Here is a 140,094-nt window from a genome sequence, read left to right on the forward strand (position 1 = left end):
TTGCCACCACAGAGGTAGAATAGCCTTTCTACAGCTTTGTAAAAAAAAACAAATAAAGCAACACATAAATAACAAAGTAAATGTCTTGTGTTGTAAATGTGTAAAAGTAGATTGACGTCTACTTATTTGAGGGAAAATGGAACGATTGTTGAAGCTCAAACGTATAAAATGTTGCATAATTGTGTAATAATGGCTCCCAGTTTAAGAGTTTGTTATTATAAGCTTGTCAATGATAAAGGTTATTTAGGATATATAGGATAAAACAAGGTGTGGCTTTATTAGGAATACAATGACACATGGAGCCCTTTAAAGCCCAGTCTGGAGTTTTCATCTTCTATGTTCTTTATTTTGTTCCTTTTTTTAATAACTCATAAACAACTTGCTTAATTATGTTGAAAGATTCATGGTCAGTGTCCTTCGGCTCCATTTCAACCTGTTAAAAAACCATAGCTGTTAAAAATCAATCATATTGTATATCGATGTTGTCCAAAATGGTAACTTTACAGGAAAAAGAAAAAACCTACTTTACTTGTAATTTAAGTCAATGGAATCAGACTTTTTCCCAAGTCATCTTGGGTCGTTTGTTTGGACCATTCATCATGAAATTTACCTATAATGTAAAGGGTAACTTGTATTTTCAAATTATGTCAAAAACTGGAAAACGACAAAATGGAGAAACGAGGTTTTCTTCTGACAACAGCGATACACACGAGTATATCTGAAACATTACAAATCCAATCAAGATACCATATTAAAGCTTAAAATCTCTACCTTTCATCCTTTGTGTCATTTTGTCTTCAATTACATTAGAAAAATAAATATTTACCTTGCCACAAAAGTTTTTAGGAAAAAATATTGGGTACAGTATGAACGTTCATATTTTTGATAAAGCCATTTTTTGGCCAATGTGAACATAGTATTCATCAAGCGAACAGACTGACTCTCAGGATTACGATGATGTAAGCCATTATACTCCAAAATCTACGATTGTCGAATTAAAATCAAAAGAAAAAGCTATTTCAAGCAAGACATATCTCCCTGGCAACACAGCTGCACTCGTGCCTAATGGCCGCTGCCACTCACAGGTACGTCTCACACACAAACACTTCATACCACTGCCTACCTTAGGTTGTCCCCTTTCGAACAAGTTCAAACTTGTGTCTTTCCTTCAATCCATTCATTAGTAATCGTCATTTTTGTGCAAACTGTACTTGGGAAAAACAATCGGTCATAATAAAATTCAACAATTTCAAAAACTAATTAAGTTACCAGATAGCAAGTCACAAATCTCAAAAACTAATCAGAAATCTTGTTTTTATATTAAACACTTATTATGAATACTTTTGCTTGGGCTCAAGGACTTAAATAAGCAAATGTTATTCACATATCATTAGTCTCTGTTAAAAAAAAACAAATATTTCCTTTTTTTTTGCATCATTTGACCGAACCAGCAGCCCATTACATTGTATGAAAATTTCATGAATGAATGGACCAATAGATGTCTGCCCTGTGATGGACTGGCAACCTGTCCAGGGTATTTCCTGCCTTCTGCCCAGTGACCACTGGGATTGGCTTCAGTTCCCCCTCGCGACCCAGAAGGATAAGTGGCTTAGAAAATGTGTGTGTGGACCAATAGAAATGCCCCAAAACGGCTTGGGATAAAATCTCTTTACATTGACTTACATTAGAAGTAAAGAACGTTTTTGCTCTCTGCTGTAAAGTTACCATTTTGGAGGTACATGTTTTTCTTTGGACAGCAACAAAACACTTTAAATTATTTTTGATTTTAAAACAAGTAGATATATTTTCAAGAATTTGGTGTTGATATTGAGGTAGTTATATTTAGTGGCCTCTGTGTGGCTGTTATCCTGAAGTCTTTGACAGCTCAGATAAGAGGAGTTTGGACAGTTGGTGAGTTTCAACACATTTTCCAAGGCCAACATCCAAGTGCAGTGGTGCAGTGGTATATACGTATATACCCACCTCGCAGTCGTTCTTTCAGTCTTCCTTCAGTTTTGATCCTTCATCAGTAATAATGAGGTCCGTTGTGGCTCTTTTGCTGCTAGTGGCTGTGGGTGAGTATCTCTTCACTATTTCAGTGCTGCTATATGCACTATAAGTGGTCTCTTATCCACAAGGGGCCCAACAAGCAAGTCATTTTTTCCACTTAATATTGTTTGTGTCTGGCAAAAAAATCTGTTCTGAAGGTATCATTGATGACTTTGCTTCCAACGAACCAAGAAGGCAGAAATAATCCTTACTCAGATTTCTTTCAGAACTTTATTCCTTCATTTATTATTTCATTATTGTGAACAATTTTGATTTGATTAATGCTTTTTTGCTTATTTAAGGATTAATATTTTGTCTTGTCAAAATGAAATATTATATAAGCATATGTATTTTTCATTCATGTATTAAAAGTGATATGATTGGACAAGAGATATAGGATAAGATTTGTATTGTGTGTTGATCATTGTTTTTATCATGTAACATTATGATTAGTTTTTAGAATGATCACTTTGTGACTATGTAACAGTAGCAAGCTTGTATATAATAATAACAATAACAATAATAATAATTAATAATGTAATCATAAGTGCAATAATCGGTAATTGTTCAAATAAGGCAAGTTAACTTATTTAAACAGTTCAATTATGTGGGACTCTTATTATGAGAGCAGTGGCCTTCCATTTGTTTTTAATGTTGTCTTCTTCCCTTAATTTGAGCTGTTTCTTTTCTATTTGTCCTTTTTTTAAATTGCTGAGCTCAATAATAGATCAGACTAGCAGATGTCAGCGTCAGTGGTTGATTGTAGTTGTTTCCTGGTTTATGCTGCGTTCAAGTGTTGTTAAACACCGAGAAACACCTAGTTGTAAATTGCTCTTGAATGGACAACAAATTCATATTTACAACTGGCAAACTGGGGATTCTAGATGATACACAGGTTTATGGGATGTGACGTCTAACGCAAACGTTCGCCTTTCACACAAGTGGAAAATGCTAAACTTGGAGTGAATGTGAAAAAAATAAATTCCTGATGCGCTTCTGTTAAATTACACAGCAAAGAAAAAGCAGAACATGCATTCTCCGGACCTCCATGCTTTCTTTTTCCGTGTGGGGGGCATATCTACGAACAAGCACCCGAATGGAATTTAGTCGTATTTACCAGTTATCCATCTGGCATACACAGCTTTCCGGTGAGCACCCGAACGCAGCATTACAACAGAATGTCTATTGTCCTTAGTGACTGTACAGACAGCCTCTTGTGTTGCCTATTTTCCTGACACAGTCCTTAGCAGATGTGCCAACAGCTGTGGGGGACATACACAGTATAAACCCATGTGTACTAGAACCAATGTGTGACACACCGGAAGGACCTGGGGTCCGGACCTCCTAATTGACCTCTTGGACCCACTGAATGTCTCAAAAAAAGCACTGGTCTGCCTCAGGGTGGCGCTGTAGCAAATTGGTTCACCCAGTTGTTCCAGAGAACTTGAAGGGATTCTCAAACGCTAGAGGGCGCTCCTGAGCGAGTCCAAAATGAATGGGTTAAGATTTGAGCAAAATCATAGTTTAGAAACACTTAAACATTTTTAATGTAAAAGAATACATTAATTTCCTGAACACAGAACAGCGTAAAACGTTTTAACACCACTTTTATATTTTAAAGAGTCTTTGAACACGAACAGCCAATGAGCTGCTCCGCCCACCAACCAATCAGCACTCAGTAGCAGTAATACTCGCCTTCTGCTGCCCAAAAACCTGTTTGCGGTAGAAAAAAGGAAACATACAGGTGAATTTTCTTTGTTTTTTTAGAGAAATACATCCTTCTACTTTCTAAAATTAAAGAAATGTTCTGGGCGAGTGATTAGAAACTATTTAAACTTTACGTTTTTAGCCATTGAGCTCCATTCACCCCCATTCATTGAGGACTCACTCGCGGGCCAGTACCTAGCATACATGCTAATAGTGCTAGCATTGTTGCTTAGGAGATTATTTGATTAATAGCTTTTTGCTTATTTTAGTATTTATTAATATTTTGTCTTGTCAAAATGAAACATTATGTACATTTTTTTTTCCATTCCTGTGTTCAAAATCACATTATTGGACACCAGATATAGGACAGGATACACTTGTGTCAATCGCTATTTTTAGGATTATCACTTGTTACATTTATTCCCCAATGTAACAGTAACTAGCTTGTATATAATAATAACAAAATAACAATGTTAATATAATAATAAGTGCAATATTCAGTAATTGTTCAAGTTAACTTAGAGGCTCTCTAGTGGCTAGCATGCATGCTAATGGTGCTAGCATTATTGCTTAGGAGTTAGCTGATATTAACTTGGCAAATTAATGTAACTTTACAGTTTTTAATTGAAAAACTAGTGATTGACACATCAAAATATTATTCCAGTCTACACTCTGGTGCACTTACTGCTCGTGTACTAGTGCACCATGACTTTATCACTACCTGGAACAGTTAAAAATAGCTGTGTAAGCAGCCTTACTTAACAACAATGGGATCAATTCCAACTAAGTAATAAGTTATTGTAAGACCCACAATGTGTTTCAGCAGCTGTATATTGGTAGCGTTAGGAAGGTTTAAGGGAGGTTCAGTGATGTACAGCAACATCTGCTACTTGTCTCAGGCAGCACTTCAGCATATGAGTGTCAACAATGGTCTCGGTCAGTCAGTCAGTCAGTCAATGACTCATTAAGAGACAATTACTCACATAGGCTGACCCACTGGGGTCCAACAATAATGGTAGATTTTGAAGACACAATTAGCAATACCTGTTGAATATTGAATGTCATCTACTACCATTAATATTTTTGCGTATTAAATTTGTTCTGCTAACACTTCTTGAACTGTTTGTGAAACAGCATTCAGCAGAGCCGATGACGATAAGATCATCGGTGGGTATGAGTGTCCACCTCACTCCCAGCCTTGGCAGGTGTTCCTAACCTATGATGATGGGGAACGGTGGTGTGGGGCATCCTTAATCAACGAGAGATGGGCCGTGTCCGCAGCTCACTGTTACATCCCGTGAGTGTTCCACTTTCCTTTTTTCTCAGCTGAACATAAGCAGTAAAGAAAATGACGAAAAAAATCAAAGTTTGTTGTTTTGAGTTGAAAATGTATGTGCACATTCTTGACAAGCTGCACTATGTAAGATTTTCTGGTTTGAAAGAAGGAGCATAAATGAGTCAAGAAGAAAAAACAACAATATGGTGTCCGTGTGCTGCGAGTCACCCTGTAAAGCCTGAAATAATATAATTTTTATAATTATTATATAATAATTTAATAGTCAGAGACATCAGGTCGTGTTTTTTGGACTATCTCGTTTTGTATTAACATCAATTAACGTCACACACAGACTCAAAAAAGAAGGTCTGGCACGATGTTTAGGTCTTAAAATTGACATTATACTGATGAAAATATTATGATAATAGTAGATAAACATGTCCTTCAGCAAGTTTTGACTCTTCTTTTGATTACTCTTTAAACGCGCTCGCAATCGTCATATTCATCCACTCAACAGACATTACAATTGCAGTTCCATATTTTCACCAGAGAGGTCTCCAAATCCCAGAAGCTTACATAGTGTAGCTTTAAAGGGTTACCTACATCTCTGACAATGTCCAATTCTGATGTATTACAAAATAAAACTTGGTTATTTTTAAGCCCCCCTCGTCTTGCTGTCCACCTGGGAGAGCACAACTTGTTCAACGAGGAGGGCACAGAGCAGAGGATCTGGGCAGAGAAGGTCATACCTCATCCGGACTACAATGACGTCACATATGACAATGACTTCATGCTGATCAAGCTGAGTGAGCCTGCCATTTTCGATGAGTATGTGCAGCCGATATCCCTGGCAACCACATGTTCAAAGGAAGGGGAGCAGTGCCTGGTATCTGGATGGGGTAATCAGATCAACACTGGAGGTGAGGCAAGCAGTAAATTAATGCTGCGTTTCACTGCACTCTATAGTGATCTCAAACCAACCCAAGTAAACTCTTACATAGACTTACTTATGTGGTTTCTGACACTGCGTCCCATAATGTTGTTGAATTTTAGAGGCACCAGTCAGAACCACCTAAGTCTGTTTGAGATTAATTAACAGCTTAACATGGTTGCAGCCAGTTGTGCAATGATTTAGGTTTGCAAGATGCCTATTGGTGAGCTATAAGCTTCCAGCTGTGTTAGCTACATTAGCCTCATCCCTAATAATGCTAATGTAACAATCAGCTTATCATAACATGTTGTCTAATATTTTCCAGTAAACTACGCCACCGTACTGCAGTGTCTGGATGTGCCTGTAATCGCACGCTCAAAGTGTGAGGCCTCTTACCCGAACCAAATCACAAAGAACATGTTTTGCGCTGGCTTCTTGGACGGCGGCAAAGATTCATGCCAGGTAAAATCTGACAAAAATTGCAAGTAGCTATGCGAAGTTTGGCAGCTTATGTTGCTCCAAATTGTGTGTATATATCTGTTAGTGTGAACGGTGCCTTTGCAGATGTGCAAGTTACCAATGCCATGGGCACTAAAACAGCCCCATACCATGGCAGACCCTGATTTTCGAACTTTACGCTGGTAACAATCTGGAAGTTCCTTTCGATAAACTGCCAGACCACAATACTGATTTCCAACTGTGCCATCAGTCCATTTCAGGTGAGCTTGAGTCCAAAGAAGTCAGTGGAATTTTTGGACATTGTTGTCTTTACCCGCATATGTGGATGCAGCAACGAACTGTGTTTATTGGTGGCCATTTGTCAAAGTACTGGTGATATCCAGCAGCACCCTATGTAGGATCACAACATTCAGTTGTGGTTTTCAGCCTTGCCCTTTATGCACAGAGATTTCTCTAGATTCCTTGAATCTTTTGATGATATAATGTACTGTAGAGGGAGAAATCCTTAACTGAACTCTTTGCGATCACTCATTGAGGAATATTGTTCTTCAACAGTTGGATTATTTGCTAAGGCAGCATTTAGCGAGTGGCGAGCATCGACCCATCCACGCTCAGAAAGGACTGGTCCTTTCCTGAATGCTTCTTTTATACCCAAGCATAATTGCATCATCTGTTTCAGATGTTTTTTGGACATTTCACAATGTCTGCTCCTGTCCCAACTTTTTGTAACTTGTTGCAAACATCAATATGGGCAATATTTACAACACAGAAAGGTAAAGTATGAAATATTGTGTCTTACTTAACCCTTTACATGGTCAGGGCCTTCAGACGGGCCCAACAAAACCTGTCAGAACAAAACCTCGTATCTCCAAAATGAGAACTTTAACGGAGAAGGAAAAAACCTTCTTCACTTTTAATGTAAGTCAGTAGAACCAGAATTTTTTTCCAAGTCATTTTGGGTCACTTCACCATATGTGTATATATGGTGGGGGGTGTTGTGATAGTATCTTCATCATGCCAATGGACTAACAACCAAACAACGACATTTAAAAGAAACATTACGTTAGACACAATTAGCTACAAGGCCTTGATGAAAGCAATAGCATTTGACCAGTTCTGAATCGTGGCAGCCTTTGCCTTGTGAAATCTAACTGTAGCACGTTCCAAAATAAGAATATCCACAGAATAGCAATGCCAAGATGAATATCTGGAATAAACCAACCCTTCAAAATAGACTTCTTGGACGCTGTTAAGGCTGCCAGTAAAACTCTTTTTTGCTAAGAATTAAGAGTCACATTAGAATCATCGCCTAGTAGAGGCAAACCTGGACATAAAGGAATGCCAACATTCAAGAGAACAGACAACATTTGTACCACATACCTCCAAAAGGACGTAATATATGGGCACTGCCTGAACATATGAATATAATCCACAACAGAACCTGAATTACATCTATTACAACTTTTTTCACTAGACAGTTTCATCACCTGTAAGATAAATTTTAATGAACTACAGTCTATGGAATTAAAATCTCTGTATCAGTGCATCGGTGGGTTAGAAGTTATAGTACAGAATGAGTCTCTTCTTGATTAATTGTATCGAAAAATAATATTATACTCTTTTTTTTGGCTTCTTTTCTTTTCAGGGTGACTCAGGTGGTCCTGTTGTGTGCAATGGGAAACTACAAGGGGTTGTATCCTGGGGCTACGGATGTGCATATCCTGGCTTTCCTGGCGTTTATGCTGAAGTCTGTCAATATATCGAATGGGCCAAAGGCATCATGGCCAACAACTAAGAGTGAAAGTCGAAATGTCTGACGTATTGAGTGCTTTCTTTGAAAAATAAACAGCAAATTCTATAAACAAACCAGAAGCACTTTCTTAATCATGGGATTCATTTCAGTGAATTGAACAGCCATTTCAGACATTTCAGACAAACAAGACAAAGCCATTAAATCGACAATGAAAGAAATGAGGCAAGCGTATCGCTGTTGTCGGAAGAAAACCTTGTATCTTCAAAATGGTAACTTTGCAGGAGAAGCAAAAAACACACTTTACTTTCAATGTAAGTCAATGGAACCAGACTTTTTTCCAAGTCATTTTGAGCCATTTTTTTTGGTCCAGACTTCATAAAATTTACACACAATATAAAGGACAACAGGAATTTTCAAATTCTGTCAAAAAAATGACAAAAATGGAGATATGTAGTTTTCTTCCGACAGCAGCGATATGGAAATGTTTAATAAAAACAGTAATAAAACAACAATTATAGAAGCACAGTGTTCTGAGTTAATTCACCTTTTCATTCTTTCATTATTTCATTATTTCGTTGTAGCAGGAGTGGGAAGTGACACCTAATATTATTGGCTAATGTTATTGGTGCACGATGATGTAATCAAAACTCACTACATTCTTCAGATTGTGTTGTGAAAATTGTTCAGATTGTGTGTGAAACTAAGCAACCATTTCAGCAATATTTTTTTATTTGGCATTTGCTCAGTTAGAGTGCTGAGAAGGCAGCATTAGGGACAAAAGCAATGACTAAAAATAAAAAAACTAAAAAAACATACACATTGTACACAGCTGGCCACATCTAACCAGTTAAATTCACCGTTCAGCTGACCTTCTCAGTTTACTAATCTAAACTGTGAGGTCTGGTCACAAAATTACTGCAATCAAACATATGTGGCCAGTGTTGATGTTCAGTCCACATTTTCATCTCAAACCTAACCATCTTGAGAATATAATCATCCCAATAAGTGTGAATGGATGGCATATTTTTACCAGTTGCCTGACTCAGAAAGTTTTGTGGTCGAATCAAAAAAAAAAAACAACACAAAACAAAAAACACTCAACAAAGGCAACACTTACTTTCTACATACATGAGCACATTTTACCGAGATGTGTATGAGGTACAAAAAAATGAAATCTCCTACCACACTCCACATCACAGACAACAGATGCAAAAGCACTGTGGGAAAAAGGCAGATGGTTGCCCTGCTGACAGTAACTGTGTGTAAACCTATTCCAAAACAAACTCTGAATGAAGAAAAGGAAAACAACACCCTCCAGTGCTGCAGCTATATCTGAACACATAGAATGGCAATACTATAAAACAAGCAAGTCAGAATTGGTGGTGGTGATAGACAGTCTAAGCATTTAATGCTTCTAAAAGCTCCTTCACAGAAGTTTATTACATGAAATATTTACAAATATGTTGTCTGATGCCCGAGACATTAGTTGCACAATAGTTTTGAGATAAGATTTTGGCCTAAAATGTGTGTTGCAGGGATCATTTTGAATTTACCACTCTTTTACCATTATCAACATTCCATATCACTGCTGTCGGAACAAAACCTCTTACCTCCAAAATGGCAACTTTACAGGAGAAAGAAAAAACATACTTTACTTTTAATGTAAGTCAATGGAACCAGACTTTTTTCAGGTAATTCTGGGTCATTTCTTTTGGTCCATTCACCATAGAAATTATGCACAATGTGAAGGGCAACAGACATTTTTGAACTATGGCAAAAACTGAAAAACGGATGTACGAGGTTTTGTTCTGACAGCAGCGATATAAAAACTCAGAAGACGCATGTAGGTTCACTGACCATTTTGGAAAGCTTATAAAATGGCTTTATTTTTGCTGGATACAGCAAGACCCCTGGCTTCTATCAACACCATTGTAAACAAATAAAAAATAATAATAAAAAAAAAGGTCTGTATTTTTTTCTATTGAGCTGTTTCACATCAAAACCCTCTGGCTAGATTTCTTTACATGTCTACGATTGAATTATGTAGAAATTTTGAAGAAAAAACGGGGGGAATTTCCTTTTTTAGCGAGAACGTTTCAACATACTGACATGAAGAACTACAATTCCCAAGGAATTGTAGTCACGAAGCGCCAGCGGAGAAGGACTACAATTCTTTGGGAATTGTAGTCCTTCCTCCCGCTGGCTATTCGTGACGTCAAACACGCTGGTTTAGTGATGGTTTTGTACTACTAGCAGTGATGCTTGCACGGGTGAAACAAAACAGGTAGGCTAAGTATACGAATATAATGCTGCTTTTGCAGTTCTGTGCACTTCGCGGCGCCTGTAGTGAATATACCGGATATTCCTAGCGAAGCGTGTATCTGCGCGTTTGGTGAGGCTGACCTGCTAAGTCAACAATGGGCTAACTGAGTAGGTGAACAGAGGTCTGGCTCGTCTGGTGGGCGAGTCGGTGAGCGGTGGTGGTTTCACTATGAAGACTGCATTCGAAATGATCCTGTTACGGCTGGTCATTGTAGTCGATAGGCGCAGTCTAAGCTGTAGCTGGTCCTAAATAGCCACCGTGCATAAAACGACACTTAAACGGGTCATATAGCAGCTACTGTTGAGCAACATTTCAGACGGTGGCGCGGTATAATGGCTTGGTGTGCACTGCGAAGCTCTTCAGCAGGATTTCCAGTTCCCTCAGTGTAGTATAATGTAGCTAGCAAGCTCCACTCCCTGATGTTCATCTGACAGTTCACCATTTTTAATGTATTCAGTTCCCCAGTCGTTTCATACTCATATTTGGACTGTGTGGACCGCTCTTGTTCAGTATTTAAAGGACCACCTCCTTGTTTCTACGCTCATATCAGCTCCACTTACTATATAGGTGCACTTTGTAGTTCTACAATTACAGACTGTAGTCCATCTGTTTCTCTGCATACTCTGTTAGCCCCCTTTTACCCTGTTCTTCAGTGGTCAGGACCCCCATGGACCCTCACAGAGCAGGTACTATTTGGGTGGTGGATCACTCTCAGCACTGCAGTAACACTGACGTGGTGGTGGTGTGTGTTGCGCTGGTACGAGTGGATCAGACACCGCAGTGCTGCTGCAGTTTTTAAACACTTCACTGTCCACTCTATTAGACACTCCTACCTTGTCAGTCCACCTTGTAGATGTAAAGTCAGAGACGATAGCTCATCTGCTGCTGCACAGTTTGTGTTGGTCATCCTCTAGTCCTTCATCAGTGCTCACAGGATGCTGCCCACAGGACACTGTTGGCTGGACATTTTTGGTTGGTGGACTATTCTCAGTCCAGCAGTGACACTGAGGTGTTTAAAAACTCCAGCAGCACTGCTGTGTCTGATCCACTCAGACCAGCACAACACACACTAACACACCACCACCACGTCAGTGTTACTGCAGTGCTGAGAATGATCCACCACCCAAACAGTACCTGCTCTGTGAGGGTCCATGGGGGTCCTGACCGCTGAAGGACAGGGTATAAGGGGAAAACAGATGGACTACAGTCTGTAATTGTAGAACTACAAAGTGCACCTATGTAGTAAGTGGAGTAATTTCCCGGTTTAAAGACAAGGAAAGTCCCCTTCTTATGATGCATATCCGCAGTGGGATGTCATATCGCAGTGCTTTATGGTGGATCCACCATTGTGGCAGGGTTCTTCAGCCTAGGCTGGTTTAGAACAGGGGTTCTCAACCTTTTCCACGCCAAGGCCCACCTGTGTATAACTATAAAGCATAGCGGCCTAAATCTTAAAATCTTTTTTTTCCCTTAATTGCTCACACTGAAAACCTCTGAATTAGGGACTGCAAAAGATCAGATCATCCATTTCACTTCAATCACAGAAACCAAAATTTGCAGTTATGTTGAAGAACATGTTTGAAAACCATATGTATACAGAGATGTCAAAAAAGGGGGAAAAAGGAAAAGGTAGATGTAGATGTGGACCATCATTTAGAGCTGCAGCCAATCACGTTTTCACTGAAAATACTCTCGGCTCCCGGTGACTGTTTGGTGTCAAGATGTCTCTTTAGGTTTGAGGGTTTCAGGGCCTAATTTGAAGTAAACCTCACTCCGCTCAGGGGGCTTCTGGTCTACTGTCACCACGATCTTCAATAAAAATAAACCTTACTTGATTACTGCTTCTTTGTCATTAATTTATCTGTTTAACTACTCAAGTTGCTGAGGTTCGGCCAGAAATCAAACTCAGATCTTTGCTATTATTAAGGTTCGTCTGTCGTTCTTATCAGCTGCACCTCGAACTGCAGGAAGGATATGAGAGCAATGAGAGTCTGTAAATAGTCAGACGTTAAAATGGGCAGATTGTGCTGACAGTATACAGTGCAGACGAGCTGGTAGAAGAAGAGGAAAGTCAGCTCTGTTCATGAATTCCTTCATTTAATCATAAAATGCGACCCACCAGAACTGAGCAGGGTTCGGTTCTGATCGAGACCTGCAGGTTTTGCTGGACTGTTACAGCTGCTTGATGCAGACCTGAATACGGGTGGAGTGTTTACACACGTCAAAACAGAGCGAACTAAAGAAAAAAAGTTTGATCGGTCCGCAGCGAACAAGGGTGGAGAAACACCCCGAGAAACCTTTCAATTGCTCTTTGCTACGTTGTCTCAGACTGATGACGTTTAATTAGCCTGCGACTGCGGTGTTTCCATTTATACGTTACTACCGGCCCACTGCGAACTACTGCCTCCCCCTGAGTTCGGGCCCACGGACCACTAGAGGGTGCTTCACGGGCCACTGGTGGTCTGCGCCCCACAGGTTGAAAATACCTGGTTTAGAATAATTTTAAAAAATCAAAAAACTTTTCTCCCTGATTTCATTGATTTTGACTGATCTGTAGCTTATGGTCTCACTAAATATGTTTGCAGACATGACTAGCGTGTGGATCTACATGCCTTAGAGGTCACAGATCAGATCTAAATCAAAGAAAGCAGAAAGTTTCATCAGCTATTCGGACAGCTCTGTTTAAACAGCATGTATGAAGCTTCGCGGTGAAAGTGTGAATAAAGATCAAGCTCATTTTATACTCTAATCGTATTGATATAATGGACTAAAACTTTCAACACCGTTTAGTGGATTTATCATGTTTGAAAACAGCTAAGCTGCTACTCCTCACCAAGCCTCATGGGTGCCCGGATGAAAGTATTGCACCATTTAAGGTGGTGCGGCAAACTGGAACACGAAGCAGATCTCAGGTGTGTTGGTGACGTACGCAGTGATGCTACTGCTAATGTCACCAATAAACGAAATGTTTTACCTCTCTGCTGTTTCTCAGCTAAAATGACTGAGGTGAAGTAAATTAAGGTGTGACTGGGCTAGTAACGTCAGCTGAGCTGCCACACGATTGGTGTTTGTTTTTCTGAAAGACTTTAGATTGACTTCATCAGTGTAAATGGAAGATTTGTGTGGTCTAATATGGATTTTTGTGGAGGTTATTTTGTACAGTACAGCAGTCGTGTCATTATGCTAAATAGCCAGGCAAGCAGGGTTTGCTGAAAAGCTATCTACAGGCTATGACAAACCTGAGTGAAATACACTACTAACTGAGTTAAGTCAAAGATTGTATTGTTCTTCTCCTGTGACTGAGTGAAATACGTCAGTAACTGAGGTAAAGCTACAGTTAACTGAATGAAAAATGTCAGCAAGTTCACTGAGGTAAATCTCACGGTGGCTAAGGGAAATAAGCGTTTGTAAACTGTGCTTGGGCTTCAAGTGACTTAAAAATTTTGACCTACTTAAAGGAACAGCCCCTTAAAACACATACCAGCTAGGAAGAAGTCTGTGAATTAGCATTAGCATGTCCAGATCTTTACTTCACTTGCTATTTGGGAGTTAGACTGTCAGCAAGGCTAATCATTATGTAGTTGTTCGACATCCCTCTGGAGTTGGTTAGGATACACTCCCATTTCATTTGATTCAATGAAGCAGTATTGAGAAACCGCAATAAAACACCTCTTTAAGCTCTCACGCTGTGAGTATTTGGAGCATGTAAACAAGGAACGAACCCTGCCAACATGGCAGAACATTGCCAAGCCATATTGATGAGAGCAGATATACGTCTTTCCCCTGTCGTCTGAATGACAACGCCCCCTTTTGGGTGAAAACTAACCCAGTCATTTTGCCAATTTGAGAATGCTAGTGCCACCATGTCTAAAATCTTGCAATAAAAAGTTTACAATGGTATTTGCTTTATGGAAGATCCGCCATTGTGGCAGGTTATGTTACAGCCCACCTTATAGTTGTAGGGTTTTAGTTAGCTTGCTAACCCCATGTTAAGCATGTTAATGTTAGCGTTGTAATTAGGTTACAGTAACGTCACATTTTATGCTATTAAATTGTCAAAGATCTCAGAATTTGTTATTACCACCAGTCAAATTAGAGGGGCTGCTTTCAACTAATAAAGGGTCAGGGGTATTACACAGTTGCAAAGTGCCTGGATGTTCTGCTCTCATCTGTAACTGCTTTGGGGTGGATTTTTGAGGAGTGGAATGTTTTGAAATGAAACATGAAGGAAGGTTAATAGCTGAAGTTGCTGCTAGAAAGACAACTAAATTATTGCAGTCATATAACTGTAGTAAGTCAACGGTCTTCAATCCATCATTACAGTGGAATGTTAGCTACCTGCTGTCTTGATATCTCAGTTTGGCTCCTTTTCACTGACTGAAAGGGTAAAAACTTGTCTCAGGCTTCCAATTAGTGGCTAAAAGATGGAATTGCTGTTTTCCTTTTTGTTTTTGATTTGTTTGTTCTGGTGTATTTATTAGCCTATAGATCAGTGGAAAAGCTAGCAGTTAGAATTGGTTGACACCACAGGGATTCCTAATGTTCGTATGATGTATATGCGGAATGCATGCTGGGTAATGTAGTGAGAAGATATTGATAAATGAAAATGATACCAAAATGTGAGTTAAAGGATACAGTGCTGACCTTCAGTATACATGACAAGTAATATATTAAACTCTAGTTTTAGACCCCTTTAAACCATAAGTGTATAAATATTTGTTGTGTGTGTTTCAGGTACTTTGGAGTCTTCTAAGATCTCATTTATCGGTTCATTTGGAAGCTGATGATCATGGAGGTTGCCGAACCATCGGTCAGTGACCTATTTCTCGCTAAAGGAGATATGCCTTTAGGTTTAAATCATGAAACTTGTCCACAAACAGCGTTAGACCACACAGGACATGCAGACGTCAAAGACATTACACTGCACATAACTGGCCTTGGAGAGCAGAAATTGGAATTACCCATCCCTTCAGAAGCAATAATAGAACCAATATCACCAGCGGAGATAACGCTGGAAGAAAGTGCGCTTACAGTGACAAATGAGGAGGAGACAGCTGGCAGTGATGACCCCAAAGACTCTCAGCTTCAGTTAACACTGTCTGATGCTTCATCAGACCCAGGTATGCCCAATGAAATAACAGCAGCCAACAGTTCAGTATTAGACTCGAACCCCACGGAGCCCCCTAGTGAGTTCGTAGTCCACACAGACCCCAGTGAAGGCCCAGTAGGTTCAGAGGTCACAGCAACATTAGATCCAAGTGCCCTTGATAAAGAGGCGACATGTGAAAACGGCTCCCCTGAAGACTCAACGTCGAACTCTCCCAGAGATGAGGAAGGCTCCAAAGAGGCCAAGGTTGCCAGAAAGAACATTCCTCCAAAGAAGGATAGAATGGATCCGCTGAAAATGGACATGTCCAAGCCCACTGTGATCCCTCTTACATGTAAGTTTCCTTCACCTTCACTTCTGTTTGTTCATGTTGTTTTTTACAGGTGTGCAAGTGTAAATGAATACTTTGTTTACAGCTGCAGGTCAAAATCCCAAAATCACTATTCAGGTATTTCTTACGCATCATGGAAATTTAGGAGAAAAACAATTCTCTTATGTAGTTACGTTTTGACATGCACTAAATACTTTTACTGTACGTTTAAATATAAATTAAATGTATTTCTATGTTACTTACACTTGCTGACCACTTAATCAGGAACATAGTTTTGATACTGCTCAGCATTATGTCAATCAGAACATGATATGAACATTAACTTAACTCTGCATCTCGCTGCTGCTATGATTGGCCAGTTGGAGAACTGCATGACTGACCAGCATGGATCCAACAGTAAAGTGTATCGAATTGTATCAAATTATATTGTGGCATATTTTATTTTATCGCATTGTATCGTTATATTGTAGCTAACATGTTAGGTTATGCTTTGTGTAAGTGTTAGGATGACATTAGCTTGTGGCTAGTACATTAGATTAGGACACTATAAAGCACTAAGAAATAACTTGTTTCTAATAATGTGCTTTTAAAAAGCTGAATGCTCTAATAAACTGAAAATTGATACATTAATATTTTAATGTAAGGCGCATTTTGTTTGGTATCGCATCGTATCGTTGTATTGTGGCTAGCATGTTAGCTTGTGCTTTGTGTGAGCTTGAGGCTGACATTAGTTTGTGACTAGTAGATTAGATTAGGGTACTATAAAACACTATAAAACAACTTTTGTTTCTAATAATATGCTTTTAAAAAGTTTAATGCACTAATAAACTGGAAAAGGATACATTAACATATTAATGTAAGGCACTTTTTTATGGAATCGCATCGTGTCGTTGTATTGTAGGTAGCATGTTAGCTTTTGCTTTGTGTAAGCTTTAGGATGACATTAGCATGTGGCTAGTACATTAGATTAGGACACTATAAAGCACTATAAAACAACTTTTGTTTCTAATAATGTGCTTTTAAAAAGCTGAATGCTCTAATACACTAAAAAAATGATACATTAATTTAACATTTTAATGTAAGGCGCATTTTGTTTGCTATCGCATCGTGTCGTTGTATTGTGGCATGTTGTAGCATGTTAGCTTTTGCTTTGTGTAAGCTTTAGAATGACGTTAGCTTGTGGCTAGTACATTAGATTAAGACACTATAAAGCACTATGAAACAGCTTTTGTTTCTAATAATGTGCTTTTATGTTGAATGCTGAAATAAACTGATAATAGATACAATAACATATTAACATAAGGCATGTTTTCAGCCAATCATTAAAAAAAATCAAGACAGCACTGGACTGTATTAAATGCACTGATACTGCTGATGTCCTGCAGGAACAGACTCTCAAGTATCTGCCAATATGGAATACTAATACTGACTAATACTAATCGGGGCAGTCATGGGCTGGAGGTTAGGGAACAAGCCCTGTGACTGGAAGGTCGCTGGTTTGATCCCCTGAGCCGACAATACGTGACTGAAGTGCCCTTGAGCGAGGCACCTAACCCCCAACTGCTCCCCGGGTGCCGTGGATAGGGCTGCCTACCGCTCCGGGCAAGTGTGCCCCCTACTGTCTGTGCATTCACCAGTGTGTATGGGGTGTTTCACTGCATGGATGGGTTAAATGCGGAGGTGAAATTTCCCTGTTGTGGGACTAATAAGGGTCACTTTATCTAATCTATAATCTTAATCTATAAATAATCCAACTACCCGAGAGGTGCAGATAAAAATTCCACTTTTTGATGTATTGTTTTAATAAAAGCTGACTGACACAGGCACATCACAGACAGGGCTAGTGGGCACCTTGGCTTGGCTTTCGGCTTGCTCTGCTGTTCATTCCATATATCTCTTCACTCCTTTGTTAACAACCTGGACTAATATTAACCCGGACTGTAACTGTCTACACAGCTGGAGATGAGTTATTGCGAACGATATTTGACTCAGACATTCGTGTAAAGGGCTACCGTTAGCACGATTTGTTTGTATGTTGCATTTTCTGCGCTTATTTGTGGCTTAGGAGGAACTTCCACTGGGTATTTTACCCACTACTAGTGCCTCCCCTTTGAAATACTGACGTTTCCTTTTTTTCTTGTCTCAAATGTGAAGTAACCCCACGCTGTCAACATGTTGCTTGTTTAAAGCACATCATGGGTCTTATGAGCACAGTAAAAGTTCTAACTTCTGACTTAGTGCTGTAACACCTTTAGAGGGCAGTGGTGAAGAAATGTTTGGTTATTTGAGCTGGAGCTGTTTCTGTCATCACTGGGGAGCTTCTAGGTATCTAACTGTAAAGCAAGATCTGTAATTAGCCAATTTAGCTTATGTTTGTAGTTGCATACAGTGAACAAAAAGTACCTTTAAATTATTCATCACAGTTATTTATATGGCAGTTAATCAGAAGTTAAAATTTAATGATTGGAAAAAAAACTACTGAAACTATTCATCTATTCTGTCAAAAAATATTAAAATTCATCTTGTTTATTTCTACCCATTTGCTCTTCTTTGAATGTCATTAGAAAGGGCCTTACGAAAGTGTGTTCTTTAGTGAGTTGTTCTGGTTTCTAATCCACTCACAGCATCTCAGCTGTCGCTGCAATGCCTTGAGTGCCACATCATCTTCAGCGACAACAAGAGCAAGGAGCGGCACCTCAAAATGAACCACCCTACAGAGTACGAGCAGTGCATGCTAGGGGATGCCCTCTTCGCGTGCTACGTCTGCGACAGACACTTCACCTGCTCCACCGAGCTCATGGCTCATCAGCGTACGCACACGGAGAAGCAGCCTTTCAAGTGCCCCATCTGCGGAGAAGCCTTCAGCCGATCATCCGAGCTCACGAACCATAAGAAAGTCCACTTTGGCAAGCATGGATACACCTGTTCAGACTGTGGCAAACCCTGCAAAACTCTCACCTTGCTTAAATACCACCAGCGCATCCACACCGGGGAAAGGCCGTATGTTTGCCTACACAAAGAATGTGGCAAGAGGTTCAGCATGCCCAAGGCTCTTCAGAAACACCTGGAAGCACATGAGAAAGGAGATACAGAGGGCACAGGAGACCCAGCGAAAGGCACAAAGAAAAAGAGAAATAGGGGTAAGCCTTCATGGTTATTTGTAGGGCTGTCAGGTGATTGAAATGATTATTTGTGATTAATCACATTATTTACTCAATGATTCCAACTCCTAAATTATTATAGCTCTTACTTTCATCCATATAGCTTGTGGATTCTTGATACAGTGGGGGCTCCCAATTTGAACCAGAGCTTTCTACTTGGCTATTGCTTTTGTACTTTTTTGGTACTATTGCTGTTGCTCACTGAGTTATCCATAGGTCTGTCCAGTATAGTCTGTAAAAGGTGCTGAAGGTATCACTTTAAAAGACATTTAAAAGCTGTATTTGAACAAGAGAGCTGCAGTTGTTGACTCTATTGGAGCTGCTGAAAATTCCAGCAGTTATGCTGGCCTTAACGACCAAACGACTTTTCAAGCGATTTCACTGTTGCAGACAAATTTCCAATGTCAGAATAAAATCATGAGAGTCTTGCTAGAGTTGCGTCGCGCTCGCGTCATCTCGATCGTTTAGCGTAAGATGGTCAGGATGGCTGTTTTAGGTCAGTCTTTTTCTTGCTTTCTGTTACAGTGCTTTTTTTATTTTGTTTGTTTTTTATGGTTTAGTTCACTCAATCAACAATGCTGAGTCGCTGAATGTTTTGTTGATGTGTAAATCTTTGGCAGATTAAAAAAGTAACTGCACATTTTACAGGTTAATTAAAAAGATTGTGGGTGATGATCTGCCAGAGTATATCGTTATACAGTGGACTAGGCTGAGCCCCAGATCTCTACATGCCCAGCCACCGTATCTTCCCATCTGTACCACTATATAGTGGAAGGAAAAGTGTTTATCTGCTTGTAAATTTCCACCAGGTGCATGATGGGGAATAATCTTAAAAATCTAGTTGCAGTCTTGCAAATAGTGACACTGCAAGATTTCTAGCCTTTGCAAAATCATAGTCTGTGACTAAAAACTGATATTGTCTTTAGATGTGAGAGGGTGTCAGACTTTAGTCTTTCAAAAGTCTTTTCAAAGTCTTCTAGTGTATGGTTAGCATTAGTCTCTTTCCAGGATAACAAATCCTCTTTTGTTCCCATTAATTAGGGTGTTCCTCAGGGCTCGGTCTTTGTACCTGTTCTATTTATTATTTTCATGCCCCCACTTGGTCAGATAATCTGACATGCTCTACATCAGTCAGACTCCCGCCTTCATAGATAGTCTTTGTAGGTGCCATGAAATTATGGATGAATGCTGTCCATTGAGTGGGAGTAAGGGATTGCTTTTGTCTAATTTGGTCAAAATAAGATACCCTAGAAAACTTATGATGCCTAAAGGAGATCTACTTAGGCAGCTTAACCTCTCAAATGGAAATATTTCAGTTTTTATTCCATAATATGTAAACACTGCTCAGTGATGGCACCATTACCGTACCTCACTGTCAGTTTGTTTAGTGGTTGAATTGTTTCAGTTTGGAATGGTGTTGAGGCCAAACCACACTGGTTTGGTTGTGGTTGAACAGTTTTTACTTAGTAGACAGATATCATCACCTTGCTGAAATGTTCTGCGGGTAAAGAGTTCGGCATACCCTCGCCCTAAATAGAAGTGGAGTTCTGCTTTATGCTGTTTTTTTTTCCAATGCACGAAAATGTGGCTTCATGAAATTCCCAATAACGTTAAATCTTTTTTTTTTTACATTATTCGATAAGCCATGGTAAAAATGCAGTATTTTTACTTGCATCATAATACAAAGTTGTGAGGTGATACTCTGTAGTGTCCAAACCTTCTAGTTTTCAGCACACTCGTTTAGTACAGATGATATATAACAATATATAATAAGCATATTTGGCTGGAGGGCAAAAGCTGCTTTTCTGCTGATATTTGTATCGGTTGATGCTTGTATCCTACTTTGGCAGAAAGAGGTTTTTGAGGAGACTGGGTAGTTGTAAAGGAGAGCTGTACAGCTGATGCTGACATAACTCATTAGTATATATTAATATATAATATTTTACCACATGTGTACATATTCATACATACAAGTACTTGGTTCATCCATGTTTACATTAATCACTTTTTTAATTCTACAGCTGCATAACTGATATATGACATATGATATATGACCACGGAAAACCAGTTAACTGTGTCCGGGTGCAGGACTTGTTGCTACAAACTTGAAGGACCCAGTTTTTCTTCAAGGCTAGGTTAAAACATTCCTTGTAGCCTATTAAACATGTTATTTTTTATTGTATAACTTAAGAGAGTAACAATACAATTAGGGCTGGGACAAATAATCCACATTATCGGTAATGTTGATAAAAAAAAAAAAATAGTTGGCAATGAATGTTGCTCTTCATAAGTGACTGTAAGACTGAAATACAGGTAGTGGAGACTGCAGTGCAGCGTTGTGTGTGACCCAAAACATCAAAAAATAAGAAAACGCTTTACTTTAATGTCATCTAAACAGATGGTGTGATAAGTAAAACTGAGCTCATCATGCATGGCAGCATGACCGTCAGGTGCAAGTATGCGAGAGAATATAACATAGACTGCACTGGCTAAACTTGGTACTGTGAGAAACTAAGATCCTGTTAAAAATGTAGTCAAAAGTAAAAGAAATAGCACATCCCTGTCTGCTTTTCGTGCAATTCTGTTTTTTTAGCAAACACAGGGAGATTCACTTGAAAGAGGCCCCGAATATTCTGTTGTAACTCCCCCTAGGATGAAGCAATCTGAACCAAAAAAATACACAGCATACCTTGTCGTATGTGTATTCGATTGCATTACATGTGATGCTGGAAGTGATCTCTGTTTTCTGCCAGACGCATGAAGGTGTACGGGGCTATGCGCCCGAAAGGTTAAACATCGTGACGGCTGTCCGGCACCTACCTCATCGCTCCAATGCAGGGGCATCCTGGCTTGTTTGAAGCTCTATGTACTGAGTAGCACATTGCATGTTGTTTCGTTCAGATTGCTTCGTCCTGGCGAGAGTTCTTACAGAATATTCGGGGCCTCTTTTAAGTGAATCTCCCTGTAGAATAAGCAGCATTGGTTGAAGGAATGAGCTGCATTGTGAAACCATTCCTCTGAACTATAGCTATACAGTTATCACTGGGTTGCTTGTACGCTAATGCATGGAACTAGTCCTCAAATGTTTCTGATTGGCTGAGAGGTGTGTCGGTCATTTATTTTAAGAAACAGTCAACTATGCTAATGAAACACAAAATATATGTTACATCCTGAGTGAGTTATGAAGCTTAATGAAAACAGGGTCATGATCTTTCCTCAGCGCAAACAGAGAAACTTTACATTGAATGTGTGTCATTATATTCTAGGGTTTTTAGAGTATAATGAATAATGCAAACTCATTTTGATTCAGTTATTTATTATATGATTCCCTTATGTTTTATACATGCAGCTGTAGTGACAATGCTTTGAGGTTGTCATAATTGCCAAAACATTCATATCTACCACTTTATACTCTTGCAGGTCCATCCACTAAGAAATTTGCATGCTCACAGTGTGAAGAATCCTTCAAGACAGCCAAATCACAGCTTCATCACATTAAGAGCAAGCACTCTCAGTGTAAAACCACCACTCCTTCCATTACCACTCTAGCAGCACAAGAGTTGAATGGAAATTCACCTGCTTCAACTCAATGTGCAGTAGTGCAACCACCAGTCCTACGCATGGAAGCAATTGGACCAACACCACAGCAAATAGGCCCACTTGGAGCTGAACAAATTAAAAGACTAATAGAGAAACTGGGAAACGTCCAGAAAGTGAATCAGCTAGTAATACTGGGACTTGACCAGTTACCTTTTCAGACACAAACTATGGGAATGCAACAGCCACAACGCGTCATACAGCCATTGCACTTTAATTTTACAGAACCAACAGTTCAACCAGTCGTAGTTCAGCAAACAGGTCCCCCGCCATTGCATGAGGGGACAATGTTAACTGGAACTGAGCAAACCACTTGCAAAGAGTCATTAGAGGTCGGGGTGGCTGTTGAACAAGAGGAAACTATGGTTCAGGAAGAGACAGCTATGGTTTCATCAGTGAATCCAGAGGAACAGGTGGCAGCTGTTGAATCAGATACGGCAGGAGCACAGTTAAAGGAGGTTCAACTTGAATTAATGCCAGAACTGACAGAAAAGTCAGTCTCAACCCCTCCATTGGAGGTAACTCATGAACTTAATGATACAGCAGAAGAACAGTGTATCCAAGGTACTTCAGATACCAGCACTGTAGGGCCAAGGGATGCACCATCTTTGATTTCCACAAATGATTCTGAAAGCACACAGTCTCAGAGAACTGAAGAGGAACATGCGCCAGTGCTAACAGACATCATGGCTGCAGAAGAGACCATCACCCATGAAGAGTCCCTGGAGGAAAAGCCTGCTGAAACAGACTCGGTAGTAGAAACAGAGCCACAAACTGAGCAGACGAGTGTTGTTACCTTAGATAATAGTCAAGACCTTGAAGGACAGTCAGAAGAGTCTGCAAAATGTCTTTTGTCAGAGCAGCCCAAATCACCTTCTCCCAACAATGAGCAGCAAGATCAAGAAAGCTCCCACTTTGAACAGGAACCCAGCAATGAAACAGTTTTACAACCAAGCACAGTGGTAACAGGAGAACAGAATCTGTCAGATGCTAAAAGTGACCTCCATATTAAGAAGATACTGCCAATGAAGAAGAAAAAATCTAAAAAGCAAGTAACTCATAGGTCACAGCACCTGGAAGCTCAGGATAAAGTTGCAAAAAGCTCTTCACAGATAGCACCTGCTCAGAAAACTAACACTCCGTCAAAGTCTGCACCAAAAAAAAGAGAAAAAGCAAAGAGCAAGAAACTTGTACGCTTGGGAGAGAACAAGGAAAAGCGTCCAAAGCAGCAGGTGTTACAAATGTCCAAGACTAGCCCATTAAAAGATCAACAAGATACGAATGGTAAAGTGCCAGTTTCATCACAAATTGACAGTGCGCCACTGTTGAAACAGAAAAATCAGAAACATAAAAAAGCGAAGACAGCTGAAAATTCATCAGGGGCCATCAAGGCCTTTAATCTACCCAATGAACCAAAGGTAACAAACGTGTCCGAACAAAAACCACGAGGGAAAGCTCAGAAGAGAAAACTTGAAAAACAGAAAGATTTGGCCAAGAAAGGAAAGGCTCAGGAGACGCAGCAAGATGAAACACCTTTGCAGAAGAAAAAAAAGCAAAGCAAGACACCGGAAGCAGTGTCTCGAAAGAAAGCGAAGGTGAAAAATGGCACAGAGATCTGCCAGTTAGCAAAACAAGGACAGAAGGAGCAAAAAAGTCCTTCTCAAGCCTTAAGTCAAGATCAAATTAAGCAGCAAGCCTTGCTTTTGTTGAAAGGTCACAAGCAGCCACAGCTAAAAGTGCACAAGCTGGATGCCAAGGCCACAGGATTAGAGCAGCCATTAAAAGCTAAGTGTCAAACCAAGGAAATTCATGACCAGGATGCTACAGTGGTGAAGGCAAAGGGAGGTACTCAGAATAAGGCACTGAAAACGGCAAACCAAAAGAAAAAGAAAACAAAAGCAAAGATAAAGGAGCCAAAAGAGGATCAGAGGGATTTCTCACATTTCCAAAAGGACACTAGTCTCAGTTCTGCACTCTCGCGCACAAAGCCAAAAGTTCCGCGGAAGCGTAAAGCTCCTACAAAAATCGATCAGGAAATTGCACTAAGCCCTCCGTTTTCTCGACTCGCAATCGGATGCCATGATTGTGGGATGATGTTCTCAGAGGTGTCTGCTTTGCAGGAGCACATGGCTTCAATGCACTCTGAAAGTGGACTCGTGCACTCTAATGTCACCTGTGATGTTTCTAATAGTCCGACAACGAGTCCAAGATCAAATGAAGTAATCCTCGCAAGTGCGGTTCACTCGGGCAACTTTGAAATACAGGTATCTGCAGATTGGGATGTGGAAACTGAGATGCGAGAGATTGGTTTGGGGGACCGAGATGTACATGGACTGTCATTCCCAGCCCTCAGTTCTTCTCCTTCGTTCCCAATAACGTCAAACATTGTTGAAAGAGAGGGCAAACTTGAGGACAGACTTGATCATGGCACCCATGCTGGACATTTTGAGACACTTGGTAAAAGTTCCACAGAAGTTGGTCAACCTTTTGCACAGGTGTCATCCACAGAGCCTGACACATGCCACTTTCAAACAAACGACAAGAAGTTCTCAGAAGTGGAGAACATAGAACTGGGGTCGGTTCTGGGAAGCTCAGTTTCCAATCCTCAGGAAAGCATGGACATTAAAGAGGAGTTGCCTGCAGATGTGAATTTAGTCATGGTTAAGGACCAGAGTGAAGAAGATGACCATGTTCCTGCTCAGGCTAATGATTCCCAAGAGGCCTCTGGTCGACAGGAAGATGAATCAAGCCACAGCGAACTAAACCTCAGCGCTATGCCATCTCAGAGAAAGCTGCCTGTGGAAAACATGGATCCAACATCTGCTCAGGATGCCCACTTAACAGAACAATCTGAGATTAAGCAGGAGGAAGAGGAGATGCTTGTTCAGAGAGAAGAGAACCAACCGAAAACGTCCATGACGAGAGGTAGAAAAGGACGAGGTGGCAGAGGTAGGGGAAAGAAACAGCTCGGAAAAAGAAGCACTGCTGAAAACCGAGGTACAAAAGAGCCGGAGACAGATAAAGAAGAATGCCAGGTTGTCTTTCAGCTTTATTCACTCACAGATAACTGTGAGGAAAAGAATATAGAAAGGGAAGTTAGCGGTGCCACTACAGCTCACGCCCAGTCGACCTTAGACGAATCCCTTGAAGATCAGGTCGTTTTTGAGTTGCAGCCTGTTCCCTCCAGGGTTGCAGAGGTGCTGAAAGCAGACGATTCACTGGTTCAAAAGTCTGGACAGCAAGTCAAGAATGGGACTTCATCAGGAGTGGTCCTAGAAAATTTCCTGACACCTCAGGTCAGAATGAGAAAGCAGGTGAGTATCCAAATACAGCTTCTTTATATAAAAGTCATTGCACATTTACCAGAATCGTATAAACCGAAATATCCTGTGCCTGTGTTAACACCTTCACACACTGAACATGATGCAAAAATCAGAAACAGCACTTTTATTCAGAATTTCTCCTTGTTTTTTTTTAATGTTTACATGTCGCAAAACAAAACAAAACATCGTCAAGTGACGAAGATATCCTTCCTCACGAAAAATATAACTGCCGACTTTGTGTTCTTCACATTTTACCTTATTCAGGAGTTGAATATGAACAATCTTTATAACTCTGCATACTTTTTGATACATACTGTGAGGGAATACCACTACTCAGACACTTTTTATGTTATGTAACATACTTTAAGTGCATATATCCACTTTAGATTTACACACACAATGGCTTTTACTTATAAATATGAGCAAAAAAAGAATGTCTAAAAAACAGCATTGATAGGGAATAAGTGTTCAGACACCACAAATTAACGTTAGTGCAGTAAGTCTACAGTAAGAAGTCATAATCTTTTGTAGAACTGGTTCAATTTTGGCCCGTTCCTCTCTTGAAAATCCCCAAAGTTGGACTCACAATTCCACAGTCCTCTATAAATTCCTCAATATAGCCATTGGCTAGACCATGCAAGCCTCTCCACCTTCACTAGTTATTTTAGCTGTTTGTTTCGGGTTGTTGTCTTTCTAAAATCTTCTCCCCAGATTCAGTTTCTTGGCTGATGAGAGTAAATGAAGTTCTATACAGTGTAAAGGCCTTTAAACCTACTGTGTCTTTGCTAATGTCATAAGGACCTGTTTTTGTTTTAATCTGGTTCTGAAGCCAAAAATTCATTTTCTTATGCTTTTGAAGTAAATTTTAATTGCTATTTCTTTTTCATTGAAGGTCAATTCACAACCAGAAGAAGGCCTAACCTCTACTGGCACCTCTACTGATGTGAAAATGGAAGGCAGTACTTCAGTTCCAGCATCCCATGGTGTCCTTCCTAGTGAGAGAGGTTTATTGCAAGGTATCCAGGTGTTTCTGGTTAAAGCTGAGGATCACGAAACCCATGTTTTACAGGGAAACCAGAATATGCAAACTCATCATACTACATGCCTAGGTAAGTATTTTAAACCAAAAACCAAGTTTAGACTTATTCTCTTTGGATTTAGGTAACATAATACAGCAGCATTGAGTGTTTCAAATGCCGTTTAGTGAACTTTTATGAATTTCACTGATTTTTATATATTACTAATGTGTTTATTTTTTTAATTCTAGTATTAGGGATGGGCACAAGTAATTGACTGTCCACCTTTACATAGCCACCTTTATGACCAGTAAAGTATTACTCAGAATTCACGTATTTACTTTGCACAGCCTGAGAATAAAAACGTATCTATGGAGTGGCAACGTCTCTAGCCTACCTTTCCTCTAGTCTCGTAAGGCAGACATCTAATTGTCATCAGTAAGTCTGGTAGGTTTCTTTGCTAATTTAGCCAAGAGCCACTTTTGACAGAAAGGGGTATTTTTGTCTGACATGCAGAGCAACCAATATACTGTAGTTTTTGAATTACATTTTGGAAACAAACATACTTGTAAACCAGGCCCAGTGACCACTAACAAGTGTGTTATCGTGAATAACTTTTGAAGATGGGAGGTCATGCTCCTGAGTGGGGCAACCATCTAGGCCCCACTCAGACACAAGGCCCACGTCCTATCTGGCCCGCAAAAGTAATTTTCTATTATAATTAGCCCGTTTCACAATGTGCTGCACTACAGCCCCCACCATGCACTGCAACGTTATGTGCTCCGACTCTCCTACCCCAACAACAGTCTATGGGCTAGTGGTTACACCTCAATTCTACACAATGCTGCGCAGTTCCACACCATCATATCACGTCACATACACCGATCAGGCATAACATTATGACCACCTCCTTGTTTCTATGCTCATTGTCCATTTTATCAGCTCCACTTACTATATAGGTGCACTTTGTAGTTCTACAATTACAGACTGTAGTCCATCTGTTTCTCTGCATACTTTGTTACCCTGTTCTTCAGTGGTCAGGACCCCCATAGACCCTCACAGAGCAGGTACTATTTGGGTGGCGGATTATTCTCAGCACTGCAGTAACACTGACGTGGTGGTGGTGGTGTGTTGCTGTGTGTTGTGCTGGTACGAGTGGATCAGACACCGCAGTGCTGCTGCAGTTTTTAAACACTGTGTCCACTCACTGTCCACTCTATTAGACACTCCTACCTTGTCAGTCCACCTTGTAGATGTAAAGTCAGAGCCGATAGCTCATCTGGTGCTGCACAGTTTGTGTTGGTCATCCTCTAGTCCATCATCAGTGGTTACAGGACGCTGTTGGTGGACTATTCTCAGTCCAGCAGTGACACTGAGGTGTTTAAAAACTCCAGCAGCACTGCTGTGTCTGATCCACTCAGACCAGCGCAACACACACTAACATAGCACCACCACGTCAGTGTTACTGCAGTGCTGAGAATGATCCACCACCCAAATAGTACCTGCTCTGTGAGGGTCCATGGGGGTCCTGACCACTGAAGAACAAGGTAAAAGGGGGCTAATAAAGTATGCAGAGAAACAGATGGACTACAGTCTGTAACTGTAGAACTACAAAGTACACCTATATAGTAAGTGGAGCTGATAAAATGGACAATCAGCGTAGAAACAAGGAGGTGGTCATAATGTTATGCCTGATCGGTGTATATCATCATATCACCAAATGCATTTCAGCTGCAGTTCAACCAATGTAAACACTTAAAGTCAGCTCAGCAGCTCAGAAATTGAGCCCAAGTTCAAGCAAATAGGTAGGTTTAAGACCAAGCACCAGGGGACATTTGAATTTTAAATATTTCAAGTGTCCACCATTAATTAAAAATGAGATACATTTTTTTTCTCTGGCCCACAGATTTGAGGAGATTTTTAAATGTGGCCCTTTTATTGGTTGAGTTTGACACCTCTGATCTAAACATTGGTCCAAGATAGCATAATTGGCCGCTGTCCTTTTGGGTGGACAAAATTGGTTTCCTTTTCTTCCATGATGCTAGCTAACGTGGGAAGTAACAGAACTGTCAGTTAGTGCTCTCCTTCAAACATACTGAGCGTCGTTATGTTATCAGCAGTTCGAAAGTGAACCCGTAAGCCAACAGTATGTGACTGAGGTGCCCTTGAGCAAGGCACTTAACCCCCAACTGCTCCCCGGGCGCTGCGGATAGGGCTGCCCACCACTCCGGGCAAGTGTGCTCACTGCCCCCTAGTGTGTGTCTTTACTAGTGTATATGTGGTGTTTCACTGCACAGATGGGTTAGATTGCAGAGGTGAAATTTCCCCGTTGTGGGAACAATAAGGGTCTCTTAATCTTAAACTATTTTTTTTTTTATGTTGGAGTACTTAATCGCAAAATGATTTGAAATCTATAATATTCCACAGATGGGATTCCCTCTGGCTCCTCGGCAGTGCCTCAGTCTGCTGGCAAGCAATGCATTTTCTACCCTGTTAAGGAGGAAGAGGGAGAGATACTTGTGGAGCCTCCGCTTAATGAGCAAGGTGGGCCAGAAGAAAGGACCGGAAAATCAGAAACATGTATGGTGTCTAGATTTTTCTCAGAAAGAATGTGAAGCGCTGGACAATTTATCAACATTTACACCTTTCTGCTGTGCTACAGGGGAGACGTCTGGATTAGATGAGTGCGAGGAAGTCAGCGTGGGATGCGCACAAATGGAAATGCATCATACTTTGTACTCCAGCGCTGAAGAGGGTAAATAACAGTGGTTGAGCACTGAGGTAAAAGCTTTCTTTTAACCAAAGCTTATATTTACTTTGCCTTGTGGGAATATTCAACTATCTTGCAGGTGATGTTGGCACTGAACAACAGAGTGCCCAAGGCTTTCTGGAATTCCTCTCCCAGAGTTCAGACACGGATGACGTTGATAACTTTCAGTCGGAGCCAGAAGCCGAAACTCACATTATGTCCTGTTACCATGGTATCCGCACCAACAGAGCAGTACAGGTTGAATTGAGCAGGTATGATCAGAGCGGTAGAGGTTTTGTTGTCATAAACAAGCATAATATTAGGAACTGCTTCCAAAATAGTCTTTGTTTTATATCTACATAATCTTTTCTCTCTTTTCATTTCCTTAGAAATAGAGGTCATTCTCAAGAAGAACACCAAGAGGAAGGTAGAAAAGAGAATTGGAAGCCTATTGACTACTTCATTCAGTATTTTAGCTGGGATACATGGAAGGAAATTGCAGCATTCACAGGGGAAGTGTCAAAACTGCCAGAGCCTGTTACTGATAAAGAGGTGGCCCAGTTTGTAGGGATCCATATTGCAATGGGCACCCTAAAGGTGAGTGATAACACTGCAGGATTAAAGAGTATTGCAAAAAAAGTTTTCATCAGCATTTGTCCTGTACTAAAAATAACCTATTAATATAAAAATATAAAAAACCTAACTATTAATATTCTGGTTAATATCAGTGGCCAAGGGTTCTGACCAATACAGTTGGCCACACTCTCATTAGATAAGACGAATAACACGCCTGCCCTGTGTCTCCCCTTTCCTGGGATAAGATCTCAGAATGCATAATTTATATGTAAAATTGTTCTTCAAAATGTTGCAGTTGTGTACAACACACAAAAAAAAGATATTTTAAAATAATATTTGCAACCTCAATCAATTTGCATGTAAATAATTCTATATGATTTTAATAAGCTATGACAAAAGACAAATGACAGTAAAATAGAAACACTTGAAATGTAAATGTCTTTCATTGAATAGTTATTGTAATTATATAATGATTACAACAGTATTATGGCAACAACAATAGCATAAATGATCATTAGGCATGACAGAACACACTATGTAATTTGGCAGAGCTAAATTATCTTTAACAAGACAGTTAAAATGTTTCCTAATTTTATCCAACGATTGCTATAGCTAGCATAATGTAAACGTATTGATCACTTTTATCCAGTACCAAATAATTGATCAAAGTTTCCAGGGCAATAAATTCTAGGAATGAAGTGATCCAGATGAAATCTAGACCATAGCCATTCCGCAAATGTGTATATCTGGGGGGGTCTTACCCCTTTTTTTTCTAGGCATTTTGCTTTGGAATACTAGGGCTGCACAATGTATTGTTTTCTAATTGTTATTGTGATATCAGCCTTCACAGTACTAATATTGTTAGTCTGCATATGCAGATGAGCCTCTGATTAATCACTTTGGGTGTCCTTTAGGACAAAAGGAACAAATCAAGTCTAACAAGACGTGAATAATTCTGGTCATAACAGTGCAGGCCAGTCTTTAACCACACCATATCAAGGGTTTACCACTTTGGTTTAGTCTGTTGTAAGGCGCATCACAGTTGCAATATGGGGCAGTATAATCCCAATGCTAACATAGTTTCCAGTCAAAACAGACATTAAGTACAAGTTGTTCATATTTCAACATCAGGGAAAAAAAACGAAAAGCAAGTTACATAGCAGCCACAATGACTTTGGTGTATTTACTGTCTACCCTTTGTCTTTATTAAATTCTTTTCAGGAGGTTTGCTTTGAGTTTCTCAAAGAAATTTCCAGGGATATTTTTTCACACCTTCAAAGTTCAGTCTTAGAAGTTGAATTTCCTTCTTCTCACAATCCAAATAAGCCCGAACACATCCAAAGATGTTGAGGGCTCTAAGTAGGCCAATCCATTGTATAATCGCAATATAGCATTTTGCCTATACTCTGAATCCTGAATATATGTCTTCATATACTGAAAATCATCTTTCTGTCTTTTATTCCTGTAAGTTTCCGAGTATGAAGCTGTACTGGGAGGACTGCACTCGAGTGCCGCTGATTGCTGATGCCATGTCAGCTTCCAGGTTCTCTGAACTCACTCATAAACTGAGGTTGGCCAGTCCAACAGGAGATCCCAGACATACGAACGGGGATGAACAAAGTGGTCAAAAGAGCACAAATGAGCTGGGTGCCAGTGTTGAAACCCCAAGACAGATACCTGCGGCAGGTGAAAAGTCTAAACCGTCTGTGTTCTCTCAGTTGAGCGGGTACCAGAATACACAGAACTGCACAGACCTTTCCGTATCAAAGACTGAGCCTCTGTGGAAAATTCAAGCAATAGTGAACCGAGTCCGAGAAGGGTGTCGAGCGCTTAAAAGACATGGGAACCATGGAGTTGACCAGTACCCCCTTCCATTTCAGAGGCACCCAACTCACTCATTACATCACACCGTCATGATAAGTGTTACTGGCTTGGTCATGGATTTCAACTTGCGTATAAACGACTCCAACAGAGAAGAAGTGGTTGAGAAAATGGTTTCATGGGAAAAGGGCGATAACCAAGGGATGATCTTCCTTTGCAAACCAGAGCTATCAACACCTTCCATGTTGGAGCATCTGCTAGAGGTAGGAGTTCGCAGTGCTGGCAAGGTTGGTGGTGCGAGGGGGCAAGTAGGCGATGAGTTTATGACCCCTGATGGGAAGCTGAAGCTGTTCCGATGCCATCATGGCTTCATCCTGTCAGCAGTAACAAAGGAAAAGTCCCGCTCGACGTCCCTCGTCAGCGGCTTTGAGCGGGCGATCAAGGCGGCCAACCTAAACAGAGACTTGAGAAGCCTTTATCGCACACCATGCACGAGTCCATCAGCCGGTGCCTGGCCACTGTCTGTACTTTGGGACCTTATTGATCTGGCTTTAGTTAACTCCTGGCTACAGTACAAACAAGGTCAGAACAACGTTTCTGAGCCACTGTCACTCATGGCTTTCCGGCTGGAAGTATCCAAAGCTTTAATCCTGCCCAGCAGTACCACTGCTCAAGAATCAGTTCCATATACCCCAGCTCCGAAACGGCCCAGCCCGAATACGAGCGTGGGCCCTGCTAATGACTTTGAGACTCCTTTGCCTGATGCAGCCACGCGGTATGACGGTTTGGGCCACTGGCCAGAGCAGCTTGCCGAAGGCGAAGAAGCCAGGTGTAGATTTGGAGGTTGCGAGCGAACGTCCCGTGTACGATGCCTCAAATGTTGCGTGTTCCTTTGCATTTCGCGCAATCACAACTGTTTTCTGAAGTTTCACAGCCAGGGGGCTGCTTGAAGTGTATTAACTTACTGTGATCTTATGCTCTATTAAACCTGTTTTGTTTACTTATTTATCATCATCGATTAAGTTATTGCTTGACGTAGAAGGGCTGCCCGACAGTGATATCACTTTTTTGGTCTGTTCTGCTTTTGTACTACCTGTTCCAATTCCTTTGTTTATGCCCACAATATGTGCATAACTGTTTTTAAAAACATAGCTGTAATTGTAAATTACGATGTCCTGTGAGCAGATGTCATGCCAGTGAGTATTTAAAGGTGCAATTTGTCCTAATTATCAATTGTCAGAATGTCTTTTTGTAAGTACTTGTAATTGCTAAGTAAATGGCATGGATAATTTGCTGTTGTTTTGTTTGTTGTTTGTGTGTTTATATTAGTTATGTGGACAGAAATTTCCTTTAAATAATTTCCAGTTAAAAAGACTACTGTGTACAAGTTATTCATTTATTAGCATCAGAAAGAAAGCAGTAAAAATTACACAGAAGCTTTAACAACTAAAAATAAGTAATAATATTTTTTGCAGTATTTAGTGGGTCCACTCTTTGCCTTTATACACTGTAAAAAGTGTCTCGTCAGATCTACTTAAAAAAATTACTTCTTACAGTAACAAGCAATTAAACTAGTTTTATTCAACTTAAAAATGACTAATTGAAAGAATAGTTTGTTCAAAGTATTTGTTTAGGTTGAATAAAACGAGTTAATTTACTTGTTACCACATGAGGTACATTTTTTGGGTAGATCTCACTTTTTACAGTGTAGCTGTTCCTTTCAGGGGACTTGTTTTTGTTTATTTCAAAGAAATCTGCAGGGATATTTTTCCACACCTCCGAAGTTCAGTCCTAGAAGTTGGTTGAATCTTCTGCTTCTCATAATCCAAGTAATACTAAACACATCCAGTGATTTTGAGGCCTGAACTTTGGGGTGGCCAATCCATTGTTCTCAGGGTTTCTGCGCAAGTTTAAGCAACAAACGTAGTACTTTTTTTAAGACCTCAACAAAGGAAAAATAATGCCCAAACCCGTGCACACAAACGAAAGTATTACATAAACTAATGCCTTTTATTCAAACATAAAGTGGTCAGTTTCCTTCATCAATGGTCAGTTTCTGACTACAGGACCACTGATATATTTGTATGGTCAACCATTTTTTACTTTTGCCTCTTTATAGGCATCGGCATAGTAACTGAAAGACCCAGGGAACCTAAATCTGTGTTTCTTCTGTAATTATGTTAATCATGCTCTAGCAGGCCAACAGTAAACATGTACTAAGTAAACCCTTTGAATAATGTCCCAATGACCTATAAATGACTGATATATTTCACTATATTTCTCTCCCCTGCATGTAAACTGGATGGTCCTAATCTTGGATAGTGCATCCCTAAGCATTCCCCTGCTTATTAGCCACACCTACTCAGGTAGGTCTGATCAGGTTTTTAAGCTGTGTTTTATTACATTTATATCTTATAATTTTCATTTATGTTTAATGCAAAACTCACGTTTAGTATCACATACATTTTTAATATTTTGATCTGTGTTTCCTGGGACTTTAATACCACAGTAGAAAAATAAAACATTTTTGGACATTTTATGACATGAAATTTAAAAAAAAAAGACTTTTAAAAGAAACTTGTGCAAACTTTCATTGCACATATGTGTGTTCATTGCACATTTTATTTGCTGAGTTTGGCATATTGGAAAATGTGAGAAACTCACTAAAATAATAATTTTTAAAAATAGTACTTTGGAGGTACAAACTCCATATTACAAGATAAATATTTTGAGTAACATGATGACAATTTGACAAATTACACTGAAATGCCAAAAAAATGGGTTTAGATAAGTTTGAACACTCCTGATCAATTTGCTTGTTTTGTTGCTTTTCCAAGTACAAATAAATGATGAAGTTAACACATCCTCTACTGGGAACACACTTAAATATGACAGTTTTCTCCAAGTTTTAGTGCGCAATTTTGGTTTAACATATTGTAAAAAAAAAAAAGTGTTTTATTTTTCCCTTTATATGGTAAATTCAGCAAATAAACAGTAATTGTGCATTAACGTGCAGAACTGTGTTCTCTGAGGAGGTGTTGATCAAAGTGTTAGAAAAAAAAAATGTACTTTGAAATATATACAGGTACATCGACTTTAAAATTTAACAGGTCTATTCCATAATATGTGCGTGTGTATATATATATATATATATATAATAAATTATGGTATAGACCTGCACATATGAGTTTTCGTTGTAAAATAGTTGTAAATCTGAAAATGAAGTTTTCATTCAGTACTATTTTGTCTTTCACCACCCTGCATGTAACGCTACTTGCAAGTACGTGGTGTTTAAAAACATGTTTTTAGCGGCATTACACTCTTCAGGCGTCTGGTTCATATCACCATTACCACTGTGAACAACTCTGCCACGCTTAGTTTCTCTAGAACGGAGCGTTTCACCCCAAACCACTCTGTACGAAAATCGGCGGAATTCGTCTTAAAAACAACAGCCTGGCTTTTGCGCATGCGCAGTTGATCTCGTCCAGTGGGAGGCAGTGCGCCCAGCTACGGGCCCATTTCTCAGCGCCTGCAGCCGGTTGGATGCTGGTCCAGTGAGTTAGTCAGGTTTGCGACCCACTTGCGCCCCCCTATTACATTCATTTGCATGACTAGCTGGTGGTGTTTTCCCTCCATAAAAGTGTAGCGATATCTGGTAAGGAATTTGCTCGTTTGTATGTTTTTTGAATGGTAAAAAAGAAGAGTCTGTGCGTCCGTTTACATTAACTGCTTGCTCGAGCTCGCGCGTCCGCGCGCTGTGTTTGATAATAGACAACTACAAGTTTAACCTCGAAGGATACTTATTAGCCAAGTTAGCCAGCCAGCTAAAGCGCAAAGATACGGTGGTTTGTTTTGAACATGAACGGACAAGCTAAGCACATTCAGTCCAGTAGGCGTGATGGTGAACAGGTCTTGTTTGAGTTCACTGTAATGCCAGCGCCCACACAGATAGGTAACTTACGGCGTGGTCTGTTTCTGTGGAGCGGAGAAAGGGCTAACCTAGCTGTGTCAGTCGGGCCCTCAGTTTGTTAGCTTGCTAGCTAACGCTAGCTGGCCTGCAGTTTGGCATCTCCTCACATTTTGAGTCCGTCTTAACTCCGTCTCCGGCTCATTTTGTCTAGCAGAGGTGGCTAGCTTGACATTTAGGCTGGCTGACTTTCTCCGGACTTTTCTAGACCGCTGAGCTGAATGTATCCGGCCTTCTTAACTTAGCTAGGCTAGCTAACTGGCTAATTCGCTAGCCACCCGTCGTTCATTTGAATGTTAACGTTAGCGGCTAGTCGGGGTTGCAACTCGCACAACTGTAGCGTTTACAGAAAAGGGGCTGATTATTAAACTTTTAATGCTGCTAGTTAAACACAAAACAGCATTTTTAAACTAACGGGAGACAAATGAGTGTCTGTGACTGTAGCTTTCATTTTGGTTTCGTCGCCGTTAATCTATGTGGAGTAACGGTAACGTTGACATTTTGGAGGCAAACGTGACCAACTTTTGTAGCCTAGCTAACTTAACCGTGCCTGTGTTTTGTGCTCTTCGTATTTCTTTTCAGTGGAAACTGGGTACACGTAGATACTCCAGCTCTTTAAAATGGACTCGGATATACTGAAGATAGAGGAAATAGTGATGGGAGGTGGAGAAACTGCTGCTCCTGCTGAACTGAATCCTGAAAAGGCTGAGCAGCCGTACACCACGATCATCATTCAGGATCCTCCGCCACCCCCAGTCATTCAGTCATGTAAGAACTTTTTACCTTAAAGGGGAATTCCACCTATTTTTCAATACGTCTGCATAATTCAGTGGTTGAGATGTAAACAAAGTCATTCAGCGTGGTTTGTTGTGAAATGTGAAACATGCCAGCTCTGTGCAGTGGTGGTCTTTGGAACCATGGGTCCCAACGTCTACACCACAAATATAGCCATTTTATTTACTATCAAAAATGACCAGTGAACCTACACGTCTTCTGAGTTTTTTCCTATGTAATGTTGTTGATGATAAAATAGTCGTACATCTCAAAAAGGGAGTATTCTCTGGGGACTGTTTGTCTTAGAACACCCATTATCCAAGAACGGGTAAAATAAATTGATTAGAATATGTTGTAGCCCAAAACTTTATCTTAAAACTACTTCAAAACAATGTCTCGGACATCAGGCTGAGTATTCATAACCATTTCATGTAATAACTTTTTGTGAGGGAGCTTTTAGAGGTGGACATCTGGTTCCTGTCACCACCACTGTAACCAGTTCTGTTTCTCCAGAACAAAGCATTTTGTACCAAACCACACTGAATGACTTTGTTTACACCTCATCCATTTAATTATGCAGAAAGTTTGAAAATTTGTGGAGTTACTTTTTAGTCCTGTAAGAAGCTTTTCATAACTTTAGGCAACAAAAATCTTTAATAGGTAGGTTTTTGTTGCTCTGCAGCTCCAGTTTGCACTTGTCTGGATTTCGTGATTGTAGTTTTAGTATACCTGACTATAGTATAAGCCTAACTAGATTGAGGGCAATACTGAGATGGTTTCAACTCCTATAGAAATACTTCAGCATTTAGTGGAAGTTTTCATTTGGTTTAACATAAGAAAAGTGAAGTTAAAATTTCAAAAAACACTGCAAACATGCACACCATCAAAATGAGAACAAGCATTATAGCAATGCATTACTCCAGTAAATAACCAGGTTCATTTTGTACATTGTTAAACTATCCTCTTTCTGATTTTACAGACCAGCATGAGAGCCTGCAGTGTTTCCAGTGTTTCATCACCTTCTGTAACTCCAAAGCCAAGGAAAGGCATATGAAGAAGAGTCATCGTGAGGAGTACAAACAGCAGCTGCAGCAGGTTAGTGTTTAAATGTTTGAGGTGCCCCATGAAATCTCCTTGTTAACTATAGTCAGTGCTACTCCATACTTTTTTTTTCTCGTAATTAGCTTCTGTCACTGTGGAAAGATGTTGGCATCATAGATCCAGGCTAGTGCTGACAAGCTGCCGCTATTATAAGTATCTGGAAGAAGGCAGAAAGGCAGTAAATCATGATTTGTATGCCAACGATTATTTGATTTACTGAAACCCATATTCAAAGTGCACTTGGTCTTTCTCCAGTTCCAGCCCAGTGTAACTTAAGGATGGAACTGTGGGTGGAAAATGAGGGTAACAAAAAGTTAAGCTGTAGCTTTCAGAGTTGTATTTATATAAAACAGTTTAATTAAGATAAGTGTCATTTATGAATATTTTTAAACTTTTTGTAAATATAGCTGAGTGGAGTGTACATTTCTGACCTTGCAACAATTTGTTTAGGTCCTTCAGGAGAGCCATTTAGTGTGTCATGATATCACCAGAAATTGATTAAACTGTTTTGGTCTAAGTCAGAATTATTAAAAAATGCTGCTGTTTCTAAAAACACAGTATAACATTGGAGTAAATAGAAATTAATTTTCATTTATAAAACAGGCAGGATTTTTTTAATGTTCACAAAAAACACAAGAATTTTAATTTGAACAAAATAAAGTAATTTATTGAAGATCATAGTCTGGTTAGAAATCTGTGCAGTGTATTGTATATTTGGACACAAAGATCAGTGAATTGTGTGCAGATCTGTGAAATTTACTTGAACATGAACTCTTTCATAGTGGGTCACTCTGTCCTGTTTTACGTCAGCATGCATCTTTTTAAATACTTGTGCCACCGATTGTGCTAGAACAAAATGAATATTTAATGCACTCCCAGTGCTCCACAAGGCTGAATTCGAAATAGTCACATAGTAATAAACTCTGCATTGTGTGCCTACTAATAAATTCTGTGGCTGCTGTTTTAAACATTGTGTTTTGGGGCCTTATTGTACAATGTTACCAGCCTTGCTGTAGAGATTAGGATGGTTTAATTGAAACAGAATTGTGAGTGTGTGTGTGTGTGTATATATATATATATATATATAATAATTGGAAAATTCTTCTGAGATTTTTTTTCCCCTCTATAGTGCGACACGCTGTTCACCTGCTATGTGTGTGACCGCACTTTCCCATCCTCCGAGGAACTAACACAGCATCAGTCCACCCACAACAAGGAAGACAAGCCGTTCAAATGTGCGCATTGCCAAGAAAGCTTCCGTACATTCTCTGAGGTAAGTAAAATTAAGATTAATATTTATAAAACAACTCTTTGTTTACTACAGTTAACTTGCAACCTCATCATACTGTACTGTTCTCAGAATTCCATGTGATGATTCACATGTCTACTGTAAAGTTATTATACAGGCCTCTATCAAAAGAAACTCCCTGGTCATCCCTATACCTTCTATATAGATCCCATGTGTCAAACACAAGGCCCGCGGGCCAGATCAGGCCCGCCATACAATCCTATTCGGCCTGAAAAAGTATTTTAATTTTCTTTTAATATTAGCCCGTTTCACAATGCGCTGCACGACAGTCCCCAGCATGCACTGCAACGTAATGTGCTCCAACTTTCCTACCCCAACAACAGTCAGTATGGGCCAGCAGTTACATCTCAATTCTACGCAATTCCACAACTCTCATATTATCAACATGCATTTCAGCTGCAGGTCAACCAATATAAACACTTTACGTCAGTTCAGAAATTGAGCCCAAGTCTTAATGAACTTGCAACAATGAAAGAACGCCATGTGTCTAGTTCAAGCAGATGCTTAGGTTTAAGAGGCAGAGCACCTGGGGACAATTTAGAATATTTTAAGTATTCATGTAATATTTTACGGTCTATGAGAAATGTCTACATTTTACTGTTGAAGTTTTTAAAAATTTTAAATAAACAATGGCCAGTTCAGGTTATAGCACAACATTAATTAAAAATTAAATTAAACTTCTTTTCCCCTGGCCCACAGATTTGATGAGATTTTTCTAATACGGCCCTTTTACTGGTTGAATTGGACACCCCTGATAGATAAAAGACAAAGGCTTGTCACTGTATTCTTTTCTGCATTGAACCAAAGACTTAAAGTCTATAAGGGAAAGCTTTGGTTGTGCACTGGCAAATGGCTATAATGACAATAAATAAAATCTCAGTGGATTTTTATTACTGCCATGTTGTTTACTTAAGAAAATGCACTCTGTGTTCATGGTCTTTCCGGGAGATTGCAGGACATTACAGGAAAGGTTGTGGGCAATACAGGATCTGTAGTTTTGCCCATAAAAGGAGAAATTGCTAGTTAAACGGACAGAATTTTGATGGTGCTAGAAAAAGGAGAACTGAAGAAGGCACACTAGTTAGTTCAGCAAAACTTAGTTGATTCATAGGAATATTTTTTGTTGCAACTATAGACTGATATATATGATCTCTTCAAATATGAATCTTGAATCCAGCTTCCAATACCTGGTTTTTGTAATTACTGGTAGTAAACTGGACTATTGCTGAAACTGTTTGATGGCTATTATTTAGTGGCAATTGATTACTAAATCCAGGACTAGAAACTGGATTCCAGTTCTGGATTTTATTTTGGTCTATAGTGAACTTAACTGTGAATCTCTTTGTTTTCCTGCACCTAGCTGACAACACACAGACGGCAGGTATGTCCTGAGCGTCAGTTTGGGTGTAAAGAATGCGGTGAGACGTTTCGAAGTCCAGCACTTCTGCGTAGCCACCGTTTGGCCCAGCACCCTGCGCGTCAGGAGGCAGAGGATGCAGATGATCCTACCAAGACCCACCGATGTGGCAAGTGCGGCAGGGGCTTTGAGGAGGAGGCCGAGCTCCTGCAGCACCAGGAAAACCACGCAGGCAACCAGCACTGCAACGGCAGCACCCCAGCTAAGAGGCGTGGGAGGCCTCCCAAAGCTGAAACTGCAGTGGTTGTAGAGAAAAAGCAAAAGCGAAGCAAGAAGGAAGAAACCGAGGAAGCAGAGGAGCCGGGGGTGAGCAACCACTCTGAGGATGTCTCGACGTCACCAGGCGAGGCAAAGGCCAAGGCTGGGGCCAGGCGAGGGCGACCACCGAAATCCACGCAAGAGCCCAAGGCTGAGGAGGATAAAGCAGAGAGCAAGAAAACGAAGGCCGCTCCTCCACCCGCTCGCGAGATCCCCTGCCCAGAATGTGACCTCACTTTTCCAGCGCTGGCACAGCTGCGGGCTCATAAGAAAGAGAAGCACACCCAGCGGAAGCCTCATCCCTGCAATGAGTGTGAGGAGAGTTTCAACCGTCCTGAGCAGCTGGAGGCCCACATGACCCGAGCCCACACAGCCGGCCGATACGCCTGTCCAACGTGCGGCAAGAGCTTTGGCAGAGAGAGCAACCTTAAGGCTCACCAACAGAGCCATGGCAAAGAGGAAGAGAAGCCAGCTGGTCGTGGAAAAAGATAATTCAGCATAGAAGAGGAATAAAGTTCTGTAAAGGGTTTAGGGTTTCAAGATTTTTTTATGTTGGTTTAATGGAACAGCTGAAAAAAAAGTGGGGTCAGATTTTGGTTTGCAGGATTGAAACATGCCTCAGATTAAGTGGGTGAGACTTTTTCAACACTATTAGGGTTTGTGTGGAAACTGGAAGCCCTAAAAGCCCCTTTGTGTGGCTTCTTCATTTCATCTTGATATGTTCGTAGCTGTGGCATGGTATGTGTTTCCAGCCACAGTTGAAATGTATAGGATAATCCAACCCATGGATCACACACATCAGTATCTTAGGGGGAAAAAAAATGAAAGCCCACCTGCAGTAAAAGCTTTGTATTGGCTTTTATTTGAACATTTTAATGTCTTTTTTTTATGAATATCACAAGTGAGTTATTGTTTTTACATTATTTTTAGAAGTGTGTGTGCGTGTGTGTGTGATGCCAGGTGGAAACATACCTGAATAGAATTAGTGTTTTCTGATGACAAGCATCAACCTTATTGATTAGAAAATGTTTTAATTTTCTGTAGTACCACAAGGCGTTACTTCTAAGTGTCTGTCAGCCGCGACTAATTCTGATCTGTATAATAAGAGAAAATATTGAAACAATTGCCCCCAAACTTGATTTGTTTATATTATACGGTTCCTAATCATGATTGATTGATTGGTTAAAGGATGTAAATTACAACTGCCTGTTGCTACTGAGATGCTTAACTGAAATTAATCTTTTTCTATCTGTTTGTTTGGAGACAATGACTTGATAACAAATTTGTATGAGCTCACTTTAAATTATGAAGATACTAAGTATGTTTTTGAACTTTTAGCTCTTTGTATTGCTATAATAATTTGAAGGGTATTGCTGAATGTACTCTGTGAAAACCTTATTTCTGGTCTGGGTACCCAGGTATTTTAGTTGAATGCTATAACTTTCTGCATAACACTTATGTAGGCCCACTGGGCTTTTCGCAGAGACCTTGATACCTCTCAGCTTATCATAGTAGTATAAAAGAATTTTTAAGAAAAAAAAGTTTGTGCTTTTGATTTTGCCTTGATGCATCAAAAGGTGCTTTACCCTGAAAGTTGGCTCAGTTTTGTCTCAGTGCTGTCAGATAGGGAGAATTATTGTTTTTTAAATAAATGCTGTTTTCTAGATGCAGTTTTACTCTGTTAATAACGTGGATCATTCTGACTTCTGTAATTTAGTTTAATACAGTTATCAGCCCATTATTTTGGTTTTATTTTTACGTTGGTAATGCACAGACCTTAAGACAACTGGGCCCTTGGGGGGAAAAAAATATTCTACTGTGTCTTTGCTTCTCCTATGTAATTTGTCCCATGTTGGCTAAACTGTTTAAAATTAAAGGAACCCGCCTTAAGGGGCTGCTACGGAATCTGTGTGTGATCAGATATTTCATTATCAAACTAAATGTACTTTAATCACTTCCACCCAAACAAAAACTGTGAAAGCCCATTTCAGAGCTTTTACATTCCGTTGCCCTCCCCTTATGGGTGTGGGTGTGTGTCACATCTATGTTACGCAAGTGACCATTCGTGGCAGAGGGTGAACGAGGGGACAGTAAGCAGCGGATTTTGCCTCAGTGAGCTAATTGGATAGCCAGGCAATTTTTTTTTCAGAAGTTTGAACACAATGTACATTAAATTTGTGAATAATTGCTTTGTATGGAAGTAAACTGGCATAGAACCAGCAAGGGGAGCCTGGCCACTTCCTACTTCTCCCGCTATATAAAAACACAGGACTGCAAAACGCCAGAGGGCGCACGTGAGCGAGTTCTGAACGAATGGGGTGAATGGAGCTAAAGGGCTAAAAATAAAACGTTAAAATTATTTCTTACCACCTGTCTACGTCCTTCCTTTAATTTTAGAAAGTAGAAGGATGTATTTCGCTAAAAAGCAAAGACAGTTTACCTATGTAGTTACTTTTGTACAGCAAATGGGTTTTGGGCAGTTAACGTTACGGCTACTGAGTGTTGATTGGTTGGCGAGCGGAATGAAGTGGTCATTGACGTAAAGAAGGCGCAGTTATAAAGTCCTATAACTGTTCAAAAGCACTCAAAAATATAACGGTGTTAAAATTCTATGTTCAGGAAATTAATGTATTCTTCTCTAAAAAAACAACATTTAAGTATTTACAGACTATGATTTGGCTCAAATGCTCCATATTAACCCATTAATTTTGGACTCGCTCAGGCGCGCTCTCTAGCGCCGGACAAACCCGGAAGAAATTACTGAATGGCAGCTCACGTTATTTGCTGATCTGTCCAGAGCCAGTTTATGAGGAGTCTGGCCACTTCCTATTTCCCCCATTATATCAAAAACAGGACGGCTAAACAGCAGAGGGCGCCCGCGAGCGAGTCCTCAATGGAAGTAAATGGTGCTCAACGGCTAAAAACGAAAAAGTTAAAATAGTTTCTCACCCAGAATGTTTCTTTAATATTAGAAAGCTGAAGGATGTATTTCGCTAAAAAAAACAAATATTATCCATATATTTCCCTTTTTCTACAGTAAACGGGTTTTGGGCAGCAGAAGGCGGGCATTACTGCTAGACCGTGATGATTGATTGGCGAGCGGAGCAGCTCATTGGCTGTTCGCGCTCACTGATGTCATGAACAGACATGAGGCGCCGTTTTAAACTCCTATAGCTCGAGTTTGAAAGCTCTTAAAAATATAACAGCAGTGTTAAAATGTTTTATGCTGTGATCGCATTCTTCTACGTTAAAAATGTATAAGCGTTTATAAACTATGATTGTGCTCAAATGCTCCATATTAACCCATTCATTTTGGACTCGCTCGGGAGCGCCCTCTAGCGTCTGAGAAACCCGGACGACATTGCAGAGCGGTAACTCTCCTCTGATCCGTCCACTTTCCCTCCTCCAGCGCTGTAGATGGCGATAGCGCACCACGCGTTGCTATAGAAATGCTAGGCTAGGATCCTGTAGACAACCAGACCGTGGCTGAATAAGGTCCTGTTTGCATTTACACTCCTTTACCGCGGATGATGACCTTCATCTTCCGTCTCGCTGAGTGGTCTCGTTAAATTGTTGGAGGGTTTTTTTTTTTTGCACGTCGCGCGCCGATCGATGTGAGCGAGCATTCTGTGTTTGGCGCGAATTGCCGGAAGAGAGAAATAACGTTATCTGACAGGCGGCGGCTGTATCAGCAGTGTGGAAGGCACAGCGGGGCACAGACAGCTGATTAATGTTGTTTGGTGTTTCCTTAAAGCAACTCGTTGTATAACATTACCCCTACATCGCCGTATGAACGGCAGGCGGCATACATTGTGCGAATATTGGTTGTAGCTAAGCTAGCAAACGTCACGTTGAGAGAGTAGCCTGCCGTTGCTAGCTAAGGCTAACTAGTTAGCTGGGGTAACTAAGGAGGGTTTGTTTTGCTGTCGCGGTAAAACAAACCTCTCTTGTTCTCCTTTCAGAAACACTCCTGCCATGTTTATTGTTTTAGTAATAAAGTGGTCATACGGAACGTAAAATGGTGAATTTTATTAATTTACTAAACCCGGTCGTTTAACCATGAGTCAGCTAATGATTCTTACTGCCTGCTCTTTGTTTACCGTTTTGTTTATTGCTAACGTTAGCTAGCTCGTCTCAGCAACACCAAACACCGTTTATGAACAGACAGGATTACCTCAGGGACGTTGTGAGGGAGAAGGGAATGTAAAAAAATAACGTGTAAGTTACAACAAGGCTTTTCCGGACAAACTCCTGCTTTCATAGCTACTACGCTGTCATGTCTTCAGAGTTAACAATTGACATTCAGCTTACAGAGTTGGGCTTTTCAAGTTGGGACTTTCAGCTGTTGAAGCAGAAGGAGACACCTCAGACAAATGGCTCTGCCTCAGTCCTCGAAGCCACTGCTGCACCATCAGCACCCCCGGCTGTGGAAAGCCATGTGGATGAGGAAACAAACATTTCAGTGGGCCAGGAATGCCATGATGGCTCCCCCAGCGATCAAGACTCTGAGAGTAATGCTGTAGGTTCTGTAGCAGTGCCTACAGGGAAAAATGACCCACACATAGGACCAAACACGAGAGAGGGGACTGAATATGATGAGGAAGATGACGTAGGAGTTGAGGAAGATGGGGATAGAAAAATGCCAGAAGAGCAGAGAGATATAAGGAGGACAGATGGCAACTGGGAGATTGACGTTGCTGTTTATGATGAGGAGGAAAATGAAGATAATGACAGTAACTTGACAGAAGATAATGATGACGATGTTTCCTCAGGTATGTTTGTGTAACTGTACACACTGTCCACATTTGCTATGGACGTGGTTAAAGATATAGTCCCAAAAAATGCATTTTTGTTGTTTTGCTAGATATTTTTACAAAGTAGAGCTGTTGTATTTAGAAATACAACAGTTTGTGCTGTATAATACACACCTCTCCTGAATTGAAGGCCATAATTTGTGGCCTTTTGTTTACACATCATATTATATACCAGGGGTGTCCAGTGTCCAGCCCCAGGGCCAAATGCAGCCAGTGGACAGATTTTAATCGGCCACTGGCTTCTGTTTTAGAGTGTGTTATAAGTGGTCCTCCAGCCAGGGCGCTGCAGTTCGTCTTTTCACCTGATGGTGGCAGCAGTGCTGTAACATGACAGTGTAATGTGGTAACACTGTGGTAATAAAGTTAGCTAAAGTTTAAGGTCCTGTCTTCTTTGACTAGACCTGCAGCTTCATTTACTGACCCACATTTAGTCCATACTGCAGCCATAAAGCTCAGATTAACAGTTAAAACTGGAGATTTTAATATAAATTTGAACACTTTTTCACTGAGAGCTGCAGCAAATGAGCCTCATATTTCAGAAGACTGAAATGAATTTGATATTAACTGTGCAGCTTGTGCAGCTGCAGCTCCGACTTATCAGATTATTATTGATCATTCTCAGCACTGCAGTGACACTGACGTGGTGGTGGTGTGTTAGTGTGTGTTGCGCTGGTCTGAGTGGATCAGACACAGCAGTGCTGCTGGAGTTTTTAAACACTGTCCACTCACTGTCCACTCTATTAGACACTCCTACCTTGTCAGTCCACCTTGTAGATGTAAAGTCAGAGACGATAGCTCATCTGCTGCTGCACAGTTTGTGTTGGTCATCCTCTAGTCCTTCATCAGTGGTCACAGGACACTGCCCACAGGACGCTGTTGGCTGGATATTTTTGGTTGGTGGACTATTCTTAGTCCAGCAGTGACACTGAAGTGTTTAAAAAGTCCAGCAGCACTGCTGTGTCTGATCCACTCAGACCAGCACAACACACACTAACACACTACCACCACATCAGTGTTACTGCAGTGCTGAGAATGATCCACCACCCGGATAATACCTGCTCTGTGAGGGTCCATGGGGGTCCTGACCACTGAAGAACAGGGTAAAAGGGGGCTAAGAAAGTATGCAGAGAAACAGATGGACTACAGTCTGTAACTGTAGAACTACAAAGTGCACCTATATAGTAAGTGGAGCTGATAAAATGGACAATGAGCGTAGAAACAAGAGGTGGTCATAATGTTATGCCTGATTGGTGTATTACCCTTAGAACTGAAGTGCTGAATGTTTATGGCGATTCGATTTTCTTCACAGCCAAATTGGCCAGTGGAGGATTTTGTTGTTTGGGCTATTGTTTGTAGTCATATTTTAACCCAGAACTCAACTCAACTTTCTGTTAGCTAAAGTTATAGTATAATTAATATTATTTGCTCTTTGTTGGGCCAGGCTGGCGTTTTAATTTTGTGAATTGACAATTACATTTTTAAATAATATGAATGAAAGTGCTACATTAAAAGTAATAGTCATGCGTAATTATGCTATTTTGGTACAAGTATTAGCACTTATCTGGCTCACCCTGTGTCATAAAACTGCAACACAGATAGGTCAGAATAAAAAGAATGAATTGATCAGCTCCTGGTTTGCGTGTTTGGAGCAACAAAAATTGCTGATTCCGATTGTGCATCCCTACTTAGAACCACTACAAGTTGTAACTTTAATTTCATTAAAACTGCAACAGTCAAGATCATACATGCTTAAAGACATGCTTATAAAATAATTGAGAGTTAATAGTTCATCTAAGCATGCAAAGTTTGACAGTAGCGATAAAACGTTGAAAATACCCTGCCTTGCTAAAGCTGGAATAAATGAAAGAAATAACCTATTTACTATAATGTCCCATCTCTCTTTTCAGACACGAATGGTTCAGACGAGCATCGCTGCCATGTCTGTGCTCTCACCTTTTCCACAACGTTCCTCCTCCGTGAGCATTTGCATGTACACACAGGTGTGCGTCCCTACTGCTGTGCTGAATGTGGCAAGCAGTTCTGCCACCTAGTGAACTACCGTGCGCATCTGCGGTCCCATTCTACTTTCTACTGCCTCATATGTAGAGCCAGATTCGCAACACAGGAGCTACTGCAGAGTCATCTCGATACCAACCACTTTGAGAAAGAGTTTTACCAGTGTGATTTCTGCAAGCGCATCTTTGTCAACCTGGACGAGTGTAAGGAGCATGTGCAGGCACACAAGCAAGAAGTAGGAAGCTATCCATGCCCCCAGTGTGACCGCAGTTTCCACCATCGATCCTCTCTGCTTTGCCACCTCAAGTGGCACAAGAAAAGCGCTTTAATCTGCACCGACTGCGGCCAGGCCTTCACTAAGAAAATCGCCCTACTGCGCCACAGCTTTGTTCACCTGGGACTTCTCCCGTACACCTGCGTGCACTGCAAGCGGCACTTCCGCCTGGCGTCACTGTACCACAAACACGAGTGTAAGCCGGAGCATATCCAGTGTGTAGCTTGTCTAGTTGTCTTCCAAAGTCAAGATGACTTTGAGAAGCACAAGAAAGATACTGGTTGCTGGGGTCATCAGATGGCCTCGCCTGCAAAAACAAATGATATTCGATGCATGGAGTGTGGCCAAATCTTTGACAGTGCGGAGGAACTCAAGAAGCATGCTGGAACGCATCAGAAAGTCATGAAGTGTGCCGAATGTGGAATGGGTTTTCGCTCATCGCTCATGCTAATGTCGCACATGGGGGGCCATGCAGCTCAGCGTCCATGCCTCTGCAAAGAGTGTGGCTTGGGCTTCCCTCATCAGCATGCTTATGACAGCCACCTTAAGATGTGTGGGTCGGTGAGCCCGCCAGAGGTAAATAAAGTTAACCCTAACTCTTATAAGATTTTTTTTTGTTTTTTGTAAATGTCTCTGTATGTAATAGTTCAATTACACTAATTACAAGTTACATTTTCCCTCTTAGAACAACTATTATCAGCCAAGACATGTTTGGCTTCTTCTTCTACGAAGCTAATGCAGCTAACCCATACTGGAACCTAGCTGCTTGGTTAGAATTGTGCAAACGAAATGCATGAATTATCACAAATATCTCATAGACTCATCTTAAATGAACAAAAGTGTGACACATGGCTAAAAGCATCCCCAGCCGTCATCTTGAAGCCTGAATTCTGACTGTGCTTTTGTCCATTTTTGTAGATAACACTGTTCTACAGCGTCAGAAACCACATAAGTTTGTCTGAGATTACCTAACAACATAGTTTGAGGCATTTGATGCTAACCTGATGTCTAGAAGCTTGTTAGCTACATTAGCTGAGGTGCAGAACCAAAGACGTCAAACTCGTCTTGGTTGACTGCCTGCAAATTTTATTTTTTTTTGACCAAACCATTGCTTTGAAAAGAAAAAAAAACACTAACATTCTTTACAATGTTGTTTACAGGCATCTGTAAAGAAGCCTAAAGCCCCCAACCCTTCAAAGAAGAAGGACGTTGCCATCACTCCAAAAAACAAGGTCTTCCAAGCTGTTACTCTAGAACCTCAGAAAGATGTCTCACAAAGTGCGCCATTGAACTCAGTTGCTCCGATAAGTAACCAGACAAAGCCTTCTAAGGGTGCATGGACGCTCATCTTGAATAAAGAACATCTTCCTGGTAACGTACCTCTTGTCATGTTTCTGCCGACAACCCTTTCTCGTGCCTCGGAAGGCATCCAGAATCCACAGAACCTTGTACCGTCTGCTGCAGTGTTGGAGAAACGCCTGTCAGTTCCACGTGTCATTGACATTCCCTTAGCTGCTACTAGCCAAGTTGCAAAGTCGGACAAACCAGTTCTGTTAGAAGGCATAACTAGTCCTGGTGCAGAAGTTGTGATACCTTTCACAAGTGCAGACAGTTCTAAAATAAGATGGACAGTATTAGATCAGCACACGTCTGGTTCAGTAACTAACACACACACAACGACAAAGGTAAACAAAACAGTGGTGGCTATTGTTGAATCAAAGCAGACCTTAAACATGTCACTGGCGAATGAGCAGAAAGGAAAAGTTCCGTCAAGCCTGGAAATCTTGAACACCATGCCGAAAAAAGAGACAGGTGAGACCAAGCCAAGCTTACCAAGCTTGTCCACAGCCGGATCACACGATCCAGAGACACCGCTTTGCTTGGTGAAAGTTAAGACAGAACCAGACGGTCAGTACAAACAACAAAGAGTGTCAGCTCTAGAGGAAAGTGACTCCTCACCGAAAAATGCTGAAGTGAGTGCTGACGGAGTGATAGACAGCAGTGTTCTTGGTTCTGTAATGACGGAGACCAGTGGTCCTTCAGAAGCTAAAACTGGCATTTCACCGTTCAAAAAGGAACCTGTACCGTGGGAGGACTGTGACGGCCACAAAGGATCACCTGACTTGATATCACCTTGTAGTGCATCAGAGGTGGTGAAGGAGAACCTTTGTCAATGTGAGATTTGTGGTATTGTTCTTTTAGAAAAAAACATGAGCTGTCACTCTATGGAGCATTCCTCCATCTTGGATTCTTCCTGTGTTTCTCGTTGTTCTCCACCCGCTAGTCCACCTTCCAAGAGACTAAACCTAGGCTAATAGAACTTAATCATGGTGAGCCGGTAATCTTTAATGATTGGAACAGGTAGGGAGCTGCTTGGTGTCGAAAAATGCTCTTTGACATTCCTCTGAATGGATGACTGCACAACTTTTTGATCTTATTTTCAGATACGTTACGTATAGTGATACGTGCCACATCACACAGTCAGATACTATTCCTTATTAATGTGTCACCCATCCTGATTCGCTGCTTTGTGGAAACCTTTGTACTTTTAAGCTGAACATGCAAACTGTATTATTGTATAATACACTTGACCTGCCCAAGGCTACGTTCACATTACCAAGTTGAAGTGGCACAAATCTGATTTTTTGCCCTAATGTGACTCAGATCTGATGTTTTCAGGGCTGTGTGGACAGGCAAATCTGATCTTTTCAAATCCGACCTGAGCCACTTTCATATGTGGTCCTAGATCAGATACGAATCCGATTCATGGCTGTGCAACTTTAATGTGACGCTGAGATCGGAATTCATGTGTTTTTTTTTTCCACTGTGCGTGTGCCATCATTCAGCGTTACCATGGCAGCAGCGCCGAACAGAACTTAAAGCCTGTAAACGGTGGAAAAGCAACTTATCTCATCTTTTTCTCCTTCGCCTCGCTCTGATAATGAAGCTGAGAGCTGATCAGAGTTAATTATCTTCACAGTGAAGCTCGTTCTGCTCGTTAGTTTGTGCTGATGATGCACATGATTCATTCACAAGACGTTACTGAGTAGGATGAGCTCATGCGGGTCATTTCAGGACGCCGGTTCGTTCACATTAATGACATTTGAATCACTTATCTATACGTGTGTGAACCATCGTGTCGGAGAGATCGGATTAGAGCAAAAAATCAGATTTGAGCAATGAGGCTTGTAATGTGAACGTAGCTTATGTGTTGACTATGTAAGGCGGTATGTGTTAAATAAATCAGGCAGTAGATCAACAAGTAAGTGTAGTACAAAGCTGTTCAAAGGGATCGTGGACATTCTGCACAAAACGTGTGACTTCGTTGTTCGTTGTTTGGATGTCAGTTGCGATACAACCCTAGTTTGACTCAGATTTGAGCCTGTTTTAACCTGGAAGGAGGTGACATTTCAGTGAAATGCATGTACTGTATTTAGATGTGTACTTCTGCTGTAAAAGTCTGGACAGTAACACTACAGCCATGTTTATGTCTCATGGTTTATTCCATTCGGGTCCGAATTATCAGGGTAAATGTTTTATTATTATTGTTACCACCATACGAGTGCAGTTCAGCTGAATTAGGCTAAAATATATAATAAAATAAAATGGAAATGATACGAAATGTCTTGCCTTTTGTTTCTGTGTGTGGTTAATTTATTTTTTTAATGTGACTGAAAGGAAGGTAACATTTTGTTATCTATAGGCCTTTGGGGCCAATTCAGGTATGTGTTGCTCTAAACCAGTCAAATCTTTAACTGATAAAGGCTTGCAGCCAGCTGTGGGGAATAAATGAGGTCATAGGAACACATTTCACTGTTGATGGTCTTAATCTAAATACCAGAGGGCAATTTACGCATAAGCCATGTCATTTTTTCCCCTCACACTGCCCTTTCATCCTGTACAAGCTTAAAGGGGGTTCAACCCATTTTTTTAAATTTCTGACTAATTCAGCGATTGAGGTGTCAGTCAGTTGTTTGGTGTGAAATCGTTAATCGTAAAGAAACTTACAGACTGATATCTTTACAGAGGTGGTGATAGGAACCGGGGTCGCGAGTACAGCCGTTTAATTTACTGTCCTTCAACCTACAGGTGCCTTTTGAATTTTTTTGCAAAATGTTGATGTGGTCACAATCACAAATCTGAGAAAATAAGTTTCTTTTCTGGACTATTTTGCCTTGTAACGCCCCACCATGATCACAAAACTGGCCTAAAAATGTGTGTCAGATGTCAGGCTTCATATATCTAACCATTTCATGTAATATATTTCTGTGAGGGAGCTTTCAGAGGCATGAAACTGTCATCTGGGAACAATTCTGACTCCCAGTTTCTCTAGAATGGAGTGTTTTACACCAAACCACTTTGAATTACTTTGTGTACATCTCAACCGTTCAGTTGTGCCGAATTTTTAAAAAGCCGCTGGAGTTCCCCTTAGTAATCTCTTGACTACGTAAATACTAAAAAGATCACTGGAAAAAAAAAAAAAATTCTACCCAGTTATGGAAAGTATCTCCGCAAGTGCAGCTGTTGGAAAGCTTCTGATAACATGCAGTGAGAACTAATGTAACGAGTGATGCTGAAATGTAGGTCTACTTGGTGGTGATCAAATCGGTCTGTGCAAATGAATCAGTTTGGTGAGTGAATTAATTCACTTGAACGAAGACGGTTGCTTCTTCTCCAATATTGTTACGTCACACTTTACGGTTACATTATGCGCTCTATATAAAAACTGGATCAGAGTGGACAACACAGGTAAGGTAAAAGTACAATATCTGTTGTTACTTTTGTGTCCGGACCTCACACCATATACTTAAACAATCTGGAATTGCTCAAGTGAATCAGATTGCATTGACTTTATACAATGCATCTTCGTCTCATTCAAGATAAAGTTCAGTTTTCAGTTTATGATTAGACACATTTCATCAATACATTGCACAAGTTTGTTTTTGTTTTTGTCTTGAAAAAAAAAAATATGTATACTCTTAAAGATGGTCCTTCAAAGGTTCTGTAGTAAAGGGAATGGTTCTATTTAGAACCATGTGTTCTATATAAAATAACTCCCGCTTTAATGTGTAGATGTATTTAATGTATGGTAAAATGGTTCTTCAGATTGACTGGGAGTATCAATGCCAAGCTTGTAACAATAGAAGAACCGTTTTTGGTGCTATATAGAACCATTTTCAAAAAGGTTCTATGTAGAACCATGTACAACACATTCTCCATCAAACTGAAGAATCATGAGACGGTTCTATATAGAACTCATGGTTGTAAATAGAACCATTGCTTTTACCATATAACCCCTGAAAATCATCTTTAAGCGTGTAGGTTTGTGGAAGTTTTAAGATGTTTTTGCCAAAAATCCGTTGGATGTAAACCACTAGTGACCCCTTTGGTTGGGGGGTACACACTTGTTGGTTTTATGATCGGAAGGGTGCAAAAAGAAAAGCGGCAGTACCCTTAAAAGCATGGTTCTTTAAGGGTTCTTTAGTAAAGGGGATGGTTCTATTTACAACCATGAGTTCTGTATAGAAACAATTCCTTCTTAAATTGTTATTTGTATGGTGAAATTCTTTAGATTCAGATGGGGAATGTGATTTATATGGTTCTGTAAGAACTATGTTACCATGCAAATAGCCATGTACGTATGATCTGGCTGTGTTTAGAACCATTTCCTTTGCTGAAGGACCATGTCCCATTATTAGAGGTATGAAACTGAAGATTAACCGTGTGGAGGCTTTGAGCGTGAGTCAGAAAGCCAAAATATGACCTGGTTTGGCCTGATTTTGTAGGATTTTAAAAACCAAAAATGCTTTGTTTAATAAAGCAAATGAAATTTGAATAAGTCTAACTTCTCCCCGCATCCAATCAGTTATCAAAACCCTAACTGACAAACATTTTCTTCACTCCTGTTGAGAGGAGGCCATTGCCACACCCACTGGGATCATTCACAGTCTCAAAGGCAAGAGAAAGTATGTGTTACCCAGTTCACTTGGGATTACAGTACATAGTTCTGAAATGGATGGAAATCACAACAGTTCCTGACTGTAGCCTATAAAGGTAAGCAAGTTTTTAAAATGTGTATTAGAAATATTTAGGCTTCTTTTGTTGCTTGCAATATTATGTATTTGCCTTTCTGCTTGCATGAGGTCACGGGTCATGAATACAACACATTTAAATAAAAACTGTTCACGCTCTGGAAACGTTAGTGAACGTGTGCATCAAAAGCAAAAGATATGCATACAAATCAAATTTAAACACTATTATTTGACTGAAATCATGGTAGTTTGTTTGTCAGGCTTTTTTCAGATAATGTTTGACAGGGAGTCTGAAAATGATGTCAAGTGTTTTAATCCAACACAAAAGGCCGATTTAATGATTTTTTTTCCTTTTTTGAAATAAAAGGGTTTGATGTAATGTTAAGATAGTTCAAGTTTTACTGCAGTCCACAGTGTCCACATATGGAAACTGCACAGCATGAAGTGCCTGTTTAAATTCTAAGGAGATAGGATCATTGAAATTAACATCAAAAATATGTATATATATATATATATATATATATATATATATATATATATATATGAACCTTGTATCTCCAAAATGGTAACTTTACAGGAGAAGGAAAAAACATACTTTCAATGTAAGTCAATGGAACATTTAAACGCTTTAATGGTCCTCTAAATTTTTTCAAGGAGCAGTTAAAAGAAAGCTCCACTGATTTTTCAAAAATACTACACAGTTAAATAGTTAAGATGTAAACAAAGTCATTTGCAGTGGTTTGGTGTGAAATGCTCCATTCTAGAGAAACTCACTGAGTCAGAACTGTTGTGCAGTGGTGGTGATAGAAACCAGACGTCTGAAGTTGTGTAATGCCTCTAAATCTGAAGTTGTTCTATATAAGCTGCCTGATGTCTGACACATTGTTTTATGATCGTTTTGTGATAAAGTTTTGGCTTAAAATCTATTTCAATCTACTCGTGGAGGATGCAGGGTGTTGTAAGGCAAATTAGTCCTCGAGAAAAAAACCTATTATCCCAGATTTATGATTATTTTACCTCAACAAATACATCTAAAAACTCCGAAGGCATGTGTATGTTCACTGGTGGTTTTGGATATATAAGTAAAATGGCTACAAATGGCTCTGAGTTCCACTGAAAAGAGATCTGAGTCTGTAAGTTTCAAAATGAACCGTTTTACATCAAACCGCTCTGAATGACTGATGAGAAATTTAGAAAAATAGGTGGAATTCCTCTTTAACATACTCAGCCGTATGTAAGTGATTTAACACTGGTTAAAATGCTGTATTGTTTAGTACTGAATGTGTACATAGTATTGCGGTTGACTTTTGGCTCTTTTTTTATATTGTCTGGCAACCCAGATTGTGTTTTTAAAGATGCTTTAAGTGTTAGGAAGTGGTTCCTTTGTGTTCTTTGACATGAGCTTTGTTCCACACAATAGGACCACCCACTTAACTGATAAAAAACGAGGTTTTGTGGTGTTCTGTGGAAAACGGAAAAAAAACACTCATTTTCTCATCTTGCTAACCACACAGCGAGCAAACAGAGATTCTTCTTTGAGGTAAGCGGCAGCATTTCACATTGTTACACTCTAAAGCGAGTGTGTGGGTGCTTATTCTTTTGCACGTGTAAACAGCTCAGACTTGGGAGCCTGTCTTTGCCTCTCTCGGTGAGCCTGGACTGCAGTGAAAAGTGGACTGTTCATCAGACGAGGTTAAGGTAGGCAACTTGCTATCATTACACTCACTAGATCCCTTGTTACTAATTAATAGCACTACTTGTATCATAATTCCACTGACCGGTGTCCACCAGAGGAGGCCGGCACCCATTTAGCAAGTTAGTAGTAATTGTTACAAACTTTCTGTTCATATGCACATTTATATATATGTAGTGATGTTGATTATTTCTGACTGATTTCAAACATTTATCATTGGCTTGATGTTTCTTCTATATGTTTGTCCTGCTTGAATAGTAACTGTGCTGTCCAGTGTAGCCCAGACGAGGACAGGTTCCACTTTTAAAGAGAAAGTCATACAAGTCATATTTCAATGGTTAAGATGTAAACAAAGTCTTTCAGAGCGGTTCAGTGTGAAAAGCTACGTACACAGTCAGAATGGGTTCACAGTGGTGGTGATAGGAACCAGACGTCTAAAAAGCTACCATGCTTTCAGCTGTTCATTACAGAAAATGGTTACTAATACGGTGCCTGATGTCTGAGACATTGTTTAAACCAGATTTTTAAAGGTGGAGAGGTACATGCAGGGTGTTGTCAGGTAAAATAGCCCCCGAAGAAATCCGTCACCGTTATTTTACCGTCATCAGCAATGAACTCAGATGAAATATGTAGGTTCACTTGTGGTTTTGGATAATAAATAAAATGGCCACGTTTGTCTTGCAGACATCACAACCACCGTGTTGTAGACATCGCAAGCCCTATGTTGCAGACATCGCAAACCACTGGTTCCTCTCACCACCACAGTAAAGAATCTCGGTCAGTTTCTATGCAGGGAGCCATTTCACATCAAACCACCCTGATTCACTTTGTTTACATCTCCAAAATTCCTCATTCCACTTCTTAGTTCTGCTCAGTGTTTCTTCCTCTTTCTCTGAAGAGACTGTTCCCTGAAACTTTCAACTAAGCTTGATCATCACTGTTTTGGGGCAATGTCTGCAGTAACCAGTGCTGAATTCTCTTTTATTCTGATGGGTACAGTAGTTCTAGGCGTGTGAGGTACTTTAAAGGAATCTGTGTGAAGAATAAATGGACAAGCATCAGCGGTATTAAAGATATAGACCAACATGGCTGAAAACCGTACCATTTTCTATCCTGTGAGTTTTTGTCATAGTGCTTCTTATAACAGAGGATATACAGAATAAAGGCCTGCAGGGAATATAACATATTATGGGAGAACGCATGTATGTATGTACAAGTCACATGGAAAAGCTTGATCACTGATCAGATTTCATGCTTTGTTGATAGTCAAGGGTATCAATCCTTATCCACTAAAGGCTGGTGTGGCTGCAGGGTTTCATTCCAAACAAGCGGTGCCACACTTGATTCTGCTTCTCACAGAAGCCTCTGTGTTGATAATGTGAGCTCCTGCTTTGTTGGAATGCTTACCTGCACATAAGATTGGACACCCCTGTTCTAAGTGAAAATAAGTAAGTAACACATCCTCCACAGGGAACCGACTTAAATGTGACATTTTTTTCTGCAAATTTTGGCGCACAAAGTCTGTTTATGTTAGTTTAACATATTGGGAGGAAAAACCATGGGTCGTTCTACAGAAACGTCCACTTTTTATCTGTCCATAGGAGTCACTGGTGATACTGATCGTCATTGGTGTTACACATAAGAAAGGTAACACCAGAGACATTTTTAATGAACAATGCATTTTACTAAATGGCTGCTACAGAGCATCAAGCCGCATGTTGTCAATCAGGGGATATCCACTAAAATATGGAATTTAATCCATTTGTATTCTATTTTTTCACAGTTACCTAAGAATAAAGTCGGTCACACCAGTGACTTCAGCTGAAAGCTTCTTATGAAATCATGAGCTAAATGAGAAAATCTCTGATAACTGAAAAGACACAGTGGACTCACCATGAGCTTTTCTTCATAGATCTTCAGAGATTTTTTGTTACGCAATAACACCAGAGACACGACTCCTGGGGACAACAACTTTCATTATATATTTTATAAAATGTATTTGTTTTCTTTATGTTCTTTCATAGTCATGTATGGATTATTGCAATTAAAATTGCAGAAAAACATTTTTTTTTACTTCAAAATATGGCCTCACCCTTTACACATGACTGTGAGGACGAGCTCTTCTGTGGTGCTTGGAATTCTATATAATTGATTTAAAAAACAATATTGTTAAATTGAGGCTCAAGAAGGTGTAATTGTTAAATTGCTGTTTAGATGCTAGTTTGGACATGGCAGGTGGCGTCCGAGGTGATTCTTTATTAGCTTTGTGTCCGTTTTAGCAGGTGGGAAGATGAGAAGAACCCGTAGCCTTCTGGCTCATCTGATAGTTTGGACCATGCAGTAAACTGTACTGACCCAAACAAAAAACACTACAAACAAGAAACAAGAGTATGATGTAGATCAAACAGTCTTTATCTTTTTAAACTTATCTTATTTTGCTGTGAAAACATTCCAGTTTCGCCCACTTGAAGATAGAAAATGTCACAATTTGACATCTTAATAGTAGAACCCAAACAATCAGAGTGAGTGTTAAGGGGTTTTCACCTGCAGGAATTTATCAAGCAACTGTATCTTCGCTTCATTTGCAGACACGAAATAGATACAACACTAGTATTGTGACCAAGATACACATATAACATTTTGTTGCATAGTAACTGTGCGGTCCAGTGTGGCCCAGATAAGGGCAGGTTCCACTTTTAAAGAGAAAGTCCACTGATTTTTCAAAAAATATGTGCATATTTAAATGATAAAGATGCAAACAAAGTTTTTCAAAGTGGTTCAGTGTGAAATGCTTCATTCTAGAGAAACATTTAGATGAAGGTGTGATGATTTCTGTCATTTCTGATTTCTGTCAGATGCAGTTTTTCAGTTTCAGTGCAAATTTGACTTTTTATTGGTCGTGAAACAACATGAAAACGAGCAGAGATTTGAGCAGCTTCAGGATGAGCTAACCAGTACCTCATTTACATATCATTCACATTAAGCACCTAATTCAAGCAGATGTTTTGGTTGGTAGCCAATAAAACAACAGCATTTTAGCTTGTGAGTCAACGGCTATGCTTTTTGGTGGAGTTCGAGATTGAGTAGTCAGTGCTCTGGTGGCCCTACTGACCAAACTTTATAGTGCTAAAATTACGACAAAGACAGAGGTACGAGGTTTTCTTCCGACAGCAGGGATTTGTTTATAAGATATTGGGGAATGAGGCCCATTGGGATCGAAAACCACCACCATTCTCACGTTTTTGGTCTTCATGAACATATCGATTCATCAGAAAACCCACAGAAACACATCTGAAACTGTGATTGATCAAGATGTTCACACAATATCAAAGACTGTTATTGGGTAGAGGGCTCATTTGCATATCGCAACCTTCTGAGTTACTAGTATTGCAAGTGGTAATATTGCGAAAACCGTGACTATTGTAGCTAATCCTTCAGTTTGGGCCATAAATATAAAAAAAAAAACACTTGAACTTTGTTAGCGTCCCTATACTGGTAGTTTTTAGCACAAAGCTAATGGCGATTTGCTTCGACACTTTCCATGCTTAAGTTAGCTTCTTATTCAAATTTCCTATTCCACCTTAAGGGTGCAGTTACATTCTGGCGCTTTGAGGCACTGCTTTGCAACTGCTTCACCATTTGAGGTGGAACAGTAAATTTGAAAAAGGTAGTTCTAGATTAAACAGACATTTGGAGCCTCTAAAAGACATTCCATGTTTTACTTGAAGCTTGTGACGGACATATTAGTATATATTGCTGCTGTCGGATCAAAACCTCTCAAAAATGGTAACTTTACAGGAGAAGGAAAAAACATACTTTCCTTTTAATGTAATTCAATGGAACCAGACTTTTTTCCCAGTCATTTTGTTCCATTTGTCTTGGTCCATTCTTCATGAAGTTTTCACACAGTGTAAAGGAGAATAGTCATTTTCAAATCGTGTCAAAAACTGAAAAATGATAAAAATGGAGATAAGAGATTTTGTTTGTTCCTAGAAGCGATATTTTATCTTGTAGCAGTTTCACAGTGACTTTCAGTAGTGAGCTCTGGTATAGAGCCGCCACCACTGTTTTCCATTTCTAACAACCCACTGATTAGGCTGCTGCTGTTCGTATTCACAGTCATTGACGTGGCCAGGACTTCCAGAAGGCCTACACATGTAAAAAAGGTTCTTCAAGGGTTCTTTAGAGCCCTGAGGTCTATATAGAACCATTCTGTGCTTAAAAGCTTCTTTCCATGGTTCTCTTTTTTGGAAATGGTTCTATATAGCACCAAAAAGTTCTTCTATTGTTACAAGCTTGACATCGTAACAATAGAAAGAAAGCATTTAAACATGAAATGATTCTACATATAATTCATGGTTCTAAATAGAACCATTGCCTTTACCAAAGAATCCTTGAGGAACCATCTTTTTTATGTGTGTACAGTGATGTTTTTTAGAGGTTTCTCTGGAATAAAGCCTTGTTTTTGGACTCTGAGACATTGGTTCTTTAAGCTAGACAGTGAGACTGGCTCCCATCTGGTTTCTTAGGTAAACAAAGGCTCAACAGCTTGCACGGAAATGGCAGATAACATTCTGCTGATGCTTCTTTTCCTTCCTCTCATAGGTAAGTGTGTTTTTTTTCACTCTCTCTTTCACACTTCATTCTTTCCCTACACTCTTGTACTAAGCAAGACCACCGCAGCTATGTTTGGTGGGTTTGTTGATTTCCTGTTCATTCTTGTTTTCTGCTCTTGAAGCAGCAAAGTAAATGATTCCGTTTCATGAGTGTCATGAGTGTCATGAGTGTCATGAGTGGAAAGGCTGAAGTGAAGTGTTTGAGCAAACTTATGCACGGTTGTGTGCAAAAGTTGGGGTGCCTCTGGTCAAATGACACGTTTTGTTGTTTTTTAAAGTGTAGATAGGTTAACACCTTCTCTACAGAGATCGCACTTCAGCACATGCTGATACACAAGTTCAGTTTCTGTATGATTTTAATGTACTGGGAAGAAAAAAGCATAAAATGTGGCCTGTGCAAATGTTTATGGCACATTTTATATTTTATGTTGTATTTTTCCCAATATGTTAAACTCAACCTAAAAACGAATGTGTTCCCTGTAGAGAATGTTGACTTATTTTCACTTAGAAAGTCAACAAAACGTATTTTAACATGTAACTTTAACATATAACTATATGTATTTTGAAAGTGTGAATGTCCCCATCGGAATTCCCCTATTAAAAGTTAAAAGGCTCATGTGGAAAAACCTTCTCACCTTTTAAATAAAAGAGCGTGATGTAGTCAGTAAAATACCCCCTGGTATTCTGGGGGTCCCCTGTTGGCTGGCTTCACCAGCATTGCTTCCATAATGAGGTGCACAGTGGTGCAGAGGGTAGCGGCGTCGCCTTACAGCATAGACGAGCCTGGGTTCGAGGGTCCTGTGTGGAGTTTGCATGTTCTCCTCATGTATCCATGGGTTTCCTCTGTGGGGGCAATTCTAAATTGCCTCTAGGTGTGAATGTGTGTGCTAATCTGTGTGTCCACCCTGCGATGGACTGACGGACTGTCACGAGCGCTTCCCGTCTTCTGCCCAATGAGAAATGAGTGACAATTCATTCTTTCCCTCACTCTCTTGGGAAACTGGGCAAGCCAGACCAGTGCTGCATCTCTAGAAAATCAAAGACAGAAGCTCGACGCCTGTGGGTGAAGCAGCTAAACAACGAGTTTTCTTTGAAATTGTATACGTATTGTACACATACTGTTCACTCCCCAGTCTATACAGTCCATATATGAACACTGAGCTCTAAAAGCAGCCCATTTTGTATTCCTTGTTATTGCGATGTGACGAAAACCAAAGCATTTTCACATCCGCCTGTTCAGCGGACAGCAGTTATCCCTGTCCATTCGTTAAAGTTATAAAGAGTGTGCAGTGCTTTTGGAATGAAGCACAATACAGGGCAGCCTATCAAAACAGAGATCATTTACATGAAAAGGCAAAGACAGAAGGTGGAAAATGGCCATGTAAAAATTAATTATGGCTGCTTTTGCTACATAAAACCACACAAATATCATAAACTGACCTCAAGAAAAAATAATTTAAAAAATAAAGTGAACACTTTTTTCAGACAACACTTGCGTTGCTTATTGCCACTTGTCCTTAGACAGATCTCTGACCTATTTAAGCATATAAGAGAAACCAGCACGGTTAGAAGGTGGATTTCCTGAAACAGAAAAATTGGGCTAAAGAGAGCTGAAGCAAAAACAAACATTTCAGTTACCCCATGCACGGTGGAAAATCTCTTTCGAAATCTTTATTAGAGATTCAGTAAAATGAGGACATTACAATGGTCATGACTCTTAGCCGTCAATCCATCTAATTCCTATTTCATCCAGTACGTTGTTCTGGTTGATGGTCAAGCAGAACATTAACTCAAGCGCAGTGAATGTTTTACAAAGAATAATACATCAGTCGATTACCGCAAATGGTAATATTGAGGCGTTTTTCTGTGGACAGAATAGGACAGAAACTCTATTGACTCAAAGCAGATGCCTGTCTAGATAGACAAGAACAGAAACTCTACTGACTCAAAAGCAGAAGCGTCATTAGGGAGAAAAGAACAGAAACACTGTTGACTTGAATCAAAGCTGCTGCTAAATTCTGTCAGTAAAAAACAGTTTTGTGGAACACTAATAATTTCATTGGTCAAATGTATTTGTGAATGAAGCTGAACTTGTGCTTAGTTTTTTTTCTTTTAGACATTAGACTAGTTTACCAGAGGGAAGAATTTGTGGTGATATGTTACCGGTGTAGTGGTGTAGGTGGGGGTTTCCACAACATGCATGGACATCACAAAAACTTAAGGAAAGCAAAAAGAACCAGAACTACTTTTTGACTGTGTTTCCCCATTGTTTAAAAATAAGACTTCATAAGAACAGCTTTGGTGAACCGTTTTCTCATTGTAGTTTCAAATGTGCTTTGTATAGAATCCCATATTTCACACATATGTTTATTCAAAGAAATCAGCAACCACCCTTTGGCTTTTATTATAAGTGTGTTTTGAGTCAACAGGTTTCCTGTTATTTTCTAAATACTGGGTAATGTATTGAAATGATCAACCATGGTAACCAACAGCAAAATACAGATGCACCAGATAGAGATTATGCTGATAGTCTCTGAAGTGCTCCTGTAATGTAATACTCTTTTGAATAAGTGCATAGGTAGTAATATCAGGGAATCCTGGATCTAAGTTACCAGCACTGCAAAATTGCAATTTTCCACATGAATATATCTGTCATAGCCTCCTCAAAGCCTGTATCATTTAAAAATGTTTGCCTCATGTTATTTATTTTGAGTATTCAAGCACAGTATAAGCACTTCTGACAGTAGTGATTTGACAATGGGGCCAACTCTTATGGTTGCACCAATTGGATACGAGCATATATACATTTTTTTGCTCCACCCAGCCAACAAGGGACCCTTTTCAAGGGAAAAAATTGTGTTTACATAGCACTTTTTTATTGTTCATGATGTAAGCAATTGGGCAGCAGCATTACAGTTGGTCACTAGATTGTACTATAAAAAAGTAACTACCATTGACAATACATATCAATACAGTTACATGTTTGTTTGTTTTTTAAATCAGCAAATGTTAATGCACAGTTACTTTGTATTTGATTAAAAAATAAATGGACTTCAAAATATAAAAAAAGAAAAAGTAATCATATGCAAAAGTTGGGACATGATTCTAATCGTAAGGTCTCAAACTTAATTAACTGGTTAGGCCTTAATTGACTGGTTCGGAATGGTAAGGCAGGTCAAGAATTGTCATAAGGAACTGTCAGCTGATAACAGAGCATAATGAATTCTCTGAATCTTCAAACCTTGTGCTAACATTCAATAACAATGGGCTTCTCTAAGCACCTTTCTGAAGATCTGAAGCTAATTGATCCCTACAATGCACTGAAAGGCTATAAAAAGACATCAAAAAGCTTGTGATTTCCACTGCCTGAAATGTCATTAAGAAATTGCAGGTAAGGGTAATTGTGGAGGTCAAGGTAAGATATCTTAGATAGAATTGCTTGTATGCTGGCCAAAAAGGCAAAGCAAAACCCCCATATGACAGCAAAGGATAAGGAGGAAGGTTTAGCTGAAACTGGAGTGGTGCTGCACTGTTCCACTATGTAACACTGCTAACATGAAAGAGTCATCAGAAGAAAACCTTACTTGCAATCTCATCACAATAATCAAATATCTAAATAAGCCAGAGGTATTTTGGAAATTAATGTTGTTGAGAATGTGAGAATGTTAAAAGTAAAAAAATGGACCACTCTGGTCACAATCACCATGTTTGGAGTAAAAAGGAGCCGCATTTGATGAAAAGAATGCCTTGCTGACTGTTAAGCATAAAGGTTGACCTGTAATGCTTTAGGGTGGTGTGGCAGCCAGTAGCACAGGTAGATGGAAGAATAGATTCCACTGACTATTAGCAAATTCTGCAAGCAGATGTGACACAGTGAAGAAACTGAAGCTGAAACGAGGCTGGCTTCTACAAGAGACAATGATCCAAAACATACCTCAAAATCCACCAAGCACTACTTCTAGAAACACCTAAGCTTTTGAAATGTCTCACAGTCTCATAACTTGAACATCATATAAAATCTGTTGTCAGATGCTGTGTATGCAAGACAGCACAAGGATATCACAGAACTAGAAGTGTTGTGCAAGGAAGTGTGGGTGTGATATGATGCAATATCAAATATCAATAACTGTGCATTAACATTTGCAGGAAAATGATGCAAACATTGTGTTGTTTTCATCTTCGCAAATCAACCAGCCAGGGCTGCCCAAATTTTCCATATAACTGTATATTGACATTTATATCAGTGCTACTACAGATACATTTACAATAGGTTTGGGGGGTTCTGATGGTCAGTTTTGTTGTCTTGAGTATTGAGACTGAATCTCATTGTTCCCTCTTTTTCCCTTATCTTCTCTCATTTTCCATCATAAGCCATGACCAGTGCAGAAGAAACAGGTAGGTCCATGCAGTTACTAGACACCAACAAAATCAAGAAGATTTTGGGGTATGGGGGCCCATTGTACTGTTCTTTAATGCTCTTATTAAGCTTTGACAAGCCCGTAGTTGGCAATGAATTATCTGCCCATTTCTACCTTGTTAAGCCATGGTGATGAATTTTTATTTGAGCAGTTTTATTTGTGTATCTTACATCATTTTCATACATAACCCTTACCCAGGCATTGGGTTTATTTGAAATAAGTTAATTTTCTTTACATTCTTAGGATGTCTTCAACAGTAAATCACAGATTAGCCCTAAATAGGCGAACTGACCCCGTATTTTAAAATGAATACTTTAAATTCAGAAACATGAACTTAGCCAAATGCGAACCAGCAGAACATTCATGTGTAGTTCTGTTCAGTTTTCACCTGCTTTACAGAACCATCAGACTCACCACAATTGACAATGTAATGTTTTTGGCCATTTATACCACTGTAATTGTACAAAACATCTAATCTGGCTGATTAGCTACTTTGCTTGCTAGTAGCAGAACTTGTTGGCTACAAGGTTGTACTTCCATGAAATCACATACTGCACCAATAGTGCACAAAATCATGTGTAGAGGTCATATTCATGGGGCCTAGCATAAATGCTCATAGCGTTATTATTCGTTTCCTAACTAGCTTATGCCACTTTATGGAACTCTTTACAAGGCAATAATTGCAATCAACACATCAGTCTACCATTCTGACCTACTTATTGGTCATTTAATAGTGCTTGGTGACTTTATCCTTACTGGAAGAATAAAGAATTTGCTAAATTGTTATTGGTTACAACTGCAAGTGTAGCAAACACAAAGCAAAGCCCCCTCCAGTATGCTTAGGTCCTGTTCTTCATAAAGTATGGAAAACTATAAAACTAGACCCTTCGGTACTGGACTGATGGCCAATGGAAAAAGCACAGTTCCAGTGTTTTGTTGCCGATGGCCTTGGTACGAGTTAACACTCAGTTTAATTCAACTTGACTGTCTTAAGGCACTAGTTTCATGTTTTCTTTTAATTCTTATCAATATCTCGATAGCAAATTATCACTATCTGTTAATAAATGCAAAGATTCTTAATTCTAAAGTAAAGATTTAGATTTGTAGCTGGGTCATTCTACAGAAATGTCCACTTCTTTATCTATTCATAGGAGTCACTGGTGTTACTGATCGTCATTGGTGTTACACATAAGAAAGGTAACACCAGAGACAGTTTAAATGAAAAATGCTTTTTACAAAATGGCTCCTACAGAGCATCAAAACACATGTTGTCAATCATGGAATATCCACTGAAATATGGAATTTAATCCATTTGTATTCTATTTTTTCACAATTACCTAAGAATAAAGTCGGTCACACCAGTGACTTCAGCTAAAAGCTTCATATGAAATCATGAGCTAAATGAGAAACTCTCTGATAACTGAAAGACACAGTGGACTCACCATGTGCTTTTCTTCATAGATCCTCAGAAAATAGGTAAAAGGAAGTCAAGTGACGTCATCAGTGTGACTTTTATTTCAAAATAAGAGATTGTTTGTTACGCAGTAACACCAGTGACACGACTCCTGGGGACCACAACTTTCATTATATATTTTATAATATTTATTTGGGATTTGTTTCTTTATGTCCTTTAATTAATAGTCATTTATATTTATTGCAGTTAAAATTGTAGAATGTTTTTTGCTTCAAAATATGGCCTCACTCTGACTGTGAGGACGAGCTCTTCTGTGGTGTTTGGAATTCTATATAATTGATTTACAAACCAATATTGCTAAATTGAGGCTCAAGAAGGTGTAATTGTTAAAATAACTTGTTTTATTTTAAAATGTAAATAAATTGTAACCCTAACATGTTTTTCAAGTGTAACATAACTGTAAACGCTAGGGACACAAAAATGGACGTTTCTGTAGAATGACCCAGCTAACATGTACCATGCTGTTATGTAAGCATACAAGTATATTTAATAACAGCGCTCCCAGTCAATATCTAACCTTTTAAACATTACATATGAGCTGAGATGATGATGATGAAATCTCACCATATTGTCTTAGTACTTCAATATGCACTTCGTAATGTTGTGCAAAAGGTTATGATTTAAAGTAGTAGTCAAAAAAAAGTCTGGAAAGTGCTTGATTTACTCAAATTGGTAGTATTGCTAGTTGCTAGTTATTCACCAGTTATGGCATGATTAGGCTTTACAAGGGCACTACAATTGCATTATGGGCCCCCTATACTGAAATGCACCCATTTTAAGCCAAAATAAAATTCTCATGCTATTTTTCAATGTGTAACATCCAAGAAATACACTATATGGCCAAAAGTATGTGGACACCCTTACTAATTATTGAGTTTAGGTGTATCAACCACACACTGCTGACAGGTGCATAACATCAAACCATGCAATAGCCATGCTTAGACATTGGTAATAGAATGGGGCGTACTGAAGATCTTGCTAACATTAAACATGGCGGTGTCATAAGTCGACACCTTTGCCACAAATCAGTTTGTAAAATTTGTGCCTCGGTCAACTGCAAGTGCTATCATTGTGAAATGGAAGCATCTATAAAATAGGTCATAAAATAGGTTTCAAAGGCTGAGCAGCTGCACACAAGCCTAAGATTGCTATATGCGATGCCAAGCATTGGCTGGATCGTGTAAGTTTGGTGGAGGAGGGATAATGAGCTGGGGCTGTTTTTCTGTATTATTGCCCCTAGTTTTTGAATGGGATGGTCAGTTGTCCACATACTTTTGTCCAAATAATGTGTAGTGTTTATATTACTTGTCCACTATTTTAAAAAGAATTCTGAATTGAACCGAAATAGCAAAATCAAACTCAATCAAATCATAATGAAATCTAAGACGTCCTGATGCACTGATTCACATTCTTAACAACCATAATTGAACAGAACCATTGTGATTGTTTTTCCTCTTGCCAGAAAGCAGCTCCTGCTACCGGATAGCACCGGCTACCTTGGCAGGCGTGGTTCTCGGTGACATCGCACTCACGATTTTCATCGTCGGTGTCACGTATTGCTGTGCAAGCAAGCGTAGACAGCAGAAGGAAAACGGTAAATGCCTTTTTAAGTTGGTTGCCATTTAACCTAATTCCTTTTTCCAGAATTGACCATGACATTTGCATGCATGTGTGTCCTTCCGCAGCTGATAAGGTCTACATGAATGTCAGAGCGAACTGCAAAGCATGAGGACCCGAGGAGGATGTCGCTCCGACAGTAACTCTCACTTTGATGATATCATTATACTGAATCACTGATTCCACGCGAGGCCCTCACAAACAACGGACAGATGTCTAAGCGCTATGGACATTACTATTCAAGCCTGCTAATACAAACAGTGCTGTACGTAGACTGAACACAGTCGTACACAATTGGATTTCCTGACCAATGATCAGGAGTCTGTGTGCGCACACTGACAGAACAGGCATTAGGTTTTAACAGGTTCAGTGATGGTCCAGTTTGAAACCATGCCAAAAGTAGATTGATTTAAAAAAAAAAATGGCAAAAAAAAAATCAATCATATGCAAAAGCTTTAACACATCTGATCAAATTACTCTTGATTTTCTAAATGACAATAAGTTAACACATCCTCTACTGAGAACAAACTTAGATTTTTTGCTAATTTTACTGCCCATTTTCCAATTATTGGTCAAATTTAATGTGTTGGGGTTTTATGTTTATGCAGCTGTCGTTTTATGCTTTTCCAATATGTTAAATTCAGCAAACAAACAGTAATTGAGCATTAACATGTGCAGAGATGTGTTCTCTGTAGTTTTCCCTTAGATATTCAACAAAACACGTAATTCGACAAGGGGTGCTCAAACTTTTTAATACAACTGAGTATCTGTATCTCTATAAAATGTGTTGAAATTTGTACATTTACAGGAATAGTAAGTTTAATTTATATAGTGCTATAAATCCAAGGCTATATAAATATAGTTTAATGATATTAATGAAAACAAATCTTGAATAATAGTTGTATTAAGGTTGTGTAAGGCCCAAACTCTTTATAAACTTTTTTATGGAAAAAAATGAAAATGGCTATAATGCGTTTTTCAACAAAACGCTTCATGCATATAATCATATATAGAGAATTTATTTTTTACGTGTTACACTGTTTATATGACTTTTGGCTGAATTCATATTTTTGTATTATATACTTTTGAATGCGTCACGTGCGGTACGAAGGCTTGTATGTTTACTTATAGATTTACTTACTGATTCTTAACACTCTTTTCTTTACTAATAAACTAACAGAACTATACAGACTTTAAAGGGAAATTCCACAGTTTTTTCAAAATTTCTGCTGAATTCTGTAGTTAAGATGTCACCAAAGTCATTTACAGGGGTTTGGTGTGAAATGCTCTGTTTTAAAGAAACCGAGCCAGAATCGTTCACAGTGGTGGTGATAGGAACCAGACATCGGAAGAGTTTAATGTCTCTAAAAGTTCCCTCACAGAAAGTTATTACATGTCACATGGTTATGAGTTCACTGCCTGATGCCTGAGACTTTATTTACAGTGCTGTGTAAAAGTTTTTGCCCCTTTTTCAATTTCTTCTGTTTTTGCAAATTTGTTGCATTTAAATGTTTCAAATCATCTAATTTTAATACAAGATAAAGACAACATAAGTAAATACAAAATGCAGGTTTTAAGTGATCACTGCATTTACTGAAGATAGAGATTTATTCAAAACGTTTACCACCACCCATGTGAAAAAGTAACTGCCCCCCTGAACCACCCTTGGCAGTAACAACTGTAGTCACTTGTTTGCGATAACTTGTGATGAGTCTTTTGCATTGATATGGAGAAGTTTTGGCCCACTTCTTTGCAGAATTGTCTTGTGTCAGCTACACTGGAAGGTTTTCGAGCATGAACTGCCTGTTTAAGGTCTCGCCACAGCATCTTGATGGGATTCAAATCAGACTTGGATTTAGTCACTCCAGAGCCTTAATTTTGTTTCTTTTGAGCCATTCAGAGGTGGACTTTTTTGTGTGCTTCAAAACATTGTCTAGGGTTTGTGCTTAGGTGGGTTATTTTTGTCTAATATTAAAAGTAGTTCGATGATCTGAAACATTCAGGTGTGACAAATATGCGAAAAATTGGGATGAAATTGGGAAGGAATACTGGGAATACTTTTCCACAGCACTGTACATCTGAGCGACTGAATTGTGCAGAAATTCTTCTTTAAATGGGAAATGTGGCTCCGACGGTTTCTCAACAGGCCGAATGGGATTTTTGACAATGTCCTGTGTAGCTTCAACCACAAACAATGCTGCAAAAGAACACTTTCGTGAGACGAGCATGTAGAGGTCAATTGAAATGCCAACACTGCAAAAATCTAGAGGTTCTAATGCAGAACCTGAGCTAATGGGACTGAGAAGATGTTACTTCATGATAAGAGTGTTTATTACTTTCTGTATTGTTATCTGCTGTAGAGAGAGGGAGAGAGAGAGAGAGAGACGTTTTGTTTGCAAATCTTGTATGTTTTTTTATTTGGTGACCATAAAAATCCTATGAATGACTTTGTGTCCTGGAATCATTTTATTTCTCTTTATCTTTCTCCGATGTTTCAGTACATCCATTTGAGGCGATTCCTTATGTACACACACATCATTGCCTGAATGTCACGTGAGCATCTAACAGTGATTAGTCTCGTTATCTCTGATCCTGATAAGTGACCGATGAAAAAGGTCTTAGGTTTCATTTACGGCTAATCTGTTCCATCAGTACCTGCAGTGCAACCCTGGAACAAAAAACAAAGCCGCCTTCAACTACTTTTAAGTGGGTTCAGCTGTGTAACTGAAAGAGAAAGATTAAATATGACAAATAAAGGTGAGGAGTACAAGCTTCTGTGAAATCGAAGACAAAATCTTGAAACTGTATTGCAAATAAAGCAGATATGAAGCATGTAAACGTACTCTGGATTCAGCAAAGTCAGACTTTACCACGAACATCCAAACACACTGTCAGTTTTTCATCCATCAAGGTATAAACAATGTAAGTGTACCATCAAAGGTACAACAATGGTTTTAAGGTCTAACTGAGTACCTTAAGTACATTTTATTGCTGGAAATGTACATAATTGTACCTGTTCGTAACCTAATGTTTCAAAACAGAACAATAAAGTAAAAAGCCTGGAGACGAGACGGGGTGTCCTCTAACTAAAGATACTGAAGACGTACCCTTGAGGGGACCACCCCAGTGACAGTTTACTACCTTTTTTTGGAGAGTCTACAGTACACAGTACTTCGTAAAAGTCAGAGACCATATAATTTCCAGTCAAATGGCAGTTAAGCTATTCATTTCAAAAACAACAACATATATTAAACAGAATATTACCCAGAAGCCTCCAATACTGAGTATGATATCAAATCTGTCAACGTTTTCAGTATTCAGTGTGTCCATCTTTGGCCTTCTTTTCGGGGGACTCACTTTAAGTTTTCAAAGAAATCTGCCAGCATATTTTTCCCACACCTCCAAAGTTCGGTCTTAGAAGTTGGTTGCATTTTCTGCTTCTCACTATCCAAGCAATCCCAAACACATTCAGTGATGCTGAGTTCTGGACTCCAGGCTGGCCAGTCCACCATTCTGAAAACACCTAGCTTCTTTGTTTGGATTGCAGATTGTCTTTGTCTATTTCTCAGTAATGGCTTCCTGGCAGCTACACATCCTTTCAGATCCATAGCGCTGAGTCGTCTTCTCACAGTGGAAGGATGGACAGAAACACCTGTGGATGTTTTCAGATCTGAAGCTGCTTGATTTTCTCCTCTCTCTCAGAGATGAAAGCTTTAAGTAGTGCTTAACTGATGGTGACAGTGTTGGTGTCTACCAGTTTCTCCATATCTTTATTTTCTTTGTCCTTTAAGGCAAGTCATGGTGTATTCATATAGCGCTTTTTACAGCAGGCATTATCGCAAAGCAGCTTTACAAAAAAAAAAGGTCTGAGCCCCCATGAGCAAGCCAAGGGCGACAGTGGCAAGGAAAAAACTCCCTAAGAGAGGAACCGAAACTCAAAAGGGGAACCCATCCTTTTTGGTCAACGTGGTTTCCCACCTTTCCCAATTCCTTATACAAGCGGAATGGTTATCATATATCTAATCTCCTCAAAATAATTTCCTGGGAAATCTTATGAGTGTTATACTTATGAGCAATTTGACTGGAAAGTAAATAAATGAAGGCTGTTCTTTGACTTTTTCACAGTGCTGTGTACCTTTGAATCAGGATGCTCTTGATGAAAATGCAGTGGGTGCCTCACATCAAGAAGGGCCTGGGTTCGATTCCCCGGCCGGGCGACCAGGGTCCTTTCTGTGTGGAGTTTGCATGTTCTCCCTGTGTCTGTGTGGGTTTCCTCACACAGTCCAAAGATATGCAGTCAGGACAACTGGACATGCCCCTAGGTGTGAGTGTGTGAATGTGTATGTCCGTCCTGCGACGGGCTGGCGACCTGTCCAGGGTGTTTCCTGCCTTCTGCCTAATGGCCGCTGGAATAGGCTCCAGCTACCCTCGTGACCCGGAAGGATAAGCGGCTTAGAAAGTATGTGCGCTCATTCCCAGTCCCGTTCTATGAATTTTGTGTGAACTATCATTAATAGTTCATTTTTTTCTGATCTAACTGTAGAAGCAATGCTTTAGCAATGCTGTAGAAAGTCATCATAGAAACCTTTCTATGATAATTAAGCCATTGAGCATCACGGCTAAGCTAATCAGATCAGGTCTGATCATAGCTCATATTTTGAGGCTGAATAATACTGTAATTACTTACAGGAGTAAAAAATGATCGATGTCATATGTGAAATAGTCCACTGCACAGATTTTCCTGGGTTTTTAGCTGACTGCCTACTGATTCTCACTAGCAAAGGCTTTAGCTACATTTACACATTTTAACCGGTTTTTAGAGCTGAAAAATGAGGATTATAAAGACTAAGACAAGTGTAATTTAGCTGGTTCACCATGTCTTTATCTGACTTTCCCTGCAGTCTTCCTTGCTATAAATGCTCCCCAAGCAATGCAAGCAAGCCAGCTAACATTATAGAAGCTTGCCATTCTTGAATGCAATCCATCTTTATTAGAAGCTAGCAGCTCAACACACTCCAGTCACATTTCACAAAGAGCGACAACACTGTCCTAGTTAATCTGACAACAGAGTTATGGGGAAAAATGTTTTATTTTATTATATTAAAAATATAATATCGATTTATCGATTTGAATCGATTTGCTTTCTGCTGGTGGAATAGCCTCTAGATGGCCTGTAGAAAGAGGTTAAGGCCAAACACATTAATGAGCCTGTGCAGCCTTTAATCTAGACCTCCTCTTGCTCAGTCTTAATCTTCATAGTCCATAGACCTTGATCAGGGGTGCCTAATCCTGGACCTGGAAATCCACTACCCGGCAGAATTTAGCTCCAACCCTGATCAAACACACCTGATTCTGGTGATGAAGGTCTTCAGGAGCATCTGAACACTAGAGCCAACCCTCCAGGTTGGTAGATCTCCAGGAACAGGATTGGGCAAGTCCTGGCTTAGATGAATGACCAAATTAGACTGTGGATATTTTCAGTAATGTGAACTATGATGCAGTCTTGTAGGGGGATTTTAGGGCTTAAGGCAAGCATTGAGGCATGTGAGGTTGTGAGTCAGTCAGCGGACGTTAGATATTCTTAGCAAAAGGCACCTTAGAGATGTCTCAGAGTATGAGTAAGGCATCTGATGTGCACTGTAAAGTGTTGAGTGCAACAACATGACCATCAGCTGAATGCATACAAAAAAAGAGTGTAGTAAGTCTAATATGAGCTTGACACATCTGCTTTCTGTTTTAAGCTAGTTAGATATAGATATACATGATATGTCTAAAAGTATCCAGACACGTCTTTTAATTAAAATCTCCCTAGAAAAGCACTGACCAATAGAATGAGTAGCAACACATGAGCTCAATGTCGACTGGAGGGGTATAAAGCTCACCAGCACTGGGCAACCTTGAATACCTTCGAGATGAGTTGGAGTGCGTTTGTGATCCAGAACCAATCCAGATCCAGATCCAACATCAGTAGCTGACCTCCCCACATGGGAAAAAAGTATATTCCAAATTTCACACACATTTTCCAAACCACTTATCCTTCTGGGTCGCGGGGGGAGCTGGAGCCTATCCCAGCAGTCATAGGACGGAAGGCAGGATACACGTCAATTTGTTAATTTTTTATTGAATTAAAGTTATTTATTTTTCAGTATTAGGAAAGAAAAAGCAGAAAACATTCTTAAAAGAAAATTACACAGAAGCCTCAACGACTAAATATAATATCATGTAATATCACTCATCACCTTTATAACAGCTTCCATTCTTTTACGGACGCTTGCTTTGAGAAATCTGCAGGGATATTTTTCAAAACCTCCAAGGTTCAGTCATAGAAGTTGGTTGCATTTTCTGCTTCTCACCTTCCAGTAATCTTAGACACATTCAGTGACGTTGAGGTCTGGACTCTGGGGTGGTCAGTCCATTGTTCTGAGAACACCAGCAGCTTTTTTGTTTGATTTAGCAAATTTTCTTTTTGTTCTTTTTTTTCTATTTCCTTTTTTCAGATCTGAATCAAGAGTGGAGCTTGATGTTCTCCTCTCTTTTAAAGATCAAAGCTTTAATTGCTGTTTATCTGATGGTGGCAGTTTTGGTGGTCTACCAGATCGTGCACAGTTGTCCCATTTTCTCCAGTTCTCTACATTTTTTGAGCTGGAAAGTCCTGTTCACTTATTTTCATTTGACTTTCTTTGTCCTTTAGCAAGTGGTTAATCTTACATGTAATATCTTCAGAAACATCTCCTGAAAAGTTAATACTTTGTACTTAATGACAGTTTTGACTAGAAATTAAATAATGAAGGTCAGTCTGTTACTTTTACACAGCACTGCAGCTGATGTGGTTTTGTGATCTGTTGAAATAGCCATCACTTTAAGTGTCACATGGAACAGCTTATTTGGTCATTTTCCCAGGGTGAATTAATTCTATCTTGCATATACTCAGGTGTGGGGCGATATAAAAATTGAATATCATTAAGAAAAAAAATTAATATAAAATAATACATGTACACTCAGTGATCTGAATAGCATTTTATTAGAAATAATGTGTTGGTGGTTCCACATTTTAGGAGTTTGTGTCTTTGAAAAAACTCTTCTGGCTCTTTGTTTAAACCCAAGTCCAAAAAATTAGAACAGTAGGCGAAAACGCAAATAAAATCAGAAAGCAGTGTTTTATAAATCCACTTTGACCTGCATTTAAACAAAAGCAGCATTAAGATAAGAATGTTTTACCTTATTGACTTCAGTGTTTTTTTGTCAAGATCTGCTAATTCAAAAAAAAATTGATGCCAGAAAAGTTGGGACGGGGCAATTTAAGACTTGGGATATTGTGAAATGTTCTAAAACATCTTAAACAATTGATCTAATCATGCTTGTCAATAAAAGAAGCATCCAGGAAAGGCGCAGTCCTTTAGGAGCGAGTCTGAATTGAGGTTCACCAAAAATGCATCAGCAAAAAATCTAACCATTTAAAAATAACATTCCTCAACCAGGGATTGAAAAGATTCAGGTATTTCACTCTCTACATTGTGCGATATCATCAAAAGATTCAGAGAATCTGGAGAAACCTCTGTGCGTAAAGGAAAAGGCTGAAAACCACAACTGAATGTCTGTGACCTTTAATCCCCCAGATGGCACAGCATTAAAAACTAGCATGTTTCTGTAACGGAGATTATACACTTAAGCTTGGGAAAACTTTAGCAAATCATTGTCAGTAAGCATTGCCCGTCGCTGCATTCACAACTGCAAGGTAGCACTGTGCTGACTTACGTCAACAATGTCCTGAAGCATCGACTTTTCTGGGCCAGAGCTCATCTAGAATGGAATGATACACAGTGGAAATGTGTTTTGTGGTCTGATGAGTCAACCTTTTAGATTGTGGATGGAAATTGTTTTGACGGACATTGTGTTTTCTGGGCCAAAGAAGAAAAGGACCATCCAGCATAAAGGTTAAGAGTCAAGGTCTGTCATGGTACGGGGGCGTATTAGTGCACAGATGTAAAAGCACTGTTAGCACATTTTGGAGCAACATCTGCTGCCTTCTAGATGTCATCTTTTTCAGGGATGTTCATGCTTATTTCAACACGACAATGCAAGCCACATTATGCAAGTTGTAGCTACTTAATCTCAGAGTGTGGGTGCTTAACTGATTTGTCTTATTAAGCTCAAAATGTTACTTCACTTATCCCTTTAACTGCTGCTGCACTCAGCACTTTAACTTAAGACATATACTTTGCACAATGTAAGGGTTACAGGTATGACTGTGTGTGTGTGTTTGAGTGAGTGATGGTAGGAATGCATGTTTTATTTTATTTTATTCAGTACATGTTAATCTTTGTCAGATACTGTGCACTGTGAGCTCATGTAACCGACACCAAATTCCCTGTATGTGCAAGCAACAAAAGTCCTGGTTGCCAGAGGTGTAAAATTCAGGTCCAGAAAGTAAAAATCCTTCCCAGGATTTTGTTCCAGCAGCCTGGCTTCTCTAGTTAGATCAAACCACCAGCAGAGCTGTCCAGGCAGTTGGAACAAAATCCTGGGAAGGATTTTTACTTTCTGGACCTGAATTTTACACCTCTGCTGGTTGCACAGCTGAAGACTTGTATAACAGACGACTGGCAAAAAAGTTCCACTTTCAAAACCTGGAACAGGTGTTGTTGAAAGAAAGGTGAGGCAACACGGTGGTAAACATGCTACTGTTGCAACTTTTTTGGAACGTGTCACAAGAATCCAAGTTACAATGATCTTATATTTACAAAAAAACTTAAAAAATACTTTTTGGTCATGAACCAAACCATGCAGGTAAACCAGAACTGGCTAATCACTGCTTTCTGTTTTATTGGCATTTCACATGCAGTCCCAACATTTTTTGGAAATGGGTTTTTATAACAGTACATCAGTTTTTTGGGCTGACTGGATAGCACTGTTACCATAAGATGTGAAGGTGCTCCAAAAACAGACTAAGACAGTTGTACCAACATCATATAAAGCATGGACTCACAATGAGTGCGTATACATGCACTCAATAATCTGATCATAATCGGACTTCTGCAGTTATCTGATTATTCAAATGGTCACGTAAACACCATACTCTGATCTAGAAATCCGATAAAGAGAGCTGGATTTTAGCTCAGTAATCAGATTTCTCAGTGCATGTGTACTTGTACTCCGATTTCTATCGGATTTCTCAGTCTGCGCATGCGTGAGATCAGACGGTGGATGTCGCGAGATGGCAGCAAAACGCTGTTGGAGCGGCGCTGAAACCAAACGCGAAATAAAGGATTTAAATATTCTTCATCTAAATGATGAAGTTCATATAATTTTAGGTAAAGTGGCACGATGTTTAAAAAAAAAGCTGTGGTATGAAGTTAGAGTTTTGGATTATCTGATTACTGCCTGATATTACTGAAATCCGATTACTGCCTGATATTACTGAAATCCGATTACTGCCTGATATTACTGAAATCCGATTACTGCCTGACTCATGTAAACCTGAAGTTTCCCAATTATCTGATTACTCAAGTGCATGTAAACGTGTTGATCAGATTACTGACAACCTAACCTAGGTCACAGAAAAGAGTGAGACAGGTTAACAAATGTGCACACTGTAATTAAACACCTCTACCGGTAATGAGAGATATTAAGGCTTTGTGATATGGAATTATGATTTTATTCACCCTTGTTTTAATCCACCCTTATAGGACAGCAACACCCCTGCAGATAGAATGGTTCAGCTCAGGTGATGCAGGGGCGGGGCTAAGCCTATAAGAGGTAGGGGAATGGTTCAGTAAGGGGAAGCTAGCTCGAGGATACTCACCTCAGATTGAGAGGAAGCTGAGGGAAAGAACAGAATGCAGTGACGGTATTTTAAAGTGTCCACGATAACAATACTGTATGTGTTCAGTGTCTTAGCGTGCCTTATAATCGAATATTGGCTCATGCATATCCTATGGTTTTGATTTAATGCAGCTGTACTTCGAGCACAAGCAACCACTGTTGCATTCTGGTCGTTTATGAGTGTGTGGGATTCCGGAATCTGCCAAGAATGTGCACGACAGATACTTTTCACTAATATCTCTTTGCTCTCTTCTGTACTGCTATTTATATGAAAACAATCAGGCCTGCTCAGGGCAGGCTTATCTGTCTTTTCTGACTTAGGTAAGTTCTCCTTTCACAGAGGAGTGTTTTATTTCACGTTTCATTGCTAAAATGGCCATTGTTCCCTTTTCCACAAACAAGAAACTGCTGCTAAGCTTTCTTCAATAACACACATCATACAGCATGGCTGCAGGTGTTATATATTGCAGGATTTTGTTGCTTTTCCAATTTTCAACCACTTCTTTTGGTCCATTCATTTTAAAATGTTCACACAATGTAAATGGTAGCTGGTGTTTTCAAATTACAAACCCAAGACCAGAAAAGTTGGGACAGTAAGTAAAATAAAAATCAGAAAAGAAAGCAGTGATTTGTAAACTCTTTGTCTTTTACACGTTTAATAGAAAATAGTACAAATTTTTTTTTTAATATTTTATCTTATCAACTTTATAGATTTTTTTTTGTAAATATACGCTATTTCCAAATGTGATGCAACACCTTCCAAAAATGTTAGAACAGGAGCGCTGTAAAGCTGTGTCCCATTTTAGGGGCTGCATCCTTCGGAGGCTGCATTTGAAGGCCGACTGTGTCACAGAGGTGCGGCTAGGAAATGTGAGAAATGTATCCTTCTTTTCCATGGCAACGAAGGATCCAACAGTGAAGAATCCCGAGGTTCATTGTGTGCCATGCGATGATTCGAGAACATGGTGGCGTCAGCAGAGGAGTGAACAGCAGCTGACAAGACACTTTAAATGTAAGTATTGGGTTTAAACTGAGTCGACTAACAAAAAAAAAAAACTAAAATGAAAGTTTCTGGCTCCATCTTTAAAGAACTTGAACTTGACAAGAGTGTCGTTTCGTGATGCAAACGTAAGGGCAGGAACAGCGGTGCTATGATGCTAGCAGGCAATCCGCCGTAGAGCAGACCATTTCATTTCGGTTCAGCCTTCGCAGGTCTACGCAGCCTTCAAAGGATGCAGCCCCTGAATTGGGACATACTTAAGACTGGGAAATTTGTGGAATGATTAAAAACTCCTGTTTTGGAACTTTCCACAGGTAAATATATGAATAGGTAACAGATTATATCTGCTATCGGAATTATACTATCGTGATTGGGTAAAAAAGGCTCAGTTGTTTATGAGCAAGGATAGGTGAGGTTCGCCACCTTGAGAGAGGTTCGCCGCTGCAAGAGTAATGAACAACAGTATGAATAACAAACTGTACCCTTTCCCAACTTTCTCAGTGCACAATTGCGAAGAATTTTGAGATTTCACCTCACAGCCAATACCATTATTAAAAGATTTCAAGAATCTGGAGAACTCAAAAATGGCCAAAAATCCATAATGAATGCCAGTGAACTTTGAACATGCTTCTGTAATGAATATAAGCACATAGGAATGCTTCGGAAAACCCTTGTCAGTAAGCAAAGTTCATTGCTGCATCTACAAATGCAAGTTAAGACTCTCTTATGCAAGTTGAGAAGCCATATATCAATAACATCCAGAAACGCTACCAACTTCTCTGGGCTAAAAGCTCGTCTGAGATGGACTGTCACAAAGTGAAAAAGTTTTGTGGTCTGATGAGTCCACCTTTCAAACTGTTTTTGGAAATAATAGAGGTCACGCTCTCAGGGTCAAGAAGGAAAAGGACCACCCCAACTGTTACCCATGCAAATTTCAGAAGCCAGTATCTGTCACAGCATGTGGGTGTGTTAGTGGGTAACTTGCACATCTTTGAAAGCACAATTAACGCTGAGGGGTAAAAACACATTTTGGAGCGATATATGTGCAGCCATCTAGACGACATCTTAAAGAGCGTACCTGCTTGTTTCAGCAAGACAATGCCCAGGCACATTCTGCATGTGTTACAATAGCATGGCTATTCATAGTAACAGAGTGCAGGTGCTAGACTGGCCTGTGGCATGTTATAAAATGTACACCAACAGAGACCCTGACCTGTTGAGCAGCTTACGTTTTATGTCACGCAAGAATGGAGAAAACAACTTTTAGAACAATTGATGTCTACAGTTCCCAAACAATTACTGAACATTGTTACAAGGAAAAGTAATGTAACACAGTGGTAAACATGTCCTGTAACTACTTTTTTGGAACATGTTAGATGCATCAAATTTAGAGTGAGTATAAGAATATAAAAAACAATAAAGTCAATTAGTTGAAACATTAAGAATCTTGTCTTTGTACTGTTTTCAGTTAAATCCAGGCCAAAAAGAACTTGCAAATCATTGCAGGCTGTTTTTATAGTCGCAACTATTTGGAACTGGGTTTGTGTATTAATTAAACAACCAACTAAAAAAAACAACAAAAACAGCAGTGATATACATAAAATATACCAGTTTTGTTATATTATTTGATAGGTTAAGTAGATGTAGACTGAAATACTATAGGATTGACAACAGGAGGTATTTCAAGATGTTTTATTTAATATTAATTCTTTTTTGGAATCACAGAGAAGTTATTAAGTAATAAATAAAATACCATAATCATTTTTTATTTATTTCTTGACCAGGTATCTGCCTGAGATTTGATCACCTCTTTTCAAATATGAGGCATTCTGAATCTTAATTTTATTATAACTACGTTCTCAATGTTTTACAGTATAATTAAAGAATCACCTCCGACTCTGTATATCATTCTGGGCTAAAATTTCTAGAATTTTGAAAATTTCTTCTTTTTGCTTACTAATTAGTTGAAATCTAAGAAGTTGAGGAGTAAGTAGCATCCTAATAGATTAATTTCATACATTTATTTGCAACCCACTTTTCCCTGCCTGATCTCGGCAAAAGGTGGAGAGGGGGATGAGCAAACAGTGTGACAAATGGATGGTTGGATGAAAATAGCAAGAAGCATGAAATATTTATGTTAGTTTTATACACTTTACATCCACCTAGGTCATAAATATAACTCCATGAGCATGGAAGCAAGGTGCAGTTTTGGAGATATACAGTAGAGACCACCATTAATTTATTTAATTTACAGGAAAAAGAAAAAAAAGAACGGAAAAAGTCCATCACAGAGCCGAGACCTCAACATCACTGAATGCGTTTGGGGTTTCTTGGATTGTGTGAAGCAGAAAATGCAACCAACTTCTAAAACTGAACTTCAGAGATTTTGGATTTCTCCAAAAAACTGAAAGCAAGTCTTCTGAAAAGAATGGAAGCTGTAATAAAGGAAAACAGTAGACACAATATGTAGTTATTGATAGTCTGTCATTTTCTGTTAAGTATTTTTTCCCGGCGCTGAAAAATGAAAAACTTTATCGCATTGTTATTTGTAAATGTCTTGATCTGATATGTCATGGTGACTCATTTGAAGATCAGTTTCAGTTAGGCTATGCTTTCCTTTTCTGATAAAGCCACACCGTACTGCTTGTATCTGCCGGACATAAAGCGCAGAACCACATAGCTGCATCTGACTAACCACAGGCTGAAAGCAATAGCAGCGCAGTCTGGACTGGTTTGGTCCTGCGATGGAAATCACCTTATCTACTCATCTAAGTACAATAAACAACACCTCCGCATGGACATAATGGCCAATTTTCACTGTCAATGGCCAGACCTAATGCAAACTAACAACTTTGTAAGTTTATTTACTTAACATACTGTAACACTGCACTCAAATATGAAACAGGATATCAAAGTGTGACCATTTGTGAAGTGTGAGTTTGTCTTTGTGAATGTGTGAAAAAAAAAGATTCACAACCACATCACACAGACTGGAGAGAAGCTCAAAGCTCCTCCTAGTTCCTCCACTGACCAGCAGACGACAATGTTCACATCCTCAACGCGCATGCAATCGCTCATCACACTGTCCGTCTTTAGGTTGAAACGTGATCTGCTCTCGTAGTCCAGGTGTAAACAAAATAATCACACGGTCGTAGGGAACCTTCTGCTTTCCCGGCCATCCTGCGCTCACCATGAGCTGGACTTTGTGCTTGATGGCTCTTGGTCTATTTGGTAAGTTAGTGTCACAGCGGCCTTCGACTCTTCATTTATTCTGCTCTAACTGTTTGGCATCTGTGATTAATAGGTTGGATTTTCAGTTTTATGCCTTGGAATGCTTTCGAGTGAACCCCTTACTGCACTTAAGTATGATGTTAAGTTAACCTCCTGTGTGTTTTAGAATGATTTTGGGTTAACCCTATACTGTGCTTAAGTGTGCTTCAGTATGATTTTGGTTAACCTCGTATTGTGCTTAAGTGTGCTTAAGTATGATTTTTGAGTGAACCCCTTACTATGCTTAAGTATGATTTGAAGTTAACCTCCTCTGTGTTTTAGTATGATTTTGAGTCAACCCTGTATGGTGCTTGAGTATGTTTTAGTATGAACCCCACATTGTGCTTAAGCATGCTTTAACATGATTTTAACCCCATAGTGTGCTTAAGTATGATTTTATCCTCTTAGTGCATTTTAGTATGATTTTGAGTTAACCGTGTAGTGTGCTTTAGTATGGTTTCCTTTGTGTTTTAGTGTGATTTTTGAGTTAACCCCATAGTGTGCATAAGTATGATTTTGAGTGAACCCCTTACTGTGCTTAAGTATGATATGAAGAAACTGACATAAACCTATAGAAACATTTATTATGAAGGCTTATTCCAATAAACAGCAGTTGTCGTAAAGGCTGTTTCTATGTAAATTGACAGGTTTTTGCTGACTTTAGGTTGTGTCATTACACTTTTTGGGGTGAACTGACATAGCATGCTATGACAGCTGGCTTTTTAGTAGCATTAGTAGCATTTCAGAGTTTCTATCCTGGTTGTAATAGTGACCCCAATTCTAAAATACTATGCTGGACATTTTAATTCTGACCATTTCTAATCTAAAGATGATACAAAATGGGCTGAAACTCCTCCATCGAGGTAGTTTTTGATGAAAAATGAGAGAAAGAGAGTAAAGAAAGAAATGACTTCATGAAACAGCGCTTTGAGTACAAGAACCTCCAGCAAAAAACGACAAACTGCTCCATTTACCTAGGGGCAACAAAAATACAATATACTTAACTCATTCAGTGTAATGTAAGCCAAGTGTACACTGCCACGCTAATGAACATACCTGCCAGTGAAATCACGTCTGTACACTATTCAAACTTACAGTGTGAGTCACCAAAGAACGAAACTTCTAAGATCACACAGTGTATGTCTGGCTTTAGAGGGCAATAAAAATACTCCAAGATGTAGAACTTGAAAGTGAGCTCATCAGACGCATTAGCCTCAGGCGTGGTTCCTGCTTTCATTGTGCCACAGAGGCTGTTGTTGAAAGAGGCAGATGAGGATCAAAACTATGAAACATATTTACAGCTTTACAGAAGCACTTTGCTGATGTGGAAGAAAATTTGAGCCAAGGTAACTAGTGTAACATAGTTAGCTAATGCAGCTATATTTTAACTTAAGTTAAAATTAAGTTTTAACTGTTAAGGTCTGTTGCACTCACATTAACAACTACTTAGTGACACTGAAGGTGACAATAGCAGCCTTTATGACAACTGCTGCATTTATTGGTATACACCTTTATTAATTTATGTAGGTTTAGTTGTTATGAAAGACATTAAGTGTGAAGTACTGTCTGTTTTCTGTTTTCAATCTGTTAGGAGTTTGTAAGTCATGTACACTCAGAGTAAAAGCTTTGGCATTCCTTATGCTCTATATATTAACCAAGTAAGCATGATGCACAAAGTACAATCAAACCAAATTATACTGAAACAAATAGGTTCTAGGTATTAACTGGGTAAGTGTGAAATACAGACTTCAAAGTACTTTACTTTTAATGTAAGTCAATGGAACCAGAGTTTTAGGATATTTTTTTTGTCCATTCATCATGGAATGTATACACAATGTAAAGGGTAACAGGTATTTTCAAATTATGTCAAAACCTGAAAAACATCAAAAATGGAGATATGAGGTTTTCTTATGACAACAGCGATATATATATATATATATATATATATATATATATATATATATATATTTCCAATGCAGCGATTTACATTAAAACCACATGACTGAACAAATCATAACATTCCAATCTATAAATTATGTGCAATGAAGTGACACAGGAAAAAGAACACAGCAAGAAACCAGCTGATTCCGTACCCACCTCTCACCGCAAGTACACAAATAACTTTTCACAAAACTATCAAGGCCTTCACAAAAATATTTGACCAGCATAGCAAATATACTGGTTACTAACAGATTTCTAAATAAATTGTTATTGTTTATTGTTAATGAATGTGTTGTGTGTGTGTGTGTGTTGGTATGAGTGGATCAGACACAGCAGTGCTGCTGGAGTTTTTAAACACTGTGTCCCCTTACTGTCCACTCTATTACCTTGTTGGTCCACCTTGTAGATGTAAAGTCAGAGACAGCAGCTCATGTGTGTGAGCATAATTTGTGTTGGTCATGCTCTAGACCTTCATCAGTGGTCACAGGATGCTGCCCTATTCTCAGTCCAGCAGTGACACTGCTGTGTCTGATCCACTCATACCAGCACAACACACACTAACACACCACCACCACATCAGTGTTACTGCAGTGCTGAGAATGATCCACCACCCAAATAGTACCTGCTCTGTGAGGGTCCATGGGGGTCCTGACCACTGAAGAACAGGGTAAAAGGGGGCTAAGAAAGTATGCAGAGAAACAGATGGACTACAGTCTGTAATTGTAGAACTATAAAGTGCACCTATATAGTAAGTGGAGCTGATAAAATGGACAATGAGCGTAGAAACAAGGAGGTGGTCAAAATGTTATGCCTGATCAGTGTATAGGATAAAATGTCATATATGTGAAGCCCATATGTTGCCATATCCATATGTAAGTCAATACTGTACTTATATCTGTGAACAGTGGGGTGACAGGTAAAAAGGTTAGACAGGTTAAAATTGTGCTTGTGTGTTAACCACTTATTTTGCTTTAGTATGTTTCTAGTTTGCTTTAATGTGCTTGTATGTTAACTTCAAACTGAGTTATTATTGTTTGCATTGTTTTCCATGAGGTTATGTCTTAGAATGTAGACATCCAAAGGAGCTTATGAGGTTAAGCAAAGTAGTTTTGAGAACTTTCTATTGAACAGACAAGCTTGACTGCATCATTTTAGCAGTAGGTCCTCATCATTTTAACAAAATTTGGGACATTCCCTTAATGTAGCACAAGCCACTTGAAGGCTTGAATTTTAGCATATAAACTTACAGCATATTTAGTCAATAAGGTCTCTGAGTGTATGTTAATGACATCCTCATTCCTAATCTTTTCTTATTTCATCAGGTTCTGCTGCAGCGACTCAAGGTAGTTTTCTAAATTTGTAAAATGCGAAATTTAAAGGAATAATTTGTCAAAAAAATCCAGTTTATACAATATCTTACCCAGTGTGTTGTTAATAAGCCAAGCCATGTTTGATGTCTGAAGTTTGCTTCTTTACTTTTTCCACTGGTGCTAAGAGGCTAATGTAGCTAAGAACTAATGGAAGCCTGAATCATCACACATTTGCCTCAAACTGTGCCCTGTTGTTAAGTAATCTCAAATAGATAACATTATGGCCCCATCATGAAACACCAAACTTACCTGAATTTTAGGAATCAAAGAGTTTGTTATAGTCCCAATAACAAGCCCAGTAACAGTGTGTTGAATGCCTAGAAAACGAGTAACCAGTGATTTGACACTTTGACCTGTATTTAAACAAAAAGCTGCAAAGACAAGATAATGTAATGTTTTACCTGATCACCTTCATTGTATTATGTTAATATATGCTCATTCTGAAATTGCTGCCTGCAACACATTCCGAAAAAGTTGGGACATAAGCAATTTAAGACTAGGAACGTTATGAAATGCTCCAGCACAAGTCATATGTTAACAATGGGCCTCATTCACCAACTGTTCTTATGAAAAAATTCATTCTTAAAACCCACTTATGCAGTTTTCTCAAAGGTTCTGACATTCACCAATGTTTTCTTATTTGGGATTTGTTCTTGTGAACAGTTCTGTGGTTTAAGAAAACGTCCTGAATCTGACGTAAACTTTTTCTTAGGACTTTTCTCAGAAACACATTTAAGAGCAAACTTAGAAAGGTATTGCTGAATGAGGCCAAATGTCCAGAAACACCGCCGACTTCGCTGGGCTTGAGCTCATCTGAAATGAACTGATGCACAGTGGAAGCATGTATTGTGGACAAGTGAATCTTTCAGATTGTTTATGGAAAAACGGACATTGTGTTCTCTGGGCCAAAGACGTAAAGTGCCATCTACACTGTTACCAATGTAAAGTTCAAAAGCCATGGTCTGTCATGGTATAGGGGGTGTATTAATGAGTAGTTTGCACATCTTTGAAGATGCACCATTATTGCTGAGAGCTGCCTTCTAGATCTGTCCTCCAGACCTGTCTTGCATTGTTTGAAGTGCAATGAAGTTCAAATTATTATAATGACCCCACCCCACAGGCCCCCTGTGACAAAAAAGATTCTGCTTTCAAAGCAGATTCAATTAGCATCTTCAGTCCCCAAGTGATTATTAAGTGTTGTTAAAATGAAAAGTGATGTAACACAGTGTAAACATGCTCCTGTCTCAACTTTTTTTATGTGTTTCAGGCTTCACCTTTGGAATGAGTATAAATTTACCAAAAAACAATGAAGTTCATGGGATAAAAAAATCTAATATTTTGTGTGTGCCATTTTTAACACAGTTCAAACGGAATTTACTAATCACTACTTGTGTTATTATTAGCATTTGACATACTACCCCAACTTTTTTTGGAATTCAGTTTGTATTTAAATGGCTTAGTTTGGTAACCAGCTTTATTGCTGTGAATTTATTATCATCTCTAGGTAATTATACTTTTGTAGTTGTATCATTTCTTGAATTATGTCTTTTAAATAATTGTTGAATAAATAATATAGATGCAGTAGTGATACCACTGCCTGGCCCTTTCATTTCACATGAATGCTTTGCCTGATGAAGACCATAGTGGTCAAAACATTGGTATAGTAATTGACTGGGTTGTTGATTGACTGAGGGATGTACACTTTCTTTGGATTTTGTACAATACAGCGCAGCCATGCAAAACAGAGGTCATTTACATATATCAGTCTTGAAGGCACAGCCTGATTGGTATATGGCAGGATGCAACATTGTCATGTAAAAATGAATGGTCATGTGGACACAGTTTTGGGCAAAAGCGTGATGAGGCATTGAGTTTACTTGATAGTAATTGGTAGAGTGAACACTTTCATTACAGATTAGCTACACTGGCCTTGTATCTCTAGTGCAAAATCAAAGAAGCACCAAATATGAATTGTCTTATTAACTACATTTTGGGGTAATGGCATATATGTCTAATAACTACATTATCTTATGCTTACAAACATGTGATGTCCCACTTTCAGACTGTGGCTCATGCTACCAGATCAACATGGGGATCGTTATTGGCATCATTACATGCGACCTGATTGTCACCCTTCTTATTGCTATCTCAGTCTACTGTTTTGCGACACGGCAAAGGAGGAAGAGCAGATTACACACACGTACTAACTCCTGTGAGCCAGGTATGTATTTATTTACACATCATTGCTGTCAGAACAAAATCTCGTATAAAAAAATCATACCACTAATAATGACATTACCCCACCTCTCTATGGAAAACTAATGCTGTCCAAATAGTACTTAAGAAGTAAACTTGGATTAACTTGAAAGTCAAAATCACTAACATTTTTTATGTCTTAAGGCAAAGCAAAACTTCGCCAGTCATCAAGCAGGCCAAAGGAGGTTGAAATTACAGAGTCGCCTTATCAGGTAAATGCTCAGTAAAGTAGATCAACTAATAAGTGTTGAAGTAACATTACAGTGATACGACAGTCGGTAATCTGAACTATGCATAATCATTTTCATGCAGGTTTTTAGTTAATTAGATACACCAACCTTGTATCTACTCTCACTGGCCATTTTATCAGAAACACCGACCATATAGGTGCACTTTTTAGGCATAAAATCAGAATCAGAATTACTGATGGTGGCTGATCTGTTACTGCACAAATGGCCTCCTTCAAGTTTAGAATGGTGAGGAAGTGCCCTTAAGCTGGCCATCAGCAATGCCCCTTCTCTTACTGTACGTGTCTGTGTGTCCTTAGGTCTTTTCTACTGCAATCAAAGTGACAAACCTTTTTTCGGCAACTGCAGTACAATTAGGAAGTAGCCCAAAAAATGCATATGACTCAAACTAGCCCAATTTGGCTAAAAATCCCCAAATCTGCCACAAACCGGTGCCTGTGGACAACAGCGCAGTTATTCTGGTTTCTAGCAACCCTGTGTGCTTAAAATACCTACTGTTTTCTAACTGTTACATGCAGTTTCACTGTAGCAGCTGTTTTCAGACTGCTCAATCCAGATGCACTACTAGCTTTCATTTCAGCCTTGTGCTAGCACTGAGAGGGCACTGCCCCGCCCCCATTTTGTTTTTTTTAGGAGGACCAATGACCCAGTGTCCACCCATAGTTGACACTGCTGGATGTATAATAAAGTGGCCATAGTGTGTACACAAAGCGTAAACAATTTATTCAGTTAGCAGTGGTCCTACACCAGAGCTCGGCTACCCAAATGTTAAGAAGAGTCATTTTTTTCCTTTCGATAAAAATCAAACCACCTTGGGAGACACAACATTTCATATCCACTTTACCATCTTGGCTGTAAGTATGTCTCAGTGTGTGCTAATGTACTAGTATAGGTTAAAAAATATAATATAAACCAAAATGCAGACTTACTCTGCTCTGCTTTAAGCTTTAGCTCAGCTATAGCTGCTTTTTTCGCATCTCCAGCAGGAAACCTAAAAGTGGAATAGCTTCTTGAAAATATCTCTTAATGTTTGACTTTTTACGCGGCTGAAGTCAGCTTTTCGTTCACCAGCTTCTTCGAATTTCCCGTTCCACCTTAAAAGGTCCCTGAGGCGCCAGAATGTAACTGCTGCACCATTTAAGGTGGACAATTCTAACAAGAAGATGATAAGTGAGAAGCTGACAGCTGGAGTGATTATAAACGCAAATAAGTCCATTCGTCTCCAAATTATCATTGTTCGTCTTAAATCTTTTTTTTTTTGCCTTTCCGTTATCTACTAGCTAGGTGAGACTTATGTCTGTGTTGCTATAGTGACCAGCAGTCAGTGCACCGACCTTCAGGGTTAAAGGGTGCTTTCAGGGTTAAAGCAGCGTAAAGACCATTTAGTGTTAAAATTGTGTTGAATGATCAGCAGAGCTTTTTATTTTACTGCAAAAAAGGAATGTTTTATTTTTACCTAAAAATCTTCTGCTGTGAAGCTGCAAAAGGACAGTAAAAGAGCCGCATGTGGCTCCAGAGCCACGAGTTGCCCGACCCCTGTCTTATACTGATCCTTTACCCTTTCTCAACTAACTGTTTGAACTGGTGAACTTCTTTTCTGAAAATATTGTAAAATGTCTATGAGTAGCTGTTTTAACCAATAACTGTATTCTTTGTGTGTTTATGTCACAACAGGAACTGTATGGGGTGCAGTCAGATATTTACAATGATCTCCGCCAGTATCAAAAAAAATAAGGGAACTGCAGGTTTGGTCCCAAGACAATGACTCCCTGACTGTAGAATGCAAGTCGTTCAGCTGAAATGGAGTTTGGTCATCTTATGTCAGTTGAATTGATTGTTCTTATTTATGTATCTTGACCAATTTTGGGGTAGTTACTCAAAAAGGTAATTAATTACTTGCAAACACAACATCATTTTCCATGAACAATCTTTAAGGTTGAGTCCTCAGACCACAATACACATTTCCACTGCACATCAGCCCATTTCAAACGGGTTCCAGCCCAGAGAAGTCAGCGGTGTTTCTCAGCATTGTTGACATGTGACTTCCCTTGAGCACAGTACAGTCTTAACTTGCATTTGTGGTCGCAGCGACAAACAGTGTTTATTAATAATAGTTTGTCAGTATTCCTGAGCCCATGTGCTGATATCTATCACAGAAGCATGTTGGTTTTTAATGCAGTGCTGTTTGGGGGATTGAAGGTCGCAGGCATTCAGTTGTGGTTTTTGGCCTTTTTCTTTACAGATTCTCTGAATCTTTTGATGATTTTGTGCACTGCAGATTTACAAATCACTTTCTGTTTTGATTTGCATTTCATTTGCTGTCCCAGTGTTTTTGGATGTGTGGTTTTCTCTCACATACAATGTAAAATTTCTGTTTTACTGCGTCTTTTGTTTTGATTAATTTAACCATTCGCCAGGTTCTCTGTAAATTCTTTCAAATATTTATAGAAATTATATATGTGTGTTACACTGTATAATACCAAACATGAGTATCAGAGCAACATTGTGTATCATGTAATGTAATATTAAGTGATTGTAGACAAGTTAAAGGCATAGATAATCATAACAAACCTGTGTGTAATAAATAAGTATATGTATATTCCTGTATTAGAACGGATAAGCGTTTGACTTGTACGGCGCATTATGCGGAAAAGCTACAAGCATTTATTTTCTCTGTAAATTTTTGTCTTGACATCTACACTCGTGTCCTTTATTGTGGTTTGTATGTGCCTGCTTTGGAAAAATGCCAGACATGTGTCAATGTGTCATAGTTGACTCATTGTTGTCATTTTTTCCTGTGTATTATCACAGGCAGAGATGGAAATACTAAATCTACACATCTAAATCTACAGAACAGTTTAAAGCTATTTTTGTAACTTGCAGACCAGCGATTCTCATCCTAGTCCTCATTCCCTCCAGAAAGTCCACTGATTCATTCTAGTCCAGCTCCCAACACACATGCACAGCCCTTGTTTAACTACTCTTACAAGACAGACTGATGGCTTTTGCCAGGTTTTGTTGCTCAATGTGTCCGAGAACTGCCTACTATTTGAACTAGAAGGGGAAAATATACGAATGAACTGAAGTTGGCTTGACAAAGCCATTGCTGCATAATCCCAGGTGGTTGCTTAGGTGTTGTTTAGCTGTTGATGTTATCCCTGGTGGTTGCTAAAGTGTTGCTCCGCCATTACTATGGTATCCCAGGTGGTTGCTAAGATGTTCATGGCTGTAGCTTTGTTATCCTCGGTGGTTGCTAGGCCCCATTGCTATGGTATTCCAGGTGGTTGCTAAGATGTTCATGGCTGTTGCTTTGTTATCCTCGGTGGTTGCTAGGCCCCATTGCTATGGTATTCCAGGTGGTTGCTAAAGTGTTGCTCCGCCATTGCTATGCTATCCTTTGTGGTATCCCATGTGGTTGCCAAGGCGTTGCTAGTTTATTGTAAGCCGGAATGTAATGCCTATGAGGGTGTGAGAAATGTCCTTTAGCTAGTTAGAAGTGTCCTTTAGTTTTCTAGTTAGCCTGTTGTTTCTGCTACCTAACCACATGGATACATTGCTAAACATTATCAGTTATAATTATTGATGAATGCTTACTGATAGAATCTGCCTTGTAAGGTATGTTTTGATGTACAAAAATAATGGTAAAAATTAAAATTTTATTGATATATTTATTAGGGCTGGCCAGAACAGCATTTTACAGGCTTCCAATATTATTGATATTTTGTAATTAACCATAAATAGTAGGGCTGCCTACTTTGACAGGAAAAAGCTATTTGAACTAGAAGGGGAAAGTACATGAATGAACTTAAAGCTGGTTTGACAAAGCCATTGCTGTGGAATCCCAGGTGGTTGCTAAGGCATCGCTTGGCTATTGTTGTTATCCCTGGTGGTTGCTAAAGTGTTGCTCCGCCATTACTATGGTATCCCAGGCGGTTGCTATTACCATTAACTTGGTATGTTGTTTGCTAGCTAGGTCAACTTTGTTCATGTGATATTTGAAAACATACTCGCTGGTGTTAAGTCAACTCATAAGTTTGGGTAACACAGAACTTGCCTGAGTTGAACACTTATATTGATGACTTTGTCAGCCATTTCAGTGCAACGTATTTGGTGTAAACTCTGAAACTCCCAAGTTTACTACACTTAGCATGCAGTATAAACCAGGTGGTTAGTGTACCTCTGTGGGCAGAGCATCTGAAGCTGTTGGCCCTGAACAGAACAGAACTCTCTGGGAACTCTCTGAGGAGTGGGTTGAGAAACTAGTCTGTAGATACACCTCCTGAATGGTGAAACTGAAATTTGGTTTTACTTTTTCCTTTTACTTCTTTATTTCTTGTTTTTTTTCCTCTATACTTTGTCACATAAGCATATGTAGCAGCTCAAATGACTGTACAGACTACACTGAATAAAAGCATTTGGTGAAAAAGTAGTCTTCTCTTTGTCCTGTAACGAAGCATGAGTGAACGAAGCATGACAGATCGGGGAGAGAACTATTTTAGAACTTCCTTAGCAATAACTTGGTCAGTGTGTGATGCAATTAGTGTGTTTAAAAGACTGTTTTGGGGCCTATTTTCCTACTAAAGTTAATGACTTCACCAGAAGGCTTATTTCAGTTTTACAGGCCAGGAGCCACAATGAAAACACTTCTTTTTAATGGTGAACGGCAAGAAAAGGTACAACTACTAAACCTACACCCAGGCCTGTGTTTCTGATAGTACTGTAGTACTTGAGTTTGGGTGGACATGTGTCCAGACTCAAGACGTTTTTATTTGTGCTGGACTTATTAAGGTATTTGTACTCTAACTTGGTTTGGTTTTAACAGTATTTGTACTTGGACTCTAGAGCATATGTACTCTGCCCTATTTTGGCCTCGCTAATTTTTGTACTCAGACTTGTCTTGGCTCTATAGTATCTGTACCCTCACTTGTCTTGGACTTCACAGTATCTGTACTCAAACTTGTCTTGATCTCAGCCAACATCCTACCATTTTATTCTCTGGGCAGAGTCAAGATACCATTAAAAACCTATATTAATTAAATGGATTACACAAATTCCAGGCTAATCATGTTACAGAAGAAAGCTAATGTAGCAGTAGGAGTCTTTTCCTGGGATGATTAGTGGTACACCATTATGTGTTTGTGTGGACAAGGAATCAAACCTCAGTCTGCTGGGTGAAGAGCAGAGACGTTCCCCACTTTGCTACACAAACTGCAACTTAAATTCCAAAAGGGTAATGTTAGCATTCTCATTTCTATTGATCACACTATGTTTCACCATTCACCACTTAATAAATAATTTGCATTGGCAGGAGGTCTGATGAAAAACATATACAAGCAGTTTCTAAAAACAATTTTTCAATTGTCAAATTATTTATTAAATACTTGTTGAAACCTGGTTTGTGTTGATTGGAAATGACAGTGGTAAAATAACCTTTCTTGGCTTTAGATTGCGGTTGGTGTGATGTAGTTCCCAACATTTGGCAACTTTGCAAAGTTCTGCACTTTAAATGAAACCATACATGAAAACCATAGACATGTATCGCTGCTGTCGGAAGAAAACCTTGTATCTCAATTTTTTATCTCCAGTTTTTCAGTTTTTGACATAATTTGAAAATACCTGTTGCCCTTTACATTGTATGTAAATTTCATGAAGAATGGACCAAAAGAAATGACCCTGGAAAAAGTTGGCTTGGAAATGGCTTGGAAAAAGTTCTGGTTCCATTGACTTACATAAAAGTAAAGTATGTTTTTTCCTTCTCCTGTAAAGTTACCATTTTGGAGATACGAGGTTTTCTTCCAACAACAGCGATATACAATAATGCCACATCGGCCACTTTAGCCAGTTGCTGTGATACATCAATCAGAAAAGATTGTTCAGCAAGGAACATGGATTCCTTGGGCAAGACTCCTAACACTACATTACATATACGTTAGTTGCGTCTGAGACATGATTATGGTGTCTGCCAAATGCCTAAATTTCCCCTTTTAATAAAATGTGCCATTTAATTGCCGGCATAGCATTGGTTAAACAAACAAATCTAAGCTTCTTTAAACAAATTAAGCTTAACCTTAGTATCAGGTTACTACAGGAGCAGCTCTTAAGACACTCTAAATGCATCATGTTGCCTTGTTAATTTGAGTCCTCGCAACAGTTTGTTTTTAACACTATAGAGGTGATGGCCATTAAAGAATACAGTGGTAGGAATTTAGTAAAAATAAATGCTGAATCTGTTTCTATGTGTCAGTAGTAGCTCATCAACATGCATAAAACCACAGGAAACAGTGTGGGCATGAATGGATTGAAAACATGTTCTTTTTTTTCTCAGAAATGATGTCTCTTGTGCCTTTGGTTTTTGTGTAAAAAAACTGGGTTTGCCAGTGGGTTCGCCTTTTAAGGGGTTATGCTGGAACAAGGCACGCTACAGAAGAGTTTATTCATTTATAAGCCCATTACCGTCAACAGCAGTTTGACTTTATCTCAGAACAATGCCTCATGTAAAAATAATGTCTTGTTGACTTCAAATTATGACTGATTATGTTGAAAAATGGCTTATTGTCTCCAGATTTTGACTGATCATGTCTAAATAATGTCTTATTTCCTTGAAATTTTGACTGATTATGTCAAAGTAATGGTTCATTTGCTTGAGATTTTGTTTTTTTTCAAAAGATTGTCTTGTTTTCTCAAGATTTTGACTGATTATGTCAAAACGTCATTTTCTCTAGATTTTAACTGCCTTGCTTTCTTGAGATTTTGACAGATTATGTCGAAATAATGTCTTATTTCCTTTTTTGACTGATTATGTCAAAATGTCATTTTCTCTAGATTTTTTCTGCTTGTGTTAAAATAATGCCTTGCATTCTTGAGATTTTGACAGATTATGTCGAAAAATTGTCTTGCTTTCTTAAGATTTTGACAGATTATGTCGAAATAATGTCTGATTTCCTTGAAATTTTGACTGATTATGTCAAAATGTCATTTTCTCTAGATTTTTACTGGTTATGTTTAAATAATGTCTTGCCTTCTTGAGATTTTGACAAATTATATCAAAAAAATGCCTTGTTTTCTCAAGATTTTGACCGATTATGTTGAACTAATAGCTTATTTACAACAGGACTCCTCCACAATGTTCTAACCAATAAATGTAGCACTGGTCTCATTTCACCCCATATCATTATGCATCATGCATGTATGAATGATTATAGCTGACTAAGGTTTAATAGTGAACACATTTTAGAATCAATTAACACCCTGTTTTGCACCCCCCCAAAAAAATGCTCCTTCACTTTCACTTAAAATCAGGTGCCCCCGGTTACATTATTAATTCACCACTGCATTTTAAATACATTGTAAAGTGTATCACAATCAGTGCAGCACTATAATCACAATGCTAATGTTTTTTCCACATTGAACAGCATCAGTTCATACATACTCAGTCCTATTAATCTACTCTTAACTGCATACTCAGAATGGTATCATGGCAGTTCCACCACATGAGGGAGACATAAGGCTGACGGACTGGCCTAAGCTTGTCCTGAAGCCTGACTGTGCTACAGTTACTGTACAGCCAGAGGGGCTGGCTGAATTGGCGCTGAGCAAATGGCAGTTTGTACGTTGGGGGCATTTGGAAAACTGAGAGATAAAGATGAGTCGGATTTAATACACATGTAAGATGAGCATTATGCGAAGGCATTACTGCAGTCATTCTCACCAGGGTGTCTCTGTTCATCAGACTGCATGTTGTTTTGAATCTCTCTACAGCATTATGCTTTTTGAATTACACTATAAATAATGCAAGCCCACAAAGGGGCTTTGAGTGAAGCCTGTGACTGTGAGCCATTTCGCAGCCTACTATCAATTCCAACTAACACAGCTACAAACAAGACTTCACAAGCTGAAAGTTGTAAGGGCTATGCATTTATTCACCAAGTCAAATCATTTCAAAGAGGCATTCACTTTTTCCACACAAAAGCATAGTTAAGTGACCCTTATTAGTCTCACAATGGGAAAATTCCACATTTTGACCCATCCGTGCAGTGAAACACCACATACACACTAGTGAACACACACTAGGGGGCAGTGAGCACACTTGGCCGGAGCGGTGGGCAGCCCTATCCACAGCGCCCAGGGAGCAGTTGTGGGTTAGGTGTCTTGCTCAAGGGCACTTCAGTCACGTATTGTCGGCTCAGGGGATCGAACCTCCAGCCCATGACCACCCCCATCATTTGTAAAATAATGACTGTGTCAAATTTTAGAATTAGTGGATAGGTCCTAATAAAATGATGCCAAAATACTTGGATTAATTAACATGCGTTAAATTTAAGGCTGCTTTTTTGTCTCCTGTAATGTTTTGATTTCGGAGATGGAAGATTTTGTTACAAAGTGACAAGAAGTAGGACTGAAACAGGGAAATACAGCTCACATGAAAAAGATGTGTCAATTAGGAATACATTTTTATTAGTAGTGTTATTATAACTAATTCTTTCTTCTTCTTCTTCTTCTTGTTATTATTATTATTATAATTATTATTATTATTATTATTCAAACACATTTTAGCGCTCTCCACAAATATTATCACAACCCTAGGAAATACCAAATGAGTGTATTAAAGATGTTCTGGATATATTAGATGGTGAGTGAACAGCAGGTTCTCGTAGTCAACCTGTTGAATCAGGGAGAAGCGGGTCAGCGTGAAGACCTAGTCTACTTTGACAAGGGCCAAATCATTATGCCCAGTCAACAGTGGTGAGTACCTACCGACAGTGGTCCGAGGAGGGACAAACCACAAACCGCCGACAGAGTTTTGGGCACCCCAAGGCTCATCGATGTTCAAAGGTACCTATCCTGTCTGGTCCAAACCGACAGAAGGGCTACTGTGGCACAGAGGAATTTTTCACGATAATTACAGGAGGAATGTGTCACAGCACACCCTGCTGTTTATGGGCCTGCATAGCTGCAGGCCAGTCAGAGTGCCCATGCTAACCCTGTCCACCATCAAAAGTGCCAACAATATGCAAGCGGGCATCAGAACTGGACCTTGGAGCAATGGAAGAAGGTCGTCTGGTCCATTGAGTCCTGTTTTCTTTTATATCAGGTGGACGGCTGGGTATGTGTGTTCCATTAACCTGGGGAAGTGATGGCACCAGGATGTACTGTGGGAAGAAGTTCTGCTGGGAAACATCATGTGGACGTCAATTTGACACGTGCCACTGACCTGAACATCACTGTGGTCCAGGTCCACCCCTTCATGGTAATGGTATTGGTCCCAAGTGTCTCTAATAACTGTGTAGTTACATGTGAAAAACATATGCAACAACAATGTAACTGCTAATGATTTGCTCACTGTTACAGATGGATTAGAGAAGTACACCTCATGTAATTACTCAAGTGTATCTTAATAGTTGTAACAGCCTATTCTCTCTCATGTAATTACACAAGGGTAATAACAAATGTAATTACATTTGTAATCAGACTGGATCAGCAGTTTTATTTTTTCAGAAGTTTTCTTTTTTCCAGCAGTAAAAGGAAGTATGTAATAACTTACATTAAGACACTACTTACACTGGATCTGCCAGCTTTCCTAACATTTAGCTTTAAACCATTCTGTATGTATATCGCTGTTGTCGGATACTTTGTATCTCCAAAATGGTAACTTTACAGGAGAAGGGAAAAACCTACTTTACTTTTCATGCAACTCAATGGAACCAGGCATTTTTCCAAGTAATTCTAGGTCATTTATTTTGGTCCATTCTTAATGAAATTTACACACAACGTGAAGGACAACAGACATTTTCAAATTATGTCAAAAACTGCAAAACGACAAAAATGGAGATACAAGGTTTTCTTCCGACAGCAGCGATATGTGACAGTACAGCAGATGTCCTCTTATCTTAAAATGTAACTTTTATGACATTAATTAAATGTGTAACATTACCCCAAAGCAATGTATGTATTACCACTCCATTATTACGTAGTACCTACATAACAACTACACAGCAACTGTCCACTTAAGTTCCTGTGTAGAAGCTATATTTGCGTAATTACATGAGGCAAAACTGAAGTTGATACACATGTAATTACAAAGGCTGTTTTTTCTGTAATCCATCTGAAACATTGACTATATCATCAGTAGTTACAGTGTTGTTACATATGTTATTCATGTGTAACTACACAGTTATTAGAGAGACTTAATATAAAGTGGGGCCATGGTATTCCCTGGTTTCAGTGGCCTCTTTCAGAGTGTTTTTTTGGAACATGATGAAGAGTTCAAGGTATTGCCCTGGCCTCTAAATGAGACAGATCTGTGGTGGTTCCACCTCACAACTTACAGAACTTAAAGGATCTGCTGCCTTGGTGCCAGATACCACAGGGCACCTTCAGAGGTCTTGTAGAGTCCATGCCTCAGTGGGTTGGATCTGTTTAGGTAGCACATGGAGGACCAACGGCATATTAGGCAGGGGGTCAAGCATTGTTGATAAGACCTGTGATCTCCATGAACCAAGTGTTTTGCAATATGTAGGCCATGGTAGCCAAATAAGTACAATGTTTGTTTCCCACAGAGCTAATTATTTTCACATATTCGTCAGTATTTCATGATTTGGCCATCAAATTCTCTTCTTTTTTATTTGTCTAAAGGCTCTTTGTTTGAAACACAGAAGAACAAACAGAGTACTGAGATGAAACTAGGTGAAGCTAATCTTTTAATAATCTTACGTCAGGTTTGTTGAATCGGATTTTGCGCATTTCCTTTCTCACTGCTTTCCTTGCTCTATTTACGCAAAACCCTACTTTGCCTAAAAGCACTCAGGAAGGAGCAAGAGAACCCGGAGGAGGAGAGAAATCAGTTTCTGTTGTTGTAGGTCTGTTTGTCAAAACGTCGTTCAAGGAAATCTGCCATGAATGTGCAAGTAGTTACATCACCATTATGTTCAGCTCTTTATTCACATGGAGCCACATGGTGTTTGAGGTATGTTAGAGAAAGGCTGTGCAAACAGCAGGCAACCACCTGAAATACATAAAATGTTGGTAAAACTGAAGAAGAAAACATGAGCTAACATGACCTTTGCCACAAGTTATGGTCTGAAATTGTGCTCTAAGGGTTAAAGGAGCACTCCAGGCCCACGTTCAGCCTAATCTCTATCTGCTGTCTCTGTAGTGTACATTCAGTTACCACAGATAAGTGTGGTAAAAAGTGTTTCCCTGAACTTGAAAAGAACAAGAAATACCATTGACTTGGGACAAACAGATGTCAGTGCTGCTCTCATGGTTCTCCATATTCGTTTGGATAATCAATAGGCAACTATGGGCCACATTCATAACAATCTGCAGTAGCAGTGTTACGCCTGCAACACGGTAAATTATAGCCATTCATAAAGTCATATGGTGGTGATTTCAGCCTAGATAAGAGCCAACCAAAATCGACATGGAAATGAGATCATACATATTAAAGACCCAGGCCAAGCGAAGCTCCAGTTGGCTGCCAAAATAGACACAATGAAAATAACAAAACAACAACAACAAAAAAAGTACATATTAAAAAATGATATCTTAAAATCCAAATTTAAATTGGAAGTATATTTCTCCAGGGTGGCACGGTGGCGCAGCAGGTAGCGCTGTCGCCTCACAGCAAGAAGGGCCTGGGTTCGAGTCCCGGCCGGGCGACCAGGGTCCTTTCTGTGTGGAGTTTGCATGTTCTCCCCGTGTCTGCGTGGGTTTCCTCCCATGGTCCAAAGACATGCAGTCCATCCTGGCGACCTGTCCAGGGTGTATCCTGCCTTCCGCCCAATGACAGTTGGGATAGGCTCCAGCAACCCAGAAGGATAAGCGGTTTAGATGATGGATGTATGTATATTTCACCATGTTAGATTTCATTTATTATCGGTAAGAACTGAAGTCTTTTTCCAATTCATTAAAATTGCTCTAACAATTTTGACTAACATGAATTGAAGTTTAGCATGTGGTCATTTTTTTTTCCACATAATAAAAAATGAACATGGCAAGCCATTTTAGTTTTTATTTTGATTTTCTTTTTGATCTCCAGAATTCAATTTACACATATGAAAATCGAAATTCCACCAGTAAATATCAAATTTCAATTAGTAAAAAATTAGTTTTGACTAGTACAAAATAAATTTTCACTAGTAAAAATTTAATTCTTACTAGTAAAAATGCTTCCCCATTAAAATGAATGGGGAAACTCATGAATTATCACTAGTAAAAATTAAATTTTGACTAGTAAGAATTAAATTTTTAATAGGAAAAATGTCATTTTCACATGTTTTTGCTATCTAGAACTTAAGTTTGACTAGTAAGAATTAAATATTTACTAGAGAACTTCAAAGAACTTTAAATTCGTGATATCAAAAATTAGGTTTTCACTAGTAAAAATTCAATTTTTGATATTTAGAATTAAATTTTTACTAGTAAAAAATTTAATCAAGAATTTAATTTCTACATGAGAAAATTCAGTTTTTACTAGTAAGAATTACATTTTCACAGGTGTAAATTGAATTCCTGATATCAAGGTGTTTCAGGCAATTTCTGCAGGACCGTATCATGTTATGTAGAGATGGACCGATCAGTGTTTTTGAGGCCTCGCTTCTTGTTTGAATGTTCCTGTTCCGCCTTAAATGGTGCAGCAGTTACATTCTGTCTCTGGCTAGCACATTCATTGAAATGACCAGAGTTTACGCAACCAGCCCAGCTAATAGGACAAAACAGTCCTCCTGCTTCACAGGTGGGTTTTTACATATACAGAAAAGGCTAAAAGGGCTGACATACGATCCCTTTTGTAGTTCTGCATCTTTTTAGCCTCTGCCAAAGCCATAGGTCATGAAGCTAGTGCAGTGTAAGCTAACCTAAGATTAGCATTTGGATGCTAATGTGCTAACAGAATTGAATCCTCAAAGTTTTGCAAACAAACCGCATTAATTACAGCTCTACACGTTCACACAGAGAGTGTACAGCGGTGTTTCATTAGTGAAATAGATATGACGAGGCTGAAGTTGGCTTCCTATTTGCCAGCTTTTTGTTTGAATTTTCCTGCTTCACCTTAAACGGTGCAGTGGTTGCATTCTGGATCCTCAGGTGAAATATGGCTCATAGGTTTTTCATCACTGATCAGCTCTAACTGATAGCTAGGGAAATATCGGCTGATCGTCAGTTGCATATTTGGGCTGAAAATCAGCCGATGTCATTACATAGCCGATCGATCCTTCCATCTCTGTAGTTATTAACATGTTATCATCACAATATTTACTCTTAACATCACGGCATAGTGTATTTTGGGAATCCAGCCCCTTATGTCTTATTAATAAAATGGTACTACATAAAAATTTGTTGCTAATTGCTAATTAGCTAACTGGGTAGCAGTAGTGTAACAATGTTAGATGGACAAATACATTCATTTTTCTGCACTGTTGCTTGGTATTCTATATAACTACCTTTGGAAAAGGCAAATTCTTTGGTGAGCTAGTAAGATGGTCTTTGATCTATGTTGGCCTGTTTTTTTTTTTATTGACCTTTTTGACCTGCGCTTTGAACATGGAGCTCTAAAATGAAGCTGCAGTCACATTATGAAGTGGGTGTGCCCGAGGCTGGTCCAGAAGTTTGTTGACGAACAGAATCATCCATGTCAGTGCAGTTAGCAAGCTAGCTACCTCGCTAAACCTGAACAGTATTGCCAAAAAAATAGAATAATCGCATCAAAGTGTAGTACTGCACATGGAGTCATACATAGCTGGCATGGTTGGCAGTGTTCTGATCATGTTCGTCACGTCATAGTGAAAGTATATAACGTTCAGCATGGCGGAGCGGAAACTGGTCAGCAGAGGAGATGAAATTTATGCTCTGATCTTTAAAAGACGGCGGTGGGATGGACGTCCAGCTTATGTGTCTCAGAACACGACGTCTTCCTCTCGGCCTTCTTTAATAAGGACATGTGAAGGACGTTTTCCTGAATCTGACATCAGTTTAAAGTAATTAAAAACATAAGTGCTGCTTATAGCCGCTCATCTCACTCTGACTGGACTCACAGGATGCTCGTTGTCACAGTATATATATATATATATATATATATATATATATATCCTGACCACAGCTTAGTGCTACACACTGATCATCAAGCCAAGTTTCACTGAAATGGTTGCAGTTTCACTCTGGGCTTTTAGACATGATTAGCGTTGATGAACAGTGATATGTGAATGTAGTGTTTTTAAAAACCTCAACCAATGTAAAAATGTAACATTGGTTGACTTCTCAATTCAACCTTTTTGACGACTTGCTGCCAACCGGTGAAATTCATCTCTCATTTACATAATGTTAATAAAATCTCAAATTATTTAAGTGGGGTGAGAGACGTTTTTGTTGATATAGTTTTACAGTTTGGGCTACCTGGAAAATGTGTAAATTCAATCATTCTGTCTATGCATTTCCTTAGTGAGCATGAAACCTACAGCACATCCTTATGTATATGCAGACATAGCTGAAAGTGTCCTCTGTCAAAGAGCTCAGCTCTGTTTTCTTCTTTTCTCTCATGAACCACTTTCACAAGGGACCGTAGTTGGTCCTCGTGGACTGCACTGTTGGAATGATAAGTAGCGAGTCATGCCTCTTTGACCTTGACAGACAAATCATTCTTTGAGTACTTTTCTTTTGGAGACGCTAAAAGTCATCCGATTCTGAACTTGACACAAAGAAGACCTGAGTTCATCCAACTTTCAGACGAAATGGATACAAATAATGCGAGAACGTTTCTAAGACATAATAGCCAAGAATTTATTGACAGTAATTTAATATGGTTGAAAATGACCTTGGTTATTAGAGGAGGCCTCATAATGGCTGGGGATAATGATATAAAACATTACACAGTTCCATGAATTAGTAGTGGGTGGTATACCAGTTCATCCAATACAGGGGTGCACTAGGCCCCATGAGCCAAGGGCCCTATGAAAATACAGATTAGACATACTGTATGTGTTGATGTTACGTAACCTACTCTGAAACACAACCTACGTTTCCTCCTGAAGGGAGTAGACAAAACAGTAGATTTAGTAAGCATTAAAGAGGCTAACTTGGCTAGCAATCAGCAGAACCAACACCTAACGACATACCAAATGAAGCAGTGTCTGTGTTTATGCAAAGATTTTTGCCAATCTGATTACAAACATTCTGATTACAGATTAAGACTGAGGTGTTCATATTCTCACTCTACTCACTCTAATCTGATAGAAAATCTCTGTTTACATGCTCACTACAAGCAATGAGGTCCAAAATGACATGCATGCGTAGAGAACCACTTAGTGTAAACGTTACCATGACAACGAGCATCACGTGAGCCCATTTAGAGTGAGATGAGCAGCAGTGAGCAGTGCTTGTGTTTTTAACTGCTTTAAAATGATGTCAGACTCAGGAAAACGTACTTCACATGTACTTATTAAAGAAGGCCGAGAGGAAGACGTCGTGAAACATGACTAGTGAATCCAAAAACTCAAAACCTTTGTTTACAATAATGGTGCACTCACTATTGCTGCTGTTGACCAATAGGAAGCTAGTTTCAACTTCACACTTTACCTTTTAGCTCAGCTCAGGAGCAGAAGGTTTATGAAGTTAGTTAGCTGATACCAAACGTGGTAAATCCACCAACATCTTAACTAACATCTGTCCAATCTGCCAAGGTAAAACCATTAACATCACCAAAACAACTGACATTTATGACGAGCCATGGTCTATCGTTGGATCATCTTAAAACACAAGGGGCAAATTATCCCTTTTTCCCCATGTAAAACACTGGGGAGCATTTCTAATGGAACAATAAGTAAACGCAGCTTACTGTTCTCTTCTTTTTCTCCTTGTCTTACCTGGAACATCCTCAAGTCCTGACAAGTCAAGTCAGGTCAAAGTTTATTTATATAGCGCTTTTTACAACAGGTGACAAAGGTCACAAAGCAGCTTTACAGAAAAATCCGGGTCCGAGCCCCCATGAGCGTCGCCAGTGTCAACAGTGGCAAGGAAAAACTCTCTAAGAGCAAGAGGAAGACTGAGAGGACACTGAGAGGAACCAAGACCCAAAAGGGGAACCCATCCTCCTCTGGTTGACACCGGATAGCAAACAGCGTTAGTATGAAATATTAGAATACAAAACGGGGAAAAACAGGTGGAGCAATGGTTAAGTTCAGGTCAGTTCATGCAGGTGAGGTTTGCACAGCTTTGTACAGCACGAAACTCCATGGTGGTCAAAACGGTGCATCAGCCAACAGAGATGGAGCTCTGGTGACTCTAGCAGCTCTGGTGGCTCCCATGTGGCGACTCAGGCATGTCACTCAGGGGCTCAAGTAAAGCGAGAGAGAGAGCGAGAGAGAGAGAGAGAGAGAGAGAGAGAGAGAGAGAGAGGAAAAATTGATTAACAGGACAGGTCCATTTATGGAGAGATATTAGTGAGTTAATAGTGCAACAACTGATATTAGCAAAATGCTTGTGCAAACAGATACGTTTTGAGTTTTGAGTCTAGTTTTAAATGTAGAGAGTGTGTCTGAGTCCCGAACAGAGGTCGGGAGAGGATTCCACAATTTTGGGGCTACGTAGGAAAATGCTCGACCAATAACATCCCATTTCTTAAAATGTCAATTCTTAATTCGCATCATCGTAGATGACAGCAGCCGGTCTAATGTTACAATGGCGTCCTGGCTATGGGAGCTAAGGACTGAGCTCGCTGATGTTGATGCCTTAAAGTGAACAGATTAGCTTGGGAATTTTGCTATAAGTACCTGGTAATGGTGTAGTACTCGAGTCTGGTCTCGGTCTTGGCCTCATGTGGACTTGTCTCGGCCTCAGGGTACGGCGGACTCAATCTGAGCGCTGAGTAAGCTGAGGGCGATGCTTCTGTCTGAGGTAACTGGAAGCTGAATTAATATTAAATATCAACAAAACCAGAAAAAAACACAATAAAACAGTCCTTTATCTGCATCAGGGGTTCCCAAACTATTGCAGCTTGTAGCCACACAATCGTCCATAAAAGCCTCTGTGGATTTAAAAGATCAGGTCTTTTTTGTTCAGACTCACTGAAAGAAAAAGCTGATTTGGCAGCTACTGAGAGCTGGATGTCAGGCTGAAGAGAAGCATGTTGATTGTGTTTTGTCTCCAAGTGATGGTGTAAATTGGAGGGCAGATCAGGCTGTTATCATTACTACTGTAATAATAATTGGAATAATGATTATGGGGGTCCTGGCTGTTCAAGAACAGGGAAAAACGAGTCTAATAATGTATGCAGAGAAATATATGCACTACAGTCTGTAACTATAGGGCTACAAAGTGAAACTATATGGCAAGTGAAGCTGATAAAATGGAAAATGAGTGTAAAAAGAAGGTTTTAGGTTTTAATGAAGTGGCTGGTCAGTGCATAGTGAAACTGTCAGAAATTTTTATAAAGTGAGATACATTTTTGGCCGTACCACCCTAGACTTTCATGAATCACAAATGTTGTAAATATAAAAGTACATTACAGGCTTATGTCTCTCCTAAAGGGAAAGAAAAAATACTTCCTGCTATCCACTGAAACATTTCGGTAAAAACAAAAAAGGCTTAGTTTACAAAACACGTACTTCCAAAATGAGTCATAATTAGAAGGCAGTGTTCGCTTTGAACCCTCTATCTGACTGTCTCTCTCTGATGTTTGTGCTGGATGATTGTGATGGTTTTAGGAAGTAACTGGTGAACGAGATTTCCACTGATTTCTCAACATTATTCGTTAAAATGTAAACAAAGTCGTTCACAGCGGTTTGGTGTGAAATGTACCATTCCAGAAAAATATGGCCAAGTCTTAATTGCTCAGGACAACAATTTACCTACTTTACCAAACAGAATGGAAAGAAAGCAAGAAAGAAAGAAAGAAAGAAAGAAAGAAAGAAAGAAAGAAAGAAAGATTAAGGGGAGAGAAAGAAAAAAGGAGAAAGGAAGAAAGAAAGAAAGGTGCAAGGAGAGAGGGACAGAGGGATAGAAAAGAAAGAGAAAGAAAGAAAGAAAGAAAGAAAGAAAGAAAGAAAGAAAGAAAAAAGGAGAAAGAAAGAAAGAAAGAAAGAAAGAAAAATATTGAGGAGAGAGAAAGAGAAAAAAGGAGAAAGAAAGAGAGAAAGAAAGAAAGGTGCAAGGAGAGAGGGACAGAGGGATAGAAAAGAAAGAAAGAAAGAAAGAAAGAAAGAAAGAAAGAAAGAAAGAAAGAGATTGAGGGGAGAGAAAGAAAAAAGAGAGAAAGAAAGGTGCTGGGAGAGAGGGACAGAGGAATAGAAAAGAAAGAAAGAAAGAAAGAAAGAAAGAAAGAGATTGAGGGGAGAGAAAGAAAAAAGAGAGAAAGAAAGGTGCTGGGAGAGAGGGACAGAGGAATAGAAAAGAAAGAAAGAAAGAAAGAAAGAAAGAAAGATTGAGGAGAGAGAAAGAGAAAAAAGGAAAAAGAAATAAAGAAAGAAAGAAAGAAAGAAAGAAAGAAGGAAGGAAAAAGAAGATTGAGGAGAGAGAAAGAGAAAAAAGGAGAAAGAAAGAAAGAAAGAAAGAAAGAAAGAAAGAAAGAAAGAAAGAAAGAAAAAAGGAGAAAGAAAGAAAGAAAGAAAGAAAGAAAGAAAGAAAGAAAGAAAGAAAGAAAGAAAGAAAGAAAAATATTGAGGAGAGAGAAAGAGAAAAAAGGAGAAAGAAAGAGAGAAAGAAAGAAAGGTGCAAGGAGAGAGGGACAGAGGGATAGAAAAGAAAGAAAGAAAGAAAGAAAGAAAGAAAGAGATTGAGGGGAGAGAAAGAAAAAAGAGAGAAAGAAAGGTGCTGGGAGAGAGGGACAGAGGAATAGGAAAGAAAGAAAGAAAGAAAGAAAGAAAGAAAGAAAGAAAGAAAGAAAGAAAGAAAGAAAGAAAGAAAGAAAGAAAGAAAGATTGAGGAGAGAGAAAGAGAAAAAAGGAAAAAGAAAGAAAGAAAGAAAGAAAGAAAGAAAGAAAGAAAGAAAGAAAGAAAGAAGGAAAAAGAAGATTGAGGAGAGAGAAAGAGAAAAAAGGAGAAAGAAAGAAAGAAAGAAAGAAAGAAAGAAAGAAAGGTGCTGGGAGAGAGGGACAGGGGGATAGAATAAAAAAGAAAGAAAGAAAAAAGAGATTGAGGAGAGAAAGAAAAAAGGAGAAAGAAAGAAAGGTGAAGGGAGAGGGACAGAGGGAAAGAAAAAAGAAAGAAAGAAAGAAAGAAGGAGAGAATGAGAGAAAGCGTGTATACTAGCTCACTGCACACCTTTAACTGGTAGGACTGGAGCGTTAGAGCTTCAAATGCATGGAATGCAGAAAGTCCATGCTGAGCTGTTGAAGCAGTTATTTGTATAGATGTTATGACATGCGCACCAGATAAGCCACGCTAGTTAATATTTGCAGGACTCAAGCAGGGAGGAGAAAGGAATGCAATAAATCTCTCTCTCACTCACTCACTCACACTCCGGCTCCCTCAGCTGGCTGCACAGGGCTCATGAAATCAGTATGTGACCTTCTGCACTGCACAAAAGCCTTACTAAGTAAAATAAGCCTTTTTAAAACCCACAGCACACAAACCGAACCCACCGCTGCTAAAACTCGCCTCGCCGCTCTAGTGCAGTGTAGAACAGCACAGATTATCCTGGACAAATGAAAGAGAATGTCTTGACGTTGATAAAGTGTTTTTTATCTCTTCTTTACTTGATGTACTTTAGGTGACCTAGTGGACTGTTGTGTCCTTGTACACCAGCTGAGCGTTGTGATACTTCTCGTTTTATCTTCACTGTTAGAACAGAAAGAGTGTTTTGATGTGAAATGCTTCGTTTTAGAGGAACTTACAGAGTTACAAAAGTAGCGAAGGGAACCAGATGTCCGAAGTATTTAATGTCTCACAGAATGAAATGGTAACAAATATATTACATGTTGTCAGAGTTTTATGACAGTTTTGAGATCAGCTTTTGGTGTACAGTGTATTTTTTACAGTTCATGCATGGCGGAGAGTCATCAGAGGCAAAATATTATCCCAAAAAATGATTTTTGCATTTATTACCATTATCAACATTACATTTAAAAAGGCCTGTAGGTTCACTGGCTCTATTTGTGTCATGACCTCTGGTTCCTATCACCACCTCTGTGAATTCTGAGTTGGTAGTTGATGACCACACTTTTGAAACTCACCCTTTTGATGGACAGCATAATAAATGGTGAAGCTATGGTGATGAAACTGTTTCTAGATATTCTCTCATAGCCACGCACAAGCACAACATTCACGTCCATGAAGGTTCACATACGTAATTAGACTGTTGAGATGTTCAGAGGGGTTTAAGTCACGAAGCAGTGTTAAGAACCAGACGTCCAGAGAGTTTAAGGCCTCTAAAAGCCCCCGTGTGGGAAGTTATAACATGAAATGCTAACAAATCGCTGCTGTTGGAATAAAACCTCAAACCTCAAAGAAAAACGTTCTTAACCCTTGTGTGGTGTTGAGGGCATTTTCAATGTTTACCAAAAGAAAACATGTGATTTATTAATATTTCAACCTCAGATTCTTGGCCTTTGCTCATTTTCTGTGAAGAACATATAAAATAACCCATTTTCAGTGCCTTCACTCTGTTCACCCCCTACACATTTATATTACACATGGTGTTGGGTGAACCTGCGGGGAATAAAAGTGTGGAGGTGCTGTGTCCTTCACTCTGTTCTCCTCCTACATGGCCTGCTGTTAGTGTGTGTGTGTGTCTGTGTGTGTATGTGTTTGTATATGTGTGTGTGTGTGTGTGTGAGGGTGGACAACATGGACAGACTGCTGACTGGCTACAGCTGCTAAAGGAGAACCCTACGCTGGACACCTGTGATATTTTAAACGTCTGGTATTGTTACCAGAAGAATGGCACAAAATTCCATTGATTTACATTGAAAGTGAAGTAGGTTTTTCCTTCTCCTGTAAAGTTATCATTGTGGAGATATGAGGTTTTGTTCCAACAGCAGCGACATACACACCGATCAGGCATAACATTATAACCACCTCCTTGTTTCTAAGCTCATTATCCATTTTATCAGCTCCACTTCTATATAGGTGCACTTTGTAGTTCTACAGTTACAGACTGTAGTCCGTCTGTTTCTCTGCATACTTTGTTAGCCCCTGTTCTTCAGTGGTCAGGACCCCCATGGACCCTCACAGAGCCAGTACTATTTGGGTGGTGGATCATTCTCAGCACTGCAGTAATCACTGATGTGGTGGTGGTGTGTTAGTGTGTGTTGTGCTGGTACGAGTGGATCAGACACAGCAGTGCTGCTGGAGTTTTTAAACACTGTCCACTCACTGTCCACTCTGTTAGACACTCCTACCTTGTCAGTCCACCTTGTAGATGTAAAGTCAGAGACGATAGCTCATCTGCTGCTGCACAGTTTGTGTTGGTCGTCCTCTAGTCCTTCATCAGTGGTCACAGGACGCTGCCCACAGGACGCTGTTGGCTGGATATTTTTGGTTGGTGGACTATTCTCAGTCCAGCAGTGACACTGAGGTCTTTAAAAACATGATCCACCACCCAAATAGTACCTACTCTGTGAGGGTCCATGGGGGTCCTGACCACTGAAGAACAGGGTAAAAGGGGGATAACAAAGTATGCAGAGAAACAGTGAAGCCATAGCCATCCATAAGTTTAGACCCAAGAGGAAACATGTCTAGCAGGTTGTGTGATGGAGAGGGGCCTGGCAGATCTGACGTCACCTACACCAAACTTTGAATATTAGATCTTCTTTCTATGAAATGATTATTAACGTAATGTAACTCAAACTAATAACTCGAGTTCAATAAACAATTAATTTGTTCTTGTTTACTCTGCAGACGACTGTGCCATTACACAGTGCAGTTAAGGGGATGATAAATGGCTTCTCTCTTTTTTGCTGTCTCACACATGCAAACACTGTGTACTGGGTCAGTCACTCTGAGGAAGTAGGGTGTGTTTATCTTCGCTTCGTACTTGTGCTTTTTTAAGTATTGCAGCACTCCGTGGCAACGACTGGAAAAGTGTCCCGTCACTGCAGGACCAATCAGAGACAGGAGGGCTAATGCGTGTCACATCGATGATTCTCAGCCTACACGAAAGGCAGGAATAGGGTCAGCCTCTTACGCTGTCACAGCCCTGTTACACTGCAAACTGACAGCTTCTGGGTCAAACACTGTGAAGACCCAGTGCTCTATTTTTCTTTTTTGTTTGTTTTTTGGCTTTATTTTTTCAAATTGGCCAACTGATGCGGCCAACCGCCTCTATTCTTTGGACAATCGGACAATCGTTGCGTTATGTTTACCTGTATTGAGAATGTAAGGAGATTCTATGGTGATCATTTTATAATAAGGTGTAACCAATTTACTATATTGAGGCCACAATTTATGACAAACTTGACTCATGGCCTAAATATATTCAATTGTGGTCTCAGTTTAGTAATTTGTGGTCTTAATATATTAATTTGTGGCCATTATTAAAAAATAATCCCCAAGTCACCTTGGGGGGCTTCGTAAGAATCCAAATATATTACTGTTTGTTTCATTTACATTAAATGAGATTTTTTTCTTTGGCACAGGCATATAATACACTACACTGTACCCAACAAGACACTACAAAAAAAAGTATAATAATAAATTATAATAATAAGTTTAATTTATATAGTAATTTACGATTTTTATAATTGATTTTTAAATGATTAATTTGTATGTATTTTTCAAACCAATTGTAGAAAACATACATAAATGACAATAAACAAAACAACCCACAACACATACATACCATTTCCCAGCTGGCAGTGGGGGGAAAACTCCCCAGACCACAGTATAGAGTCACTTAGCTTGCCCAAAAGGCAACCTTAGCCTTATCTGGGGGGGAGGACCCTCTAAGCCTGAGAGGCTTTGTAGCTATGAAGTAACATTGCACAGGCAGCCGGCCTACAAAGCCTTGTAGCCTGGAAGGAGTCCTCAACTATGGGGGAAGGTACAAATGTATAAACTATTAATGATGGTCAGTGTTTCAGTGGAGGACACAAATTGGACAGTGAGAGATGGCTCCTGATGGTGGTGGATGGATGCAAAGATGAAGGCTGTCTCCTGATCTAGGCTGTCTCCTGCTGCGTGCCCAAACATCCATCTACTGCCCATCTATCCACACAGCAGGACAGCTATTCACTCTCAGTCTCTCTCAGCCTGGGAGGACTCGTAGCTATGAGGTAGCTTTAATCAGGCAACCTCGTAGCCTCTGAAGAGTCCGTAGCTGTGGGGGAAGGTCCATGTCAGCCTGGGAGGCCTAGTGGCTTCAGTGTAATAACTCTCAGGCAGCCAGCCCAGGAAGCCTTGTAGGCCTGTAAACAGTCCTTAGGTAATGGGAAGGCCCCTCTCAGCACAGCAGGCCTAGTAGCTGCAGTGTATTGTTGCTCAGACAGCCGGCCCAGGAAGCCTTGTAGCCCTGAAAGGGTCCTTAGGCTCTGGGGAAGGTCCCTCTCAGACAACTAGGTCTAGTAGCTGTGGTGTAGTGTTGCTCAAGAAGCGTTGTAGCCTGGAGCCCTAGGCACTAAGGAAGGTACTCATAGCTGTGGTGTAGCAGCAGTCAGATGGCCTGGCCCAGGAAGCTGTGGTGGAGCGTTGATGAGATGGCTGGCCAGGAAGCCACATAGCTGTGGTGTATCATTGCATTATTACATTTTCATGTGCATAAATATTCAAAAAAATGTATTTTGGACAAAAATAATAGCTTATATTTTATTTAATCTATTATAATCAAACATTCCAAAATTGATGCAGCTGTATGATGATGACTCAAAGCATTTTTACAATAGATGTCCTCAGCAGGAGCTGCTCATGGCTTCTGGTCAGTGTTACCGTTGGTGTGTTGCAGATGAAGCAGGTGGGAAACTCTTGGTGTGGAGCAGACAGAAGGGAGAGTGAGGGATTAGAGGTTTGGGGTCTAACACAAAAAGACAAAGCTGAGTGTCTTAGGAATAAAAGAAAAGAATGAAGTGTATATTCAAGAACTCATTTGATGCTTGCGAGAGCAGTGAAGTGGGTATGGATATCATGAATGAATGGCTGAGGCTTTAGTAAGACTCAGCATGGCGCTAGCTCTGCGTCCATGCGTAAGTAGAAACATCTGTCATGGCGCATATTTAATTAACTCTTTAATCTCTAAGCTTATTATTCAGTTAATAATCCTAAGATTTATCAGTAGCTAATATTTAAGCCACGTAGCCATGAGTGTAAGCAATGGTGTGGAGCCACATATGGATATTTCGGGTTTAAAAGGAAATTCCACTGATTTTTAAGATTTTCTGCATATTACAGTCATTAATTAGATGTAAGATAAGATGTAAACAAAGTAATTCAAAGTGTTTTGAATGTGAAATTATCGTGCATTGTAGAGAAACAAACTAACTTTATGTCACAATTTCTTCACAGTGGTGGTGAACCAGGGGTCACAATGTCTACAGCATAAATGCAGCCATTTTATTTATTATCCAAAATGACCACTGACCTAACACATGAGTTTGAGTTTTAAACATAATTTTGATTATGGTAAAATAGTGTATGATAGTGTAAAAAATGCCCTGCGATGGACTGGCGGCCTGTCTAGGGTATATCCTGCCTTCCGCCCAATGACAGCTGGGATAGGCTCCAGCACCCCACCGTGACCCAGAAGTATAAACAGTTTAGATGATGTATGTATAGTGTAAAAAATGTAAAAATATGCTTTGGGCCAAATCTTCCCAGACCTATTGAACCAACCCTATTCCAAAAAAGTTGGTAAAAAAAAAAGAATTTGGTATAAAAAGTAGGTAAAATGCAAATAAAAACAGAAAGCTAGCCACAGAAAGTAAACAGGTATTTAACTGAAACAGCACGAAGAAGAAATACGTAATATTTTGCCATATCAACTTTATTGATTGTGTAATATTGGGTGAAATCCATGTGTAAATGTATGCTAATTACAAATCTGATGCCTGCAACACATTCCAAAATGTTGGGATGGGGCCATTTAAGACTGGGAAATTTGTAGAATGATGATAAACACTTGTTTGGAACTTTGCACAGGTAAACAGGTGATTAGGTTGATGTTAGATGATTAGATGATGTTATCATGATTGGGTATAAAAGTAGCGTCCACAAAAGGCTCAGTCACTACTTTGTGAAAAACTGCATGAGCAAATAGTCCAACAGTTTAAGAGCAACATTTTTAAAGCATGCATTTAGGGATTTCACCATCTACACTCCATAACAGTATTAAAAGGCTCAGAGAATCCAGAGAAATCTCTCTGCATAAAGGGCAAGGCTAAAAACCCATAATGAAGGCCTGTGACAATCTTTCAGAACCAACATGCTTCTATAATGAGCATCACCACATGGGCTCAGGAATACTTTGGAAAACCCTTGTTAGTAAAAACAGTTCATCGCTTCAAGTTAAGACTCTACTATGCCAAGCAGAAGCCTTCTATCAACAACATCCAAAAACACTGCCGACTTCTCTGGGCTAAAGCTCATCTGAGATGGACTAATAAAGTGGAAACATGTGCTGTGGTCTGTCATTCTCCTGGACAAAGAGGAAAATGGCCATCCTAATTGTTACCAAAGCATAGATCAAAAGCCAGAGTCTGTCATGGTATAAGAGTGTGTTAGTGAGCAACTCTGAAGGCACCATTAATGCTGAGGAGTACATGTGCATTTTGAAGCAACATATGCTGCCATCTAGATGACGTCTTTTTCAGGGACATCCCTGCTTGGTTCAGCACGACAATGCCTAGCCACCTTCTGCATGTGTTGGCACCAGTGTGGCTTCTTAGTAAGAGAGTGCAGGTGCTAGACTGACCTGCCTGCAAGAACGGGAAAAAAAATCCTCTTTCACAACTACAATTGGTGTCCTCAGCACCCAAATGATTACTTAACATTGTTAAAACGAAAGTTGATGTGTCACAGTGGACAATATGCAATGTTTTAGGACATTACAGGCATAAAATTTAAAATTTAAAAATTAAGTGAATTTATTAAACATTAAATATCTTTGTTTCAATTGAATTCAGGTCCAAAAGGATTTATAAATCATTGCTTTCTGTTTTTATTATTTACATTTTTTTCTACTTTCCCAATTTAGCCATCCAGCAGCATATTTACAACTATAACCTTTAGACGTCTGGTTCCTATCACCACCACTGTGAACATTTCTGCAGTTCTCACTCAGTAAGTTTTTCTAGAATGAAACTTTTCACACCAAAGCACTCTGAATTACTTTGTTTACATGCAGAAATTGAAGATACTATATATATATATATATATATATATATATAGTATAGAGGTTCATGTGTTCATCCCACGTCCCATATATGTTGAAATTTTACAGAGACAGACAATGCAAGACTACACATTTTTAGGACTATGCCAAATAACTGGCAAATGCCCACCGGTCAGTGCCATCAAAAGTCCAGAGTGTTTGCTAGATGGAGTTTTCATGCAGACAGCTGTGTAAAAAAAGGCAGATCTTGCCCTCAGCTCATACCGTCACATGCAGTTTATTTTTAGACATGTGATGGCAGTTTGCCCATTCTTGAGAAACTAATCTCATTGGCATTTATCTCACACAGCAGTTCAAAATGTCTCAGCCAAATTTAATATGATTAAATGTGTGTGGGTGTTTTTGTTATCCCATTGTAAGCTAATTTGATTTAACTTGTAGGCTGACTGTCCTTACCATGACGGTAGGAATTTTTGAGGCAAGCAGGGGGTTATCAGGCACACTAAAGTCAACCTCAATCAAAACTGCCTTTTTTTCACCTCGTTAGTTCATGTGTCAAGCACAATCCATCTTATACCACTTCAAAGACAAAAATGATTGTTTTCCCCTAATCTTTGACTGAAGCGTAGTGACTTTTGCCCTGCATCTAAAACATCTTTTGAGTTTTGATTACATCACTATGCACAAGTGGGTGGGGAAATTATTAACCAATAAGGATGCACTGAAAATGAATTTTAAATGTAAAACTGTTATACAGGGTGATTCATCCGATTTCAAAGCGCCATATTTTTACAACCGTGAGGCGCCTAGGAACCAATCACATACCAATTGAAAGAGGGGGTCATAGAGATTCTGACTGTCAGTATGGCAGTGAACCTCCAACAGCTCAGAGCATTCGTCGTTGGTATCAACAGTTCCAAGTAAAAGGTCACCAGCATCACCAGATCTCACGCTGTGTGACTTTTTTGTGGGGGTACATTAAGGATTCTGTTGTGCCTCAACTCCCAACAACACTGGACGATCTCCGAAATCGCATTGAAAGAGCTGTGAGTGCAGTGACACCCAACATGTTCAATCGAGTATGGGATGAATTTGACTATCATGTTGATGTTGTGTGCACAGATGGAGGAGGCCATATTGAGCATATTGAGTAAAATTACATAATAAACTTTATGCACATTTAAACCATTTACAATCTGTATTGTTCTGTAATGATTTACAAGTGAAATAAATCATTTTGAAATCAGATGAATCTTTTTGAATCACCCTGTATTTAAAAACATTCAAATCACACCACTGACTGTAACACCACTGACTGTAACACCACTGACAACATAAGTCAGATCTGAGCTTTTCTAAAGTTTAGTTGAGCTTTTCTAAAGTTTAGTTGAGCTTTTCTGAAGTAGTTTCAAAGTGACATTGTATGTAAAAGTAAATATTGCATTCAAGTTGTTATTTTATTTCAGTTTTAAAATGTCTAGGTTATGTCTACGTCATGAGGAGCACCACTGACAATCTTTTTGGTGACACATGAATTTTAGCTAAATCTTTGAGAAACACAAAACAAGATTTCACCATTGACATACAAGAAATTATTCAATGACATTTTTTGGATATTTCCATCATAAAATTTAAAAATTGGCTGATTACATGGGGCACAAATATGCTGACTCTGATATTGACCAATCGTGCATCCCTATTACCCAATAACATTATGTTTTACCTGCCCATCCATTCATAATTAATACTGGAAACGAACTGGGACCCTATTTAGGGAGTAAAAGTCAAGACTGAACGTTGTCCCGGCTCAGATCTCAAAAAAACAAGATGATTACTTCTGTAGGGAAACTGGGTTCTTTTACTCTGTTCTAAAGTGTGCGCATGAAACGAAGCGTCTGGTGAACTCACCTCAAGTTCAGCCTACAGCCTGTTCAGCCAATGGAAAGTCATGGTGCTGCAGCAGGTCCACCCACCCAGTCTCCATGGTAAACACTGTGGGTATGCCATGTGTTTGGAATGTGAAGGTAGCCAAGAAACTCCATTGCACTGTTTGAGGTGGAATGGAAAATTTGAAAAAGGCAGTTCTAGATTAAACACAGACATTTAAAGCTTCCAAACAACACTGCATGTTTTACTTGCTGCCTGAGACAGACATGTTAGTACATATTTTACCTTGTAGCAGTTCCACAGTGACTCTTTCAGTAGTGGGCTCTGGTGTTGAGCTGCCACTGCTGTCAAGCCATGGATTAGGTTGCCACTCATATTCAGTCAGTGACGTATTTAGGACTTCTAGAACGCCTAGAGTGCCGTCACAAAATGGTCCCACCAATTGGAAATTGATTTGGAACATGATTGTTTTACTCCTCAGTCACTTTATAATTGTACTGATGGTTAATCTAATGTGTTAGGAATTCTCTTCAGCTCTTGAATTCCTAACCAATAGGAGAGCTAGCTTAGCTATATCTACCTAGATATCACAGAGAAAAACTACCGATGGGCATTTCAAGACTCTTTATTTTCATTTTAAACATAACAATAAACGAGTAATGCTGTAATATTTGCAAAGTTATATAGAAGCATGAATCTATTGAATAAAAATTATCAACAAATTGCAGACATGCATTTTTTTTAGTTCCCAGAAATCTTTAGGCCTCTTTTGAAGGCCTAGAATGCCTTGAGGGTTCCCTTCTGAGCTGTTTTTAAGAACAACGGAACAATACTGTCAACAAACTGACTGTTAATTTACAGCTATTTTCTGGTGAAAACTGTGTATTTGGTACACAATTCTAGTTGTAAAGCACCTGACAAAAGCAGCAAATGCCCGTCATGCGTGCTTGGCTGCTACTGCACAAAAGTGGCGTTTTACGACCAGCAAAGCAAAATTACTGCAACTATAATATGACATAGGCAGTGCAGAGCAGGTTTTACCACTCCAGTCAATTGTAATTGTAAGGAGAAAGGACCTTGTGAATGAGCTGGTAATGAATCCAGATGAATTAGCACCAGAGAGCCCAGAAACTGCTTTAACCTAAATCTGTTCCCTTGTGATGACCGTATTTCACTGGGCTAAATAGCACGGCCTGTACTTGGCTGCACTGACATTATAAAACACCACAAAATTCCCCCAGGTGTGTCCTTTTACAAAACCATTCATACTGTTTTTTTTTTTTTTAATGCAAGACTGAAGTCATTCATTATGAACTCAATGTCATGCCAGACCTGAAAAGTAATCAAAATCCCTGAGGGGTCAGAACAGCAGCAGTGCTCTTCTGCCCAAGCCTGATGAGTCATTTTGGACTGTGACTGGGTTGCTGTTGTCAGCTTTCATCCAAAGGATAGAATACACTCAGTCCAGCATCACAAACACTAATAATATCTGGACCACAGTGCAAAAGTCAGAAGACACCCCTCATTGATTTACTTTCCAGTGAAAACAAGCCATTAAATTCAAGTTCATAAAAATAATATTTTTTAGCATCAGGAAATACTTTTATTTTTAATATTTTTTCCATACAAATTTATGTGTGTGCATCTGTATATCCATAAACAGTGTCAGCGTTCCAGTGGTCAGGCGGCAGAAGAACAAATAAAGTGACTTAAAGGTGATAAGGTAAGTTTATTTGCTCAGGCAGCCATAAAAACCATAATAATTGTTGTAGTGTACCGGGTGCTCACCACATAGTATTGGGTGCTCACTACATAGTATTGGGTGCTTACCACATAGTTCTGGTGCTTATTTGATAGTATTGGGTACTCACCTGAAAGTATTGGGTGCTCACCACATAGTATCGGGTGCTCACCACATAGTATTGTGTGCTCACCACATAGTATTGGGTGCTTACCACATAGTTCTGGTGCTTATTTGATAGTATTGGGTACTCACCTGAAAGTATTGGGTGCTCACCACATAGTATCGGGTGCTCACCACACAGTATTGGGTGCTTACCACATAGTTCTGGTGCTCACCACATTGTATCGGGTGCTTACCACATAGTTCTGGTGCTCACCTGATAGTATCAGGCGCTCACTTGATAGCATCAGATGCTCACTACATAGTATCCGGTGCTCACTTGATAGTATTGGGTGCTCACCTGATGGTATCTGGTGCTCACCTGACAGTATCAGGTGCCTTTCACCCAAAAAAAAAGAAAAAAACTATGTCCCTTCAGGGGCTCCATAGAAAACTACACTGACCAGCCACTACACTCATTGTCCATTTCATCTGCTACACTTACCATATCAGTGCACTTTGTAAAAACCCCAGCAGCACTGCTGTGTCTGATCCACTTGTACAGGTGCAACACACACTAACACACCACCACCACACCAGTGTCACCGCAGTACTGAGAATGATCCACCACCCAAATAATACCTGCCCTGTGGTGGTCCTGACCATTAAAACAAACTACAAAGTGCACCTATATGGTCAGTGGAGCTGATAAAATAAACAATGAGCATTTTCTGCTTCTCACAATCCAAGTAATCCCCATTCAGTGATGTTGAGGCCTGGACCCCTGGGGTGTCCGGTCCACTGTTCTGAGAACACCAGCAGCTCCTTTGTGTGATTTGCATTATGTTCTTCTTTCTTGTCTTTTTCCTTTTCTCAGTAAAGGCTTCTTAACAGCTTTCAGACTCATAGCGCTGCGTTGTCCTCTCATAGTGGACAGATGGACAGAAACAACGGTGGCCTTTTTTCAGATCTGAAGCAACATTGCAGCTTGATTTCACTGCTTTTCCTGAGACTTTATGCAAGAGAATTATCTTGTATCTAATCTCTTCATTGTGCAAAGTGTGATGCAGTTTGTGCAATGCTAAGCTGGTGGTTAGACGCTTTCATTACATGTTAACTACATTAGCCTTGTAGCTCTAGTGCAATGTTTCTCAGTTTAGCTGGACTGTCTCAGTAGCAAGAACGTGAAGAATGGACTTGTGTTCTTGGGAAGAACGGTCTTGACAAGTTACCCTGCAAGAATGAACGGGCAGGAACACAAGTCATTAGCCATTGCTAACTTAGCTAAGGCTACCATAGTTGGATATTACTGATACGCTAAATGGAGCCTCGTCCTGACGAAATGCTAGAATAAACATTGCATTAGGTACCGTTTGTCCCAAATGAGCAAGGATTTAAGACCTCAGTGTCTAATTTCTTGCTTCATTTTTTTTTCAAAGCAGATTTAAATGCACTATTTTACTTGAAATAAGAGAAACCCACAGCTGTGGGTTTGTATCCTCTGTCATGTTGCAGTGAAGGATAATAACCAGAATCATCATCTTTGTTCACCAAATATTAGATGCACAAGGAATATTATAATATATCAACATAAAAGAAAGTCCAATAAAATAATTCTAGGAAAAGATGTATAATATATGAACATAAAATAGACAATGTAAAGGATGTGCAATGGGAGATAAGCAAAACTACAATGAAGTACTGAAGTCTATATGTACAGCCAAAAGAACTGGGCAGCAAACATTTGGGTCATTCTACGGAAACGTCCATTTTTGTGTTCCTAGTGTTTACAGCTATATTACACTTGAAAACATGTTACAGTTACAATTTATTTATATTTTAAAATAAAACAATGTTATTTTAACAATTACACCTTCTTGAGCCTCAGTTGAGCAATATTGGCTTTTAAATCAGTCATATAGAATTCCAAACACCACAAAAGTGCTCATCCTCACAGTCATGTGTGAAGGGTGAGGCCATATTTTGAGGTCAAAAAACATGTTTTTCTGCTATTTTATTTGCAATAATCTAAACATGACTATGAAATATATGATTTAAATGAAATAAAGAAAAAAATCCCAAATAAATATGATTAAATATATAATGAAAGTTGTGGTCCCCAGGAGTCGTGTCACTGGTGTTACTGCGTAACAAAAAATCTCTTATTTTGAAACAAAAATCACACTGATGACATCACTTGACTTCCTTTCACCTATTTTCTGAGGATCTATGAAGAAAAGCACAGGGTGAGTCCACTGTGTCTTTCAGTTATCAGAGATTTTCTCATTTAACTCATGATTTCATATGAAGCTTTTAGCTGAAGTCACTGGTGTGACCGACTTTATTCTGAGGTAATTGTGAAAAAATAGAAAACAAATGGATTCAATTACATATTTTAGTGGATATTCCATGATTGACAACATGTGGTTTGATGCTCTGTAGCAGCCATTTTATAAAATGCATTTTTCATCAAAAATGTCTCTGGTGTTACCTTTCTAATGTGTAACACCAATGACGATCAGTAACACCAGTGACTCCTATGGACAGATAAAAACGTGGACGTTTCTGTAGAATGACCCATGTTTTAAAATATGTGTATTGCAGCAAGTTAAAGTGCAAATGTGTACTGACTTAAGTAGAGGAAAGTGGCTCTTATTCAGAAGGATTATGGCACTGTTAAAAGAAAAAAGGTACTGAACTGTCACTAGGGCAGTTCCCCTCTTGCCACTGGAGTGGTACCCGCTTCAGTACCTTTGGTTAGGGATCATAACTGTACCATAATTCATTAAAATGATATTTTTTAAGTTGTATTGACTCCACACACCATGTCTCAACTGGGCTTATTTATTTTACTGTTCTCTTTTATATCATTAGGTTATGAAAAGGTACAAATCTGACCCAAAAACATATTGAAGGTGCATAGTTACACCTTAAAACCATTGTTGTACCTTTGAGGGTGCATTTACTTTTTACATTTACAAAGAACCTTTTTTCTGACAGTGTACAGTGGTTATGGGCATTACATTGATTACATTGTGTGTAATAAAGGAGGATGACGGCCTGGGGAAAGAAACTGTGGAGGTGGCAGTTGAGTCTTTAGGGTGCTAGAAGAGAGAAGGACCGGGGTGTGAAGGGTCAGCCATGATTTTTCCTGTCCTCTTCCTCATCCTAGATAGAGGGTGGAGAGCCGACAGCCAGTGATTTTCTCTGCAGAGCCAAACGGAGATGGAGGATGGGACCTTTGGTTCGTTCTCAATGGCCAGTCATGAACCGACGCATCCTCTGTATACAGGACAGATCAAGAACACATTCAGGTACTTCAACCGTTCTTAATACAGGTGTTCTTGAATATTGGGATGAAGCTCAGGCAGTGGATGATGATAACTAGCAAGAACATGAAAAGAACAAGAAAAACAGCCCCATAAGGTCAAGATTGTCAAGATGGTCAAAGTCAAAATTGACTGATTGTCTGTTTTTTATCTCTTCTCTTATCGGACAGGCTTAAGATTTAGCTTAGGTCAGGATGGTGTCCAGCACAGATTGGTGTTTTACCCGCTCAAGCACAGTAAAGATTCTTAAAGCTTCCAAGTGGCGCAACTGTCTATCTGACCTTATCGCCTGGAGTTTGATCCATGGCCATCCATGTTCAGGAATCTAAGATCATAATTCAGCCTCAGTTGGACACTTAGGATTGCCAAGTTTTGTTCTCTTACCTCTTCATCTGTTTGACAGACTTGAGTTTAAGCTTAGATCATCACTGCACAAAATGCAAGATCCGGCATGACTAGTTCGTGCAAACATCCATGTAACATGGAAGATGACGACGAGCAAAAACATGGGAATGCAAGAATGTATACTGAGGAACAGCCCCATAAGGTCAAAGTCAAGATTGCCCAATTGTACTGTCTCGTATCTCGTACTCTTATTAGACAGGCTTGAGCTTCAGCATAGGTTCTCTGGCTGAGCTTAACATCCTGCTTCGTGAAATCCGCCCATGGTTCCTTCAGTGGGGAGAGTTTATCAATGTTTCTTATGATCAAGGAAAAAAATGCCTAAGCGGGAGAGAGAACCAACATGACTATCTATACAAACACCCATGTAGCTAAGCTAACGCCAAATGCAGAGTCTCCTTCTTTCATAACAGATGCTGCATGCAGTCATCATGCAGAGCTGAAATCAGCCAGTCCCACAGGTAACCGTGATTCAGAGCATGGCTTCTCTCTAGGCCTCCTTCAAGTTCCGACAGGCAAAACGCTACCAGTGCCAGCGCCATTATCAGCCTATGAGAAAGAACAAGATGAATAAGAGCAGCCAGAGCAAAACAGCAGGAGGGTCTGGTGGGATTTCTATGTGGACATTACAGAACTGCCTCTAGTTAATCTAAAGAAAATCAATGCTTGTGTTACAACAGTTTGTTACCCGTCCGTTTGTGCTCCGTCCTCCAGTCATGGTTGAACTTTTCATGGATGTTTTTGGTGCTTATTCGGCTGTGGCAAACTTATAGCCGGTAAAACAGCCTTGGATAACAGTTTAGCTCTGTAGAGATAACGTGCAGTGTCTATGCCAAGAGTGAAACTTAAATTCTGATGTTTACCAGCCAAAGTACTGTAAAAAGGACCGAATCAGGGAGTGACTCTTCTAGCGTGATGTGATTTGTGAATGATTCACCTGCAAGACGTGACAGAAGCCAAGAATGACAAGATCTTTAAATCAGTGTTTTCAAACTCCAGGCTTGCAGCCCCTAAACTGTATAGATTAGAGTTTTTCTCTGCTGTTCACACCTCGTTCAGCTCAAGAAGGGATTAATTAGATAATAATATCAGGTATTTTAACCAGGGAAACCACAATTATGTAGTGCAGGGGTTGCAGGACTAGAGCTTGGAGCTCTGCACTGACTGCACTAGCAAACTTACAAAATCACGTCTGTCGAAACACAACGTAGTTTTCCGACCCACGACATTCAGTCTGATATTTAACGTTTTTGTTTCTTTATTCAAACGTCATTTAAATCTTATACCGGCTGTTTGTAGCTCCGTTGGGGGGGGGCGACTGTTTATCTCTCGGCTGTTAACGTTAGCAGAAGTTATCTGAAGGCTAGCACTGTTCACATCTGTGTTGATTAGCTGATGCCGCCTTACTCTCTTATGATGACAGAGTTTCTTCTTCTCTTTATGCAACACATACTGAGATTACATGCAGCAAAAATAGAAATGTACTCTTTCAAGGGAAAACAGTTCTGTTAAATAAGACCATACTTCACAGCTACAGCTTAAAAGGCATTATAAGACTTAAAAGACTAGCAATAAAAGTGGGTTACCAGTGGCCTCTGCTATTCACAGTTATGATTATATAGCTGGAGTAAACATGACTATTGAAAGGATTGGCAGCTACAATCACCCAGCACTTTATTAGGAACATCCCCCTATGTCTACACACATTGCCCTTTTCATCAGCTCCACTTATTATTATATAGGAACACTGGACTGTAGTCGATCCGTTTCTCTCACTTTGTTAGCCCCCTTTCACCCTGTTCTTCAATGGTCAGGACCCCCACAGGACCACCACAGAGCAGGCATTATTTGGGTGGCTGATCATTCTCTGCAGATTCTGCTGCAATCCACTTCCACAAGATGAATATATGGGTAATTCAAGTTTCTTATTTGTAGTATGGATTTTGTAGTTACTGCAGTTTTTATAGTCTAAAAACTCTCCGTGCAACTGTCTATATGACCTTATCGCCCGCAATTTGATCCATAGCGATCCCACAGCCATCCATGTTTAGGGGTCCAAGAGAGCATAACTGGCCTTGCTTTTTCTAGATGGGTAGGAAGGCCCTCCCTGTCCTCCCCCCACAAAACTTTTCACTCCAGATAGACACTTCAAGTTTAAAGTGAGGATAGCCAAGTTGTGTTCTTCTCCAATTTGACAGACTTGAGTTTGAACTTAGATCATCAATGAAAAAAGTGCCTAAGCGAGATCCAGCATGACTAGTCCATAAACACATCCATGTGAGATGGAAGATGACGACGAGCAAAAACACGAGAGTGCAAGAACATATTGAGGAACAGCCTCATAAGGTCAAAGTCAAGATTGCCCAATCGTACTGTCTCTTATCTCTTCTCTTATTAGACAGGCTTGAGTTCTAGCGTAGGTTATCTGGCTGAGCCATCCTGCTTTGTGAAATCCACCAATGATCTACAACCACTTCAGTGGGAAGTTTGTCAATCTGTAATGTTCGAGAAAAAAGAGCGAGAGAGAGACGACATGACTAACTCAAACAAACATCCATGTAGCTGAGCTAACACCAAATACCTTCCTTTTTTACGTGAAACAAGTGCAAAGGCTACAACACCTTTGTCATCAGGCAGAAGTAAATCAACCTCATTTCAAAGCCCCACAGGTAAGCCTGATTCAGGGCATGCCTAGTATCTAGTCCTCCTTCATGTTCTAACAGGCAAAATGCTACCCCTGCCAGCGCCATCTTATTAAAAGGAATACGATGACAAGGAGCAGCCAGAGCAAAACAGCAGGAGAGGCTACTGGGATTTCTTTGTTGACATTGCAGAACTGCCTCTAAGTACAGAACTGATCTAGAATCTAAAGGAATCCTCATCTCTCAGCACAATGCTAGCCATTGCAGTTAGTACAGGTTAGCGCTTTCCTCCAAACATGCTCAGCTGTGCATGGAAGTTGCGTTAGCAGCAGTTTGAAAAGATCTCGGAGGTAAACATGCTACCCTTCACCTTCCTAGCTGGGTGGTAGCATGTAATAGGTAAGGCTAGCTTGAGAGACGGACTGGCAGTGACTAAACAGAGGACAGTCTTGGCACATATAACATTGTAGCGTCCTGCTACTGGCTTGCGTTGCCTCCAAGGAGCTTGGGAGGCATGGCCATGCAAAGGGGCATGCAAGGGGGGTCATGGGTGGCGTGTACACACCACAAAAGGGACCTTAATGTTGTTAATGTTGTTGTTCGTTAGTATAAGTGGTGTTGTATGTGTTATTTGTGGTCATGGAGGTCGGAGGTTAGGGAACCAGCCTTGTGACTGGAAGATCCCCTGAGCTGACAGTACATGACTGAAGTGCCTTTGAGCGTCTAACCCCCAACTGCTTCCCGGGTGCCGTGGATAGAGCTGCTCACTGCTCCGGGCGAGTGTGCTCACTGCCCCCTAGTGTGTGTGTTCATTAGTCTGTATGTGGTGTTTCACTGCACGGATGGGTCAAATGCAGAGGTGAAACTTTCTTGTTGTGGGACTAATAAGGGTCTCTTAATCTCAGTTAATACCTAGAACTTTTTCAAACTTTAAAATGGAACAGATAAAGCCAATTCAGTTATAACTCAGATCAAAACTGCAATTGTGTTTTTTCTTTCCATGGTTGTATTGAGCACGTGGAAAAAGGCTAAAAATGCTAAGTGTGCATTTGGGTTAGGGTAGGTTCAGAATATGGGGTTCCACTTGTGGTACATCTCTATATATAGAGCCCAAAGCACAAAACAGAACATCAGTTTTTGGGGTTGGGTGAGGTATAGTTGTTGTTGATGTGACACCAGCCATTTGATTGATCTCACTTGAAAGAATGCCTCTGATTCAGCCCAGGGGATGGAACAGCGCCAGTGGGCTTTTGTAAAGTTTAAGGAGGCCCTTTGTTGGGGCCCGCTCTTGCATTTCCTCGATTTCCCTCATCCTTCGGTCTTACAGATCGTCCTTTGGGCCAGAGATGGGTTGGGGATTGTTTCAGAGTCAGAGGGTGTTGACTAAATTTTGTCCCTAGATGTTAGCTCTCCCTCTGGGGGTCTAATTACAGCCAGAGCTGCTGAAATGGAGAGCAAGGCCATGAATTGGCCAGTCCTCCCTCACCACCAGAACTTCAAGGCATGCCCTTTCATGCTCTGTTCTGACCATGCTGCCTTGTAGTGGCCTCTGATAATAATCTGCTTGCCTAAAAATAATCAGACTGAAGCGACTGAAATTGATCGTTAAGCTCGAAGCTGATGCACAGAGACCAGAAAAACACTTTTTAAATATATATTTAGAGCTTTTTCAGCTGTTCAATATAGAATATCGCTTATTCTGCGCCCCTACAGAAAATTATTTCTCCCACTTTTGGTCACAATGCACTCACTGTCCACTCTATTGGACACTCCTACCTTGTCAGTCCACCTTGTAGATGTAACGTCAGAGATGATAGCTCATCTGCTGCTGCACAGTTTGTGTTGGTCATCCTCTAGTCCTACATCAGTGGACACAGGACGCTGCCCACAGGACGCTGTTGGCTGGATATTTTTGGTTGGTGGACTATTCTCAGTCCAGCAGTGACACTGAGGTGTTTAAAAACTCCAGCAGCACTGCTGTGTCTGATCCACTCAGACCAACACAACACACACTAACACACCACCACCACGTCACTGTTACTGCAGTGCTGAGAATGATCCACCACCAAAATAGTACCTGCTCTGTAAGGGTCCATGGGGGTCCTGACCACTGAAGAACAGGGTAAAAGGGGGCTAACAAAGTATGCAGAGAAACAGATGGACTACAGTCTGTAACTGTAGAACTACAAAGTGCACCTATGTAGTAAGTGGAGCTGATAAAATGGACAATGAGTGTAGAAACAAGGAGGTGGTCATAATGTTATGCCTGATTGGTGTATGTAGCAGTGCTAGCAGAAACTAGCATTGCTATAGAGGTGCATTTTGTTTCATTGGCCTCGTTTCCACTTCAGAAATGGTTCTTAACTGGTTCTCAGGGCCGTACTGTGCCATTTCTTACTGGTGCAGACTCGTGAGACCGGTTATGGTTTCTTTTTTCATCTGCTAAGCTGCCAAATCAGAAATAGGAACTAACTAAGGAGCTAACTGCTAACAGCCCAATGCTAATACCTACACACACATTTCAAAACACGTTTGATTCAGGGCAGTCATTCTAATCTTGCCGTGCTCTCAGATTCTTTATCATCTAGACAGTGTTATTTGAGTCTGTATTGCAGTGGGCTGCACCTGTAGCATGCTAACAAAGCTAGCATTAGCATAGCCCAGCAGGGTACAGCTCAAAGCACCACAGAACGATTCTTTTTCTATCTTTCTGTCACTTTAACACCAGACATTCAAATTTGCAACCTGAGCTCTGATAGTCATGGTTTGCCACTTAGTTGCACTGTATGTGCTTCTGTCCTTGTGTTTACTGTATTTATGTATGTATTTAATAATGTATATTTCACTGCTGTCAGAACAAAACCGCATATTTTTGTTGTTTTTCAGTTTCTGACATAATTTGAAAGTACCCATGGTCCTATACATTTAGTATAAATTTCATGTTGAATGGACCAAAAGAAATGACCCAAAATATATTTTTGTTTATTCTACATTATTTCCCCCCACTGTGATGTTTTGTGTTGTACTCGTTGTAAAATCCACCACATTTTTCTGTTCTGTCTTCAAAGGAAAACAAAACCCTGCAAAACCTTTAGCAGAGCTCATGCTAGGGAATGCCAGTGATTTGGTGTTGATGCCAGAAAAGCTCTGCGAAGCCTGATGTGTTGCAGTGGGAGTTGTGTGAGGCTGAGGAAATCCTGGAAGCCACACCTCCCCTGATAACAGTGTTTATAGGAACTCAGTGTTATTCGTGGAGGAGGGGGGCATGCTTCAGATTCATTAGCAATGTTCGCACACTACCATGCAGTAACATCTCCGCATCAGACGGAACTCATCATAGTTGACAGACGCTTTTATGTTCTTGCTGGTACAATGTTAGGAGAAGGCCGCAGTTGGTGCTGGATTAACCCTGTACTGCATGGTGTTGCCGTATGGCAACAATTACTTTCCCTTCATTTTACTAGAAAGCAGTCAAATCTGTTTTCTTATTTCATTGTGGAAAAAGCGTCTTTTACTTTGAAAGGATACAAATACTTAATAACATCATATGACCAGGAATTTTTATTATGATGTTGTTATTACCATACGTTCCAAATACCAACTGAAATTGTATTCATTTCCAATATTTGTAAATATTAGGTCATACATTTCACGAGTATAAGTTGGATTTGTTTGTTCTTGTTTCCAATAAAAGGATAAAAGTGTTTTTTAGAGAACAATTTTATGGTGTTTTTTTTTAGGTTTTATGGTGCCATGGTACGATTTCACATTGTTGCCAAATGGCAACAATTTACCACTAAATTTTTAGAATTTTTTTTTTTTTCAAAATTATTTAAGCAATTTCAAATAACAAAAACACATTAAAACACTTTATCATGTTTAAGCAGTAATTCATGCAGTAGAGGATTAAGTTAACAAGATGTCCCGACATTTTAAAATAACTGTTAAATTACTGAATTGCTAAAAAAAAAAAAAGATTTTGCAAGATAAATGCAAAGACAGCACATCGCGTATTCTGCATATTCTCACAAACCCTCCATGTAAAATGTTTTGAAGGTCTGCTGTAACCCTCGACACGCTTCCCTATCCAAACTTAACCATTGTCTTCAGATTCCCAAGAGCAGCAGAGGAAGGGTGGACTATTTCCCGTCTGTCTGTTTTGGTCTGACTTGCTCTCTTTTGCTCTTTTACTTTCATTTTTTGTTGTATGCAAAAAAACTCAACACTGTTTGAAGGCAAAGATTTTAGGCAGCCCTGGTCAAATGACATTTTGTTGATTTGTTAAGTGAAAATACGTTAAATAAGTTAAACCATCCTCTACAGTAGGGTCACGAAAAGGGTCATGTTAAAAAATATGAACAAATCCAACGGCCAGAGAATGCCCAGGTTTTTATTTCATTTTTAATTGACATTTAAATACGAACCAAACTGGCCATTGTTTATTCAAAACATGCCAAAACAAATATAGGAACTTGTAGCAGACCTTGAAATATTACATGACTACCCAAACTATTTAAAAACAATAGGCTACATTAGCTGCAGATAACTGTTAAACCTCTTTAAATGTACCCACTGCTTATTTGCTTGAACTAGACAGCTGCCATCTTTCCTGTCCCATACGTTGTTATTGGGGGAGTGGTGTAAGAGCACACATTACGTAGCAGTGCATGCTGGGGGTTGTAGTGCAGCTCATTGTGAAACGGGCTAACATTAATAGAAATTATTTTGCAGGTCAGAAAGGATTGTGCCACAGGCCTGACTTGGCCTTGTGTTTGACAGGGAACTTAAATACGGCATTTTGCAAATTTGTGCACAATTTCTGTTAATTTAAGTTTCATTCAAGTTTAATAAACTGGGAAAAAAAAACAAAATATCAAATATAAAATGGACCTGAAGGAAGTATAATGTGTGGAAGTTTTGCCACCAATATGCCAGAGCCATAGTCAGAAATCTGGAGGGAAAACGAGTCTAAAATATCTTAAAATACAAAAAATCTTCATATATTAACTCATGTCAGAATATAAAACTTAATTTTTTAAACTAACTTGGGAGAGTCTCCAGGAATATCTGATACTTAGTTTAGCTGATGTCTTTTACATTTTGTGTCATTTCTGTTAACAAGATATACTTACGAACACAGGCGCTAAGCAAAATGATGCAAATGCAACATGACTGAATTTAACATTCACCTCACATGGACACTGCAAAAATCGCTCAGGGTCAATCGGGCAGCCTTCGGCTGGTCGCTAGTAGGCGTTTCGAAGGGAGAGCAGGCATGCAGGAAGTTCGAGGGGTCATAAAAAATATTTTTTTTTTTAAAAAAAAAGGAAGCCGCTAACACCCAGCACTTTAACTGACAACACATGAGACAAAAATATTTGAAAGTGTGAATCAAAATGAAGATAACAAATTAATATTACACTTTCTTAGCTTTTTTTCAGTTTATGCACCAGCTGAGCAGAAACGCTTAACAGGCTAAACTGTTTTGCTCACTTTGTTAACAGCTGATCACGCTTGACCTGCATCAGTCTCAAAAGCAGGTTCTATATGTTTGTCGATATCCACTAAACAAAATAGTTAGCTTGGCCTAAAACGTAAGCTCAGTTCACAATGAGGCTAGGTAGCACTGTTGCCTCACAGCAAGAAGGACCTGGGTTCGATTCTCCCACAGCTCTCAAAATCTCACCTCTCACAGAGAATTGGAACTGGCTTTGGTCCATGCACTGTCCAGTGGGGAACAAACAACTGTTTATCAGGTTAAATGCTAGTAGCAAGCAGTTGCATCTTTCTTCATCGATGAGTCTCCGGAGCGAGATAGAGGCCTTGTCACTGAACCAGGAAACATTCATGATATCCTGTTTTAAAGTGTCGTGAACTGAATTGTGAACTGTAGGTGACAAGTAAGTGAGATATGCTCATACGTGTGCTGACCTGTACTCTTCTTGTTCTTGTTGCGCAAATCGCGCTAAATGGTCTATGACTGGACGTTTGGTATGTCAGTCAAACAGCCTTTTCCTTTCACGGTTCAGAGGTCTACACTAAAAAGTGTCTCGTCAGATCTAAAAAATGACTTTTATGTGGTAACAAGTAAATGAACTAGTTTTGTTTAATGTAAATAAATACTTTGAACGATTCCTTCAATTAATATAAGTTTTTGAGTTGAATAAATCTAGTTAATTTACTTGTTACCACATGAAGTCATTTTTTTAAGTAGATCTGACGAGACATCTTTTACAGTGTACCTGCTCTGGCTTACGAGCTTGTATTTCAGCACAGTCTTACTCAGGTTGCCGTGGAATTGGTTTCATTTGGTGTAGTATTTCCTAATAAAGCGCTGAAGTGTTTTGGTGCGTAGAAGAAAACTGAATCCTGTTCTGTTCCTCATCCTGCCTGTTCACTGCTATGTTTCCGTCACTGTGTAAAACAAGGTAGAATAGGAAAAATGTAGATGTTCTAAATAATCAGAGACACTGTTGTTTTAATAATGCCAGCTTAAGCATTGTTGTTTGTGAAGGACATCTGCTTAGTTCTGCTATGTGACCGTTAAGTCATTTCCCCATTGGATCAGGGGTTGATGTTGTGACATATCCTTGTTACATTGTACTTTTCAGGGCTACTGTAACTGCGTTCGTCTCTCAGCGACTGACTTTTGACAGCAAGGCAAGCTTGAGATCAGCATTTAGCAGGTTGTTGGAGTCAAGAAACTGCCCTGTTGGCATTTTTGATGTTTATGGTTGAATTTATTTGTTCTTTTTCATTTTTCACTAATATTAACGTTACATAGCTGATACATGTACTTTCATCTAAGAAGTTGAGTTACATTGGCCAATCATTGTACCAGTTTAGTAGTTAAGTTGCTTTTTCGGTTGTTGCCTATAGTTTGAGTAGCTGGTGTTGGTATACAGTGCTGTGAAAAAGTATTTGCCCCTTCCCAATTTCTTCTTTTTTTTTTTGCATATTTTCCACAACTGAATGTTTCAGATCGTCAAACTACTTTTAATATTAGACGCAGACAAACCAAGTAAACACAAAATGCTGTTCTTTTTAAGGATGATTTCCTTTGTTGAAGGAAAAATGCTGTTCAGCCCTGTGTGAAAAAGTATTCGCCCCCTTAGCTACTAAATCAACCACTTAACCAAATTCAGTTGACTATTGGGTTCAATTTCACCAGCCACAACCAGGCAGGGTTAATCTAAACATCACTTAAATAGAACCTGCCAATGTGAAGCAGGTTAGAAGGTCTTAAAAAGCAGCACATGATGCCACATACTAAAGAGATTCAAATACAGATGCGAAACAAAGTCACTGAAATCTACCAGTCTGGAAAGGGTTAAAGCCATTGCTAAGGCTCTGGGACTCCAGTGAACCACAGTGAGAGCCATTACCCTAAAACAGAGAAAACTTGGGACAGTGGTGAACCTTCCCAGAAGTGGCCAACCTACCAAAATTTTATCAAGAGCGCATCAACGACTCATCCAGGAGAACGAATGACTGTGTTTTCATCTTAACCATTTAATGGTATTAGTAATGGGCATCGGTCACTGTTGTCCTAAATCAGTGTGATCTGTCATGTGGGTGGTGTGTGCTCTTTTTTGTTTTCAATAAAGCTTTTCATGTGTTCTTTTAAGAGGTCAGTGACCTCATAAAAGCATGTATTTCCAACAAATCCCAATAAATTCCTGTTCGGCTCAATGGCTCAGCAGGGCTGCTGTGCACACCTGGCTATCTAATAGATATTCAGGATGGATGATAAGATTTCAGCATGGGGCTAATAGTGCGATCAAAATACGTTCTCTTATTTATTTCAATAAACAAGACAGCTTCTTATCCTTCCCTTATCTTTTATATCATCGGGTGGTCAAGCACACTTTTCCATTTGGATACTGTTTGAAAGCACGTTTCCCAAGGCAGGTGTGTGAAATGGCAGAGTTTCGTCATAGGGAGAGGTGAGGCAGGTTGTGTTTGATGTTTTCATGGAATCACCCCCGCTAACCACTCTGTATGTTTGATCTTACTGCTGACCTGTTTGCATTGTAGTCAAACATCAACCTAACATGCTTTCCAACAGTGCAATTTACCTGTTGTGTTACATGGCGATTTATAGAGTGAAAGCTTCTTTACAGGCTGTACTGTCACTGATTTAACCTCACCACAATTATTATGTGACCACACCATTTCTCATAAATGCTATTCTGATATGCAATGTACACTATATGGCCAAAAGTTTGCAGACACCTGACCATCACACCTGTATGAGCTTGTTGGACATTCCACTCTAAACCCATGGGCATTCCAATTAGTTATTCCAATTAAATTAGTGATTCCAAACTTTTGAACAGTGGTGTAGATGGTGATGTGTCTTCTCCACTGAAGGAGCTGTGATGGAGTGTTTTGACTTTCATGACGCTTGAGGTTCAGGGCAGAGAAACTTACCAACCCCGAGATGCCTTTACAGTGGTGGTGATAGGAACCAGGAGTTGAGGTGTGTTATTTAACACGCTAAATGACCACTGAACCTCTTCTGAGTTTTTCATATGTATCTTTGATAATGCGAATGTGTCATATAATATACAATACATGGCCAAAAGTTTGTAGACACCTGAACATCACACTTATATGAGCTTGTTGGACATTCCACTCTCAACCCATGGGCATTGATATAGAGTTGACCACCCGTTACAGCCTTCACTCTTCTGGGAAGGCTTTCCACAAACTTATGGAGTGAGTCTGTGTGAATTTGTGCCCATTCAGTCAAAAGAGCATTTGTGAGGTTAGACACTGATGTTGGACAAGAAGGCCTGGCTCGCAATCGACGTTCAAATTCATCACAAAGGTGTTCAGTGGGACTGAGGTTATATAGGTCTTATTATAATAATGTCATCTTTATATAATAAAAAATATTAAAATAAGTAAATATCAAGTGATTCCAAACTTTTGAACGATGGTGTAGACGGCGATGTGTCTTCTGCTCTGAAGGAGCTGTGATGGAGGGCAAATTTTTGAACAATAAGATGTTTTGAATTTTTGTATTTTTGATAATGCTATTCTGACAGATAATATACACTACATGGCCAAAAGTTTGTGGACACCTGAACATCACACCTGTATGAGCTTGTTGGACGTTCCACTCTAAACCCATGGGCATTGATATAGTGTTGGCCACCCGTTACAGCCTCCACTCTTCTGGGAAGGCTTTCCACAAACTTATGGAGTGAGTCTGCGGGAATTTGTGCCCAGGTTATATAGGTCTTATTATAATAATGTCATCTTTATATAACAAAAATGATTAAAATGAATAAATATTAAGGGATTCCAAACTTTTGAACAGTGGTGTAGATGGTGGTGTGTCTTCTCCACTGAAGGAGCTGTGATGGAGGGCAAATTTTTAAAACAATAAAGTGTTTTGAATTTCATGACGCTTGAGGTTCAGGGATGCAATTAGGCATTTAGCGTGTGAGAGTGTTTTAATTCTAAACGTGTGTCTATAAAAAGGGCTGCACCTATTGTATTTTGGTGAACCTGGAGAACAGGTTCATCAGAATCCCAGCAGCGAGCTATCATGGAATCAGAGATGCTGAAATATCAGGACAATGCAGCTTATTATTCCTCTTCGTTGGCCCTTTCCCATGAAAGAACGGTTTGTTCCTAATTAGCATAATGTTATTGAAACAGATCCTTTTATTTTCTACCGCGATTCATATTCACGATTATCTATCTGAGCTTCAGAGGGTGAGCTGCAGAATCACAATCGGATCAGTAGGGAAGACGTTGATGGTTATCAAATCAAAGCGCCGTAAATAATCGTTCTGATGAAGACGTAGTGAAGAACTGGGTGCCTGCCGTTCCAATTAGCTCCCTACTTGAAACAAAATCTGATATTTTCACGGATAAATTGATCATTTATCAGCTTAGATTAAAGGGGAATTGCATAGTACTCAAAATCTCCAAAGATATTCCTTAAACTGGAATTCCACTGAATTTTTTTTACATTTCCAGCATGTAAACAGTCATTTAGAGTGGTTCGATGTAAAACCCGCATTTTTACAGGAACTTCAGAACTGTTCACAGTGGTGGTGATAGGAACCAGACATCTGAAGGACACTGGGACACTGTTTTATGATAGTTTTGAGATAAGCTTTCAACCCAAAACATATGTTTTTTTTTAAATATTGAGGTGAGAGGTACATGTGGGGCGATATAAAGCAAAACAGCATCCAAAGAAAGCACAACTTTTCCTTCATAGAATTACATAGAAGTACCAGAAGACACGTGTAGGTTCACTGGTGGTTTTGGGTAGTAAATAAAATGGCTACATTTGTGTTGTAGGCATTGTGACTCCTGGCTCCACTGTGAAGAAATTTGAGTCAGTACGTTTCTCTGCAATGAACCATTTCACATCAAACCACTCTAAATGACTTTGTTTGCAACTCAGTGACTGAATTATGCAGACATTTTTGGAAAATATGTGCGATTCTCATTTGAATGTATTTACATTTGTATTTATTATATAGTTTCTTACATAATTAAGAATTAAAAATGTTAAACAAGTTAAAAATGTTAAATAAGTTGAATTAAATACAAAATACGTACTATAACTATCTGTAATTTCAGGAGATTAACCAACAGATAGATAGATAGATAGATAGATAGATAGATAGATAGGTAGACAGGCACGTGGAGCTGATACAATAGACAATAAGAGTCGAGACCAGGTAGTTGTGTTCGCTGAGTTTATGTATACAGAAATCATTACTAGACCAAAATATCTTACACTATCCAGAATCCTTCGCATTTGTGCTTTGCAGGTTTGAACTCCGAGTCTAAACGGCATGGGGACTCCCCTGACATCCCCCCACCCCCTTATTGCAGTCTCTGCGTGGGACTCAGACACGTTTGCAATCACAGACCCCTCACAGTGCAAACAGTCTCAAATGTTTCCATGGTAGTGAGGGCCAGTGAGATGCCGGTCATTGTGCTGCTAACACAACAGGCGGCATTTTGGCGGCAGAGAGAGAGACAGGGCTGTGAAGATGGCATTTTAAAGTGGACAGTAAAGAAAACAGTGGACGCTGGCCAAGGAAAGGCCGTGTTTGAGTTGTCCTGTTTGCAAACATCAAAGCGTTCGAAGGGAATAAGTTTGTAGTGAGTAAAGTAACAGGGTATTTCCAGGGGTAATCTAATCATCGAGCCTAACTTAAATGATGACATCAAATGGAGGTTGAATGACATCAGCCATAACTACCCCACAGAAAGACAAGCCATGCTTTTTAAGACTCCTGTTCTTCTACCATATAACATTAAAGTGTATCTGTACAGTAAAATAACAACTACCTGGAAAACTCCAGATCCTAACTTATCAAAAGCCAGTTTCCCCAGACACGTTTAATCGACAATCTCAAGTAAAAAGGATTTTCAGTGGTGAATCACCACAGATATTACAGTTTAGTATTAAAATGATAGAGATTTATTACAAACAAAGGGAAAAGTTGAAATAATAATACAATTAAGCAGTTAATATTGTACCATGCACCGTGGCGTGTATAAAAACATTGAACAGGCCTAGATGACCTTGACTTTGGGTCAAGATGGCAAGAGGAAAAGACTTTAAAAGAGGGGTCATCATTAGGGAACAGATGGCTGACGGCTAGCTAGTGTTTCAACATGAGAAGTGACTCTGCTTTCAAATCTATAGGAAAAACATCAGTAACTGGGGCTGGAAACACATATTCACTGATAATTATGTTCATGAATTAGCGTGACATGGTGACTCGGTTGACTGAGAATGTCAGAGCAGGACCTGTTTAGACGGTGTCAGCAAGAACAGTCCATCCACAGCTACATAGAAAGGGATATTACAGTAGGGCTGCAGTGCATAAACCCCTCCTTATAAAGACAAATGCAGATTTGAGAGTTCAACGGTGCAAAAACCATCAGCGCTGGTCTACAGAGATGTGGGAAATAGTGAAATGGTCAGATTAGTCTTCCTTCGCCTTATTCTCCACAAGTGGGCGAGTGCATGTGCAGCATACGCCAATATAACATTACAAAGCTGAATCCTTGACCTGTACAGGGAGGGGGTCTGGTAGCTCTGTTATGCTGTGATGGTAAGTTTTGTAAGTATGGTTCAGGTCCACTTGTCGTCTTAGAGGAATATAAAGTTATTCTGACTGATAACTAAACACTGAAACACTATAACATGTCTATCTTAAAGTCTTTTCCTGTCCCTATCCACAGGGCAGGAGTGGTCACTGAAAGGTTTGATTAGTATGGAAATAGTGTAAAGCATGTGGCCTTCATGTTCACCAAATCTCACCCCAACTGAACACTTGTGGGAGATTTTGGACATGGACTCTGGAATGTTATACAGCGTTCTCCATCAAAATCATCAACAAAAAAAAAAAACAACGGAAGGAATATCTTTTGGAAGAATGGTGTTCCATCGCTCCAGTACAGTTCCACAAAGCTGTAGAATCTAGGCCAACGTGCATTGAAGCAGATCTAGCACCTTACTAAGACACTTGACTCACTTTATCTTTTGATTTGTCCCCCCTCTGTGTCTGTATCCTTTCTCTGACCTCTCATTGACTTTTGAGACATGCTTTAAACTCTTTTGCACTGCAACATGAGCAAAACTGCTGAGCATTCCAGGAATGCTGAATTACAAGATGTGAAATCCACTGTTCTTCCCACAAACATTGCTGCCCCAGTCAAATTATGGAGTTTGATCTTTTTTAAAACACCCATCATATGGATGAATTTAGTAGCAGACATCTTAAGAGATGCATCTCACGATGTCTTCTCTTTGTAGCACTGAGTTCACTATCAAATACAATCAGTAGAGCTCATATCAAAGGAGTTAAGGGACAGGAAGTCCGAGTTTGTTATCTGTGTCGTTACCGGAGGTATTTCCTGTCCATTACAGCTTGTGAGATGATCTACAGCAGGAGTGTTAAAACTTGTAAAGGTCCAGAAACATGTAAAATGTAAATAAAAATAAAATGCTGATGTGCAAATCATTGAAACCCTATATTTAATTGAAAATAGAACAAAGACAGCATATCAAATGTTGAAACTGAGAAATTGTATTGTTTATTGAAAAATATTTGCCCATTTTGAACATTTTGCCAACAACACGTTCCAAAAAAGTTGGGACGGGGCAACAAAAGGCTGGTAAAGTTGTGTAATGCTAAAAAAAACGCCTGGTGGTTGATTGGCAACAGGTCAGTAACATGACTGGGTATAAAATGCGCATCCCAGAGAGGCTGAGTCTTTCAGAAGTAAAGATGAGGACGGGTTCACCACTCTGTGAAAGACTGCACGATCAAAGAGTGGAACTATTTAAGAATAAGAAATCTCTGTACATAAGGGATGAGACCAAAAGCCAATACTTGCTGGCCATGATCTTTGGGCTTCAGGCAGCACTGCATTAAAAACAGACATGATTCTCAAGTGGAAATCACTGCATGGGCTTAGAAACACTTCTGACATGGCCTGTGAAAAACAGTTCACCGCTGCATCACAAATGCAAGTTAAAACTCTAAAACACAAAGAAGAAACTGTATATAAACAGGATCCAGAAACGCTGCCACCTTCTCTGGGCGCGAGCTCATTTAAAATGGACTGAGGTGAAGTGGAAAAGTGTCCTGTGGTCCGACAAATCAACATTTGAAATTATTTTTGGAAATCATGAACGCTGTGTCGTCCGGGTTAAAGACCACTCAGCTTGTTATCAGTGCACAGTTCAAAAGCCAGTATTCATGATGGTGAATGATTCATGGTATAGGGGAGCATTAGTGCACATGGCACATGGGTGACATACACATCTGTGAAGGCACCATTAATTTTGTATGATATATACATGTTTGGCAACAAATGCTGCCTTCCAGACAACGTCTTTTTCAGGGAAGGCCTTGATTATTTCAGCAAGACAATGTCAAACCACATTCTGCATGTATTACAACAGTATTGCTCTGTATTAAAAGAGTCTGGGTGCTAAACTGACCTGCCTGCAGTCCAGACCTGTCACTCCACTGAAAACATTTGGTGCATTATGAAATAAAAAATACGACAAATGAGCCCCCAAACTGTTGAGCAGCTGAAATTCTGTATCAAACAAGAATGGGAAAATATATCACTTTCAAAACTACAGCAATTGATCTCCTTACTTCCCAAATGCTTAGAGAGTGTTGGTAAAAGAAGCTGATGAAACTCAGTGGTAAACATGCCTCTGTCCCAACTTTCTTGGAATGTGTTGTTGGCATCAAATTCAAAATGAGAATATATTGTTCAAAAAACAATAACATTTCTCAGTTTTAACGTTTGATAAGTTGTCTTTGTAGTATTTTCCTTTAAAAATATGGTTTAAATGATTTGCACATCATTGCATTCTATTTTATTTACATTCTGCACAGCGTCCCAACTTTTTTGGAAATGGGGTTGTAAAAAAATCTTCAAAAATATTTATCTACAGATGAAGAAATGCCTGGTTTTTCAACTAAAGATAAAAAAAATCAGTAAAAGAATTACAATTTCACTCGTTTCAAATCTGGATCACGGTCCACCAGTTGAAGACCCCTGCTCCACAGCATAACAAAAAAGAAGTGGCCCACATAGCTTAGCAACCTAACAAACTGCTGCTGCTAGTTAACCAGCTATGGTCATTAACCTTTTGACTTTGTGGCTTTTTTTAAATTGTGCACAATAAACCGAACGTAGTGAGGATTAGGATCCAAAAAATAGAACAATAAACAAAACGGTGCAGGGAAAGTACAAGAGTCCGGGTCCCTAATACCTTGTATTAGGTACTTCCCCAATTTAATTAACTTGTATTTAGATGTTTTTGACCCTAAGCCTTATTATCCAGTAATTACATGGAAAAGAATGCAAACTCAATTAAAGAGAACTCAGTCAAAACTCGGTGACAGACATGTTTTCTGAGGATGAAAGTGCAAATCTACTATTGCCATCATATCTTCATCAGTTTAAAGTGGATTTTACATTTAAAAACTAATAATCGAGCTGGATCTTCTTTCTTTAATACCACATTTCCAGACTCAGTAATGCTACTTATGTCCATGTTCACAAAAAAACTCATGGAGTTTAAGAACTTAAAACATTCAGCAATCTCTTATAGAAGAACAGTCAATTTTGAAAAGCTCTTTTGCTTCAGGTGGGAGATTGACTGTAAATTCTGAATGCTGGTCATGTGTCTTAGTCTTCATCCCCATGACAACAGTTTTGCCCATTACATTCATTCACATTCATTCCATACAGCCTATAAAGTGATGAAAAAAACAAGCGTCTCTTCAGTTTTCTGTTTCACTCTTTGTAATGTCTCACCTTTTGAGTTTTATGCGGTTGAAGAAATGTGAGCAACAATGGGAAAGTCCTGTGGAATCAAATAGTTCAGGTATATGTATTTACCATTCTGATGTGCTTATGTTCAATAGGCTACAGATGGGCACTCACTGGCCACTTTCATAGAAACACTTATCTTGTAAATGCATGTAAGACAAAAGTGGACCACATGTCTTAAAACAGATCTGGGCCACTTGTGGCAGAGATCTACCAGGGGACAAACTTAAAAAAGGCATTTTCCTGCACTTTTTAGTGCACAACTTTTATTTATTGGCAGAGTAATACATTGGAAAAAAAATAAAATATAAATATTCATTTTTTTTTGTACAAGCCAAATTTTAGTTTTTTTTTTTTAATTCAGCAAATAAACAGTAATTGTGCATTAAAATGTACAGTAGTGTGTTCTCTGTAGAGGATGTGTAACATACTTACACCGATCTGGCATAACATTATGACCACCTCCTTGTTTCTACGCTCATTGTCCATTTTATCAGCTCCACTTACTATATAGGTGCACTTTGTA

General features: G+C 39.4%; 6 protein-coding genes across 12 annotated transcripts; all 6 read left to right on the plus strand.

Annotated features, from left to right (window-relative positions):
* The first annotated feature begins 1,911 nt into the window (after nucleotides 1–1,911).
* LOC118823928 (trypsin-like) lies at nucleotides 1,912–8,288 on the plus strand. The gene is made up of 5 exons (XM_036593800.1): nucleotides 1,912–2,075; nucleotides 4,891–5,053; nucleotides 5,693–5,952; nucleotides 6,289–6,425; nucleotides 8,068–8,288. The coding sequence occupies exons 1-5, from the start codon at nucleotides 2,036–2,038 to the stop codon at nucleotides 8,215–8,217; spliced, it is 750 nt and encodes a 249-aa protein (XP_036449693.1). The 5' UTR covers nucleotides 1,912–2,035; the 3' UTR covers nucleotides 8,218–8,288.
* Nucleotides 8,289–10,383: 2,095 nt separating this feature from the next.
* Nucleotides 10,384–33,470, plus strand: LOC118823945. 3 transcript variants are annotated; one of them, XM_036593819.1, is made up of 10 exons: nucleotides 10,384–10,459; nucleotides 15,233–15,939; nucleotides 18,561–19,076; nucleotides 22,518–26,008; nucleotides 26,910–27,126; nucleotides 29,461–29,613; nucleotides 29,696–29,788; nucleotides 29,883–30,054; nucleotides 30,172–30,379; nucleotides 31,828–33,470. In XM_036593819.1, exons 2-10 carry the CDS (start codon nucleotides 15,282–15,284, stop codon nucleotides 33,127–33,129), a joined length of 6,810 nt encoding a protein of 2,269 aa, XP_036449712.1. In that variant the 5' UTR covers nucleotides 10,384–10,459; nucleotides 15,233–15,281; the 3' UTR covers nucleotides 33,130–33,470. The 3 variants fall into 3 exon arrangements, with proteins under 3 accessions (XP_036449712.1, XP_036449720.1, XP_036449728.1); XM_036593827.1 differs by having other exon boundaries at nucleotides 29,461–29,577; XM_036593835.1 differs by lacking the exon at nucleotides 18,561–19,076.
* Nucleotides 33,471–35,650: 2,180 nt separating this feature from the next.
* Nucleotides 35,651–42,112, plus strand: LOC118823966 (zinc finger protein 436-like). 2 transcript variants are annotated; one of them, XM_036593851.1, is made up of 5 exons: nucleotides 35,651–35,746; nucleotides 36,729–36,914; nucleotides 37,900–38,015; nucleotides 39,151–39,294; nucleotides 40,691–42,112. In XM_036593851.1, the coding sequence occupies exons 2-5, from the start codon at nucleotides 36,767–36,769 to the stop codon at nucleotides 41,495–41,497; spliced, it is 1,215 nt and encodes a 404-aa protein (XP_036449744.1). In that variant the 5' UTR covers nucleotides 35,651–35,746; nucleotides 36,729–36,766; the 3' UTR covers nucleotides 41,498–42,112. The 2 variants fall into 2 exon arrangements, with proteins under 2 accessions (XP_036449744.1, XP_036449739.1); XM_036593846.1 differs by having other exon boundaries at nucleotides 35,721–35,834.
* A 2,349-nt stretch (nucleotides 42,113–44,461) lies between these two features.
* On the plus strand, nucleotides 44,462–50,998 carry wu:fe05a04 (zinc finger and BTB domain-containing protein 17). Its single transcript, XM_036593862.1, has 3 exons — nucleotides 44,462–45,777; nucleotides 47,727–48,685; nucleotides 49,270–50,998. Exons 1-3 carry the CDS (start codon nucleotides 45,282–45,284, stop codon nucleotides 50,422–50,424), a joined length of 2,610 nt encoding a protein of 869 aa, XP_036449755.1. The 5' UTR covers nucleotides 44,462–45,281; the 3' UTR covers nucleotides 50,425–50,998.
* Nucleotides 50,999–54,050: 3,052 nt separating this feature from the next.
* Nucleotides 54,051–69,304, plus strand: hcst (hematopoietic cell signal transducer). Of its 3 annotated transcripts, XM_036593875.1 has the most exons (7): nucleotides 54,051–54,163; nucleotides 55,562–55,681; nucleotides 55,757–55,839; nucleotides 60,364–60,439; nucleotides 64,822–64,845; nucleotides 67,805–67,936; nucleotides 68,028–69,304. In XM_036593875.1, the coding sequence occupies exons 4-7, from the start codon at nucleotides 60,394–60,396 to the stop codon at nucleotides 68,069–68,071; spliced, it is 246 nt and encodes an 81-aa protein (XP_036449768.1). In that variant the 5' UTR covers nucleotides 54,051–54,163; nucleotides 55,562–55,681; nucleotides 55,757–55,839; nucleotides 60,364–60,393; the 3' UTR covers nucleotides 68,072–69,304. The 3 variants fall into 3 exon arrangements, with proteins under 3 accessions (XP_036449768.1, XP_036449775.1, XP_036449782.1); XM_036593882.1 differs by lacking the exon at nucleotides 60,364–60,439; XM_036593889.1 differs by lacking the exons at nucleotides 54,051–54,163; nucleotides 55,562–55,681; nucleotides 60,364–60,439 and having other exon boundaries at nucleotides 55,702–55,839.
* A 12,542-nt stretch (nucleotides 69,305–81,846) lies between these two features.
* LOC118824010 (transmembrane immune signaling adaptor TYROBP) lies at nucleotides 81,847–90,495 on the plus strand. Of its 2 annotated transcripts, XM_036593900.1 has the most exons (5): nucleotides 81,847–82,012; nucleotides 85,315–85,335; nucleotides 87,425–87,583; nucleotides 87,763–87,830; nucleotides 89,541–90,495. In XM_036593900.1, the coding sequence occupies exons 1-5, from the start codon at nucleotides 81,973–81,975 to the stop codon at nucleotides 89,598–89,600; spliced, it is 348 nt and encodes a 115-aa protein (XP_036449793.1). In that variant the 5' UTR covers nucleotides 81,847–81,972; the 3' UTR covers nucleotides 89,601–90,495. The 2 variants fall into 2 exon arrangements, with proteins under 2 accessions (XP_036449793.1, XP_036449801.1); XM_036593908.1 differs by lacking the exon at nucleotides 85,315–85,335.
* The last annotated feature ends 49,599 nt before the right edge of the window (nucleotides 90,496–140,094 follow it).

Source organism: Colossoma macropomum, unplaced genomic scaffold (assembly GCF_904425465.1).
Source record: "Colossoma macropomum unplaced genomic scaffold, Colossoma_macropomum, whole genome shotgun sequence".
Lineage (NCBI taxonomy): Eukaryota > Metazoa > Chordata > Actinopteri > Characiformes > Serrasalmidae > Colossoma > Colossoma macropomum.

Bases quoted from the DNA above. Each gene is read 5' to 3' on its own strand.
- LOC118823928 (XM_036593800.1), top strand. From the start codon at position 2,036: ATGAGGTCCGTTGTGGCTCTTTTGCTGCTAGTGGCTGTGG. The intron at 5,054-5,692 runs GTGAGTGTTCCA...GTTATTTTTAAG, and splicing joins GCAGCTCACTGTTACATCCC to CCCCCCTCGTCTTGCTGTCC. The intron at 5,953-6,288 runs GTGAGGCAAGCA...AATATTTTCCAG, and splicing joins TAATCAGATCAACACTGGAG to TAAACTACGCCACCGTACTG.
- LOC118823945 (XM_036593819.1), top strand. From the start codon at position 15,282: ATGATCATGGAGGTTGCCGAACCATCGGTCAGTGACCTATTTCTCGCT. The intron at 19,077-22,517 runs GTAAGCCTTCAT...ATACTCTTGCAG, and splicing joins AAAGAAAAAGAGAAATAGGG to GTCCATCCACTAAGAAATTT. The intron at 30,055-30,171 runs GTATGATCAGAG...TCATTTCCTTAG, and splicing joins GTACAGGTTGAATTGAGCAG to AAATAGAGGTCATTCTCAAG.
- LOC118823966 (XM_036593851.1), top strand. From the start codon at position 36,767: ATGGACTCGGATATACTGAAGATAGAGGAAATAGTGATGGGAGGTGGA. The intron at 38,016-39,150 runs GTTAGTGTTTAA...TCCCCTCTATAG, and splicing joins ACAAACAGCAGCTGCAGCAG to TGCGACACGCTGTTCACCTG. The intron at 39,295-40,690 runs GTAAGTAAAATT...TCCTGCACCTAG, and splicing joins GCTTCCGTACATTCTCTGAG to CTGACAACACACAGACGGCA.
- wu:fe05a04 (XM_036593862.1), top strand. From the start codon at position 45,282: ATGTCTTCAGAGTTAACAATTGACATTCAGCTTACAGAGTTGGGCTTT. The intron at 45,778-47,726 runs GTATGTTTGTGT...CTCTCTTTTCAG, and splicing joins TGATGACGATGTTTCCTCAG to ACACGAATGGTTCAGACGAG. The intron at 48,686-49,269 runs GTAAATAAAGTT...TGTTGTTTACAG, and splicing joins GGTCGGTGAGCCCGCCAGAG to GCATCTGTAAAGAAGCCTAA.
- hcst (XM_036593875.1), top strand. From the start codon at position 60,394: ATGGCAGATAACATTCTGCTGATGCTTCTTTTCCTTCCTCTCATAG. The intron at 64,846-67,804 runs GTAGGTCCATGC...TCCTCTTGCCAG, and splicing joins GACCAGTGCAGAAGAAACAG to AAAGCAGCTCCTGCTACCGG. The intron at 67,937-68,027 runs GTAAATGCCTTT...GTCCTTCCGCAG, and splicing joins TAGACAGCAGAAGGAAAACG to CTGATAAGGTCTACATGAAT.
- LOC118824010 (XM_036593900.1), top strand. From the start codon at position 81,973: ATGAGCTGGACTTTGTGCTTGATGGCTCTTGGTCTATTTG. The intron at 85,336-87,424 runs GTAGTTTTCTAA...TCCCACTTTCAG, and splicing joins TTCTGCTGCAGCGACTCAAG to ACTGTGGCTCATGCTACCAG. The intron at 87,584-87,762 runs GTATGTATTTAT...TTATGTCTTAAG, and splicing joins TACTAACTCCTGTGAGCCAG to GCAAAGCAAAACTTCGCCAG.